Raw genomic sequence first — 144,179 nt, 5'->3', positions numbered from 1 at the left:
AAGTTGCATTCCACAAGTTCTTCACCGATGCCTTCACACTCTGTTTCGCCGCATGGAAATGTCAAATTTTGAAGTCGAAGCTTTTTCTGAGATTCGTAGAGTTGACACACCGAAATGTGGCATCATGCTGCTGCTAGTTGGCGGTAACGGCCAAACTCGTCTTCTAGTGCGTCCGTCTGAAACTTTCCCACCAAAACGTACTTAAAGTGAAGTTCCTCCAAGCAGTACCGCGAGAGTTCAACCACGCAATAACACGTCAGTCGCAAAGCACTGTGCGGCTCTTTCGTCAGCGAGCCACTGCTGGCGTCAATTTGTATCCAAGCGTCCAGCCAGTCGACAACTGCACTCAGGAAAGTTAACTCTGTGTCGTCAACAGACCTAACAGAATATTGCATGCTGTTCCTAAGCCTCTGGCCTTTGCAGGGGTCTTTAACATTGACTATTCGCCAACATGTGAGGATAATGTCAATGAAAAGAGCTGTCGACTCAGCTTGAGCAATCTTGAACGCGGAACCATGCGTTCTAAGTGCATTTGACACGAACTCATTCATGGCATCCAGGACGAGTTTCACATTTTGCCTCTCCAAAGAGGTTGGATTTGCGACTTTTGCGTTCAATCTGTAGCCAGCTTTCACAAGCGATGATTTCTCTGCAAAATAAAGCTGCCGCACAGCTGCAAAAGAAGCAGCTTTCATACGAGGAGGCCCTTCAGGCATGGTTCCACTCAAGCCCATTTCAGGGAAATAGAGACATGTTCCGTGGTTTTTCTGGTTGATCCAATTGTTCCGGACGCACTTCAGCAGATGCACAGGATCTACAACGTAGAAAAGAGGACGAGCGTTGTCTGCTGGATGGGGATAGACAATGCTCTCTTGAGGGCTTGCGGCAAATAAGGACATCATCTTGCGGTTCAGAGCAGTGTTGTCTGTTACTACAGCGATAACTTTAAGGCCCATTTTCTCAACAATTAGGATTAAGTTCTTGGAATGCTCGTGCAAAATTTCTGCGCTCATTTTGCTCACAGGCAGTATGTGACTGACGTATTTATTTGCAGAGAGGAGCGACTGTACCATGAACACATGAGCTGTTGTGTACGGGTTCTGTGGAATGAACCGATAATCGTACTATTGTGCCCCCTTTGTAGTCAAAGTATGGCTTTATGTGGATTTAATCAATAATCAGGGCGACGGTCTTTCCATGGTCTTGCATTGACTTCGCTCGTTCTCGGATGTAGGAAAAGTAGTGTGCTTGGTTTTGCTCTAGGAGAGGGTCAGCTTTGTAATTTGAGCAAACACGCCGGAGTGTGGAAGGATGGGGCAAGATCATTCTTGATGCAGCTCTTGTGAAGTGATAGGCGTGAGGAAAAAGTGAATTCATAATTCTTGCGAATACCAATAGTTCCGGACTACACACACGCTGCTTCGCAAGAAGAAGTTCTATCTGCTCACCCAGAAATTTCAACAAAGCGCAGTGTTCTTTCGGCGTATCACTGTCCTCAGTGACGTCTGCAAGAAGTGAACTGACTAAGTGCAATACTTTAGCCCCTTCAACTCTTTCGTCAGTCCAGGTATATCATGGAAGTGTTTCTCGATCTCCTCTAGCAACAAGGACAAACTGGAGGTGTCACATACTTCAATTGCCACAATGCTACCCCAAGGAAGCGACTGAAGCTTCATTCGGTTCAGGAAAACGGAAACTGATAGATCTGGGAGACCTAGCCAGGCGCATTTCACATTAGGTGAAGGATCGTTCTCAATGAGAAGAAACCTAACGCACTGTTCATCGACAGAAACAGTCCGAAATATTGTGTTGCAAATTCCAGATAGCTTAGCTTTCAGTTAATCGTATGATGAAATTTTGTTTCTTTTGTGTTCAAGTTCATTAGATTCAAGGGATCTTCTCATAGCCTCCTGCAGCGCAGCATTTCCCTTCTTGATTTTTTGGTGTCTGGTGACTCACTGCGTGCTGGTGTTGAGGAATAGTATTTTGGACAGTTTGGGAACAGAGAAGGCACAACATCTTTCTTCAACTGCAGTCTGTCACGCTTCATGTCTATGTTCTTCCTGTCTGTTCATCTTGATGAGACATCGTCATGATGAAGTCATCTGCATGTAAGTGCAGTTCACATACCTGCGTGAGAAAATGAAATGAGGGAAGGCCATTTGTCAGAGCTGTCTATTGCATAAAACCATAATGAAAAGCATCTTAAGAGTTTGGGCATTTTCCAGGTTTGCCACGCAAACAGACAAAAATTGTAGCTCGCAGAAGTGGCGCAGTTTATACTAAGGGCGATAATCAAGGTGTACGAGCTAAAATGTGAGAATGAAGTTCGCTCGAGCGTCCGTAAAGATGTCATTATTCCTGTACAGATGTACGCACAGTATAGTGCTCATCCGCAGAAATAAATGCCTGCTGTCCAATCCGTACGTTATTTAAAATGATCTCACTGCCTACGAAGGGTACTTTCCACTCTTGGAGTCACAGCCCATAACAACAGCAACACCTAATGACTAAAAAATTCCCTGAAGCACAGCTTCAGTGCCTTACCCTCGAATGCGCTGTAGGTGTGAAATCTTCCCGTGGAATGGTTCGCAACCCTGCTTTCTTCAGTGCTTCGTCTCTTAAAAAGCATTAAACACGCACTCTATGGCTATTGTCATAGTTTCCACGGCACCCGGGAACACTGCACCAGCCCATATTTCACAAAGTTAACTCGCCGCAACAAGGCAGGCAGTCAGCGATGAACTCCGGGTGAACTTTCCATTCCTACGATAGTACACGTATGTACGCCACAAAAGGAACAGACACACGGAAAAGATACTGTAGACGTTGCAGAGGTTGCCTAAGTAAACACAATAAAACACTGGTCTACAAAGACAGGAACTTGTATTGCATTAGGGCCTTTGCACGGCTAGGAGGTGGCAGTGACTAACTGACACCGCTGACGCTGCTAGCGAGTCAACTGAACTAGACGCCAGATCAGACGCCGCCTACGCTCAAGTTCACTTGCGCGCTCTCCACGAGCGTTCGTGGCAAACGCGGGAACAGGGACGGCGTCGGCATTGGCGTTTGTGCTGTCTCTTGCGGGAATGGTCATGCCGGTCGAGCAGCCGGACACTTCTCTATGGACACATCTTGTGACGTAGCGCGTGTGGAAAGGAGGATCAGGAGAGGCCTGAAGAATATTGCTTCAGATCGTTCTTGCGAAAACTACGCGAAAATACTTCGCTATGAAGGCCCTCTAGTGCGCGCTGCTCATAATGGAGCTCCTAGGGAGCCTTCTTCCCGCTTACGCTGTGATTGTTCTGGGTGTGCCAAGCAGGCATGGAACTTTTTACAGCGAAGCTGTATATGGCTAGGATTTAGTCTTTCCGGCGTGCTTAGAAGAGGTTCGCGTAGACTGAGAAATCGACGCGCTCGGCGATCAGCGACGCTCGCCGACACGCCGATAACGCCAGACTATAAACGCTAAAGGCGCGTCTACAGTACGAAGTTATGTGCGCGCCTCTTTAGTGTGGCGTCAACATCGCCTAGCAACGTTATCAGCAGTTGCGCTCTGGCCATGCTATGGGTCATGCTATTTAGTTGCTGGTGCTGCTTCACGAGCAAGAGCGACGGCGGCTGTGGATCGTGGCTGTTCTGCGAAGAAGATAAGCTATCGCGCCTTGTTTAGAGTGACTACTATGTTTTTATTTTTTGCTTGATGTCGTTGCGCCTTTAGTGAATGCTTCGACGTTTAAACTTGGATTAGGTTATTACATTAGGGGGTTTCACGTGCCCAAACAACGATCTGATTATAAGGCACGCCGTAATGGATGACTCCGAAAATTTGTGCTGCCTGGGGTGTGTAAGGTGCACCTAAATCAAAGTACATGGGTGTTTTCGCGTTTCACCCCCTTCGAAATGTGGCTGCCGTGGCCGGGATTCAATCCCGTGGCCTCATTTTTAGCAGCGCAACACCGTACCCACTAAGCAACCACGTCGGGTTGTTGAAACTTGGTTGCCTCGTCTGCAGGTCAGAAGATACAATACACATTAAGTTATTGTTACTGATGAGACGGGATGCCCCCCATTGAAAAGAAAGAGAAAGGATACGAAAATCTAAGTCAGAAAATGCGGAGCGAAGCTGAGCAGAGAGAGAGAGAGAATGAAAAGGCAGGGACGTTAACCAGAGGCGAGTTTCCGGTTCTATACCGTGCACTGGGGTCAGGCATAGAGGGCTTGTAAAGACGACAAAGAGCAAGAGTAGAAAGAAAACAATGAAAAAAAAAGAAAAAAAACGAGAACAGGTAACAGGAAAATTGGAGGACGCTTAAGCTTCGCCTTCAAGAGTGGAACGCGGTAGCGTTACCGTCGACCCGCCAAGGGTTGTAAGACATTGCGCTACAGCGAAGCAATCACTTATGAGGCGCTCCGCATCGGACTTTCCACCCACCAATCACTCGGTGAGCGCCGAGCAACGCAGCGTTCGGCGCGGCAACGAAACGTGTGCCTGAGCAAGCGGAACGAACCAAAAAATTCGGTGTCTCGGAAGGAGAAACGATCTACGCCAGCCAAACGTCGCGATCGGCACGGAAAGCCGTGCCGCGACGCACCATGAAGGCAGACGCGATCGTGGGGCTGACGCCTCGATGGGACTGTCCTCTATCTCGCTTGGGAGCACCACGAAGACGCATCACTCCTCGGAAGCAGCTCGGCACACGTCGCAGGGGACGCTTTCCCGCCAGACGCGCTACGGCGCAGCAATCACGTCAGAGGCGTCCCGCATCGGACGCTGCACCTAGGAATCGCGCCGTGAGTGGAAAGAGGAGCCACGTCGCCAAAACACGAGGGTTGGAGTGACGAGTGAAGTTGGAAGGGGAGAGAGCGAGAAAAATTATTAAACGGAAGCGTAGTGGGGCATCCTGGCACCGGTCCCCGCACGGCCCGAAGGGGAGAAGCGGGCAAGTGGCGCGCCACGTGTCGGGGCAGCGCCGCACATTGCGAGGAGGGGGGTCTTCTGTGTTCGCCGCAAGATGTCTCTGCGTGTGCGCAGAGCGCAGAAGAAATGTAGCGGAAACGTACTTCGCTACTCGTGTAACTGCGACTTCTGTAAGTTACATGCTCATAATTACCGATATACACCGCAGTATAACTTTCTACGGCCCGTTTATAAGGCAACACCGCATTCACTAGAGGCGCTTTTGTACCGCTTTGTAGCATAGAACTCGTGGCTGAGTGGTAGCGTATCCGTCTCACACTCCGGAGACCGTGGTTCTATTCCCACCCAGCCCATCTTGCAAGTTGTCTTTTAACGCGATAGCGTTAAGGAGCTCGTGTCGCAGAAAAGCCGGTGTCGGCGTTCGCTGTGAGCGATAATTCACGGCAGGCACTTCATAAATAAAAAGCGACTTCCAAGATGGGCTGGGTGGGAATCGAACCAGGGTCTCTGGAGTGTGAGACGGAGACGTTACCACTGATCCACGAGTTTTTTTTTCTTTATTTCCTCGTTACAGAAATCCCATGCGAATACATTGTGAAAAGAGAATCAGCTTAGCTTATGCTGACTCTCTAAAATTAAAATCGCTTTAATTTAGCCAACTCATCGAACAGCGGCAACCAATCGGGCGGTTCTTTCTAGGCTTTGTACACTTCACGCATGTAGACGACACTTTCAATAAAGTTTTCTCGCACAGAATGGGCATTCACATCAGCATGACATACCGACATTCTTGTGGACCATATACTATGGAGGCTCAGCAGCATAATAAGGTCATATGGAATATCGTTATTGCCTGTGTCTAAGTATCTGATACCACGTGGGGTTATTGGTAATGCTTTCTTTAATGTTCGTTGTAAAATGTCCCAATGAAAAAAGGGATCCCAACAATCAATGAAGACGTGATCGACAGTCTCTGGTTTTTTACACAATATACAATCGGTGGTCCACGGCACATATATTCCCTTGTCGGCCAGCCAAGTCATTACAGGCAAGGTATTTGTGTGCAGTTTGAAGAAGAACGATTTTACCGATGGTTTCACAGGCATTCTTTTGACCCTTTTGAGGGCATCATCGCCTGAACCTCCATAGTATGCTAACCTATACATTGGAACTGGCATTAATGAGTCTATCATATCATGGTACAATTTCTTTCTTTTGACGGAACTTAAATATTCTAGCGAGAATCGAACTCTAAGCATACGGAAAGATAACACTACTTCCTGAAGGAAACCTTTCACTGGAGGGGATTCAACATTCGAACACGAAACAATGAAGTCAGGTAACAGATTACCTAATCGCACTTGTGTCATGGTGCGCAAAAATGGATCACTGTGGTTCCGCAAGAACATAAACCGCGATACAATCTGGCGCACAAATAGGTGTTACAGTCCAAGACCACCGCTGCGAACTGATCTGAACAGATTAGAGCGGCTGCAGCGTTCCCAAGTTGAGTTCCAAATGAACACAGCGAACACTCGATGCAGTTTCTGTACATTCACTCGCGACATGAATAGCGCTTGTAGTATGTACCATATTTTTGCAACCAGAAAAATGTTGCACACAGTGGAGCGCGCGAACATTGAGAGATTGCGCCCTTGCCATGCCAGCACTTTTTCCTTCGCCGTCTGTGTTTCCTGTTCCCAGAACTGCTTACTGTCTTTGAAATGTTCAAGCGGCCCGCCAAGATATTTCACAGGCATGGTCACCCCCTGTATGTTTGCGAAACTGCGTGGTTTGCTTTGCCACGCGCCATGCCAAAACCCGATGCACTTATCCCAGTTTATGGCACTACCTGTTTTTCCACAATAAGTTTTCTCCAGAGTTACCACTTCGCTGACACTGTCATAGTCATCGCGAAACACTGCTAGATCGTCTGCGTAGCAAAGCACTTTCACCTCACTTTGCTGTAATTTGAAACCTCTTATTTTCTCGTTCTCTTTAATGGCTAAGCAAAAAGGCTCCAGGTATATTGCGAAAAGCAATGACGAAATTGGGCACCCCTGTTTCAGAGATGAGCAGACATTGACACTTCTCGTGAGACTCTTGTTAATAATCAGCCGTGTGCTGCAGTCTGTGTACACCATTTTTAAGCCATCTAAAATCACTGATCCTATGTTCGTGTATTCTAAAATCTCGAAGAGAATATCATGAGCCACACGGTCAAATGCCTTCTCCAGGTCTAGCTGCAACATTGCAACTTTACCCTCGAAAGCATCGACGCATTCTAGAATGCTCCTGGCGACGTGTACATTGGTAGTTATTGTGCGACCTTAAATCCCACACGTTTGGTGGGTGCCAACTAAAAGTTGTATTACGCTCTGTAACCTTTTCGCCAGTATTTTCATAAAAATTTTATAGTCAGTGTTCGCAAGGCTAATGGGGCGGTACGATGCAACAGACAAGCGCTTTACAGGATCGTCAGATTTTGGTATCAGGACCATCTGAGCTGTTCGGAATGACGCGGGTATTCGGTTGTTTTTGTAGGACTACTGAGCCACGAGTTCGATGCTTCAAAGCGGTACAAAAGCGCCTCTAGTGAACGCGGTGTTGCCTTAGAAACGAGCTGTTTCTGAGGCTCAGGCGTGCGTCGCTTGTTCAGGCGCACATTTCGTTTTCGCGCCGAACGCTGCGTTGCTCGACGCTCACCGCGTCCGATGCAGGGCGCGTAGTCGCTGCGCCCTAGCCCATTGTCTTACACCCCTTGGCGGGTCGACGGGAACGCTGTCGCGTTTTATTCATGAAGTGCCTCCCAGGATTGATTGCTCACGGCCAACGCCGACACCGCCGGCACCGGTTTTTCTGCTACACGAGCTCCTTAACGCTGTCGCGTTAGAAGGCCCTCCAATCACACGCGTTCACACAGGCCAGTCCATCTAAAGAAGCGCAGTAGCGCTTGCACGGCCCTCTGAAGCGATGTTAAGTCGTGTAGATATAAAATTCTTTCTTCCAACGGCGGTTGTTGGTCTAACTGGTTCAGCACGACGGAAAACGATTGTTTCTGCATACCGTACTGCGGGCATTGGCATAGAACATGAAGAATAGCGAACATGCCGAAGCTGTGAAGCGCTCATTGTGTTCAGACGCTTTGAACAAAGGCCTGCGTATTAAAAATCAGGTGACGGCGCCTTCAAAAAAGCTTCATGCAATCTCGCATCCATTGCCCGCAATCGGCTGCTGCTCTACCTATCGATGGCACTGAAATGCGACTTGTGGCGTAGAACGTTCAGTGTACGCTCGCGTCAGCTATATGCATGTTGACTGTACAATCTGGCGTCTGTGAGCATTAAAGGCTTTTGACAGGGCATTCAACCTCGTTTTCAATGCGTCCGAATATCGCATACGCGGTAGTGGGAAGTACCTGAACTTCGAAGCCCCGATGTCTGCTACTAATGCAGATTCACTTTACCTCAACTGTGTCATGCATTGTGCTCAATTCTGATACATTATGTTTCTTTTTTTTCTTTTTTTACTTGCTAGTGGTGCTAGCGAGTGCTTGTTCTATTTTGTTTTGCATGAAATGCGTAAATATATATTCACGTAGCTTCACTGTAGTTGTTGAAATGTCTTCCTGAAATTGCATGAAATGGGTCAATATATATTCAGGTTGCTTCACTGTAGTTGTTCCTGCTTTGCAAATGATTTCAATGTCACACGTGGTTTACAAGAATTATTTAATGTCAGGCTTTGTATTTGCTTTCACAGTGTTAATCGTGTGTCAACGTACTCTTCTGACTAATTAAAAAGCTCTGCATTGTCTAATGAGCCTCGGGGCACTATAACAGGAGATACAACATGTGGTTCTGTATTTCGGTGCGGGGAGGATACTAGTAAAATTGGTGGAGAGAATAAAAAAATATCATAAAATATAAAAGCAATATCCTCTTGAACTAAAATGCAAGCAAATTTTCAGCTATGGCGTCTTCTGACATCTCACTTGTGTGCTGCCCTGAACTCATCGAAACACTCTGCTTGTTTAACAATGGAACACGTGAAATCCATGCTGTGCATGCAATGGTAAGGTGAAAGCATATAAGCAATCAACCCTTTATTATTGCCGGAGTCGTATATGTGCTATTTTGCACATGCTCATCGCGCTGGTTTCCAAGCTTTACCGTCGCTGTCATCTCACGTGGCCGCGCCTATGCAAACCTTGCATTCGCAGGCGCGACGGCGCTCCATCAACTTACTATAAAAATGCACAGCATGCAAACGAAACAAGTGCGGGCATAAAGAACATTGGTTCACGGGCCAACAAGTGAAGCCATTAGCGTCCGAAGCGTTGTAATGAAAGCGGCATATTGGCGATGACCTTCACTTCGTAGGCAAGCTTGTTGATGCTCATCTGCGGAAAACACTTGGCGCGTAAGGAGACAATGTCGTCCTAGGCAGACGTGAAGTCGGACACATGTCCACTATTGTACAGCGGGATTTCCTTGCGCGCACTGACACCGCAGAATTAGCTATGTGGGACGCGCACAAGTGGCAAATCGCACGCACGCACACACTTCAGTCGTGCCTGCAGTGAAAGCAGGTGTCTCCGGCGCGAGGCCCGCCTGTGGTTCCAACGGCCGCCACTACGCGGCTTTCAGTGGCACTCCTATAGGCGCTGCGTATCGCCGATAAGCACCTGGACATCCCCTGGTGTAGTGAATCTTGTAACAGAAAGAGTCTTGAAGTCTCTGTCACAAAATTACGTTGCCGCATTCCCTAGCAGAATTTCTATTTACATAGGTCGGGTTTGGTTCCCTCTCCTGTCTGTTTGTTTTGTAATGATGAATAGACAATTCATCACTTCCTTCCATGTTGTGACCGCTTTTCTGCGGCAAGAAAAGGATGGTTAAAAAACCCTTCCCAAGATTTGGACTGAATTGAACTGAACCTCTTGTTCTTTCGTTTACAGCCTCCGCTTTGGTATTAAGCCACAGAGACGCCCGCTCCGCAGTCCAGACATTTTTTCCACTCCGAAATTCTGTTATTCTCTTCGTCTACTTTTAAACTACCTGTTATTCATTCGATGTCGTTTTAAATATTTTATATTACCAAAAAAGTATTCATTATAGAGAGCTAAGTCCGTACATATTCGGAAAATTATTCATTTTAAATTGGAATAATATATCCATTTCTTGGCCAATCCCCCATAGTGGGTAGGAGCCACATACGTGAAAGGAAGAAGCAGAAGAAGAAGAAACAGAGACGGCGAAGGGTTCGGCGCTGTCGAAGCAATCGGCTGGTGAAAACTCTCGTCTCTTCCCAGGCGTGCAATATCTGGGCAAACCAGCGACGAACCACGCACCTGGACGTGCCGCGACACGTGGGAACGTTATGACAAGTGCTGCTTCAACGTCTGAGCAACGCTTAGACGCCCAAATGCGAGCGGTACTGTCGTACCGACACTTTGTGGGAAGCCGTCAGACGCCGAGAGCTGCATCGCGTGTCCTCGGCAGCACTACAGCGGCCAAAGCTTGTTCGCCGTTCTCCATTTGGTTTCTCGTCGGGCTACTTAGCCATGCCGGTCTGTACCACATTAGCGGGTCATCATACAGAGAAATAGACCCGGGGCAGCCTCCATTCCTGGACCAGCAAGACTCAGCCTGCTGCAGTTCAAGCCACAGCGGAGGTAGATTCGAAAGAACGGAAGATGCCAATCACGTGAGAACGCACTCGTCTACTGAGCTTAACAGTGCAGATTCGCAACCATCAGCAGCACGTGCGGCTCGTGGCGCAGCCGGCAATACAAGACTGTCGACTTTAGACCATTTCGTAAAAGGCGACAATGAACCACCGGCCTGGGACTGTCTCGCGATACCGCCGGCGCCACGATCGACGAGCACAAAATGGGACTTCGCCGCATCGCACATTTCTGCGCGGCACAGCGCGCCGCTTGGTCTCAATGCCGACAGCACGCGCATTACGAGAGGCCATTGCGATGTACCGAACCCCACAGTTGCGTGCAATATAGGAAGTCGCAGCCTCAAGAGTGCAGTCGAGGAATCATCTCAGAGCGAAGCGGAGGCCATCGGATTCTGCCGCTTGAAGTGGATCAAGTTAGGAACGCCGAGCCCACGGTCGTCGCAAGAAATTGAAGAACGAAGACGGAAGGATAACTACCGTGAAAGCAACAGTTTCCTGGAATCCACACGATCGTGTTATATTGAGAGCACCCATGGGATCGACCACGGGCCCAATACAGGACGCACGTCAGGATCAGGCCTACAACATCTGAGCAGTACATGCCACCAAGACCTCAGTGCCCTGGCCGAGACTACAATCCCGCAGTTGGAACGCGCTGAAAACACTGATTGGTGTTCGTCGGCACTGAAGTTTGGCGACGACCAGCCAGGGCCTGAGTCCCTGGAGGAGAAACTCGCAGCGTGGGAACCATGTCAAGAAGACAGCTATGCTCTGTCTTCGCCCGGCAAACTTGAGCTGTTTGAACTCGATATGTTCGATCGAAGGCGCGCAAGACGACCGAATGCGGCACCGCGTAAAGCGGCGCTCTATTCTGCGAGAAAATATTTGCGCCCTTGGTCATCGACCAGACCTCCGAAAAGCAAGAAGCTTCTGCACGTAACAGCCGCCGATTCCAGTACGTACAAATACCTGCACTGGTTCACGCAATCGTATAAGATATCGCCTACGTCGTCTCGACGCTGCAATCGCGCGACCACAGCTATCGCTTCGACGTCGAAAGCGGAAGTCCGACCTGCCTCCCGCTCCACTAAGGCCTGCGCTACTAAACACCAAGCTGAAAATGCGTTTGCGCACATCGACAAAGCCAAGGCGCCATTAGACGTTCCTGGTGTATCGCGTTCGCCTAGTTTGCCAAGAGAAGAACTTCAGCAAGAACGAGCGCACATTCATAGTATGGTGGGCACGTCCAGAGCTCCTTTTGTAGGGGGTGCAAAGCAGCTGTATATCCCCACAGCCCGCTACCGGCACTGCTCTTCACGAGGACGTCTCGCCTTGTGCTCCAAATCCTTCGTTGTTCAACGGATTGGACGACCTCAACCGGGCGTCCCCAGTGGAATTTCGCCAGATCATAGGACCGTTGGTGTCTGGAACTGAGGACGACAAGTGGAAGGGACGTGATGCGAGAAACGATGACGACGGAGAGCAGGAAGCTGCGGTCCGAAGGGAAATGAAGCGCCATCACAAGCACCAAAGAAAGAAGTTGGCCAAGCTGAACAATAGCGTGCACTAGCTGCTCGGGGCACGCAAAATGAAATATCCTTGCTGACTTCAGAGCAGCAGGGATTTATAAATTTTACAGCGGCCTCGTTCTTTAATTCCTCTGTGTTCCTTTTTCATGATGTGCAGAATAGGAGCTACGATTTTAATACCACAGGAAAGGCATGCGCTGAGTCTTTGCATGAGGCAGCGTTGTGTTGTGGCCAACCGTGAGCTTTATCAATGTGGTTTAGCAGATTATCAAGTTTCGATCTGTACTCGAGGTCATCAAGGCGGCAATTCATCGCCATATTCAAGTTCATATACGCAGCATTTCTTATACGCATTTCCCTAAAAGCTAATTCATTCAGTGCAAAATTAATCTTATGAAATTTTTTTGAAAACACGAAAACCTTCCAGCGCACGCACTTGAAGGTGTCCTTCAGGATCATCTTTGTCAATTTCCGTCGCACTTTGTTATTTCTACCTACACAAAACAAAGTTCAGATAATGCCGGCCTTGGAATCTTATAAAATCAACTTAACAGGCCTTTTTCTCTCCGTCTCGCTGATTACGCCCGTATATTTTGGGCAGGATTCCTGGCTATCAGAAATTTGGGGTAACAGAAATAAAAAATTTTACTACAGCGAGGCTGTCTGTGGTGAGGATACCGGTATTTCATCGTGGCGTATTGTCGACAGAAAACAATTATCTATGGCTCATTGTCCCAAATGCATATACCCCGGTAAGGCAGAGGCTACAAGCACTCAAAAAAAGGAAGTGTACAGTGCGTAGGTTCCTTGGCATCATGTATACAGCATACAGAACAGCATGCGCTTCAATAAAGAACAAGCTCGAAACAAGCATCCGATAATTAACGATAAAGCACTCCTGCGCCTACAGCAATGCGAAGCACACAGAGCCCCCGTATCGCGCCATACATGTCCCGGTAAGCAGTACTGTTGCCCAAGCTGCCACGGCGACGGCGGCTTGGCAGTATCATACGAAGCTACAAGGAGTGACGTAGCTGCACTTTTTTACGTAAAAGAAGGAGCCCCGTTGCAGCTTATTTCCGTTGCGACAGTGTTATGCGAAGGTAGCGTATATTGAAAACTACTGAAGGGCAGCGTGCATAGGAGGTGCGGCGAATTTTTCTTTTCTCTTATTCGCTCTTTGTAGGTGTGCGAAATAACGGCGCAAGCCAAGTCGCAGGCCATCAAAATATATTAGGCTGATAATTATGTTAAGTACTTCCGATTTCCGGCACGTGAATAATTTGAACCTAGGTCGCAATGGGCACTTGTACTAGTTGTCGTTCAGAACTTCGCTGTCCAACCGCCTTTATAGAGTGAATTGGAGACACCGTCTCCCTGCATTTATTTTTGTTTTTTGTAACCTGTGCGCTTACTCGGTACAGATTTAAATTCTCATGATCGGTCACACTTGGGGAGTATATTTTCGATTCGAGCGACAGCAATTTGTCTGAAGTCCGCTTTCTCTGGGTCCCCTGACATAGTAGAATCTTCTTAGATGTATCTACTGACACGCTGGCAGCGTCGTCACTGTGTTAGTAAATCTTGAAAGTTCTTCCTGATTTCTCTTTTATAACAGGAGCTACATTTAGAAGCATTATATTTATAAATTGTAACCAATCATCCCTACTTTCCTATGATGATTTTCGACATCTAACATTGCCGTGGAACAAGAGCAAATGCCTTTCACGACATTGCGAGATGACATTGCCATGTTTCCGTTGTAGAATTCCGCGCTTAAATTTTTTCCTTCGAAGATTTGTTTTAATAATAACTATCCTCTGCTCTTACTGTTAATGAAGCATAAACTATTGGCAGTTTCTTTTTTGTCGCCACTTCTCCTACCTCCCCATAGTGTTTCTCACATTTCCGTCTGGTACTCTGGGTGCACCCCTTACAGTAGCAAAGATTTTCTCCTTGTCACTCAATTCGGCACGAGCCATGGGTCTATGGTTACTGTTCAACAGAAGTTGATGGAATGGTTCGGAAGATTACGCTGCTAGGGTACCGGCTGTGGAGCACTTAATGTTTTTTTTTCAAAGATCATGTATAGGCCCTCTCAAAGTTCGTGTAATCATTCAGTTGCCTAATTGATTCGTTTTGAATGTTTGCCTATACCTCTTGCGGTATTCTCGTGTGTGTACTTTTATGTCAATCCAGCGTGACCAATTCCTCCGTGGGTGCGAGCAACGTTTTGAAAGAACAAAAAAGACCGTCCGCTGCCCCTCCCTCCCCGTTCTCTGCCACTCGGAGGGGCACCGCAGCCGTCGCCGCCTCTGCCTCCGTCGATCCAGAGCCCGACAGCGGCCGAGACTAGGTGACCCAGGTCGGCACCGCTCCTCTCAGCACATGCGTCAGAACGTCGATGCGTGCAAAATCAGGGCCACGATGTGGCCCTTTCGCTCCTCGCACACCGGCTGAAGCGACTCGTGTCACACGCACAGCGGCAAAATTGTACCCGCGTCCCAGGCAGAATATATCGAGTCCTTTTGGTGCTTGTCAATAGGTGCTCCAGCCTTTCTGTTACTTTCCATAATGTTTGACATGGCGTATCACTGCAGCTGAGCCCACAAAATTTTAATCGCAGGTGGTGTCTTCAAGAGGCGAGCGAAAAACTTCATCAGGTGTTCATGCTGGGACCACGTCTGTATGGCACATCTCGTACCCAAAGCACAGGTCATCATTCAATCAACCGTCCTGCATCTGCAACCGCCCGCATTTAGGGCACATTCATACTTACAAAAGCTGTCTCCAGTGCTTCAGCAGACATGTATCAGATTAGAAGAAGACATGTTTCACGTTAGAAGAACTGGGAATTTTCTCTAAACCGAATAAACGGTTGTGCCTCCTACGAAGCACCATAAAAAATTGGGTAGGTTATATCACGGAGAAAGCCACAGTGGAATAAGGAAAATGTCTTGTGCGGGCTGCAGAGGTTTTATGGGCGGTAGAGCAGAGAAATGACGTTAACAAATGCACATGTTGCATTTATTCAAGCATTAGAAAGCTTCCTGTGTTACAGCTAGTTCGAGGTCATTATCTAATTTTGCAGTCGTTCTCTCTCCTCATTCGTAGTAGGCCTGTTGCTTTTCTAGAAAATGTTCGGGCATCAAAGTAAAAATATTACCCCCCTTCGGGTGGCCCCCGACGGGGATTGAACCAGCCGCAAACGTAGATGGTTGGGTCTCCTACGCTAAGTGCTCCCTATGGAGATGAATACGTTCCACCATGGTCAGATGAGTTGTATACGCATATGTCTTGTAGCCTGAGCCTCTTCACGCCATTCCTAGACCATACGTATCGAAAGCATGGGAGCAATAAATGATCAAGCGTAACAATTACGCAACAAATTTCGCACTTGTAGGCTTTATAACTCCTGACGGGCACAAGTATGAGTTTGATCAATTTCATCTACTAAGGCATAGTGCGGTCTCAAAAATTCGACTATTCATGCCCTGGTAAATAAAGGTACTGCCGAGCTACGCCTCTCTCAATGCCTCGCGCAAAGAAAATTCTAGCTCCTACTGCGCTATGCGTGGCAGGACAACGGCGCCATCTGCGCACGCGACAAAAGCATAGTCGAGTAATGGTTTCTTTCCTGTACACAACAATACGAAGGTAAAGCGCATGAAGTTTATTCACGCATTAGAAAGCTTACATTTTCAACTCATGATACGTCTAGTGGGGCTACTACGGTGTCATCTTTTAACCATGCTCGCTCCCGATTCGGAGCTAGTCCGCCATGGTGAAAAGAGGTGGGCGGGAATTGCCAGCGTCTGTCTTGCGGCCAGAGTTCTTCCATGCCATTTCTGCACGCTCTGTGTCGAACGCGCGGCATCCTATACGAGCAAGTGTGAAATTTCTGCGAGAAATCTACAATTGTAGGCCTTACGAATCCTCATGAACCCTGTTTTTATTTTGGTGAAATATACCTCCAAGGCTGAGTGAGCATTGTCAAATGTGACCACCTCTGCTCGGATCGACAAATTGACTGCCGAGCTGTGCGTCCCCTTTCTAGCGCTTGCACGTTTCCCCGATGGATTTTTCAATGAGAGATGCCCGACCTAAAAAGGCGGTTGTTATGGCCATTAACACGACTTGAGCTGACAAAGGAAAGGCATAACCATAAGTGAAAGATAAGAAAGCTTAGCTAACACCAGGGCAATGCACACTTATCAGAGCAACGACAGCGGGACAAGTTCCTTGGCATTTGCTGGCCGCGTTTCGTGCAACGAGATTTAGGAGATTTGAGACTTTCCTTTTCTGCATTTCAGTTGCACGTCCACGACATTTTCTCAACCTGTCGGCTTTCAATTTCTCTCGTTTAGCTACAATGTGAAGCTCAGTCGATGGACGTTCACGTTGTGGTTTCAGCCGTAGTTGTGCTTCGTAAAGCCCGGCGCTCCGCGTTGACCAATCCAAATGCACCCGCCGCGTCATCCATGGCTCATCCCCGCAGAACTCCGACATGACTTGTTCTGACGCGCTGCTAAACTATCAGTGAGAAGAGGACAACCGGACGCGGTGATTGGCCCCACCGGCTGCAAGGGCGACCGAGCAGCGGCTTCCTATTGACTGCGGAGCTCATGGGGCGCCCGCTCTTATTGGCTGCAGCGTGCGTAGCGGGAGCGCTTCATTGAATGCAGGTGGTTACTGTCCTTCAACGCGTGACGTACCCGCTTCTTGCCTCTCCACCGCAACGCGCTGCTGTTGGCTCTCCACGATCGCATAGGACGCGAACATATACAGAAACAGAACGGCTTTTCGCCGGATTGGAAGCCCAAGCACTAGTGCGCTAAAACTCACCGGCCATGACGAGACGCCCAGAAAATATGCGAAGGAAGACACGCAGCATCCGAGAATTAGATTTTATTGGAATTGGCGGGGAATGTTCACTTCAAATGCCCACTCCCTCGTTCACCTCAAGCTCCTCCACGGTCTCGGGATCATCCGGTGTTTCCTGTGATGGCGCACGGAACGGTCCTACGCGTCGGCCTCGTCCCGGGGCTAGCCGTTGCGTCTTGGTGCCGAGAACCAAGCTGAAGTTGCGAGTTCCGATTAGATATTGCGCCCTGACATCTCGGCGACCTGCAGCGTGAAATGCTATTTTCCAACATCTCTTCCTTGATGACCTCAGGTGTCTAGCTCGAGCACTGTGGCCGCTTTTATCCTTGCGGCCTCCGTTCATTTATCCGAGTCCATCATTGCGATCTTCAAATGCTGCTGGTTGGCTTGAGCTGGGCGGGTTTGCTTTCCCCCTAGGTTATGGCGCGCCCCCACTACGGGAGATTGGCCGAAAAGCCGGCGCTAATTTTTTTCTGAGAGCAAAATGTGTGTTATGTGAAAAGGTAGCAAATTTTAAGTGAATAAATTTTCTTCTATATGAAATCGCTATTGTGTGAAATACCAGTTATAATTGAGTAGTCTAACCAGGTATTTTCATTGGGTCACTAAGGTTTACTCATATGTAGATGCCTACGTTTCTGTGGGTAAAACCCAATGTGGACGCCCCAAAAGAGACAACACTTTCAGTGTTTGCAGTAATGCCTAATTTTCGTAATGGAATGTTTAAATACCCTTTCTATGGCTTTTAAATCGACGGCCGGTTAATAAAAAATGACCAATTGTTTAAGGTTCTTTTCACGTATGGCGTAGAGGGGACGGCCCGAGACCACACCAGTGTAAATAAAAATTTAATGGTGGAATACAGCAGCTGAATTTTGCCGGAGCGATTCCTAATTTTCATGTGGAAAACCATTGATTGTCCCACGGGAACCGCGGATTCGTTGTTCAACTAAATTATCTGTATAAGTGAAAATTATTTGCAAGAAGGACCGCTATTCCAAAGTTTAATTAAAAAACTAAATTATAGAGTTTTACGTGCCAAAACGACTATCTGATTATGAGGCACGCCGCATTGGAGGACTCCGGAAATTTTCGACCGCCTGGGGATCATTAATTTGCACCTAAATCTAAGTACATGGGTGTTTTCGCATTTCGCCCCCATCGAAATGCGGCCGCCGTGGCCGGGATTTGATCCCGCTGCCTCGTTCTCAGCAGCCCAACACCATAGCCACTGAGCAACCAAGGCGGGTTATTGCACAGTTTAGCACGCGAAAAGAATTTAATTATGAAACATTTTTAACAGCCCAATTATGTTGCAGTAACATTAAATAGATTAGACCCAGCCAGCGCATATTGAAGGACGACGACTGAGGTAGCGATGACGCTGCGCTATAAATAAAGACGAACACGAAAAAAGTTGAACGAGACAGACAGACAGACAATGAACTTTTATTCAGGTCCTGAGGGACTAGCCGGCGGAGACCCGTTGGGGCCCCCGGCTCGCCGCTGGCTGCTCCCATGTCGGAATCGGGAGGCCAAGCCTCTCCGCTCTTTCACGTGCCCTCTGGACGGCCATGGACTGGAGCTTGAGTTGCGTACTAGATGTAAGATTTTCTATTTTTTTCGTAATCAACATGTCAAAACAAGCATCTACGATCTCGTCCTTATTGAGAACCGGTTTCAACGATAACGGACATGCGCACAGTCTAAATTAGTCAGGTCGCTCTTTTTCGCAATTGAGTTTCCTAAATTCGGCCAATTTTACATTGCTGCAATAGTAATTGATCCAGCAGAGAATGTCTCGGAGTTTAAATGCAAAAAACACTGGAGAAGCAAATGAGTCCGGCGTCTTCAATTTGCGGAAGCATAACAGGCAGCTCAGAAAGAGGACAAACTTGGTTCACATGTGTGTTTAATTAGATTGGTGTGGATGCCTGATCATAAAAGTTTAGTTATCGGTGAATTACCAGACAGCTTGGCGAGACCTGTATCGTTCCTGTATCTGCTTTCATAACTGCTGCTAATTTCCGGAGACGGGCCATCATGCAAGATTTTTGCAGCACCTCCGATTTCCTGGAAGAGAAACTTCTGCCGTAATAGAAAAGTCCTGTTGACAAAATTCCGATGTCGAGTACGTGCATTAAACAATTATCTGCATCGATTTGGTCTGGTGCCCTCCTGATTGTGTTCACCCTGCGCTGAAGACGGAACAATAGAACACTTCTTCCTGCCATGCCGCCGTTATTGGGCATTAGGAAAACACACTTCACTGGGAACATTTCATAGAGATGGACGTAATTTACCGATTTTTTATATTCTACCTTCGGGAGCCTTCTCTCTGGGACATTGTAACGGGAATGTTGTTGATGCTGCTTTTATGGGACACATAATTTAATCAGGACGATTTCCTTGTTAAATTCTTAAAATTTATTTGACTTCATTTCTATAAGCATTCAAAACTTCTCAATATATAGTTATTCTTTTCAGAGTTGGAAAATATTTTGCTTAAATCAACCATTTATTGACCAATCCCCCTGTGGGTGAGATCCATTCTCAGAGGAAAGGAAAGTACGTGCGTCTACTGTACGACCTTTCATCCCGCGCTATGCCGCATGGCGGCATTTGTCAGGAATGATGCCGATAATGTTTGGGCGCAAGAGGCTCTCCACGTGACGAAACAGACACACGTAGTTAATTTTTTATTCTCGTTAGCTGGAGGCAAAGTGCAAGATATGTATCAATGGCACAGGAAAAGGGAACACCAGATTTATTTACCCCGCTCAAGTTATCTTTTTCTTTGGAAATATAAGTTGCGTTTGTTGATGAAAATTGGTTTCGTATTAGCGGAGTAAAGTTATGGTATTATCTCGGCCTTCCCTCCGCAGTTTTTTGTTTTGATGTGATGTCAGTTTAGGAGGTCGCTTACTAAAACCAAACCTAACGAAAATAGGCAATACTATTAGCACTTATATCTTTACTACCGACATGCTACGCAAATTGCAGTTCATGGAACCATTTTTAACGACTTGAATGCCATCGCACAACAGGTTAACACTTATTTTCATAGCGTATTCTCCCGTGCACGATCAGACCCATTCTTTAGTTCTGCAGTGTTTGAAGAGCATCAGGCGAACTTTATATCTTACCATGGCATTGCGTCTACGTTACTCAATTTAAAAACCAAAACAACTGCTGGCCCTGACAACCTCCCGAATGTGTTTCTTAGGCGATACGCCGAAACTGTTGTCAAGTTCTTAGTTGTATTATTCAGAGCATCTTTGTTACGCCCGAAAGTGCCTGAAAAAGGGATGATGATGATGATGATGATGATGATGATGATGATGATGATGATAAAAACTTTATTTATCCCTCTTTAAAGGGAAGGGGGCAATGGAATAGAGGGTGGGGGGAGGAACTACTTGATATAGGCCTCCTTTATCCTCGCATCCCACTCGAGGATGGCCTCCTGAAGATCAGGCCTGGAGCTGCGCGAGGCAGCCTCCCACTGCTCGTCACTAGATATTAATTGCTTGAGGAAAGCGGGAAGGGGGTGCTTTGAGGATCCTCACATGATGTGGTTTAAGTTTGCTTTGGGAGAGACACAGAATTTACAAGAGGGAGAAACGTAAATGGCGGGATGAATGCGGTGGAGGAGGTAAGGGGACGGAAAGGGGCGAGTCTGCAGCTGTCGCCACAGAACTTCACACCTACGCGGGGAATTGCCCATGAGTGGCGGAAAGGTTAAGCGGTCTAATCGGTAGTGTGTGAAGATGTGGTAAGTAATAAGTCGATCCCGCGCTGTAAAGGGCGCCTTCTCCGTGGCGAGGTCCGACACATTTGATGCCTGAGCCCGGACTGTAAATACTCGGGCACTGGCATGAGCCGCCTCGTTTCCGGCAAGGCCCGCATGCGCGGGAGTCCTAATTAATGCCACAGTTTGATGGAAAGGATGGGCCAAGATGACAAAAAGGGCTGGCTTAGAGACCCTACCCGCTCCGAAGTTATGTATGGCTGCTTTGGAGTCGCTAACGATAACTGATGAATTTGGGATTTTGAGGGCCAGGGCTATGGCCGCTTCCTCCGCCTCCTCCGAGGAAGAGCCAGGAATGGAGGCGGCCGCAGCGACCTGGCCGTGAGAGTTAATGACTGATATTGCGTAATGATTTCTGTTCCCATATTCGGCGGCATCAACATAGAGCACGTCTTTAGAGGTTGAGAATTGTTTTGGAGAGCATTTGCTCGCTGCCTCCTGCGCTGTTTGTGATGCACAAGGTGCATGCTTTTAGGAAGTGGGGGGATGCAGAGGTTCTTGTGTGTGTGATGTGGAATGTGTATTTAGTCTTGATGATGGGTGCCGGAGTGATAGAAAGAGTTTGTAGAATGTGTCGACCTGTTGCGGTGTTAGAAAGTCTGCTATATTGGGATGTGAGGTGGGCTTCTGTGAGTTCAGTAAGTGTGTTGAAAGTTCCAGTAAGCATTCGCCTTTCAGTGGAGGTACTTATGGGTACCCCAGAGCGAATTTATATATTTTGTGTAAAAGAGTGTCGATCTTATCTGATTCTGATTTAAGGAAATGTAGATATGGTGTTGCGAATGTAATCGTACTGATAACGAAGGCCTGAATCAAGCGGTGAAGTTCGGCCTCCTTTACTCCGCCATGTTTATTGGAGACTGGCCCTAGAAGGCGCAGGGTGTGATCGACTGTGGTGTAGAGTGTATGTACGGTATATGTGTTGAGCCGGTTGCTTTGAATGTGTAAACGGAGCACCCGGAGCCCGTCCACTCTAGTAACGGGGATGTGGTTTAGGATGACCTGTATACTAGACATGTGTTTTCCGGCCACACGGTGGGATGGCTGAAGAAGTAGCTGGGATTTTTGAGGGGAGCATGTGAGATTCATAGCCCCGGCATGAGCCACGACGGCGTCTGCTGCGGCCTGTAGAGTGCCTTGAATCTCTCCATCGGAGCCGCCAGTCGTCCAAAGAGTGATGTCATCGGCGTAGAGTGAAAACTTGAGATCGGGAATAGACCGCAATGCTTGCGCCATCGGCATCATAGAAAGATTAAAAAGAAAAGGGGACAGCACTGAGTCTTGGGGCGTGCCGTAGCTACCTAATGCGTATGAAAGGGATCGCTCTGTGCCTATGTGTATCGTTGCGGTACGGTTGGATAAGGAGGTACATATGTAGTCATATGTCTTCCCGCCAACACCAATGAGATTAAGCTCTCCGAGGAAGGCGGAATGTGAAACGTTATTGAAGGCTCCGTGGAGGTCCAGACTGACAATTGCTTGCGTATCTAGACTGCTATTGGGTGTAATGATGGCTTGCTTCATTCGAAGCATGATATCTTGGCATGAGAGAGATTTTCGAAAACCTACCATTTCTGACGGATAAAGATTGTTGTCCTCCATGTATTTACTCAGTCGGTTGAGGATGACGTGTTCGAGTGTTTTACCTAGACAAGAGGTTACTGATATAGGCCTGAGATTAGAAGTGTTGAGTGGTTTGTTTGGCTTTGGGATAAAAATTACCCTGGCATCTTTCCATGAACTAGGGAGGGTGCCAGTGTCAAAGCAGTGATTTAAGTACGCCTTGATGGCTGTGAGAGAGTTGTCGTCTAGATTGCGGAGTATTTTATTGTTAACAAGGTCGGGGCCTGGTGCTGACATTGTGCGCAGGGTGACGATGGCATGGCGAACCTCTGCTTCCGTGATAGTGGCGCTAAGTAGCTCGTTGGGTTCGCCTGTGTATTTTGGCGCCAGTATATTTTGGCGGGAGGCAGATGTTTATGGCGGAGGTCGTCGAAGAATCCCTTGAGATTGCTTTTGTGTGCATGTAGCAGTTTGTTTATGCTATGGTTGTGGTGTGCGCGCGATGTGGTAGGGTCTAATAGGTGTAGCAAGAGTCGCCGTGTGCGCTTGTTATAGAGGTTGTCATACATGCTTTCACATACCTGGCCCCACTGCTGGCAGGCCAGTTGTGTGGCGTATTCCTGGATCTGGAGGTCTAATTTGGCAATTCAGAGTCTTAGTTTTCGGTTGAACCGTTGTCTCTTCCGCCGTTTGAGAAGAGACGGTTTGGCTTCCCACATGTGTAGAAGCTTGGAATCAACCGTAGTGAGAGCGGTTTCGGGGGGCACGAGTGGTAGTGTGCGTCTGGGCGTCTGAGTGTAGCTGCTGAACCCATTCTGAAATGTCTTGAATGTTTGTGGGAGCTGATATCTGGCGGGCCTCCCGAAAATTGTCCCAACTGGTAAGGCTGAGGCGTTTGGGTGCAAAGGGTTTGTGTTTGAATTGTAGTGTGATGGTAATGATGTAATGGTCGCTACCGAGGTTAACTTGTGAGTTGTGTCATGTGACGTGTTGGTATTCTGTGTGTAAGCGTTCGATTGGGGGAGGTGTCCTTAGCTACGCTATTGCCTAGCCTGGTTAGTGCACCGATGTCGTTTTGTAATGTGAGTCTGTGGTCTTGTATGTGGATCCTTAGGGCTCTACCCTTAGGAGTAGAAACGGAGTGACCCCACAAATGGTTGGGTACGTTGAAATCTCTAAGAATTAGGAGGGGGTGGTGGGTGGCAGCGGCAATAGCTTCAGCGAAAAGGGAGCCAAAGCGGTGATGTTTGTCTTGTGGACGACTATAGATATTGAGAATGTAAAGGCCAGATGCATTATTTTTGCGAGGAATAATTCCTAGAAAATCGTGCTCTATATCGACGCTGTCGAATTGGGAGTGATTGGCAGTGAGGTGCTTTTGCATAAGAATTCCCGTATCATGGCCGGGAGAGCTTATTGTTCTGATAGACATTATAACCTGGGAAGCTGATTAGTTCGTGAGTTTCCTGAAGCGCGATGACAGCTGGCAGATTAGAAGAGGAGGGTAGAAACTGCTGGAGTTGTGCTTTCTTTTTTCGAAACCCCTTACAGTTCCACTGCCACACTTCAAACTCGGAGCATGTCGGATTATTGGCCATTGTTAAGCGGAGCTGGTGGGAGGCGGATCGAGCAGGTGCAACTATGTCAGGATGATCCGCGGCGACTCCAGCTATCCAACTTGTAGTTTGTTGGATGTGTGCTTGTACGAATTCAATAAGTTTGTTGAGCTTTTCATTCCTGGCTGTGTAATCTGTATTGATTTTTTTCAATTGCAGTGAGTATATTATGGAATTTAGTCTCCAAAGCAGTTAGCCTGTCGGTATAATTTAAAATTGTCTCGTCCAGGGTGTCCTCTGATCGCGCAGTGCTCGGAGTTTTACGTTTGCTGGGGGGAGGGTGAAGCGGTTCCCGTTCAGTGGAGGGGCTAGTGTCCACGGGTCGGTGTGAAGAGGTTTCAGGTAGGGCTGATGGATGATGAGTCGAAAGGGTCGTGTCAGAGAGAGGCGCTTCAGAGGTTAAAGTAGAGGGTGACGAGATAGGAGTTCTAGTTTAGGTCTTTGAATTTCGGCTTTTAGAATTGTATGTTCTTCAAGGAGGGATTCATTATTAGCAGTCTGGTTTGAGGAGCAGCTGGAAGAGGCTACCTTAGCCCAGCTTACCTGGGGTGGGTTGCACGAGGAGTTGGCGAGAGTAGGGCTTGGTGATAGAGCTGGCCAGGCGACGTCTTAGGTTGCATAGCCAGGCCCGCGGTCCTTGCTTTTGCTGCGACTTCTTCGCCGGCTTGAGTCGCGAGTGCGGTCGAGACTGGGAGTTCGGTTGGTGGGTGAAGTGTCTTGTTTATGCCAGGGACGTGTAGGGCGCGGTTTGAACCTTTGTTTGCACAGTGAGCAGGCGGTTTCATGGTTTCCGTTGCACACAACCCATATCGGGTCACAATCGTGGCCCATGGGTGCGTCTTCCATTCCATACTTGGGGCAGAGTGTGTCGGTGGCATTAGTGCAGACCTCCTGGCGAGGACCAATCCCACCGCATCGGGTGCAGCCTTCTACCTTCTGCCTGAAGGGGCGGCATCGAAGTGAACAGCCGTCGTAGTTGACGTATAAAGGGATGATTTTGCCTTGGAATATGACCATGATGGTTTCAGTATTGCCCAGGCGTCGTGAACCCCCAATAATCAATGTTGGATTGCATCTGCGGATCGTTGAGGCGATGTCATCTTGTGAGTAATCTGGGGGCAAGTGAATGCATCCTCTGCAGATATCGATGGGATCGGCCACATGGGCGGCGACTTCGTAAGGGTTACCATTGAATTACAGACTCTGGATGTTGTGGTAGAGATCTGCACGTCCCATGTCTGGTGTGCAGATTAGAGCGGTATTGTCGATGGTGTAGACACGAATTTGGTCAGAACTGGTGCGGTCGGCGATGGGGAGCCCCGCAGACTTGAGGATGACTTGTATGAGGATGCATGCATGGTTTTTAGCGCAGTTGAGGCCCCCACGAACTCTTAGAATGATTTTATAATCACTGCGCGGCAGCGGCGGGGGCTTCGGTTCTGCTCTTGATTGAGTCCTTTGAGAAACTGTGGGGTATACTGGTGGCGAAGGATGCTGACGCTGTCTTGAGAGGTTATCGTGGATCTCGCGCCAGGTGCGCGCGCCATCGCGCTCCGTTCCTGCGCCCATGCTAGGCGGAGCTAGGCCCAGCGGCGAGACGGTCAGCCGAGAGCCCTGAAAAGGGCTACGGCTCGCGTAAGGGACGTCGGAATTGCTAAAATAACTGTCAAGAAGTGCCGATAAAACTCACATAGGTGCAGACAGGAAATCAGGCTCTTGAAGTGATCGGGTAGGCAGAAAAAAAATGCAGGAGCCGAGGCAACATGCGACCGCTCGCATGTTGTTTAAGAAAGGCGATCGATTATTGCTCGAGACTACCGCCCCATATCATTAACGTCATCTTGCTGCAAACTTTTCGAGCACATAATCGCAACTCGCAGTAATGAATTCTTAGATGAACACTCCATACTAACAAGTGCTGAACATGGCTTCAGAAAAGGTTCTTTCACTACCACACAATTAGTAACAATAATTGATTCAATTGCCAAAGCTTTGGATGCCAACGGTCAAATTTATGCAGTGTTTTTGGACTTCAGTAAAGCATTCGATAGGACAATTCACAAACAGCTAATTTTAAAATTAAGGAACATTAACCTTCCTGACATCATAATTACCTGGATTACAGAGTATCTGGATAATCGCCAACAGTATGTTTCAGTTTATAATCACAACTCAGGATATCTACCAGTCCCTTCAGGTGTTCTCCAGGGCAGTGTCCTTGGTCCATTTCCCTTTCTTATGAATATTAATTAGACGTGTTACCGTCGTCAAACCAAGAACACAAATAAGGCTGTTTGCGGATGACTGCGTTGTATTTCATACTATTAAGTCCGTATAGAAGGAGCTTAACTCTAGCTTGAATAAGATATTTTTGTAGTGCGAAGAATGGGGCATCACTGCAAACGTAGATAAAACTGTGTCTCTTCATATAACGCATAAAAACAATCCCCTGGAATACACGTATCAAATGGGATCTGCTCCATTAAAGCGAGTTGAGAGTCACAGGTACCTTGGCGTAACGTTAACTAATAAATTTTCTTCAGATTGACAACACATGTTCTTCTGCCTTTCGGAAGCTAACTTATCTGTGGCACAAACTCAGAAATGCCCCCTCAAACGTTAAGCTACTTACTTACCTAACCAATATCCGGCCAAATCTTGAATATGCTTATGTTTCATTGAATCCCTATACTAAAGTCAATGTTAACAAACTTTAGACAATGCAGAGAAAATCTGTTCGTTTTATTTATTCTGAGTTCAAAAGTTCGGATTCGCCGTCAGAGTTGATGTTGGCTAACGACATTCCTTCGCTTGAACAAAGACGACAGAAACAGGTTAGATTTTGTAGATGATCTAATTAATCACAAATTGGCTCTGGACCCTTCATTATATGTGAGTCAACCCTCCACAAGGTATACACGACACCATCCTCCGGATACACTGACACCTAACTATGCTAAGACAGACAGCTATAAGTTCTCCTTCTTTCGGCGGACTATTACTGAATGGAATTCGCTGCCCGCCCCTTACAACATGTGACTGTTTTTTATGTAAGTTCTTATTGTCCTTTTCTTTGTTTTTGCATATAATGTGTTCTCCTTGCTGTTGAGTGAGCAAGGCAAGTCCTCGACTCTCAAACGCCCTTGCCTTTGATGTGCAATTCCCTTGCCTTTTTGTTTTACATCGTTCTGTTTGCACCATGGATTGATTTAGGTATTGTGTTTTGATCTTTTCACGAAGTGTTTCTGTGAGCAATATATCATTGTAAAGTCTATATATTTTATGAATGTATACGAACGTATCTTGTACATGTCTTGTGCTCAATGGCTGCCCGTCCTGCAAGGACCACAATGTGGTCTGCAGTCTGTACTAATAATAAAATAAATGAATAAATGCTTGTTTGGCAGAGGAATGTCTCCACACTACGGCCCGCAGGCCGCCCTCACGGGTAATCTGCGGTCAGCTGTGGTTCATGCGATGACAGCCAGCCCGTAGACATGCTCACAATGCCCGCGTTGTGATTCCGCCTGCTTGCGGGGCTTCTCTATGTGTTATTGTGCTTCTTTCTGAGAGCTGTCTGCACTGCACAGAGAAGATCACGCCATCTCGTTAGAGGCAACACCGACGAATGCGGAGTCTCATGCGACCATTCGCCTGAGGAACGCGTGACGCTCCAATTGGCTGGTGCACACCACTACGTCAGAAGACGCACCGAATTAGAGGGGCCCTGAACCAAACACGGCAATCAAACACCGCCTCCACTCTGCTCCCGTTCCTTCTTCCATGCCTTTCACTGCAAAGGTACGGTGGTGGGGGGGGGGGGGGTGCCCACAACGCTCCGTCTTCTAAATTTCACCCTGGCGCGCAGTTGAAATTCCATTTCGAATGATAACGTAGACTCTACTACTTCCTATTTTGGTGCCTACAATGCGCTAAACGCAAGCCAAACGCGGTTGTCCTCAGCGAGCTGCAGTGCGCTTAGTCATTGGACTCGAGGCGACACCCCGAGGCGCCGGCGGTATCTCTACTACGTTGCAAATAGTTGCAAATAGCAGCCGCGTCTGGAAACACGCTTTATTACGAAATAGGGCGTCCCTAAGAGAATGAGGAGGAGGCTTCTGTTGAAACGAGAGCGCTTGCGAGAAAGATGACGTTGGGCTCCCCTTCCGATTCCACGCACCGCGTAGGCAGCTAAACTTGGCTAAAATTTCCAGAGAAGTGTATTCCACCCGAGGACTATGCTATTTCACCGAGCCCGAAGGGCGGTTCAGGGCCCCGTAAAGCTTGCTCAGCTTTGTCCAGACACATTGGGCCCAGAGAGTGCAGCAGCAGCAGCAGCAAGCCAAGTGATCTTTGTGCTGTCTATCGCTTGAACGCAAACTTAGTGGGAGAACACAGCGCACACAAACCTACGAGCCGTCAGCCACCAAGACTCTGCCCCCAAAGCAGATCGTTTTGAAGATAAAGCCCGCGCGACCGCGCGCGGCCTAAGTACCTGCTCTCTCCCCTCCCCCACGGTCATGCACGCAAAAGAATACGCTGCTCTTCCTGCCCTTGCGCACGCGAGATTGAGCCGCCATCGTCGGCTCACCGTCGCACGCGTTCACTCGGATAGACAGCGTACGGCGCGCGAGGGCGATGTTACCACGATACGAACCCTGTACGAATGCATCGCAAAGAAAACCTGTAGCAATTGCCAGAGGAGATCAATCCAGCGCGCTTCCGCCTACCTTCCTCATCTGCGGCGCTTCGACTCGTTCATCCGTTACCACTTCGCTCCACGTCACCTACACATTCATCTAAGTGGGGCAATTTTGCCGCGCACTCGGCGCACTCCTTTGTGCTTTGACCGGCGCGCGATTCTCTTCACGTCCAGGCGCCTTCCTCGTTCTCTGGCTTCGCGGCTTCAGACAGACACCGGCGATATCACAAGCTGCCCAGTTAAGCTTGCGCGCAAAGTTATGTTGAAAATACGATTTCCTGATCAAAGTGACCCCGAATCGTTACTGCCCAAACCCGCTTCAATGTATTTAGGTGACGGACGCATTTCAGGGCGACTCCACATGTTACAAACATGTATAACCAACACTTCTCTCAAAGGTATAGACTTCGCTATAAACGATTTGGACTACATATTTAAAAGATGATACTATGCGCACCAGGGCGGGAATGGTTGGAGCACGACGACATTCCCCATATATAAGGAATGGCGGCCCGGCTCCCTACATCTAAGGAACGTGCCGGCTCAGTTGTTTGCGCAATTGGACCCCGCGAAGCAAGGTCTATTAGGCTGCGCCTTTCAAGCGCTGATGCTGACCAACCAAAAATAAAGTGAGCATCGTAAGGCTGGATATGCAATCGATGACCGGGGGTCCGTGCCCGTTTGCATTCGTGGCGCTCTGGGCCGTGTGCGCACAGGTGCCTCACGGCGATGCTGCACATCCCGTGTAAGGCTTCTCACTTCAGCCGTACAGCAGTTTATCAATCAAAACCTATACTCGACGGACATTCCGAGTCTGGTTTAGACCTACAATTCACCCACGAATTCCGGGAGTTTCAGTAACATTTCGTTCTAACCGAATTAACCTCAATTTGCTTTTGGCGCAGTGACCTTGGTATGAAGAACACCAAGAACGAACGTCATTCGACGTTCCCTTGCGGAAGTTCTTTGATATGGCGTAACGTTTACCACGCGGAATAATTTGATGCGTTTGTTGTTATTGCATTCCATAATAACAACCTTGTGGGAAACGTTCGACGAACTTTTTCAGGCTCGCAGCAAGCCTAGGATATGTGCACTTGACTGCATTATTTGAATTAAATCGGACGGGTCGCCGTCGGTCATGTGCACTGCACAAATTTAGTGCAATAAGCAAGCACTCAAATAAAACACACTGCTTCACAGCAAAGCTGGCGAGACTAATTGCCATTCATCAATATAAACATTATTATGCCTTTACACAAAATGTGGCCGTTGTCTCTGCTTGGCCTGCAAAACCACTCTTTCTTTGTGTAAGTCTGCTTCACTGCTGCACAAGTCCTCCACAGAAGGAGTAAAAACACGAAATCCATTGGAATACGGACATAAGCGTATGTAATTCATACTAGTGAAACCATTGCAGGCTGTGGACAGAGCAAGTTACTTTAATCTCTTTATTGTCTTGTTCTTTGCTGAAATGGCACAGCCACAGTTCTTTTTTTCTTGATGGAAATTGAAACGACAATAGGACACATTTTATCTGGGCCGTCAGCGGAACGGTATTGCAATGTGTTTGCTGGGAGAGGCAGCGCAGTTGCATCCCCAAATAACCTGCAGAGGTCAGCATTGTTGTCAGATGTAAGCATTGTTATCAGCATAGCTGTCAGCAGCCATGACTCTGAAGTTATAGCACTTGATCCACCGTGGTATGACAAATTTAGACAGGTAAGTCACCAGTACCAGTTCTTTCACAAACAGCCAGAACGTGACGACAAATAAGCCTCATGCTGGAAGAAGTAGTGCACGTGCACGCGCAAATTTTCTGTGGAACTACATGACACCTGCTACCAGAACTTGAGGCAGTATAAACAACCGGCTCTAGTCGCTGTATTTCTGGAGGCGTTTTTTTAGCTTTGTCTGCTTCTTTGTAGATTGCAGGAAAACATCGGAGTTATCTCCTCGGCACATATGGCTTAACATGCTTGGCGCTTCATACGAGCAAAATGTGCATGTTTTCATGACACATGCACGATGTATGGCTTCTTGCGTTAGTGCATTTGACAGCTTCACAACGCCCATCCCAGCCCCGTGCAATTTGTCAGGCGATGATAAAATGTGCCTGGTGTTGGCATTCTCAGATTCGACTCTTTTGGTGGTGTTGCCGCCTGCAGAGAACACCTTGTCAGAGAGGTGTCTTCCCCACATATTTATGGTGTTTCTCAATGTCACTCAAAGTACATGACCGTTAGCGTGTCTTAAATAGTCAGTATGTAACTCATCAAATGTCTCTGCAGTTTGCACATTCACCATTTCACTTTCTTCCACCAAATGTGCAAACTGTTTGGCAGCTGCCTGGAAAGCCTTCACGACAAGAAATTTGCAAAGCTGCATGACATGTCTTGAATAAAACGTTTCTCGTATTGCAGCTATTTCTCTAAGGTATTTGTCCACAATGAGAAACTTAGTGCACGGTGCGTCTGAATTTTCATGAACAACAGTTTCAAGCGGCTTAGTGACGACATGTTGTTGTTCGAATGCAAAGAAGGCATATGCGACGACATGACTAGAACATGCTCCGTCTTTAAGCATAAACACAAAACAAAGACCCATGTTAGTAGGTATGTGGTGTCTAGGAGTAAAATCTCGGGGTATCCCTCAAAAAATCCTACGCATATCTGTCTCGTTTGCACATAGAAAATCTGAAGCTCTTTGTCTTCATCTGTAATTGAAATAACTGTTGCCTTTTTCTTTCCACGGAAGTCGCAGGTCACTTGCGTGAGATTATCGACATCGTTTCCTCTATACTTCGTAGTTTGCATGTTTAGCATGTCCTCCACAGTGATTACTTTTCCTGTAAAACAATTAGGAATAAGAGAAACAAGGCTGACTCACAATTACATCAAAGATATGAGAATACTGCTATCTCCGCCTTCCTTTGATGAGGCTGAGTCGCACGTTAATCTCAAGGAGTGGCTGCAAAAGCTTGGCTTCATTGTCGTTCAGCTTCCTGCACTCCGCATGGGAAGCAAACATGTCAGGTGTGGGGTAATGATTGTGTTCTAGCATCACACAGGTGTGTTCCAATGTTTGGCTTGCACGCCTGGCATCAATCATAATTCTAGTAGGGCAGTTATTTTTTCATTGTTCTAAAAGAAAAAATATGCGGATCCCTCGAACTGTGGGAATCGATGTAAGCGAAGCTTCGTGTGCTGTTTGCTCTGGCTGACGAAAAATAGTGGTGATTGACGGGGAATGTTTAATTACTTCAACGTATAGTGCAATGCGAGAGTGGTTACATGATGTTAAACATTGCCTTGCTTGCGTACACCACTGCTATTGCTATGCGTGGTGCACAGAGCCCACAGGCAGACGTCCTTGCTTCAGTCGTTGTTATGCACTATAGTTGATAATCTCGCAGAAGGGTGAGCGTTATCATTGCCTCACATGCTACATCGCATCGTTGCAGAAGTAGTAAACTTCAGTTGAATTATAGAACTCTGCGTGCCATAACCACAATCGCATTACGAAGCCCACCGTAGTGGCCGACTCCGGATTAATTTTGACACCCTGATCTTCTTTAATGCCACCCTACATCTAAATGCGCTCGTGCTTTTTTTTAATTCGCGCTCGTCAGAATGCGTCTGTCGCGGTCGGGATCAAACCCACGACTTCGAGGAATGCCATAGCCCCATTGCTACCGGGTCGGACACAGAAGACTTGATTTCACGTGCGATTTGATGAGGGTTTGCTTCTACACGCCCAGCGTTGTTCGATTGACAAATCTGCAGGGTATTCATCTTTTAGAAATAACATAAACATAACGTACTATTCGTTGAAATTAAATTTATCCAGCTTGTGCGCAAGCGCTGTCGTGTCTAGCAGTAGCATTTTCTATCCTTGTCGCGTCGCTTTCCCCCTCTCCCACCATCACCCCATGTATAGGAACTGCGAGCCAAGGGTGACACGGCTGTTATACACTCGTTTCTCGACTACGCCGGTTATACCCATTATCTGCTTTCTCCCTTCCTCCTCTCTGCCATTCTATCTAGCTCTCCTCTGGACTTCCACGTTAGAAATAACTTCTCCGATGCGGTTGCGGGGAGGGGGTGGGGGAGCGGCATGTATAATTACAGTTGTCATGAGGCTAAGCTGGTGACGCCTAGGGAGCTCCAGAGATCGTTGTGCACATTCGACGCGGTGCAAAGTTCCTGACGAGTTTCTCGCGTCACCGTTCCTCTCTGCCGCCTTCCTGTCATGTATACACACGCTCTGAACCACCCCCCACGCGGTGTGCCAGACGGTAGCAGCAGCAGCAGCAGTGGGAAATTCGAAGAAAGACCGAAAGAAAGCTTTGGTTTAAAAATTCGTTGCCTTTCCACTCTATGAAGGTGGATGACCAGCGAATCTGTGAATGTCCCTTAATGGCACACCGTTCATTGCCGTTCGTAAAACGCCGTATGCACATATATGGCAGGCGAGGCGGGACTAGTCGCTCGTCCACGATGTTGAGGCTCGGAAGATCATGAGGCACCGGGGTGTTTACATACCCACGGATTGTTGCAAAACACGGCACGACGCCTTTAGTAACAAATCCCGGCACGTAGAACGGACACGCACCTCACCACACTCCGAGGGCACACACTGCTTCACCGTAGCCAAGACGATCGTGCGCTGATCGACGTCCCGCAGTGCAGTGGTGTTCAAGAGGTCGCTTCAAAACTGCAAGCGGTCACACGCCAACACAGGCCAAACGAAATTCGTTCCCCACAAGCTTCCTTTGAAACTTGGCCGTGGCTCCGGTAAAGCGTTCCAAGTTTGCGGGATCGGGTCCGCATGGACGGTTCCCATTTCTTTCCGCCTCGCAGTCCAGGCGCGCCACACGTTTGCGGGACTGCCGCCACCGGAGAACGGAAGAAAATTAAAGGAGCTACGCAAGTGCTTGGAACGCCGAAAAAGAGAGGGCGATGCCAAGGTAGACATGGTCGACGCGGGTCAAAGTGTAGTATCTCTTCATATCAGCTTAATATCTGACATGGGGTGTATTGGACATAAGATATTAAACATATTTTTCCAAGTTGGCGGAGTGCGCATAGCCTGCTTCACCCCTGCAGCGGGTCGGCCAGGTATTGCACTGTCTTCGGTATTGGCATTTTAATCTACGAGGCTCGAAAGACGCGCGCAATTTTTTCCAGATCCCAGCCATATACACGTTCGTTGTAGAAACATGGTTTCGTTTCACCATGCACACGCTGTCGAAAGTTACAGCACACGAGACGACTTCGATTAAGGACCTGACTGATCTCCGGTCTGGGCGTATCCCCTCGCACCTTATTCTGTGGTTACTGCCGTGGTTCCGCGTGAATGTTCCGTGGGCGAACTTTCATTTTATGTCCATATTGATAGGTCCAGAAGCCAGGTGTGCGTTGCAGTCTTTTTGCGGTACAATGCGTTTGTCCGCAGCTGCAACTTGCACAAAGCCCTAACAAAGTCGTTATGCGATGAAAATCTTGCCCCACCTTAATCTCCATGCCAACACGTGCGTAAACAGCCACACAGCGCTGCCACAGAGTGCATGTGGCATCAATTGACAAAGAAGCGCTTTCACCGCGGTATTGTAGATGGCGCTAGCTAACACCTAGGCCTGCTGAAACAAAAATATGACTCATTCGGCAAGTGGAAACAGACCCAATAATTTGATAATGCCTTGGTAGCGAAATAAAAAGAACAACATCAGTGTCAACAATGAGGAAATTGGCCTACCCAAGATAGCGCTGCATCGTCATGCATCCAGTCATTTACGGCAGGGGCGCAATCAGTAGTTGGCATAGCATCATCCTACCTTAAAATATATTTGTCAGTGGAATGCGCTTATGCTGCTTTTAGCACCCGCTATGAACTGTAATCATTGTTTTGTATTAATTATTAAATGGTATTAAAGGCACAAATTCCGCCTCTGAACACTTTTTTTCGACCTTGTGTCTTGAGCTATTTAGCATTTTATCCAGGAGACGACGCAGGTGGGAGGAGTTCTGTTACTCTACCAGTAATTCTGCCTTTTGCTCCGGCACTCTGTGCTCATAGTGTGCAAAACATTAGCTAGAAAGAGAAAATTTTCTGCGGCGCTTTTGACGCCACCTGACACCGCACATTTGACTCGAAGGTACACGGCGCCGTTCATGCAGCCTTCTAACCGAAAACTTATTAAGGGACTAGATGCAAGCTACCAGAAAGCGAGCAATAATTGTCTGACCTTTAACCTTTTCAAAGGAAACATCCAGCCAGATCAGGGAGCATGTATTGGTAGAAGCCTCCACGGATTTTTCAATCGTATGAACTTTATTAGTTCTGCCAGAGCAGAATAGCTTCTTACACACTTGTCTCGATGCGCGCACGTAGGAGACACGAAGCCCATTGCATGTCGCACTCTATATAAAGCAGAACACGACTCAACAACGCAGTGGAAAGCATGCCTTTATTTTAGACCGTCATTGCATTCCAGCCATTTCAAGCAGCAAATCTTGTATATAGAGCAAGGGGCGGTAATATATGCCTACAAACTAAGGCTGTCATCGCGGTTAAAAAGTTTACCTGCAGCACTTGTATAGGTATTGCGGCACACGTGGCGCTGTAATATCTGTTGCGGGGAAGCCTTTTTTAGGGGCACCGTCCAAAATATCTGATGGCGTTGCTTACTGCAATTGTTCATAAATTTTGCTATAACCTACAGCTAGTATACTTAGACACAAGGCCTAAACAAGGAGTGTCCCTGTCCATGATCAGAGCGAGTCTTATGCTCGTTCTATGAGCGAAATTGCAGAACTGAGAAGAGCCTTCGTGGAAGCTTCCGCCATTGTCATTGCTCTACTTGGAGTTGCTTTGGCTGCGAATGCCTCGCATTTGTTGAATTCCAAGGTCGTTGATTTCGTTGTAGTAAGGCAGCGAAGATTTCAGTCGCTCGTAGTAGTCCAGGACGACGGGAAAGCGGTTCAGTTCATAATCAGCGCACTGTAGACAAAAAAAAATATGAAGATTAATTCGCTGCCAATCATTTGTGATACAATGCATGCTCGTTAGACTTCATGATATGCGTCCAATCGATGGCGCTTATGATCATGACACGTGAAGGAGAAGTGTTTTCGGAAGTCATAACTGCTGTATTTCAAAATGGTTATAAAGTGAGTGCGAAATGGTGGAAATACCAGGAAAGTCGAGGCGTGCTGACAGTTGGTCGTCCAGCTTTCCTGAGAATACACCATGGTACAGTAAAATATCAAACTCCACAGCTGTCATGTCGTAAGAAGACGCCCATGCAGCAACCCTTAAGAAACTTGAAATATGAGTCAAGCCAGACCCACTACATTTTCCATATATGGTCTTAAATTGACATACCAAGCCCGATAAAGCGTCATATATATAAGGGTGTCAGTTGGCATAGAAGACCACATGTGTGGAGGCCTTTATTTATGCGGCGTCCAATACAGCCCTACAGCGAAAATCTTTATACAACGCGCCCCCCTCCCCCCCACACACCGGGTGGGGGGGAGCTTTAGGTAACATTTAGGTAACGAAAGCTTTAGGTAACATTAAAGGTATTCATTCTAAGAAAAGAAAGGCCTCTCCCTTAGGAGTCATGCCATCAGTGGTACCGACCACGAGGTGACAAGCAATACGTGCTTTTTTGTCGGTATTAAAAAAGAACGAATTAGTTAAATTTCCGGCGTGCTCCACTACGGCGTGTCTCATAATCAAAAGTAGTTTTGGCGCGTTAAACCACATAATTTAATTTACATTTTTATAAGGTTGCCAATACAGCATTATTTGACGCCTTATATAGCAGGAGAACGTCGATAGCCTGTCAAGCAAAAGAGAATTTGTGATCGCAGCTCAGCCTATACAGTGTGCGCAGGATCGCGGTTCTCAATGTCAATTACTCACATGGGCCCTAATCATGAGAAGAAAAGTTAGAAAAGAATAAGAATTGGTTTGAGTGCATACGGAAGGCATTACCAAATTCTGCCTGGGAGCTTATTACTTTCACGCAAACTAATGTGTACACACATTGCATTCTACCGGTGCTAACATGTGGGACAGAAACTCAGACATTAACAAATAAGCGTTAACAAGACACATCAGAGTTACAGGATGGGTGCCAAGGGACGGTAAGGGCAGTCGAGGGCAGCAGAAAATTAGGTGGGCTGACGAAACTAGGAAACTTTCACGCACAACATGGAATAAGCTAGCACAAGAAATGGTTGACTGGAGATCGCATGGCTTCGTCTTGCTGTGGACATAAATATAGGCTGCTGCTGCTGGTGATGATGATGATAGTGCGTTCCCTTTATTATTTCCTATCTATAAGCCCAATATCATACATGACGCTGCATAATAATAAGAGTTCATTCCGTGGCATTTTCCTGCTTATTTGGAATCTTGTTTTTCACAATCACCACGCAGTAACGACGCCGCATTGATGAAATAGAGAGAGAGGGAGAGAGAGAGAGAACAACTTTCTTGAAAAATGCCTGCAGAATAGACACACACACAACATACACACGCCAAAAGAACAGTCGTCTGTCCGCGGACCTTAGCTTTAGAAAACTTCCATTAACTCATGTTTGCCTGAATTAGAAAAAACTTAGAATTTTTTTATCTATCTTAATTATCATATTTTCGCCATTACCCTAATTGGGCACATCTTACATGTCAAGTGCAGCTTACAGACACGCATTTCAAACAATTCACAGTTACATTAATTAAGTTCGCATGACTTTTCTACAGCACATGTACTTCCTTCTGTCCTGACTATTATAAACGTAGTAAGCCGTGTCCACATTTTCTAAGCGATTATGGGAAACGCAACGGACACGACAAAATACAGTGGCTAGATTTCATCCAGCTTTTTTCTTATTTTCAAACCTGAAAACAAGTTTTTCCATTTATAGGTAGAGTACAAATAATTTGTATTATGACCCGCCGTGGTTGCTCAGTGGCTATGGTGTTGGGCTGCTGAGCACGAGGTCGCGGGATCGAATCCCGGCCACGGCGGCCGCATTTCGATGGGGGCGAAATGCGAAAACACCCGTGTGCTTAGATTTAGGTGCACGTTAAAGAACCCCAGGTGGTCAAAATTTCCGGAGTCCTCCACTACGGCGTGCCTCATAATCAGAAAGTGGTTTTGGCATGTAAAACCCCAAATATTATTATTATTATTAATTTGTATTATGAAAAAATACATGACATAGACGCACAAAGTAGGGAGATATACTGGAGTGTCGAAGGTGAACTTTGGAAAACTGGTGATCATGTCACGTGTATGTTTCTATTACGTGCAACACTTTCGCTACGAAGTGGTCGTGTTCTGTTATTGTTTACTAATACTATCCCGCTGTTTATATGAAAGAACAGGAAGTATCAGTCCATTCTTCTTTAACCCGCTGCGATAGCTTGTGGCTTTGAGCGGCTATGACATTACCCTGGTTGCCTCCATCGGTTACCTGGTTGCCTCCATCGTATTTCGATAAACTTGGCATGCGAAAACTCTCGTGTATTCGTATTAGGTGCCCGTTAAAGAGTCACTGGTAGTCAAAATGATTCCGGCGCCCTACAATGCGACGAGCCTCATAAACAGATCAGGGTCACGACACTGAAAACGTCAGAATTCAATTTCCGTCCCTTCCCGACGAACATAAACATGTTTCCCGAAAAAAGCTGCTAATCTTCATTGAAAATTCTTTTTTGCACCACGCATATTTTCGCCTTCCCTTGGCAGTAAAGGCGAAGGTAGCGGAAAGATTGATATAAAGAAGGGGAAAAAAGATAAAAAGCTAAAACGGCACAACTCCACCGGCTGCTCCCAGACACACTGGCGCGCACTTTGGAAGGCTTTTTCCCAACTGGCACGCCGTACTCACGAATGCCGGCTCTTTCCGTGGATTTTTTTTTTCTTATTTGTCCGTGACCTTTCTCCTTGCCAACAGCGTCTTGTCTCCCAAGGTGAAGAGGAGTTGCAATTTGCTTCTTTTCTTAAAGAGTGGCGCACCCGGCCAGAAGATGCTGTCTCCCGCTGCTCGGTTGTCGTTTACAAGCGTGGGAAAGCCACGAAAAGCGGATTCCATTCGCTTTGCATTGAACCACTGCCCTGTTACGAACGCATTCTGCATATTTCCGTGCTCTGTTCAATTCTACATGCTATACAGTTTTGTGAGCACCGAAAACGGAAGAAATAAAGAATAGACCAGCGAGTGCCCTGATGGGCCTCCTGATCATCGTTATTGGCGAAATTTCACTGATAGGCACAGGGTACATGAAAGGAACGGCTACCTGCAATTCAGGTGAGCCTAATTTCGGTTAACTTATTCTCTTCATTATTTCTGACGTGCCAATTGATTGAGTTTGTTATTGCTAAAACGGCTATTCTTTCTTTGATAGGGGTATGGGGCATGCTTAGCGGTAGTGAAGTCGCATCGCTCACAAACATTCTGCCCCTCAACGTGTACAAGTGTACACGTGCGTTCACATACACCATAACCAAGCAGAGATGACAGCAGGAGACATTCAAGGTTCTAAAGTGTCATTGCTGTAAACCTCGAATTCCAGGTGTTTCAACGACGACTGTCTTTCATTATTAGGAACAGCTGATTGGAGAGACAAAAATAATATTTTCGGCAGAATATTCGCAGTACGAACGGACAGGCAAGAGCCCTCTCTAAGTTAACTTATTATCCATATGAACTGCTTGGTTATGAAAGATTACAGTCATAGAGTTCGCATATTGAACGTTGGTAGGTAAGCTCCAGCCATAACAAATCGGCTTTCGAAATGGGCGAAAAGCTCTGATTCTAAGAACAATCGCACGAAGAATTCCGACTCATTTTCTCGGCAAAACCAAAACAGAGTATGTCTGAAACGAGCGAAATCACACCCTGAAGTTTCGTCGCGTGGTCACGTGGCCGTATCGTGGCGCGGCGGTTGGAGCACCAAGCTTTTCTAAGCGAGGTGATCTCGGGTGGCGGTGTGCGCTCAGTTTGTTCCCGCCCACGAAAAATTAAACAGTCGTCATTGGTGGTGTCGACAGCATATTGACATAGCTATTAACAAAGCATATTGACATGGCATTTAGTCACCGACACGTTTCTTCCATTTAGTCTCGCCACGTAGTTGTGATGTGACGTCCCTTTGAGGATAAGTTACTGACGCACTCGGTTCTGGTTGAGTCAGAGCTCATTCTCGACAAATTGCTTTAAATAAGTTTTAATTCGTTTGCGAACCTGACTATTCAGAGCTGACAAATTACTAGGGATATGCTTTTAGTAAAAAAGGGAAAGCCAAAATGCGTTCGAAGAGCACTGGATGAGTGCTGAAAAGATTTTTTTCAGACAATCGTATAAAAATATGTGCCGTCAGCTTTTTTGAACCGTGAAAGCATTACTCGCCCAGTTCGCGATTTTGCAGTATCCAGAGATGTACAATCAGCATTGAAAACCTAACGTTCATAACAAAAAAATGTTTATTACCGAGTCTTAGTTAATTAAGCTGCTAATGATCTCACATGGAGTTTTCTTTTGTACGCCCTTGTTGCGGGACTTTTGTCCCACGAAAGGGCGGTCTCAAATCCCGTATTTGCTGTATTCGGTCTCAAATCACGTATTTTAATTAATTAGAGACAATCCTCGTTGAAACGCTTCGTATTTATTTCTCAACTACTGAGTTAGTTGGTGTCTTGAAAGTTGAAAATCAAGCCCACAGCAAATGCTAGACGAAAGCTAAGCTCGACGAATTGTCATAACTACATCCTTAGCGCATCCAAAGGTTGCGGCGAATAAAACGGTAGTAAATTGTGGTTTGTAGTTTTTTTTTTCTGGGCAGTAAATAACCAACTGTTTTTTAAAGTTGCATGCAACACAGTGAAGATGTTTACACCTTCTAAGGGTGTTTTCTTGTCGCACTGGTTACACCCTTACCGTTAGGGCCTGACAAAAATTTACAGAGGCCAACAACGGAGCTCTAACTAGACTCGCGATGACAAAAGACGTAGTTGAGTACTATGTAATAATGCTGACAACCTTGGGCGCACAGAAATATCCGATAGGACAGTTTCATATCTCTAACTGTGAAATGAGCTTGTCGGATATTTCTCTGCGTCCAAGGCTGTCAGAGTGTTTACGCAGTTTTCAACTAGTTCTTTTGTCATCGCACGTCTAGTTAGGGCTCCGTTGTGGGCCTCTATGAAATTTTGTAAGGCCCCAACGGTAAGGGTGTTACCAATGCGACAAGAAAACACCCTTGAGGGTGTAAACATTTTTCAGTGAAAAGACTCCTGAGATACTGCATATTTGAACAAGACAACAGAACCGTATGGCGTTCATAGAAAGGTGTCGACACTAGTTTCGGCCATGTGAGCAGCTGTCATCCAGCTAATGTTAAGAGGTAGGTTTAGCTCGGGTGCTCCTATCTAAATACACGTAAAAAGAGAATTCGTTTTTCTCTGCAACCAATACACCAAATTTGACGAGGTTTGTTGCATTTAGTGACTGCATTTAGTGACTTTGAAGTTTAGTCACTGCTGGTTTCGAGTTTTTTATGTAATTCGTGAATTTTTTATTAGAAATGGGCAACAGTCGCAAATTTTCTGAAAACGAAACTATCAAGTTTACAACTCTGTAACGCAGCAATGAAAAACGATATCACAATTCTGGGAACTGCGTCTAATAGTACAGCTCAAGCGGACAAAATTAATGTTACACATGGATCTGAAAAAAATTTGGTAATACGAAAATGCAGCTTTTACAGACCGCTGGTGCACAACGTAACGAATTCACGTAAGCTATAAATTTACATATTGAATTTTTCTGCTTTGAATGATCTAATGGATGCCGCTTACAGAACAGCGATATGTGTTCTTGATGTAGATATTTTAATTTGTAAATTTCCTGCTTCTATTTTTCTAAAACATTCCAATTTTGAGAATTCTTTTTTAAACATTCAAGCCCTAAATCGAAGTTCCCCTTCCAGCAGTCACTAGAAATTAACTGTCACTCTCAAATGCAACAAATTTGATAAAACTGCGTCACGGGGTTATTTCAGAAAGACTTTCTTGCGTTTTGCATGTATTTGAATACGTCGCGTCGGAGTTGGGACCGAGCTAAAGCTTATTCTTAAGTACTTTTCCATGGCAAGTATGCGTCATTTACATATGCTGTGGATGGTCATTCTTGGCTATAAGCTTGTCCTTTATTTCGCTTACAGCACGCACAATTGCTACGCAAGCAGGGCAACGTGACTCAGAACAGCATGCCTACGTTTCGATACGTAGACTTACCGTTCTAAGAAGTTATATCCACCTGTAAAAATGCAGGCCAGCCTTAATGACGCGCGTTATCATTTTTAATGTAACTTTTATACCATAGTATGCGATTCCGTATGTCAGCCCCTTCTTGATTTTTAGATTAGCACAAAGAAAGGTAATCTTGAAGTTCATATAAAGGAGACTACGATGAAAAAATTAAGTTCTGGGTCTTTACATGCCAGGAGAACGATGTGATCTTAGTCACGACATAGTGGAGGAACACGCGAATATTTTTGACCAACTGGAGATTTTTAACGTGCCCCAATGCACGGGACAGAGGCAATTTAGCCTTTCGCCCCATCGAAATACCGCCGCCCCGGCCCGTATTTAATCTCGCGACCTCGTGCTTAGCAGCGCAACACCATAGCCGCTAAGCCACCACGGCTGGTGCAGATAAACTGGTGAGATGTTTGCAAATATCCACGCAAGTACACTAGGGATTTAAAGAAGCCCTCCAGGAGGATGAATTAAATCTTGATGCAATAATGTCTGGCGGAAATGGTTCGCCCTTTAGTTTCGACATGTACCAGTAAGATCTTGATGAGGGCTAGTTGTTCATATTTAGAACTTGATGTTGAACAGCGCGAATAAAACAAGGACATGAGGAAATAGGAAACAAATGCCACAGACAAGCGCTTGCCTGTGGCATTTGTTTCCTCGTGTCCTTGTTTTATTCGCGCTGTTCAACCTGAAGTTCTACATAAATGCCATTCGCGTTTCCAGAAAAGAAGCGATAACACGATCAAGAAATACTGTTCTAGAGTACTTGCATAGTTCTTAAACGAGAAGAGAGGGGGTTAACCGAGGGTCCCGATTTTTATTAGTCATATCATAAGAAGCCAACAAACACCGACACCAAGGACAACATAGGGGAAATTACTTGTGCTTAATAAATGAAATTGGTAGAGCATCGCACGCGAAATGCGAAGGTTGTGGGTTCGGTTCTCACCTGCGGCAAGTTGTTTTTTTCATCCACTTTAATTTCCATTAATTTATCCTTTGTTTATTTCATTTATTAAGCACAAGTAATTTCCCCTATGTTGTCCTTGGTGTCAGTGTTTGTTGGCTTCTTATGATTTGCATAGTTCTTGTCATATTACACTTGCCCAGATATAGGCAAATATATGTATTGCACAGATATGTATTTACTTAAGGCATCACTGTATATAAACATATATATGGCAGACATGTACGCAAATGTCATATGAGGCTTATCCAGGGAAAAGACGGGGAATACGGCGATGGAAATTCAAGACGATGAGCAAAACGTGAACAAGGTGAATGCAGGGGCCGAAGTGGTTTTGTCTTCTTCAAGGCGACGTACGCTTTCCTCGCCAAAGGAAAGCGTACGTCACCTTGAAGAAGACAAGTCCACGTGCCGAAACGTTGGCTCCTGCATTCACCTTGTTCACATTTTGCTCATCGATATGAGGCTTATGTAATATAACTGACATATGACTCAAACAAATGCACATACCTCACTAGGTATGGCTGGAAAGCTACGAGGCCACATATGGCTATAGTATGCGACCATATCTGCAAATCCTTTATGTAGTGAAATCTGTAATAATCTACATAAAATGAAATAGGCAAATTCTTTAACGGAAGTGCGCTTATCAAGCCATGACCTCACTTGTTTCATGTTCGCTGACTTCGAGGCATAACCGTCGCATCCCTCATGGGCCTGTGCTCATGGGTCAACTGATGCACTGTTCCGCAATTCTGTCTGAATTTTTGGTGTGCAATCAACGAAATTTGTTATGCTGGAGAAATTTAAACCATTAGCTTGTCGCACACCTGCAAGCGGTTAGGAAGTACTCGGAGGATGGGTTTTACCCAATATTGGTATCGACCGTCTCACTGTTCCGGTTATAAAGTTAATTAGTAATCTAATTTTTGTATTGAGTTCTTCAATAACTACTTGGAGGTATTTCAAAACGTATAACCTCGGTGGTGACATAAGTCCCCGCAGGTAGCCTAGTTATGGCATATGTCCTATATTTAACTAATTTCAAACGTATTTTCTGAAGCATCTTGTATGTGCCATGCAAGAGTTTTCCTTTTCTGAACTTATCAGGTCTCATGTACTAAAAGCATGCTCTTTCTAATCTAAGCTTATACATTCTTCTTCTCCCTGCAGGCACACCGTTACAAGGCCACGTCCCGGCAGTTTATTGCAAAATATTCAACACTTTACTGAGAGGCATGTTTCTTTTGCCCGTAAAATTTTTGTTCTCCTGTTTTATTCTTTATCGCCAGTGCTTCTCCATTCAAAAATGTGCACACATGAGCTGACAAAATGAAGCAGTGATAGGGTAACTCAAACGAAGCACTAAGTCAATCCTGATGCTTATTAAAGAAAAAAAAACGGCTTTTAAAGCTACTACAGGAAAGTGTTTAATAACATTCTCTGGGAATCTTCCGATGGAAACCAGCTTTTGAAAGTGCGTCTCTCTCTATTTGCTGCTGTCCCGTCGCTAGCGCGTTTCGTGAATATGGAGTTATGAAGTCCACAAACTCTATGGCAAACTATAACAGCAGCATTCATGAAACTTGGCTGATATTCAAACAAAAAATAAACAACTTAGCGAACCAGTTTATACCCAAAATCACCTTTCGAACACATGAACAAAAACCATGGTTTAACAATTCGTTAAAAAGACTAGAAAACAAGAAGAAACGCATGTATCGTGCCGCAAAGTGCAGAATGAACACGTGTGCATGGGAAAAATACTACACTGCTGAACGCGCATACCTATCAGCGATTCGCAAGGCGAAAGATGCATTCTTTGGTGATGACCTTGGGAAACTTTTAATCAATAACACGAAAAAATTCTGGCAGGTGATAAACCCTCAAGAAAGGCACAGTGTAACACTTACCAATGAAGGAGGTGAAACGGTCGACGATGTAGAGTGCGCGAACCTTTTTAATGCAGCTTTTGTCTCGGTATTTACAGAAGAGCCTACCACGTCCCCTTTTTCTTCGCGTACTAACGAAACAAGCGTTAAGCCAACCATTACATTTTCCCCAGCTGGTATCTCATCGTTAATTGACAACCTTAAACTCACATCGTCAGCTGGCGTGGATAACATTAATTCGAAACTGTTAAAGAATACTAAACACGTCACCGCGGTGTTTCTGTGTATGCTATTCTCGCAGTCACTTTCAACTGGTGAAGTACCACATGACTGGAAGGTGGGGAGGGTTGTTTCCATCCACAAATCAGGTGACAGGAATTGCACGCTTAATTATCGCCCCATTTCATTAACGAGTGTGCCCTGTAAGCTCATGGAACACGTCATGTACACAGAAATCATGAAATTTCTTAACTCGAACAAGTACTTTCATTCTTCACAGCATGGGTTCCGCAAAGGCTTTTCCTGCGAAACACAACTGGCCATTTTCCTGCATGATATTCACACTAATTTAGATTCTAACCTCCAAACAGACGCGATATTTCTAGATTTTGCAAAAGCGTTTGACAAGGTACCACACCAACGTCTACTACTAAAACTTTCTCTTGCGAACCTTCACCCCGACATTTCGCGATGGATTGAAGCGTTCTTGACAAACAGATCTCAGTTCGTTACAGTTAACAACCGCGCATCTAACCACCTACCAGTGACTTCCGGTGTACCGCAAGGATCTGTTCTTGGACCCCTACTCTTCTTAATATACATTAATGACCTACCCCTGCACGTGTCTTGCAACGTTCGTTTGTTCGCAGACGACTGCGTCATTTATAGAACAATTACTAGCACATCTAATCAAGACTTACTTCAGGAAGAGATTAACTGTTTACAGCAATGGTGCGAGCGGTGGTTAATGGAACTTAATCCTAAGAAATGCAACTTGGTGGTATTTTTTTGTCGGCGCGACCCATCTCCTTACCAATACACAATTAATAACATTCCCGTGTGTGCTGCGCAGTCTTACAAGTACCTAGGTGTTACTATATCTAACGACTTATCCTGGCGAACACACGTCAGTAACATCATTTCATCTGCTAACAAATCGCTGGGTTTTCTCAAGCGTCATCTAAAACGCGCCCCCAAACCTGTTAAACTACTGGCCTACCAGTCAATAGTCCGACCAAAATTGGAATATGCATCCGCCATATGGAATCCACACCAAACATATCTCATTAACGCAGTCGAAGCCGTTCAAAACCGTGCCACAAGGTTCATCCATTCTAATTATTCATATGACGTGAGCGTGTCTTACTTAAAGAAAGAATTGAATTTACTTCCCCTTTGTACGCGCCGGCGCACTGGAACCCTTTCACTTTTCCATAACTTTTAACACAGCTCGCTTAATCAACCACCCTATATCCTCCCCGCAGCCCGAACATCTCATCGTACACGCCACACTTTTCAAGTGGGCCGCCCTCGCATGCGCACTGCTACCTCTACCGCCTCATTCTTTTGCCATGCCGCTAGATTGGAACAATCTGCCCCACCAAATCTCCGCCATCATTTGCCCTAGTACATTCATGAAGAGTGTCACTGCGCACTTTTCACAATAGAAATGACTTGTGTTAATAGACTTATATGCTCGTGCAAGTTTAGTTTGTATTACTTAGTTCCATGTATTTGCGTTGACGTATGTAACCCTTTATCACATACAGTTTTTTGTTGTTGTTTGCGTGTTCACTTATGTATTATGCAAATTATGTACTATTGTATTCCCACCCCTTATGTAGTACCCCTATCAAGGGGTCTTTAAGGTAATAAAATGAAATGAAATGAAATGAAACTCCGGCCTCTTACGCCTTCGCACGTCTTTCTCAAGCATCGGGGCCCTAACTCCATGGCGCTCCTTTAAACCTGGAATGAATAATGGCATGCACTATTATATGCACAAACTCGCCTCAGTGACAGTGAGTGTAGCCAGGATAGAAATATCCGCCAGGGTGACGTCGTCGCCCGACAGAAACTTGTTCTCGCCAAGAAACCCTCCGAGAAGGTCCAACGCACGCACCAGCGGCTTCTCCTGCTCGGAATCCGGCAGTGGTCCACCGAATATCACCGGGTACTGTTGAACAAGCAAGGTAGTTATCGCCACCGATGACGCAGCCGCAATTTGGACATGTTCGAAATGCGAAATCTGAACCAAGCAAAACTTCACCTGGCTTAGTGAAGTTTTTGGTGAACTGAGCTACACTATTTCGTGCCACTTTACATGAAATTCTATTGTTCCTGTAAACACATAAGTTCTGATGTTTATGTAGTTCAACTATCTGTTGCTCTCAGTACACAATGGCGAGATTCATCACACTTTACGGAACTACGCCTAGATTCATCTTAGGCGCAGATGTCTAAACATATTGAAACGTCTATAAAATTGACCATGGATGGTTTTTTTTTAGTGGCGCAAGGGCCAGTTGTGTCAAAAGAGCGCTAGAGCAATTTTTTAATACTGTGAGATACTGTTATGTGAGACTGTGTCGGTACCAAGGCTGTAAGTGGGCCTAAAATTACCGCAAAATGCCTAGAAATTTTGCAGTAAAGATATAAACGTGCGCAGAGAGGCGTAAAATCCTTAATATTTGACAGTGGTGGAAGATAAACAAGATAAGAACAGTACCTGTCAATAATCGTGGTATAGTATAAATTCCTGTCCATTTATAAAATGCTGGAAGTTATCGCTTCGCTTCACGTGTTGATGCAGGTGCAGTGAGACCAGCGACTATTGTAAGGTGATACCAATTTCTCCCTTCTATGTAAAGAAGGCTGCAAACATGCAATAGCAGTTAGCGGCCGTGTGTAGCTGTAATTCGCAATGTGCCGACTTCACTCAGGAATGCTATCACCGTGCTTATTTTAAAAAGTTATTTTCCAAGCAAGAAAGCAGGGTTTAGTAAATACGGTGCATATACATTCGGGGAAAATATTTTCTCTGTAGTTCTAAGTGATTGCATTCTATTAGGACACAAATGGAAAATCAGACATCCACCGGTTCATAGCAATTGCTATAAAGCAAACCCAACGGGTTCCTGGAAAGAAAGGCCTCACAGTTGAAGAAAAATGCGTCCTGGTCCGGGACTCGGACCCGGGACCACCGCCTTTCCGAGGCAGCCACCCTACCATCTGAGCTAACCAGACGGCTAGCAGATGGCAGGGCGAAGTCGAATTTGTCGACAACACGAAGCAAAGGCAAGAGTTTGACTTAGAGTCAAACTCTATTAAAATTATCGGGTTTTACGTGCCTAAACCACTTGCTGATTATGAGGCACGCCGTAGTGGAGGACTCCAGGAATTTTGACCACCTGGGGATCTTTAACGTGCACCTAAATCTAAGTACGCGGCTGTTTTCGCATTTCGCCCCATCGAAATGCGGCCGCCGTGGCCGGGATTTGATCCCGCGACCGCGTGCTCAGCAGCCCAACACCATAGCCACTGAGCAACCACGGCGGGTAGTCAAACTCTATTAGGACATTTACTACATTGAGTATTTCTCCACACCTGCTGCAGGTGGTGGTGGGGGGGGGGTAGGGTTCGTTTCCAGTTCGATGGTAAGAACGTGTCCGAAATTGTGTCCTATTCTCAGTCGGTGGAGTGCCAAATCAGTTTGCCTAGCTTTTTTTCCAAACACCCAGTTACCTATTTGGGGCTTGACCGCGCATATTTTATTATGTGTCCCTTATTCCGCACATGTTGCCAGTACTCTTTCAATTCATACGAAGGAAATGTTTTAAATCGAGGACTTGCACGTAACGTTGCTTCCCGGGGCTGCAGAGGGGACGGATGTAGCATTGCGGCAAGCGAAGCGAGCACATTGCCTTCAAAGCATGTATGCCCAAGCACCCAACATATTGTTATGAGGTGCTTAGATAGATATGCCATGCAAAGCGCAGAGTAGAGTTCATTCAGTACAGAGGTTTTTTGCTTAAGGACTGCACTGTTATTACTACATCTAGCGCGCCTTTAAATATAACAGGTCTGCTAAGTATTTCTTTTCTGATGTCGGCATTACACAGTCGACATTATTTCAAAAGCCTCGGCAGGGAAAATACTCGCTTGTCTAATCAGAAAAACTCATAACTCAAAAGATGAGCCAACAGCCGCGAAGAACACTTTCACAGGATATTTATAACAGTCCCCATAAAATCCCGGGTGGGGGTGTTTCGCTTGGAATTCTAGGAATTAAGTACCTCCTTAGTGTAGCGTCGGGGACGTGTGAAGATATTTGAAGAAAAGATATGTAAATTTCGAGGTGTTGCCATGGCCATGGTCGCGTTGAGCACATCGGTGACATTATTCGATTATCAAAGAAGTGGAATACCAAGGTTGTGAGCTAGGCTTTTATTAAGCAGTGAGAAAATAACTCTTGTGGAGGATCGCCTCAAACATTCACAGGATATTACGATACTCCCGGATGCGAATTTTCAGCGCAGCTGTTTATGAGTTTTGAATTGGTGGTATATTGTGACAAAGAATTTGATTCTGTACGACAAGGTCCTCTAGGCGGCGGCGCTGAGTCTCCGGGGCAGACAAAAACTTTCAACGATTGCGTCCCTGATTATACAGAAGGAACCGACATTATGATTTGTATTGCAAAGTGGTAGAGGCAATGAAGAAACACACAGTGTCGAAACCGTGAGTTACAAATTTAACTCTTTATTGGGCGAACTTATGCACAGCAACACAAGTAATACTCAAGCAGAACGACAGTGGCGAGCGCCGTCGGCGATCATGGAAAATCTGGTCTGTGGTTCGAGCGCGTCCTCATTTATGCATGGCACGTCCAAGGTTCTAGTGTAATGGGAGGTGTTCACGTGGCGTCCAGAAAATACCACGCAATTCGCGTCACGCATACAATCCGATTACAATCAATTCACCGAGTACGACACTCTCTAAGGCGAAATTTGAGCGCAGCTCTATACGAGGTCGCGGGATCGAATCCCGGCCACAGCGGCCGCATTTCGATGGGGGCGAAATGCGAAAACACCCGTGTACTTAGATTTAGGTGCACGTTAAAGAACCCCAGGTGGTCTAAATTTCCGGAGTCCTCCACTACGGCGTGCCTCATAATCAGAAAGTGGTTTTGGCACGTAAAACCCCATAATTATATATATTATTATGTGTGTTTTCATTTCGCGATATATTGGCTGGCACAGACAATCTATCTCGTGCGGCACGTTCCAAACGGGGCGAATTGTGGCGCATCTGCCTCGCTAATCGTGAGATCGTGAGAGGCAGCGTGCAGGTGACGCGTAGGTGCGATTCAGAGCTGACGCACCAGACACACCTTCGGTCATGTAGCGCGGTTTCCATACAGACAATGCGTGCTGCTCTTGCGCCATATCGTAGCCATCGTGGCCGCTGGCCCGTCTTGCGCAGCACTACGCTATTCGTCCGACGCTTTGGTTCCACGAACGACGAGAGCGGCTCTTCGTCGTCTTCGCCGCGGAGAAGGCGTGCCATCAGTGTCAGCAGCGACAACACTCGAGGCAACGTCACATCGAGCCTTACTCATAGCCCTTCGTCATCAGCCCTTGCAGCAGCAGTGATCCCCGCCACACACGCTAGTACTGTCGACTAACCTCAGTAGCTGACGCCACGTACGAGCGTTATACTCCTCACCTCACGATTGGCTTCTGTTCTGCGTATTCGGGTCGTTGCCGCGAAGTGGGGAACGCCAGCCCTCGCAACTTTTAGAAGTAATGATAGGATCAGTAGCGATAAGTTGTTATCGCCTCGTTATCGCTGCCATTCCGCGTGTGCTATACTGCGTGTGAGCGTTTTGCCGGCTGCGACGCGTCGAGGTGACCGCGACGTTCCAGCTGTGTTCTTGCTGTTACGAAATGTGTTCGCAAGCTACAAACCGTCCTATGTATGTGCGATGTGTCGCAGCGTTGCTGGGTGTAGAAGTGCTCGTTCTACGCGATGTGCGTGTGCTCAGAAGTGAACTGTGCAGAAGTGTTGCCGATCGCGTTTTCATATTTAATACCCCTACAGATAATCACACCGGCCTTTTCTGCTTCGTACATCTATCGTTTCTTTCAAAAGTTGTTGCTGCACGGTTGAAGATGCTTCTATCGGTGGGGGGAAATTAGTGAATATCATAATAATTGCATACTTCCTGACGTTCAGCGCTGTCGTGAAATGTGGACGCGCCTGAGAGCACTAATGCAAATTTCTGGCAGCCTGGATTTTCATAATGTGGACATTAGTGTGAAGAGCAAGAATTTCTAGATTTCACGAAGTAAATTGCTTTATATTTTGTGATGCAAGCGGCTTACATAACCAAAACCTAAGTTGCTTGTTTTTGACTAGTGACTAAGCACAGAGTCTGTGAAGACACCAGTGGCGTGGTAGATAAATATGTTATAGGTAAGAACTGGATACTACCTTCTTATTGAGTAAAAATTTTACGTTTGCTGACAAAAATCAATATGAATGTAAAAATAAACACGTATGACGGCTAGTAAGAAGTAAGTGTCATGGTGTTATATAATATTCTGCTAGCAGCCAGCACAACTGCGTGAAAGAAATTTTGCCCAAAGTTCTTCCTCACTGGCTAGCCATGGTCACGTTACTAATGCAGGCAGAATTGGGTAAGTGAAAGTTTGCTGTTACTTTATATATCCACCCTATTTGATTATCTGGTTCGTGTCACCTGTTTTGGCGCGAGCCTTCAGTTTAAAGCGAACAATAGCACAAGTACCAGTATTATATGCCACATAAGTGCTTTATTTTCTTTCCTCGTGTTCATTCTGCCAACAGTCATTAGCAAATAATGTGCGTTAAACTGACTTCGACCTGCAAAGTAGATCCATTAAATGCTTTCCCAGTGCACTTCCATCTGCCAGTAAGCTTACTGCTACCTATCATTCGTGGGTGTGGGATGTTGGACGCTATAAGTGGTTATCTGACTGATGTTTATTTTGCATAGGCCACAGTTCCACTCATTAACTGAACCGTTTTCAGTTGCGCTGCCAGACTATGGAATAAGGGGGACCTTGCCTCTTGTCATTCTTTAGCGTGTTCATGGCAACAGTGCATTGTCCCTGAGAAGTCAGCTGCTATCACAATATAAAACGCGCCTACTGGCTGCTATGAGTTTATCCTGAACACTAATTTTAACAGTTATGTCAGCATTAGTTATGTGACCGAATCCAGCCAATGAGGACGAACTGCTGGCAAAATTTTCAAGTGACTCTGCCGGCAGAGTGTCTGCTTCCTATATTATGTTAGCCACACTGCTTTGTCAGTGTTCTGAATTGTTCTTTTTTGATAGAAATTTACTGCCCAGCCAGACAAGATATTGCCAAACCATCAATTTTAGGCCCGTACACATGGTCACTTCTTTATTTTTCGATATTTAGACATGACACTCATGTCTAGCTTAGATTAGCAATATCACCTTAACTTATGCACAGAGTTGAGTTGCTGCATGTGAGAACAAAAATCGCTGCGTAGCTAATGAGAATTAGACTGGTACGAAAGAATTATTTGTCTTTATGGCTTGTGCTGTTCATTTGATGCACACAGTAACACGTAAACACAAATGTATGTGTACCTTGCATCTACGTGCATGTGTGTGTGAATAAAACAGCACAACTTCTAATATCAAAGCACGTTGCCCTACCTATACCCATTAAAGATGTTCTATGTGGTATTCAGCTCATCTTATTGAAGTTTTATCACATGGTGCAGTTACATTTCATACCTGTATGTAAACAAATTTAGGAACTGTATTCCGTGCATCTGATAATGCATGTTTTTGGCCAACGCAGTACGAGGGGTAGCAGCTTTTTATTTAGCTTTAGCCATAGCTTATTAGAGGGATCTTGTTGATTATGCCATCCAAACAACTCATATAAAGGTTCGTGTTTAGTGTACCAGCAGTGAAATACTGAATGCAGCTGCAATTCTTTGTATACTAGTGAGATTAATTCCACTCCTCATTGTTCTGTCACGTGTTGTTCTTCAGTCTTACATGGTGTCAGTATTTGGCGTCATGAGTTCTAGGCTAATTTTCGTATGGGCCTTTCGATGAAGTGAAATCTGCCTCTTCAACAGTTAGTTTAGTGGAAAGCCACCACTGAACCAATAGCTGAAATACCCATTCCTGCATGCTTTTCGCCAATCTGGTAGTGTGCGGAAACTATGTGTGATACATCACTTCAACTACACGAATAATCACACAGCTAAACCGGCCACATATAGTTAATTCATTGATATAGGCAGATGAAGATGTTGCACGTATACAACAGTTACTCATCCCTTGAAATGTGAATGACCCAAACCTTCATCAGCATATTGGTCACAACCATCCAGCAGCACAAGTGGGAACACTTGTGCTATCACAAGCGAAAACAAGTGGATTAGTACCACTACCTCAGCTGGTTTGTCGTGATTACCTTTCCTGCAAGTTTCTTGTTGATATTTTATAGGATTCCTACTTTATGAATTAACAGCTTTCACAACATTTACTGCGCTAATGAAGGCACACCACAGATACCAGTACTGAAGGAGGTATATACAAGTAGGACAGAGAACTTATGGGTAGGTTAAAAAATAAACAAGTAAAACTATGTCAAATAAACTATATTCACATTAGAAGATATACCATCGGCAATGAATGCACATTCAGAACATGCGATAAGTGCCCTGTGTGGAAGATTGAGACCTGTGATGCCCAAAACCTGTTTGCCTTTAAAATATTGACATAAAGGAAAATTCCAGCCTGTACTGCTGTGTCGGAGGGTAGAATATCAAAGGAGAGGTGCAAAACGGATTTTGCATGTAGTAGACCCTTATGGATGTGCTACTCAAGTTGTGCCAAGCATAGTTATCTGTGTGCAAAGCATTGGACAAGGTACCATATGTTTGTCTGACACATTAAAAATCATTTTCATTCAACATTCTCAGCTCTAAATGTGAAATGCATGCCGTTTTCAGCTACAAATAGCGTGTATACATATTTGACCTGCATCACAAAGAGCTGATGTGACAAAAAAATGTGTACACCTTAGTGATATGTTGCTTTTCATGGTGTCCAGTTTACTTAATAGATTTTTGAATTTGCGGATTGCTTCACATGTTTATAGCTAAAAACCACAGAAAACTACATCCATTGTGACTGCGAGGTCACAACACGAGGATTTTTGTGGTATCCTTCCTGTGCATCGATGTGTGCTTGCACTATAAATGTAAAATGTCACACCTGCAAAACTGAACATCCACCCTTAGATTTCAAACGGTTTTTTTAATGCTCAGCAGTAATGCTTATCAGCACATTCTGAGAGCATATCTACACCACCTTAATTTAAGCGCAATGCAAAGGGATGTTTGTGCATAGCCAAACTGTTCTAGCGTGCCTGCAGGAATACAGCATTGTCCAGTGGCACTGTATAGTCAAGGCATAACAGTGAACGACTAGTAAACGAAGCGGCTGATAATACTAAGCTGACCCAAATTAGGAGCATTATATTATCTAACCCACATGCAAAGTTGCTTCCAGTGTACTGAATAACCACAGCTTTGATTTGCCAAGTTATATTGCTGCACCCACACAACGCTGAGACAAGGTGTGTACAATGCATCAAGTTGTGAACAATGCATCAAGGAATGTAAGATTACTTGTGATGTGTGCATTTGAATAGTAGATAGCAATGCACACCCGATTGACGAGTATCCATGATTTATTCTTGAACAAACTTACATTTGGCACAGAGGCTGAGCCACTGCGGCCTCTTGGCTGCCAATTTCTGTGCTTTCACAGTGCTAAAGGGGGTACCATTCATTTGGCTACCCGAATAGTGAATAAGTAATGGAGCACAACAATCTTTCAGTTTCACGCAGAACACATTGTGCATAATTCACAAAACTGCACGTAAGGAACTATTCGCTGGTTTGTCATGCAAATAAAAAATAGCAATGAATGTTTCCTCTCTTTTTGTGTAGCCCTGTCTTCCGCCCTACGTGCCTTCATTTCATTGTCATGTGCATCTTAAAACAGCAACTAATTAAGAAAGACAAACACAAAACTACAAACTCCATCAGACTTTTCATACCACAAGAGGTCACTGTACTCACTGCTAAGCTACACTTGATAATCTCGGTTTGCTTTGAAATAAATACAGGCACTGGCCAGCTGTTTATGTTGTACAATGCATTTTTCATTTTCCTAAAATATGGCTGTGCATGAGCTAGCTTGGTTGTTACTGCATAAATACATAAACAACATGCAGGCAATGCCCAACTAACTCATATAACCTGAGCAGACCTTATTTTTATATGCAGAACAATCAAAATAGAACACGCATGTATGATGCTGACAGTATCAACAGTCTCAAGTCGAACATCCCTGTTTGGTGCCATGGGTGAAAGAGGGAGCATGGCTGTCAAGATACTGCTTAATTTTGTGCGCTTTGGTAATGTTTCTACATCATTGAAATGTTAAATGAGGTATGTTAAGTTGCAAGGTGGCAACATTGGCCATCCAGGCTGGCAAGAAAGAATCCAAATGTTCGATTTCACTCAAAACAAGTTTTCTTATCAGCAATGTAAATTATATGCTTTCAATAAATAGTCCCCTCGGAAACATCTCATGAGTATACCAATATCTTCATAAGGTCACCGCTATACATACATATTGCTTTAAGCCAGTCATAATGAATTGTACGCTCACTGCTTAACCTCTAATTCCTTGCTGCATGAAGTTAACCACTTATGCACAACCTCTTTGCACATGGTGAGAACTTCATTCATCGCTAAGCACATACTTAAGGTGATGTTTTGTTTGGAAAGTTTACAAGCAGCAAGTATTAAATTTTTAAGGTGCAGGTTTGATGTCTCATCTTTGGTGCCTTTATATCTGTAAAAAAAAGGAAAAGGCATTCCGTGCATCCAACTGCCTTAAGCGCTCTTTTAAAATTGGCAGAGTAAAAAAAAAGAAAAGCACGAGCAAGCGTATCAGCAAGCTGTACGCGGAGCCTCATACGCGTGCTCATTGGTAAAAAGGCGTCTTGGCGACCTACGCAAATGCATTCCGCGACAGATGTGCGTGTGTTCCGTATTCTTGCAAGCTGTCACTAGCACTACAGGAACCGCGCCACTGCGCTTCCGGCGACACTATCAGTTTTGCCTGACGCAGAACGCAGCACGTTGGATAATTACAGAGGTTTTGTTCAACCAGCCAAAGCAACGCGCACTGAAAGTAATCATCCGAGAATACGTCGCGTGCTGCGACGTGATGCGCTTGCAATACATCTGTATAAGGTGGCGCAGATACGACGACTGTGCAATGTTTCGAAGAAGGATAACGGTGCCGATTCAACACATACAGCTGCAGAAGAGAATGTGGCAGCCTAGAGTCGCATTTTCACCGTGACGTGAAAACTTGAAATCACATATGCAAAAATTTGCCAGTGTCATCTGCTGTGAAAGGTAGTTGCCAACCCTTAAACACCTTTGCTCCGCCGAACGGTTGCCAGCTGTCATCAGGCCGCGTCGCCCAATAGGAGTGCGCGGCGATCCGCTCGTGCGGATTGGGCGTAAACCGGATTTTGCGACACCACCCACCTCTTGAGCGTCCGCACGCGGGTGGGCTAGTGCGGAACGGACGGGCGGATTGACCATGTATAGGCCCTTACGGCGACGCCGCCGGCGCTCGCCGCAGGAACGGGCTATTAATAGTTGCGATCTAAAAGTTTTGGTGACAACAGCGAACGGATAAAACTATTGATAGCATTCGAGAAACTTCTCATACGTGCAGGTGCATCGTGCGTGGAGGGATAACGTTTAATATTTATTAGCCTGTGAAAAGCAGTAACCGCATAACCGAAGAAATATAAAGAAGTGAACAGACGACGCGCAGTGGCCTTGTGCCATCTCGTAGCGAATGTCGCAGGACACGTCTTGCGTGGCACTACGCTCTTCTCCTTACGCTCTCCTCCTCGTGCTTTCTTCGCTACGCCGTCTTTCATTCCCCGATACGCTCTGCCTTGCTCTTTTATCTTTCGCTGTTGTACTCGTTCTCTTGGTTATGTCGGCGCTCGTCACAGAAACGGGCGCCTAAACGCTGCCCTCTAGAACAGGGCAGCGAAAAACATGCAATAATCACACGATGACATGGATGTTTAGGCCCCTCAGAAGTGACCTTTGAGAAGTAAATGAAACTGCAATGTTGTACAATGATGTACGCAGGTGGAGCGACCACTCGCTTCACTAAATAGAGGCTTGGATTGAGGCTTGTTCGAAAAGCTGCAGTCATTAAACGTGGCCAGAGTGATGGGCAAGATAAATCATCTTTGTAAATATGGCGTTGCCGGTCGATATACAAGTTATCCATAATCTAGGCAATAGCGCATGAGACCCCGACAAATGTTCACTAGGTATTTCCTGTCACTGGCCCAAGTTGCGTGTGAAAATATTCTTAATATATTGGTGGTCTTCAGGCACTTTGCCTCGAAGTACTTAATGTGAGGAATAAGCATTACCTTTAAGTCAAAGCGTACTCCTAGAAATTTGTGCTGGCTAAGTACAGGCAGATGTACTCCATGCAGCTTAATGGCAGGATCCGCAGTTAGGCCCCTATTCCGAGAGGAAAGCACGCACGAACAATTTTACCGTTGAACCTCAAGCCATTCTCATCTGCCCAATTCGACATTTTGCTAACAGCAAGCTTGGCTTGCCTTTCACAGATGGCAAGATTGCAATACTTGAAAGCTATTCGGACATCATCTCCATAAACGGAGTAAGCAATATTTGGTGACACAGCAGAAAGCAGCGAATTAATTTTAACAATAAGCAGTGTGCAACTCAGGACGCTTCCCTCAGGTACATCAGTTTCCGGAATAAAATGTATTGACAATGTGTTTGGGAGTTGAGTTAGCAGGCTTTTACGCCTCGTAGGGTTTTGTGTTGCCGGCGCGGAGCGCACGGTGCAGGTTTGTTGTCGCTTCCCCCTGTTTTACCAAGGTTTGCTTCATGCTCACAGGGTTCGACGGCATTTGCATGGCGCGGGCATCCTTTCCCAGAGCGATTCACCCGTGAAGAAAGCCGAGTGTCGGGCCGGGGGGTCGTCTGTGCCCATTTTGGTTGACCGGTGGTACCCGGCGGCCGCATGGTTTTGAGCCCACGCCCTCCCGCAGCCGAGGCGGACACTCAACGACGAGGCCACGGCTGCGCCACGAGTACTACTACACGCAGAGACAAAGCAACAGCGCGCGCATGCGATCCCATAGATAAAGATGAATATATATATATATGCGTGCTCTGTTGCTTTGTCGCATTGTTCCATTAGATCTCATAGATGAGATGAATATTTACAATTATTATTATGGTTATAATTATATTCGAGTGCTGATTGCTGTGCTATCGTTCTTAAGGAAGCTTTCCCTCAAGTCTAAATATGTTAAGGCAGTTTGTTGTGTGCGTATCATGGCCACGCGCGCTTAAATCGCCTTCCGTTTCTCTACCACGGGTGCGCTTTAAAACCACGGCGCTGCAATTTTGCTTTCCTTTCCTTCCTTCTCCGCCTTTAAGCTGGCTCTCTTAAATACTACACGCAGAGACAGAGCAACAGCGCGCGTATGCGATCTCATAGATGAGATGAATATATATATATATATATATATATAGAAAATTATCAGTCATAGCTCTCGTAGTATAGCCCACTGGGCCGTTTCCTTTTTTTTTCTTCGAAAATAGTCCTATTAGGGTTATTATAATTACACGAAGGTATTTCGCCCTCGTCAGTAGCAGTCCCTCAGATAGTTATTCTGGCGGCTAGCTTCCCACGCTATGCGTGCCGCCCTCGCACCTGTTTAAGCTTTTCCTAGACGCTAGAGTTATACTAGGTCCGCGCAACCTTGAGCGATGGGAAAGCGCGTTTTCCCCTCTTGGCCGGCGGAAAATGGAGGCTTTGTTCCGGCCGCAGAGTCCTCCCCGTCTCAGTAAGGTGCCTGGTGGTGGTCTCGCGCGGACGATGCCCTCTCGGTGAGCGCTTATTCCCCCTCATCTTTTAAGAGGTTCAATACTTACAAGCATTTGTCTCGCAAACCATATTTATTTCAAGAGAGTTTTACACGTCTCAATAATTTCTCTCGTCGTATTCGAGTGCTGATTGCCGTGTTATAGTTTGTTAACGAAGCTTTCCCTCAAGTCTAAATATTTTAAGGCAGTTTTCCTAGTCTATAAAGCCGCTCAAGTTCGCTCTTCTCCTCGGGCGGCCAATTTTCCAAGAAACTATGCCTTCCGCGGACAATCATCAGTCGCGGACAACATCAGTCCCTTTCCACGTAAGTATGAGGCTCGGAGCAGGGGCTATGGCGCTTGAAAGTAACCTGGGGCCTGACGAACCAACCGACTGAGCTATCTTTCCGGGCAACATCCAAGGGTCACGAGTTCAAATCTTCTCTTATGTTCCTTTTTTTCCCCCAAATTTTTTTTTCTTTTTAATGTCTTTTCCTTTATTTTGTCACTGTACGGGAACCCTCCTTCAAAAAAAAAAGATATATATGGTCAATTATATATGGCCACACATCTGCAGGTCATAAATACCACGTTCAGCCGAGTGCCATCCATGCGGTATAACCGAGCTCAGATTGGTCCACCTTGACTGATCAAATAGGGCACCACTGTAAGTGAAATGAGGCGCACGACTCCTGCGGGACCCGCCGTGGTTGCTCAGTGGCTATGGTGTTAGACTGCTGAGCACAAGGTCGCGGGATCGAATCCCGGCCACGGCGGCCGCATTTCGATGGGGGCGAAATGCGAAAACACCCGTGTACTTAGAATTAGGTGCACGTTAAAGAACCCCAGGTGGTTGAAATTTCCGGAGTCCTCCACTACGGCGTGCCTCATAATCAGAAAGTGGTTTTGTCACGTAAAACCCCATAATTTAATCTTTAATTTAACTCCTGCGGGGACGGTAGAGTATCCGCCTCCCGTGCAAGAAGACCGTGGTTCAAATCCCGGTGCCGCGCAATTTTCCACCGGAAAATACAAAAAAAAAACCGTGTGTTGAGAAAATTGCACAAACAGGCCTGGAGTGCGCCCTGATCCCAGTGACCAGAGCCGGTAACGCACTCTCTCACCAGAGCAGGATTGGCCACCCTGGTGCAGTACTTGGCCACAACCTCCTATATGAATACAACAATCAAACCCCGACCCTCAGTCCCCAGCAGCCGCGAAGCAACTGACCACGGCGGCGGTCAGATCTGTGACGCTGCAGAGGGTGCTAAGAATACCTGGCTCCGGACAGGCCGCCATTGAAATCTGAACCTGGCAACGTTTAACGTTAGAACGTTATCTAGTGATGCGAGTCTAGCAGTGTTATTGGAGGAATTAGAGGGTAGTAAATTGGATATAATAGGGCTCAGTGAGGTTAGGAGGACAAAAGAAGCATATACAGTGCTAAAAAGCGGGCACGTACTGTGCTACCGGGGCTTAGCGGAGAGACGAGAACTAGGAGTCGGATTCCTGATTAATCAGGAAATAGCTGGTAACATACAGTAATTCTATAGCATTAACGCGAGGGTGGCAGGTCTTGTTGTGAAACTTAATAAGAGGTACAAATTGAAGGTGGTACAAGTCTATGCCCCTACATGCAGTCATGATGACCAGGAAGTCGAAAGCTTTTATGAAGACGTGGAATCGGCGATGGGTAAAGTCAAAACAAAATACACTATACTGATGGGCGACTTCAATGCCAGGGTAGGCAAGAAGCAGGCTGGAGACAAGTCAGTGGGGGAATATGGCATAGGCTCTAGGAATAGCAGAGGAGAATTATTAGTAGAGTTTGTAGAACAGAATAATATGCGGGTAATGAATACCTTCTTCCGCAAGCGGGTTAGCCGAAAGTGGACGTGGAGGAGCCCGAATGGTAAGGCTAGAAATGAAATCGACTTCATACTTAATCAAGATGTAGACGTGCTCGGCAAGGTACGCTGCAGTGACCATAGGACGGTAAGAACTCGAATTAGCCTAGACTTGAGGAGGGAATGGAAGAAACTGGTGTACAAAAGCCAATCAATGAGTTAGTGGTAAGAGGGAAACTAGAGGAATTCCGGATCAAGCTACAGAACAGGTATTCGGCTTTAACTCAGGAAGAGGACCTTAGTGTTGAAGCAATGAACGACAATCTCATGGGCATCATTAAGGAGGGTGCAATAGAAGTCGGTGGTAACGCCGTTAGACAGGAAACCAGTAAGCTATCGCAGGAGACGAAAGATCTGATCACGAAACGCCAATGTATGAAAGCCTCTAACCCTACAGCTAGAATAGAACTGGCAGAACTTTCTAAGCTAATCAACAAGCGTAAGACTGCGGACATCAGGAACTATAATATGGATAGAATTGAACAGGCTCTCAGGAACGGATGAAGCCTAAAAACAGTGAAGAAGAAACTACGAATAGGCAAGAATCAGATGTGTGCGTTAAGAGACAAAGCCGGCAATATCGTTACTAATATGGATGAGATAGTTCAAGTGGCTGAGGAGTTCTATAGAGATTTATACAGTACCAGTGGCAGCCACGACGATAGTGGAAGAGAGAATAGCCTAGAAGAACTCCAAATCCCACAGGTAACGCCAGAAGAAGTAAAGAAAGCCTTAGGAGCTATGCAAAGGGGGAAGGCAGCTGGGGAGGATCAGGTAACAGCAGATTTGTTGAAGGATGGTGGTCAGATTGTTCTAGAGAAACTGGCCACCCTGTATACGCAATGCCTCATAGCCTCGAGCGTACCGGAATCTTGGAAGAACGCTAACATAATCCTAATCCATAAGAAAGGGGACGCCAAAGACTTGAAAAATTATAGACCGATCAGCTTACTGTCCGTTGCCTACAAAGTATTTACTAAGGTAATCGCAAATAGAATCAGGAACACCTTAGACTTCTGTCAACCAAAGGACCAGGCAGGATTCCGTAAAGGCTACTCAACAATAGACCATATTCACACTATCAATCAAGTGATAGAGAAATGTGCAGAATATAACCAACCATTATATATAGCTTTCATTGATTACGAGAAAGCGTTTGATTCAGTCGAAACCTTAGCAGTCATGGAGGCATTACGGAATCAGGGTGTAGATGAGCCATATGTAAACATACTGAAAGATATCTATAGCGTCTCCACAGCCACCGTAGTCCTCCACAAAGAAAGCGACAAAATCCCAATAAAGAAAGGCGTCAGACAGGGAGATACGATCTCTCCAATGCTATTCACAGCATGTTTGCAGGAGGTATTCAGAGACCTGGAGTGGGAAGAATTGGGGATAAAAATTGATGGAGAATACCTTAGCAACTTGCGATTCGCTGATGATATTGCCTTGCTTAGTAACTCAGGAGACCAATTGCAATGCATGCTCACTGACCTGGAGAGGCAAAGCAGAAGGGTGGATCTGAAAATTAATCTGCAGAAAACTAAAGTAATGTTTAACAGTCTCGGAAGAGAACAGCAGTTTACGATAGGTAGCGAGGCACTGGAAGTGGTAAGGGAATGCATCTACTTAGGGCAGGTAGTGACCACAGATACGGATCATCAGACTGAAATAACCAGAAGAATAAGAATGGGCTGGGGTGCGTTTGGCAGGCATTCTCAAATCATGAACAGCAGGTTGCCACTATCTCTCAAAAGGAAAGGGTATAACAGCTGTGTGTTACCAGTACTCACATATGGGGCAGAAACCTGGAGGCTTACGAACAGGGTTCTGCTGAAATTGAGGACGACGCAACGAGCTATGGAAAGAAGAATGATGGGTGTAACGTTAAGGGATAAGAAAAGAGCAGATTGGGTGGGGCAACAAACGCGGGTAAATGACATCTTAGTTGAAATCAAGAAAAAGAAATGGGCATGGGCCGGACATGTAATGAGAAGGGAAGATTACCGATGGTCATTAAGGGTTACGGACTGGATTCGAAGGGAAGGGTAGCGTAGCAGGGGGCGACAGAAAGTTAGGTGGGCGGATGACATTAAGACGTTTGCAGGGACAACATGGCCACAATTAGTACATGACCGGGGTAGTTGGAGAAGTATGGGAGAGGCCTTTGCCCTGCAGTGGGCGTAACTAGGCTGATGATGATGATGACAATGTGTTTCCAAATCTAACTCGGAAAGTCTGGTTCGAGAAATATATAAGATTCAACATCTCGACTTGTATGCCCATAGAAGATGTGTCTTGGGGAAAGCCATTGCGCCATGTCGTATTATAAGGTTTATCCATGTCAACAAGGATTGTTAAAATATTGTTTCTGGTCAAGTGCATCTCTTATAATTGTTTCTGTTGCGACAAAGTGATGAGCAGTTGTGTTTTCTCTAAAGGCATATTGATATGTATCCAGCGCATTTTTATTTTCCAGATAATACAGAAATACCCGATTAATCATTTTTTTCGAAAACCTTACAGATGCGACTGGTGAGCGCTATTGGCCCATAGCTGGATACTTAAGATAGGCCCTTTCCTGTCTTTAGGATAGGAATTACGGTAGCTTCATGAGATGCGGAATGTATCTAATAAATTCTGTTAAAAAGCGGAAGTAATGTCATTTGAGTTTCAGCATTCGGGTATCTCGTATTATATACAACTTTGTCACCTCTAGATGAGCAGTCGGTACAGCTTCTCAGTGCAGCCCTAAATTCGGGAAACAGGAACATGACAGTTGCAAGGTTCATTGTCTCCAGCTTTACGACTCAACGGCTTTCTTTCAGCAATAGTATTACATTTCAGATAGGACTCGGATTAGTGTGTGAACTACAGATACGTTTTCAAAACGTATACAAAGAGCGTCACCTTGATGTGCCAAGCCATTGATCGTTCACCAAATCAAATGGATTAGATTGTCGGCCTAGAGTATGTGTAAGGCGCGAGATGGTGCAGCGGTTGTGAAAGGAAAACAAGAGGAGGACAAAGAGTGCGCGTGTGGAGGTGAATCTCGTGCTCAATGGAAGACAGTGTGAAAGAGAGTCAGGCACGAGAACACGCGGCGCCACAACTTAAAATAAAAAAGGAATCAAATCAGAAGAACGCACGTAGTTCCCAGGTGCCAGCCATCTGCGAAAACTGAACTCGGAAGCTCACTAATCAGGCAAAGACAAATCAGCCAGAGCGGCAGAAAAGCGAGGCGCACTGGTAGAAGAAAGGGAGAGTTCCACGAAGCCACGCAAAGGTAAAGATCGGTCACTGGACCGGGAGCGGAAGGCTGGCCGTCGTGTTCCGGACCCAAGCCTGCAGGATTTTAACAGACCGGGCTCTCCTGCCAACTCCTTTCCAGGCATCACAGCTCTACCCGATCACGGACTTCTGCCTGAGGCCGGCGAACACCTGCGCCCGCAAGCAAAGCACGAGAAGTCGGGCTACGGGTCAAGATTGCGCCCAGTTGACTGTCAAGAGCGGTGCCTTCATCTGCACGGGCTTCCAGGCTGGCCGCGTCACATGCCCAAGCCAGAGCTCCTGCACTCTGGTCGCCCATCCGTCGATCAACCACATCGACCTTTTGCGAGGCTAACGTCGCATCTTTCGTCGCATCGCCTCCGCCCCTGCACGTTGAGCAGTTGCGCGCGATCACACTCGTGGTCTGCCCTAACACGCGTGGTGTAGATACTGTTCTAGCTTTGAGTGCAGTAGTTTGTTGGTGCGAATTTTCATTGAGTGTTTCGTTGTTATATATATTTTCGTACGCGTTACATTAAAAGTGTTGTGTACGTTTTGCAACAAATGGATTTTTCCTTAATTGCATTGCCGGAGGCTCCGCTTCGGGGAACCATCGGAAACATTAAAGAAAGAAAAGACCCTGCATCACTGGGCCATATAGTTTTCTCAATCTCTTGCACACGTTAGTCTCATCCCTGTAAGAGTTGATTCCGGAAAGAAACCTTTCCCGACTTTCCCTGCGTGTTTGACGTTGTGTGTGCCGGCCTTTTGATTTCATTTGTTTCAAATTTATAAACTTTTATGTAGTTGGCGAACGACACAAAATGCATCAAGCGTTATGTAGGTTTTTTGTCCACATTTCTGCATGTGTCGTTCACTCAAGGGATTTGTTTCTTGGTTGCGGAACTATGTGTATCCTGTGTACCGTTGATCGATGCATCAATTATTAGAACAGTGATGAATGCGACCATACCACCTAAACTTTATTTATTATTAGACTTGGCGTACGTATGTAAGTTCCCGATATTGTTCCGAATCTGCACAATCTAGTTTTCACCGAGGCGGATAAGCATTATGTCCCAATTATTTTGCCGTATTGCCGCTCAAGCTCTTTATGACTAACTTTCCGCAGTTTTTTCGGGGTCCGGCAACAACAACGGACTTTTCTAACAAACCCACATGGGTGCAGTACGGCGGGGCACATGTCAAAATGCGGGACACATTAGAATGCTCGCCGTGAACAATAGCGTGACGTTAAGATTATCGCAGTATATAAGCAGGACAGCTATCGGCGCTAAAAGCAGCTGCGTTATTGATGGGACAGATATGTATAGTTCGTACACCCAAAGAACAACATGCGGACAAGGAGCTCCGGCGGTAACAGCAACGAGAATGTACACGGCGCCGGCGCGAAATGACCACCGACGAAGAACGTACCCGCGATGTCGAACGAAAACGAAAATCGCGAGGCCGGGCACCTCCGCAGGAGCAACGACGCCAGACTAGCAACAAAAAAATGAAAACCATTCCACTCTGTGAAAATTGAATGGCAGCAAAAGCACTTAGCTTTCTGTTTGAGAGCTTTGACTGTAGTCAGCTTTCGCTGCCATTTCGTGTTCACAGAGTGGAATGGTTGTGATCTTTTAGAACAATGGGAAAATGATCACTGCCGTACAGATTTTCCATTGCCGACCATTCGAAATGTGGTAGCACTGAAGATGAACCAATTGTTCAATCTACTGCAGAGCGCATATTACGTCTAGTGCAACAGAAGTTAGGCTCTTTATTACGAAGACTGTCGACAGCAGGAAAATTTCAAGGCGACCGTTTGCATAGCACATTCAGTCGCCCCAGAGCGTATTGTGGGCCTTAACATCGTCACGCACCATGTACGACTCGGGCAGCTGCAATATCACATCTTCCCTAGACAATTTTTTCCAAATGAATATCCTTCGATCATGGCCGTGCGTGTCGATAGCACAGAAAGCCAGGAAACCTTGTTGCAGTAGCTAAAGTCGATAGGTCTTGGTGATTCTGTGTAGGCTCGGTGCGAACCTTCAAATGTGCGCCATACTGTGCTCTCTCTATTTCGTCTCTATTTCTCTTTTCATTCCGATACACCTTTTCCTAATACAGGGTAGCAAACTGGACATGCGTTGGGCTAACTTCCCTGCCATACCTCTCTTTTATTTATCTCTGTCTCTTTCTGTATCTTTCTATCTCAATATACATCTTATTCAATATCTAACCTAGTGAAATATGTACTGACCACACTGCTACGAGCCCATTAAGCAATATCGCGTGAATTTCACCAGCCTCAAGAGAAGTCTGTGATGTCACTTCTTGACATGTCATTGACGTAGCAGATATCACAATGCCACGTGATGATGTGAGAGCACCATCACGGCGTTTTATAAAGCTCGCAAACTACTCAATAAAATTGTGATGCGATGAATTGGGACGTGTTTCTTGTACAAAAAACCACGTTTGGCTGGAAGCCACATATGAGTTCGTTTGCGTCATCTAGGCTATTTAAAAGACCTCTGACGTTCAATCCCAACACTTACACAGCCATATTAATTAATGAGAATGCGCTGCGTACAAAACAAGCTACTTAACTTATATAGCTTGGTTATTTGTGTGTGTGTGTGTGTGCGCGTGTGTGTGTGTGTGTGTGTGTGTGTGTGTGTGTGTGTGTGTGTGTGTGTGTGTGTGTGTGTGTGTGTGTGTGTGTGTGTGTGTGTGTGTGTGTGTGTGTGTGTGTGTGTGTGTGTGTGTGTGTGTGTGTGTGTGTGTGTGTGTGTGTGTGTGTGTGTGTGTGTGTGTGTGTGTGTGTGTGTGGCGCAGTGGCTCGACATTTTTGTTTTTTGGCGTGCTCAAATGAGCCACTCCGCTTACTCTCCGCTTATCCGTGGCACCCGAGATGGTTTGACGTACATCGCTCCATTCGCAGGGGCCCTGAAGGCCGCTGGCTTGGAGACCTGTTAACCGATCGAAGATGCGGGTAGAGCAGCGGCAGCTAATACCACAGAGTGCGCGGAAGTAACTACTGCAGGCGCACTATGTGTGATTCGGACAGCTGCAGGAAGTCATTGCGGAGCCGACCTCACGCTAGCCGTATAGGCATAAGAAGGTTTCGCTAACGTAAATTGTTTTTGTGCTTCCTTAAATTAAATGTTTTCCTACTTTTAGTGTCATGATTTCGTTTTCTCTTTTCCACACAGGGCAAGAGCCTGAAGCACGCAGGGTGATATCCGTCACTAATGGAACAATTGAGGTCTGATTCGCAATTTTCATCTGCGTGTTCATTAGCACCACATTTTGCCCTGGATATGCGGACACGGCAGTTTCGTTAGCTGTGACCAAACATTTGACACTTGAACCACCTGCCTATTCATACGCGTATCTTTATGCAGCCTGCCTAGACATATTCTGCGTGCACACTGGAGGCAAAGATAAAAATTGAATGCTTTATGGGTATTTCCTAGTTGTTGCGCCTTATCATCCTTCACTGCACTTGCACAACATTCTCTTCTTTCGATCAGTCAAGAAGCTCATTTTCGCTGAGATTCAAGAAGTAATTGCCGGATACGCCATCACGACCCGCATTCAAGGAACGGTGTGTGGTTGCGGTTATAGGAGTATTGCCAAGGGATACATGAGGGTGTCCGACTTGTGATACTCGGTGCTATTTTTTTTAACTACTATGAGGGGGACTCCATTGGCCCTTTTCATGGCCTTGTAGCCTGGTCCCATTATGCCCACAAGACCCTTCTACACGAAGAAAGGTGAGACTAATCTTGCTGTCATTTCTGGGTATTCACTGGGGATAATAAGCTAACGCGCAAAGTTGTCGACGTTCTTTACAGAAAACTGCTACGCTTGATAGGTATGCCCTCTTTTAGAAAGAGGACGATCGGGGTGGCGTAGAAACGACGTGGAAGCCATAAAGATTGCTTTGGTTTCGGTAATGACGCCAGCAGCCCACCACGGAGCCCAGCAAGGGTGGAGACCCGGAGTGGTCCCAGACACCAGTTGTACGTACCTGCTATAACCCAATATATCGTACCCAATGTTGCATACCATGCACCATGTTAACCCTTGCTAACTGGGAAATTACACGTAAAAGGAATTGAAGGGCCGAAATGAAAGGTTCAAAGACAAAGGGAGACGAAACTTGGAAAGAATATTACAAATAGACAACTGCTGATTTTCTCCAAGTGAACCAGTCAGTCCGGAGGTGTCCCCTACACGAAGGAAAGGCCAAAGTGCTGTGTTGCCTCTGCCATATGCGGGGCTCAATGGTCCCAGCACCCTGCGTCGGCTCCACCTTCAGGTTCCCCCTTTCCCCGGACACGGCGAGCCATGCACAGTTAAGCACGGGAGCGCCCAACCTACATAGTGCAGAGCCAGACAAGGAGGGTCTCATCGGCCCAATCACATTAGCGGAACTACAGCGTGCCGTAGCAGAAGCAAAGCCGAATAAAGCGCCAGGACCAGAACAAATTGCGACAACACAGCTCTGCAACCTTGCAGAAGCCGATCATGCATTCTTACTTCAGCAAATTAACAATGTATGGGACACGGGCAGCTTGCCAGAAGAGTGGAAGACCGCCAACATCATTTTCCTTCCGAAGCCTGGCAAGCCCCAAGCCATAGAGAATCTGCGTTCAATATCGTTAACATCATGCGTCGGTAAGCTAATGGAGCGCATCGTGCTTAACAGACTTTTTAGTCACCCTGAGCAATCCCAACACTTACCCCATAATTTGATTGGATACAGACATCACTTATCTACTCAAGACGTTCTGCTGCAGCTACACGAAGAAACCACGAAGGAAACAAGCAGCGCTCAGCTTAAAACTATTTTTGCCATCGACCTCAAGAAAGCTTTTGACTCTGTTAACCCCGATGCTATGCTGCAAAAGCTCGAAGCTATTGGCTACGGAACCAGGCTTTATAACTATATCAGTAACTTCTTACGGAGTCGCACGTACACGCTACGAGTGGGCGACACCACCTCACAACAGTATCCCCATCCGCAGAGAGGTATCCCGCAGGTTTCCGTGATCTCGCGCACACTCCTTAATCTTGCCATGTGCGTAGTCCATAGAGCGCTACGAAACATCCCCGACATCAAATATGCGATCTATTAACACGGGTTTGCCAGGGCACATCCAAGAAACTCTCCAGCAGGCTATGAACAGCGTGCATGAGGCTGCTTAAACTATTGGCCTTACATGTGCACCGGAAAAATCTGAGTTGCTACTGGTCCATCACAAAAGATAGAGACCGCCGAGCATAGAAACCATAAACGAAGGCGTGCCGATTTCCCAACCAGAATGTATTAAGGTACTCGGTCTCCATATCCAGAAAGATGGAGGTCCCGCTGCGACGGTGCATCACCTGCTCAGGCAAGGAGAACAGGTGCTGCACATGATGCGTAGGGTCTCCAATGGAGCAAATGGAGTGAAGGAGGTGGACATGCTTCAACTAAGAAAAGCATTAATTATGTCGCGCCTGCGCTATCACCTGCCGTATACCAATCTCCGTCAGGAAGATACCAATCGCTTCGATGCGCTCATCCGGAAGGCGGCAAAGCTGGCCATCGGCATCCCGTTTTGTGCCAGCACTAAGCTGCTCCTTGACATCGGTTACCATAACACGGTGGCGAAACTAGTCAGCATTCGTCGTCGTCGCCAAGAACTGCGTTTGCAGTGCACGTGCAAAGGCACGCACATCCTCCATAGCATCTGTCATCATCCACAAGCTGCGGCGCTTGTGAGTACGCGCCCACTACACCCGAAACAACGCAACCTCCTAACTATAGCTCCATTGCCACGCCACATGAATCCAGAACGACGCAAGGAGAGGCGACGACAGCGAGTTGCCTACTTCAAGAGGTACACGGCAAGACACCCTGACGGCATATTCTTCTACTTTGATGCTAGCGTTGGCGCACGGGGCCCCGTTATAGCAGTCGTGAATAACGACCTCCAAACTGTACATACAGAGTTACTCCCAGAGACAGATCCGACCTTAGCGGAACTGACAGCCATCGCCACCGTGATCAAACACATGCCCCCTAGTGACTCAGCCTACCCAAGAATCATACTTACCGACTCCGTGGCGGCTTCCAGGAAATTGTTGCACAACGATCTCCCGGCCCACATTTCGACATTTATTCAAGAACACATTCAAGGTCCTTTAGAGGTCATCTGGATACCTGGTCATGACGGGCTGCCGGGAAATGAAAGAGCTAATCAGTTCACCTGCGGACTTTGAACCAGGCACCCTGCATTCCGCGACCAGCCCAGACGAAAAGGTGGGCTCCCCTGCTTCTGCGGCCATATCAAGAGGCAAGGCGCAAGTTCCCCAAGCTCAGCAAAGTGCTCACCCGTGAACAGGGTGTACCGATTCGTCAGGTCTAGACTGAAACACTCCCCACACCAGCACGAATGCACCTCCTCCGCGGCCTCTTACCTGAAGATCCTCCATCCTGTTGATACTGTGGCGAACACCCGAACACATCCCATATCCTCTGTTCCTGTGAACCACCTCCACCTCCACAGCCTGCCCGTACAAATCTTTTCCCTAAACCCTATGCCGTGTGGCTGACAGAAGCAGTCCAGCGCCGACCACCAACGATACCTTGCGGCGTTTATCAGTGCTGCGCTGAAGAATGCCGCAAGTGAGGTTCGGGACTGAGGACTTTCCACCGAACCACCCAACATGAAAATAAAGTTTTTTTCTCTCTCTCTCACTCTCCAAGCTACATGTGCTGGGGTACGTGGTGTCGCAAGACACCGAACGCCTGCTTATCGACGCCGCTGGGGGGTCAATAAAAAATTATCGCGTTATACAACATCCTATCATCTACTGTGTGGACTCCTTCCAGTAAAAAAAAAAGAAACTGAAAAAGAGGTCTGACGATACAGCTACATGTCATATAATGGACATGCGTTGGACGGAAGTAAGGATACCCGGTTTTGCGGCTTAGCGAAAATGGCATTCTGATGCTGCGCTTGAGGTTGCCGATTACATTCATTGGCACAACAGTAGGATTTAGTTCCTTGAAAATGTGTATACTGTGCTTAAGCGGATAGTTTTGATCTGTACAATTCACCCTCTGTCAGCAGGGAATAACAAGTGGCACGTGAGGTGGGTCACCTATGTTGTAGGACGGTGATGTAGGTGTAACATTTAGTTCAACTGTGGACAGAACCAGAAACATGCATCTCTCGCTTGTCCACATTTGAGTACCACGTCCTTATAGGCAAAGCTACATCGTAGTTTTCTTCCTTTGTCTTCACGTACACAAGCGAATTACACGACATAGACAGCAAACGTACGGCCATGCCTTATGCCGTACGGCTATAGATACCCGTGTTCCTTAGTACGCACTGCAGTGTTTCTCAGTGCGACGCTCTTAGTACAAACTTTTGCCCTGCTCAAAGAACGCCTTATTTACGAACAGTGTACGAATGAAAATATTTACGTAATATCAAATCCTCACCAGTATTTTATGGCATGCATCGAAGAGGGTACCCATGTCGAAGTAAAGGAGACGCTCCACTGAAGCTCTAGAGCGCGGATCGGTTGGGTACAAGGGGCTGTGAGGTACGTACCGGTTCACCAGGTACGTCAATACTGCACGACTGCAAAACAAGAGCAGATTGTAAGCAAAAAACAAAGAAGGAAAAACGAGAAATGAGTGCAACGGCCTGAAACTGACATAAATACGATTGATATCTTATTGGCGCAGCAATCGATGCTCCCTCATTTATCCGTGCCTGTGTGTAACATCCTTGGTGATTTAATATTGAAGAATAAGTAATAGGGCTAAAAGACCATTGTATTTGACCTTTATTTTCTTATTGAGCAGACCACTCGACGAAAAATATATTCCATTCAATAGGCGTGTTAATCAGTTAATAAAGCTGTACGACTGAGACGGTGAATTTAGCTTTACCTTGGGCACAAGTTAATAATTTGCGGACATTTACTTTGTGAATGTAATCAACGAAAGCGAAATTCACATCCACCTGTATGTAAACCAAGCTACAAAGAAGACCCCACACGGGTTTTTCATAAACAAAGCCATGTAGTTGAAGAAAAATTTGTCCTGGTCCGGGATTCGAACCCGGTGCCAACAACTCTCCGGGGAGGTCGCTCTGTCATCTGCGCTAACGAGGAGGCTAGGTGATCGCAACGCGAAAGCGAATTTATCAACAACTCGAACCAGGAGGACACTGATTATGGCAAATCAGGCTTGCGGAATTCCGCAAGGTGGACGAAGGTTCATAAATTGAAAAATTACCAACCCCCGTATGTAGCACCAGGCTACCATAGAAACCCACAAGCCTATGTCAGAAACAAAATTACGTAGTTAAAACTAATCAACATCAAGAAAAACTCAGCTAAACAAAATTGGCTGAGGATATAATAATGAAGTATTTTATTTAATTAGTCCTAACAGGGGTGCATGCTCTATTGTCGTACATTATGTAATCTTCGTAATTCATATGCATCTTTTGCCATAAAACGAATAGCAAGATTATTGCTGATGCAAGGAATAAAACTGGCTACTGAAGGTAGGTCAGACACAGCAGCAAGGAATATCAAATGGTAATAACGATACATTTGTTCAGTTTCAATTATGAATGATTTCTGCGTTATGAAACTCAGAACGTAACTCTATAAATTGAGTTTACTCAACGCTAGCTGGGATGTGTACAATATTTATTTATTTGTGCGGTACTGCTAGCCTCTAGATGAGGCTGTAAGCACGAGTATGTGACATAAAAACAGAACGAAGTGTCCATGTATAAAAAAAGTCAAGACACAACAAGCGTCTTAGAGAAATCAAGAAGTTAGGGAATACACTCAGAACGATGCAACCAGGCGACTAAGAGCACCGTGAATATCACTGAAAAATGTACTTGAACCAATAAGCAATCATACTACAGATACCACCGAGAACACAATAATAAGGAACTGTTTTTTAGATGATATTTGGTGAACAAATTATTACGTCAGCGTACATCACTACGAATGAGGTATATTAATTATCGATCTATATGAGTCCCAAGATAGCGCTTTCAGCCATCTGCTCTCGCTTTTGCTTTGACTGATGGAATTACAATGCCGATTCTGGTTTTCCCACAGGCCTTGATTTCGTACAATATTACAGAAACACTGGTGCCAAGGGTATCCTGGATTTCAGTTTAGAGAGCCTAATTTGATTCGACAAATAGCAAATAGTTTTACATGTTGAGGAGCCCTTTATTTCGGTAACAAGAAAATCAAATGTTTAATATTATACTGGCGCCATCAACAACACCCCCTCAAAAAGGCTATTGTCCAATAAATCCTCAGGTTGGGTAACTAAATCTGATCCACTTTATACCAATAGCATTATGATGTTTGTGCCCGGTACCGTAGATGTCGAGGGTAGCTATGAAGGCCCGTGCACAATTACACTCGGTAAGTAAAAACCCTTGATCCAAAAATTCCATCTATACCTATCAGAATACCCCAAAATTTTATGGTGCGGTTATATATTTACCAAACGTTCACGCGTTGACATTATAGAAACGATTTCAAATATATTTATATTTAAAAGGACACTAAAGAGAAACACAATTTCTTCTTCATCGGTAAATTACCTTTCTATGATACCCAAAGCACCCCTCTTACCACGATAAGACGCTCGGTAAGGCAGAAAAAGTGCACAAACGAAATAAGGGTGGCGACCCCTCCTTCAAGTTCTCCCACCTGGTCGATGTGACGTCATGGATAGTGATGTCATCTGCCAGGGCCTACTAATTATATATAGTGGCACAGGTTGACTACATTGTATTCTACAGGAACCAAATATTCAACATGGCAAGTTTAGGGAACCCTTACTCAGCCAACGCGGCCGAAATGCGAAAACATACAATGATGTCCCTGACGTCACACTGACGTACCAAATCGAGATTTCGGTGCGAAATTCAAATACTAATGCTTCGACCTTCATTTTCTCGTCTAATAATCAAACTATTATTTCGAAATGACTGCCTGCAGGATTCTCAAACAATGCTTTATTCGTCTAAACTTATTTATTGTTACGCTTTAGTGCGTTTTAAGCACTGCCACCGTTCAGTTTCCTCTTCTGTCCTCGGACCTTAGTGGAACGACGATATAGATAACCCGGAACCGGCACTTTATTGGCTCAAATTCTCTTTTCACATTGTTCCTTGACTTGAAAAAGAAATCGCTGTTTCGCCCAAGAGCCGAAGCATCGATTGCGACAGCAAATTATTGGACAGCCATACGAAAAAAATGATAGTACCTTTACCGACCCTATAGTCTTGTAAACGCAGGCGCACTAACAAAACAGCCAAGCATGGTGTCGCGAGCGCACAAGCGAACATGAACCCATAAAACTCGATAACCGCGGAAACTCGCTGTCGAAACGCGGCAGTGAGGAAACGCTGCAGGAGCAGCGAGTGAATTGACCTTCGTGCTGTCACTCGCTTCAGCGCGAACTAAGCCGCAAAAACACAGCACAGCGCGGACTCTGCCCGTCGCCGATGACTTTCAAGATACAGCGGCGCGGCCGAGCGCGTGCGGCCGCCCGGAGTAGAACGCGCCTCCTACCCTCTCCACAAGCCGTGCGCGCGACGGAAGGCGGCGCGCTTCCTCCCCTCTTTCCTTCGTTGCGTGCGCGAGATTGAGCCCCGATCCATGAAAGTATGTGCGAATGAAAGTGTGCTCACCCTCGCACGCTATCATGCGCACATGCAGCATACAGCGCCTGCGACGATTTTAGCGCCCTTCGATTTTATACAGACCCTCACAGCGACGCCGACAGTGACGGCGAAGGCGACGGCAGAAGTGCGCCTGGATTTACATAAAACAAGAATTACTTTGAGATCAGACGAAATGATTATCACGCGGATAGGCATAGTAATTAGAACGATTGCCGTAAAAATTATCTTGTTTCCTAAACAGGTAGATGAATTCGAACATATTTCCAGACAGTATTATCTGTCTATTATTTTTAAATATTTCGATTATGTGTTATTGCGCTCAATGAAATGTAGTTCCGAACAGTGTACCTATGTAAACATTTCACCGCCCCGCTTATACCTTATTACGACTTCGATATACTTATGTGGCAAGTGACTCTTTTTAGACCATATATCTCAGCCTGTAGCTGTTTCAATTTTTTTACTTGTTATTATTATTATTTCAAAGTACCTTACAAGCCACAAGGGCAGCATTGAGTAAGGGGGTGTCATTGAACAAATGACAAGAGAAAGCAGATATATGAGCGCTAAAAAAAAATTTGAGAGCTAAAGCTTTTTATAATGATCACGTGCTTGCAACACCATGTTAGAAATAAAAACGCTAAATCAATGCATAGAGTTGTCGGGAAATTAATGAAAAATGCAGTTCGTGGTAACATAAGAAGCGATGTATCACTGGCGCAAAATAACGTACATAGCGCAAGCACATTAAACTGAAACAACAACAACAAAAAAATACATGGCACATATGTGACACGTGTTATATGACATGACATGTGTACAGATGAAAATATTTGTTATGATGAAAACTGCAAGTTCAGTAGTTGTGTGAATTTATCATTGCCCGTTTGATCGACAGTGCTGTTAGGAAGACAATTCCATTACCGAATCGCTCGTGGTAGAGCCGAGAAGTTAAATGCGTTAGTGTTGCCATATATGCGAGTGAGGATTCAAGCATTATAATGTCGTGATGTGCAAGACACGCGTTCCAGTGGCAAGTTTGATGGCTTCATTTGGTGAACATATCTATGGAGCAAGGACAGGAGTGCTATGTCCCGTCGGCTACTCAGTGCTTGAAGGGAAAGTTCGAGCTTCACTTAAGTAATGGTTGACTGGCAGCTATAATTTCGGGAAATAAATCGACTAGCTCGGTTTTGGATGGTTTCTAACATGCGGATTAAGTATTCATGGTAGGGAGACCATATAGGGGACGCGAAATCAAGCTGTGGACGTACAAATTATAGGAATGCTAATTTACGGATACAAGTTGCGATGAATATACCCAACAGATTTGGAAGCGTTTCCGCATATGGGTGTGATTTGAAAGGCCCAAGAAAGGGTCGGTGTAAGATTTACGCCTACATATTTATATACTGATGCCTGAGATATTATATGTGTAATTATATAATAGGAAAACCTATGAATTGGTGTTTTTCGCGTGAATGTCAATAGTTGGCGTTCAAAAATTGACTTATAGTTATCCGAGTAAGATTTTCGTTACTGTAATAAATGATGACTGTGCTGAGGGTATAAATAATGACATGAAATAACTCCCACGCAGAAGAATTCATAGGTGACACAACCAGGGGTGCTATGCAGGATACGCCGAGTTTCTCCTTCGCACGAGTTTGCGCAACTTTGCTCGACAGCAGTGAATGAACGGAGCTAGCGTGGAACGAGCAAAAGCTGCAGGCAAAAAAAAAAATATGTAGACAAAAAGCCGCGTATGACAACATAAGCGCGGCACGCTGCTTCCACGTTTCAAGCGCAGAAGGCTGCAGAACGAAACGCGCCAGCGCCGCGTATTGTTATCAACGGGTTATCGCAACTCTCTGTCTGCACACTTGCCGTGAGCCGCTTGGCACGCCTTTAGGCTGTTTCACATGGCGCGATTTTCAGTCAGCGACACAGCGAATTCTGTTGCTCAGTTACCGCCGCGACGTCGTGCTCTCTCGCTCTCTCTGCAGAAGTTGGTCGCGTCGTCACACAGTCGTAGTGATCGGCGCGAAGTGGGCCGCGCAATGTGTGACGAAACAAAGCACGGTCAAATTGGTGCTTTCCTGTTTTATCCTGCGTTGTTAGCTCTGTGGAGCGATGTCGCGCGCCAGTTTTAGTTATGTTTTATTAGGGCGTAGCCACCAGCGCCTGCGGCTTTAGAGCTTCATAAATTTTTTTTTCTTCCACTTACGCAATTTGGTTAAAAGGAGAAGCTGCACGCTATCCAGGTAGGGAGAAGGACGCCACCGTCGTCAACCTCTTCAACGCTACAAATTGTGCCAGCTCAAAAGTACGTGCACACTCAATAGTAGCTTGTTCTTCTGCAAAGGCAAATACTCATCCTGGAAAAAAGTTGTGGCTTCCATAGTAACAAGGACACTAGAGTGAACTATACGGAACCACCCCACTGACGTCGCACAAGCCGCACGCTCGTACTTGCTATGTTGTGCAACGTCTCACTCATCGCATCTGCAAGCTGTCCTAAAGTCTCAATGCTTTTAAGCGTTAGAAAGTGGTGTACTTCGTCTATTATCGAATACTAGTAGAAAAATTTGCATGTTTGACTAGTTTCCATGTTGTTTTCGTTTAACGATGTTAGCATGTATATTTCGTGAGCAGGGGGCAACCTTGCGCATCCCTGCGACGGAAATCGCGCAGCCGCAGACGCATGTGACAGCTGTCAGCGAAAATCGCTCTGCGACGTGCGCGGCAGAACGATTTCTTTCGTCCCAATCGCACCATGTGAAACAGTCTTTCCTCGGGCGCGTCAAGGGTGTGCCACTTCTTTCGGGCATTATCTTTCTATCCTCCGTCGAATGCGAACAAAGCCCACCTGGAGCATTCTTGCATCCACGCTTTCCCTCAATCGAATGTGTTAAAATACAACAAATAAAATAACAAAGAATTTATTTCTTATGATATATATCTTGGGTTTTGAATACTATATAGTTATGTTGAAATACGGAGCTGGCACAAATTATTAAATATTGCACTTTTATTTCCGCGAGTGGCAACTTGAGGCGAAAGCTTACAAGGGGGGAATTCTAGAAGGTCGCACGCCCAAGGAAGTTCATACGAGGAGCAGTCGCCAGGGGCGCTGCAGTGCTATTCTCTATAAAGTCAGTCACGAAATAATCTTACCATTCTCCGTTTATTAGTGGAATGGTAACGCACTGCCGCGGCTTGGCTGTTCACCGCAGTCGCTTAGCTGAAAATATTAGGGCAGCCGTTTCACCGACTGAAAACGGCAATCTATGACTAGAGACGGGAGTAACGGCTGTCGTTGCAAAATGGCGGTATGGTACGTGTTCTAGGGTCCATAGTGCCGCAGCACAGTGAAAATGTGCCAATTTATCTGTGTGCGCGAAGCCCCAGCGATGAATTGTGAATAAGAGCGTGCTGCGCTAAGACGTAATTCATTGCTTGTACTCGATTCCCCAGTGAAAGTGCCTCTGTGCGCATGTACGCAGTATTTTAGTGTGTTTTGTACTCCACGGTGCTTGCGGATCGCCTCTGCTAGAGCTAACAGCGATCGCAGCTGGATATCGTAACGACACCGCTGTAATCGCATTTTTTGCAGCCTTGCGTTGAGCTCTTGCGTGCAATTATTAAATGAGACTTCGAACGGAGGAAGGCGTTGCAACTGTTTAGTGCGCAGTGCTATATAGCCACGTAGAAATGCCATCGGACTGGGTCTGGAAAAACTAGCGATTCTCTACGCTGACCGTGTCTGCGACAGTGCGGCTCCGATACGTCCCCGATGACTGAGCAGCCATCTCAAACGAGAGCTGTGACACATTGTCACTCGAGGACACTGCGCACTCCTCAGCACCGTCGTCCACCACGGCGCATCGACGCCGTGCGAGCAGCTACAGTGACGTGCCGATAATCATTTGCTGTGCGCTACGTCGTCAGCATGCAGGCAATGAAATTCTGTTGTTGGACCATCACAGCCCAAGAAGATATAAGCATAAGCCAGGGACAGCCGACGCTTTGTTTTACAGTGAAGCTGTTTAAGCGGACCCTGTGCCGTCATTGTCTAACTTCGCTAAAGAGGGATCACATGACCTAGCGAGAGAGGAAAAGAGCTCAACAGGCGGACGGGGGTTGGAGTGACCCCTTTCCCCCTTTTAGAATGATATACGCGAATCTTATGCAGTTGTCACACGGTGCGTTTTCGGCGATTGAGCCAGATCGGGATCAACTTTATCGTCAATTAATTCCGCCCTGGTCCGAAAGAAACAAATCTTATGCTGGCACTTTGCGGCCAACGAACAGTGCACAGCGACTGAAACATGATACCAGGAGCGCGTGGCCGGCGCCGCTTCTTCCGCCAGCAAAAACTGCCGGCAGTCACGTCAATCGTGAAACCCATCCAACCAATCGTTAAAACAATTGCAGCGCCCGCATCTCCGGTGGTGGGCCTTGCGCCCAATACACGGAGCTTTGCATGAGTGATTCCGCACATTCCATCCCAGATACAACCATGGGAAGACCACGGGTAGGGCGTTCTCCTGACGAAGAAGCTGCCTACCGCGAACGTTAGCGAGAGTTGGCTCGTGAATGGGCTCGTCGTCGTAGGGCCTGCCTCACGCACAAAGAAAAAACTGGGAAACCGCAAAAAAGCACTCCTAAATTATCCTCACTGCACGAAGCACGCATAAGTAAAGTTAAGGGAAAATGGTGAAACAAAATATATAACATACATACTGCTTGCAAGTTTGACTTGTATGGTGTAACACTCGGTGTAACTCGGTGTAACGGTGTCATCGATGCACAACGAACCCATGACAGTGCGTTGTGCGTGTGTTATTCCGGCGGTCAAAATATTCGTCTCATCTCAGCACCGCGTCACTGTTGCCAAAAAAAAAATAAGTTGGGGGTGGTCGAACTGGGGTGGTAGGTCGAGGAGGAGGAGGAGAATGGAACTTTATTATTGCAGAAAACGTTGCGCGGTTTATTCGTGGGTGGTTCCCTCTGACAGGGCTCCACTGGCGATCGCGGCTCGCCGGGCCTGGTCGAGGGTCGCCAGTTGGCTTCCCAGGTCCAGTTCGGAGACTCTCGCCTCCCAAGACCACGTAGTGAGTGTGTGTGTTGTGACTCGTGGCGAAATTGCGTCGCCCGGGTGGTCGGTGCATTCATGTGTTACGTGCGCGAGTGTGGCTGTGTGGTTACTACACCAGGGACATGTACGGGACGTATATCTGTCTGAGGAGATTGCGTGTGGATGAAAAAAGTGTGGGTGTGTGTTCGTTTGCAGGCGGCGCCAGTCCCTTGCCTGCAGTTTACAGAGAGCTTTATGTGGGGGAACGTATTGTGTTGTTTCGAGGCGTTCGTCCTGTAGTATTTGTTGACTTGTGGTTAATAACTCGTCAGTCGTTCGTCGGTCTGTCGGGGGCTGAAGAACGGTGTGGTCTGCCACTCGGCTAGTGAGACCTCGAGCTGGGCAGTCCCGGTCCGCCTCTTCGTTGCCCCGCTGGCCTTCATGCCCGGGGCACCAGACGATACCATGGGTCCATTCTAGTGAGTGGCCCGGGATTCGAATGGCTTGTATAGGGAGTGTTCTATTTATGTATAAACGACAAGCCGCTTGTGAGTCCGTAAGGACGCGGGCGGACCTTCCCTTGCTCTCGGCGTCGTGAAGTGCGAGAGCGATCACTGCTGCTTCTGCTGCTGCGCTGCATGTGGCGCGGATGGAGGTAGAGGCTACCAGGCTCTCCTGATTGACGACGGCGAGTGTTATTTGGGCCCACGACGTGGTGACGAGGGGTACGAGCTAGCGTCCGTGTAGTATGTATCTGGGTCTCTGAAACAGTGTTTGTGCAACATGCGGGCCCGCGCTGCTCTTCTCTCTTGACTGTGGGTGGGGTGCATGTTTTTGAGAATAGGGTCTACTACAATGTTCTCTCCAATGTGGTTAGGCAGGAGTTGTGTTTCTTCTTTGCAGTACTGCGCACACAAGAGTTACATGCCTCGCACGGGGCGTGACCGATGGTATTAGTTTACAGGCGAACTGGTGTCAAACTCGCGCGATCGTGACCCCCGCTCCCCCCGAGTTGCAGGCAGGAACACGGCGCCGGCAGCAGCAGCAGCCTGTGGCATCGCATCCAGCAGCAGCAATTGTCAATATGACTGTCAAGACCCGTTCACCTACATGACCAACGTAGAGTTTCGGCGTCATTTTCGCCATTAAAAATCTTCAGTGCGCCAGCTGTGGGACGAGTTAGGCGAAGACCCTGGTCTGCGGAGACAGCATGGCGAGCAAATTACGCTTTCCGTCCACAGATTAGTGTGAGAGGGCTGCGGAGGAAGAGTTCGTGCGATCGCTTCGGCTCGCTCCGGCTCCATGCGCTCTGCGTCCGCCGCGTCCCAGACGCTAGGTTCGGCAGCGACATCGTAGTACTGGGGCACCTGCAAAGACCTGGGGTTCAACCCGTATCAACCAACCTCCGAATGCGAAGTGGTCACATTATATTGGAAGACTCCGAATAGACGCCGGGCTGCCTTCCAGTGCAGCAGGTACCGAAAGCCGCTGTCTCAGTTACACGGAACCACTGCATAGCACGCGCAGAGAGGCGAAAGAACTTACTTCGCGAGCACGGACCGTCGCGGTCGCCCGAACGTCCACCTCGCCAGGCAGCAAGTGATTTGGCTCACGTACTGCGTGAGCAAAAGCGTAGAAGTGTGGCTGTTGAAGGAGATGACCGGCGACTTGTTTCCTCTGTCGGAACCCGCCATCGCCGACCGGTGGAACTACGCCCGTGTGGTCGTGAGGAACGAGCTGATGACGCGACCTCCACTTGGTGTCCCCGGGAAGGCAGTGCAAATGGACGATTGACTTCTTTGCGGCAAGCAAAAGTATCATCGAGGCCGCTAAAGAATGTGCGACAACGTTCCGCCAAGCCACCAAAATTATGGCGGTATTGCAGATCGCGAGCAATAAGTCTTCGGCGTGGTCAGTGCGACCACAGACGAGCTGCGACTTGTTAAGGTCGACCAACGATACGCGGCGACGCTAGGCTTTCGTTCAACCGGCCCATTCACAGTGATGAATGGGCCACACACATGTGTATCTCATATTTAATGGATGCTAACCTGGTGAGCCTCAATCTGCATTGGGAGGCAGTGAACCACACCGTGAACTTGGTGAGGCCCACTCTTGGTAGCTCAAAAGCAATAAATAGAAGTTATTGTCAAAAACTGAAGCGCCACCTCCTCAGCAGCGTGTGCAGGTTAAGTGCAGCGCTACTGGAGTCAAACTTGACATGGATGTGCTGGCAGGCAATTAACAGCCACGTGGGCTGCAAAGACGCTTACATGCGTTTGTTCTTAGCCATGGATCCCTAGGGGTGCCATTGCTCGGCGCTATCCCGTATGAAGGCGTACACATTGTAACAGCAAATAAAGCATAGTTTCCTGACCCTTTGCCCGTATGAGTGTTTTCCGGCATTGCGGCGTGCTTACGCGGTGAGCGTGCGACAAACCACTTCTGCGCAGGCGACGCTTACTTCGTCTCGCAGCCTTGCTTTAGTGCGAACAACGAGCGATCTGCTGCAAGCCCTGTGCGAATACCAGGCGCACACCAATTTGTGCTAGGCGAGCACGTAGCGAGCCGCGCCAATCCAATCTACAGGAAAGAGGAAAAGGAGCGTTTGCTCGTGGTGTAACGCGAAACGTAACAATTACATATTAATCTAGTATGTGTTCAGTGGACAGCTTGAAAACATTAAAATGCTTATAAACCACATTAAAGTGAGTAATAATATTGTGGTAAATGCATTTACCTTATAACTTGCTTTTGCATGTAATGCACTGGGTGGAACGACAAATAAGTGAAAGAAGGCACCGATCATGCACCGACGGTTTGGTAACGTCGGCTCCAGTTTGTCGACCCCCCATAAAGCAACGCCCAAGGGATGACAGCCATCCAGAGTGAATCTAGATAAATCGATGAAATCGGAGGTGCGCCGAGGGACAAACTTTGTCTAGTACTTTCATCTTGGGGCGTCACAGAGCGCGAGAAGATGGCGAGTTTCGCCAAACTCAGCGCACCCTGCGTAGCACAGCATAGCACTTTATCCGACACAAGGTAAAATGCTATCAAAACACCACTGCTACTAAGAACTTTGTGACCATGCCTATCGAAGCTTTGTTCTTTTTGAAGTTTCTGCAGTCAAGTTGCGTATATTTGTGCTCGTTACAGTACATGCATTATGAAAGACGGAAGCCAACACAGAGCATCACGGGTACAGTAACAGGCACGGTGGCAGTTTGACGGAAATCAATCTCGCATACCTCGTGGTAACCGCACATGCTCCCAAATAGCAGTTGCCTACTGATTCGCACGAAAAATTGTCTAGCTCTATTATTTGTCATTCGTCGATTTTTTCCAAGCTTAAGAGACGCACAATATGAAGCATACACTTGGTTTACGACAGTTGCTTGCTTCTTTCGTTTTCTGCTGAAGTGCAAGTGATCTGCGAAGTATGCAGTTTGTGCTCTCTTGTGACCTTAACCGATCCAGTGCCGATTCCTACTCACGCTACAAATGTGAGAATATTTTGTGACAGCACCTTTTCCAATGTAACATTATGCTTAGCCCCAATTATGGTTCAAGTTTTTCGTGAGCGCGATGGTTTCGGAGTGATCTCGCTCGTAGTCGGGTTTCCGACATAGTGGACCTACAGATCACTCCCAGTAGTCTTATATCTTTAATAGGTCATTCATAGCGTGCATTTAAAATTAGTTAAGACATGTCGTTATCTAATTTTAATGACTACGAAACTCTTCACTGCATAAAATTTGCGAGCAAAACGAAACATTGCGCTTTTATCTCGTAATCCCTTAAAGAGCTTTGAGGAGGTTATTATGCTCATTTAATTTGAGAAAGTTTTTTTCATGTCACATTTTTCTGTTGCTGCGTTGGAAGTGTAGTTCCTTTATCTTGTAGAGAGCAATATGTGGTAGTCGTGGAGAGCGCTTTTGAATACTTCCTATATTTGGAAGTATGTTTTTGAAGAAATAAGAAAACCTCGAGCGAGTTGTCATGTCGTGCACTCAACCGAGAGTATCGAGAACGAGCTTGCGGCAAGCCTCTAATGATCAGTGCTGCAGGTCAGCGCCGCCCCTGATGACAAAAAGAGGGGAAGGCTGTCCTAATTACCAGAATGCAATGGTCCTCCGCCCCATTTCGCCTTACCAGACAAGCGTTTTCTTGTTTTTCCAGTCGCTAGAAACACGAAGAAAGGGGCTGTTGTTTCCTAGCCCACTAAAAATAATCCGACTGGGAGTTTCTACCAAGCAGAGGGCTTGAAACCTGATAATGCATGTGCCTTATGCGACGTCTTCGTAGGGCGCCACCAGACTGGTGGCGATTAGAGCACTTTTCGGTTCGTGGTTGGAGTGCTTTTTCTCGGAATAAGAAAATCCGTTCATTTATATTACAATTGCCTTTGATGGCTTAAGTTTCCGAAAGCACAGATAGCGTAGATGTACAAAGTTTTGAGCACAGGCTCAATTATTTGTTTCTATTGACCCTGCAGAGGAGCAGCAGAGCATTCAAACAGCAGAGTGTGTACTGTCTCATTGGCAAAAAAAAAAGCCTTCTGAGAATGTTTTTATTTGGGAAGGGGGACCAAACCAAGGTCTCTGCTTTGGAGTAACTTTTTTTGAGTTGTTAGGAATATTTTTGCTCCCATTTGCCGCAAAACCTTTCTTTGCCTTTTAATTAACGATTTTATTTTCTCAGTACTCAGTAACGGTAAGACTAAGGGATATTTTTATCCCTATAATGTTTCTTTAAACGTTAACATATCGCCTTTAGTGATGGTATCCACTTATGGATAACATCAGACAGATAACACTGAGTAAAGGGGCTATATGTCCTACACCCAAAACGGGCTATGTGCTGGGGACTAAAAAGCCTATATCTATTAATTTTTATCTAATACATCGTACCAGCATAGCTTAGTTTATGTGCGGGAGAGCATCGCCTAGAACGAGTGCTAATATAAGGCGGTCATTCCTTCATGACAAGGTCCTTAACTCATAAGTAAATGACACGCCTAACTGTAAAGCATATTAGTTTTGTGGATGCGTAAACCATCTCTAAAAGAGCAATATAAAAATTATTGATGTTTCAAAATTATTTCGAATAGTCCGATGCGCCTTACAAATTCGTGCTACGGGCTAACGTTTCTCACTTCACGTCCGCAGTGTGCTTGCAAGTTCTGTGACGATTCCCTTCGTGAACGCGAGTAACGCACAAGCGTATGGTTGCTATTCCCTTTTTTGTGCACTGCGCGTAGAATGTTTCAAAAATGCTTTGATTTTGTTTCAGGTTGGCAGTTTTTTTCGTAGCTTATTTTATATTTTGCATCTTTTGAGTCAGTTTATCTATTTTTATAAAGTGTAAAGTGCCATTAGGAAAGATGGGCATAGCCGATATTCTAATCGACACCAAGAGAAAAAGAAATGTAGCTGGTCAGGTCATGTAATAGGCTGGTTAGATAACCATTGGACAATGAGGATTACAGAATGGATACCAAGAGAAGGGAAACGCAGTCGTGGACGGCAGAAGACTAGGTGTAGCGATGAGATTAGGAAATTCGCGGGCGCTACTCGGAATCGGTTGGCGCCGGACAGGGGTTATTGGAGATCGCAGGGAGAGGCCTTCGTCCTGCAGTAGACATAAAACATCATGATTATGACAGTGAAGAAAGATGGTAAAGAGCTGTACAGAACTGTACAGTATTTATTATTCCAAGCAATTTCGTAATGCACTATTCATGCTATTCCTCTTCCCATTCCTCCTCTTTGGAGCCTTTTGGCCACACCAAGCCCGCGCCTTTTGCCGGCCTTGTTCAGCTCGAGCCCAGCACTTGGCGACGAGTTCGGGGTCGGTGGACTCGCCCTCGGCCAGCCCCTGCTTGCTTCGCCGCTCCGTCTTCCTCGCTCGGCCTCTCCATCACGACAGGAACCCGGTACGTCCAGAGTGCACACAGAACCCGTAGAAACTGCCACAGGAGGTCAACAGAAGGTGCCTCAGCCTACCCTCCTCCACCGCGGCTCCTCGCCTTCTTTCTTTTTCCCCCCGCTTTGCTCAATGTAGGGTTCGTAATATCAATGAACGAATGATTAAGAGTATCCCGCAACAAGATTTATCTTCATCAATGTCCGCCTATCATTTAACAGACTTAGGCGTTTTTCCTTGTTCGATTAATCACTTTGGAGAATCTGACAGGAGTTCCGCGAAAATTTTGAGACCGCATTAGCTTGTCGGCATGAGAACAGTGATCATGCGGCTGTGATAGGCCGACTCTCGACTGTTCTTCCGAGTCCCGAGTGATGATGAGTGGAGCGCTTGCACTCTCTTCTCCCACACCGCACACGCCGCTGCACCACCCGAAGCCCGGAGGCTTGAAATGTCCTCGCAATTTGAGGCATACTATGACAACCCAGTCGTTGATTATTGTGCCACTCCCAGTCCGCTAAAGACGTGGCACAACTTTGGCGGCGGTTTGGAGCATGCACGTTGACATAGCAATGGAATTCCTGCCGATTCCAGCAAATCTCTACCTTCCGAGCGTCTATTCTCGCATGCGGGTAGTGCGGCCATTCAAAGTAGGTGTCGCTTTCACCCGAACATCACAGCCAATTGACATTCTTTCGTTCTGTAGAAGAGAACATGTGCCTTAAGATCCTAAACCAGCAATTTCTCTTCCCCCGTGCATATTGCAATTTCTCGCATAGTACAGCGAAGCTGTATATAGTTACGGCGCGGCGGTCGTCAATCTCCGTCCATATACGCGCCGCGTCGACACGAACAAATTTTGATCTCCAGTTTCTCGCGAATGCTCTGTAGCTCTTAACCTCATGCAAGTATCTTGAAAAATATTGTACGTAGATTGGCCACTGAGATGAGTATATCATTTTGCCGAGTTTCAGTTACTTGTTTTTTTATTATTTAGTTCGCAGTGAAGTTGCAAACCTTAGAGAATTCCCGCCTGCTGTCGATACATGGCAGTCTACGGAGGGAGTACGATTAGGGAAAACGGCTGTAACTCTTGTTTTTTCAAAACTATCCCGAAAGAAACTATAAGTCAATGAGCCGCTAAGACGACGCTAACATACGCCGAGTTTCATCTACTTTTCATAATTATGCAGCGCACAATGATGTTGTAAATATTGCGGAATTGTCATCTGCTGTCAATATATGGGCTTCCACGGGAGGGAAACGGACATCTCCGCTGTTTTCCGCTGGAGTAATACTTTACTCCAAGTTTCATTCAGCTAATTAATCAGGAAGTATACTCAATCGCAAATTACAAAAAAAAAACATTCACTGTTTCGTGCCCTTCTTTCACAGCGCCCGGTCAACGCATATTGTCGCTCACGTCGAGACTCGTTTTAACGGCCACCGGCGTCCTATACACGCTGTTACCACCAGTGGGCGTTGTGTCAAGTTGTTATTTCATAGTCGTTTAGGCGACCTAATAATAATAAAAATATTAATAAAGAAAATATTATACTGTGTGTCCGTAAAGGTGTGCTGCATTTATCACCGGTCACAGGAAATCAACAAAATAAGATAGAAGTGTGAAATTTTCCCCAAATGAATGGAAATCTCTCCAAGTTTCGCACATGTTCAGTGCATTTCAATGCGCCTCAGTTTGTCGCTCTACACACATCTCAGCGATATTCATGTCCTTCCAACACACGATTAAGGACATCTGGTGTAACAGAGTGAATAAGGTCAGTGATTCTCTGTTTTCAATGATTAATGTCGTTGATACGTTCACTGAACACATGTTGCTTCACATATCCCCACAAGTAAAAGTCAAATGGCGTCAGACCCGGGGTCGTGGAGGCCATGGTTTGACAGGACCCCTACTTGTCCACCTCTGGGGTAATGCTCTATCCAGAAACTCACGAAAAATGCTGGTGTAGTGTGGAGGAGCGCCGTCAAGTTAAAACACGACTCCTTTTTTGAAATTGTGGCACTGAATATAATTCTAACACGTTATGATAGTCGTTTGGCGTCACAGTGGGCTCCGCAAAGAAAAAATGGGCCTATCCTTTTATCATGCGTCAGGCCACACCACACCTTCACCTTAGGAGTGTTATGCTCTTCAAGAAAAGACAGCTCTACAAGGACGCGGACTAAAAGAAGAACATGTACGACGGACACGCGCTAACTTCCAACTAAATGCTTATTTGAAGAAACAGGGGTTCTATAGATAGAAACACGAATAGTACCACCGTGACATCACGGCCTCTCTGTCGCATCACAAAAGCAAACTATTTTTCGGCAAGTGCCAGTGACGGGCAGCTAATGCACGTGCCCTCGGCCCTGTGCACGTGCCATGTAAAATGCTTCTAATATTAGATTGTATTGTCACGTCGTAGTGACAGTAAAGAACAACACAGTGTCGAAATTGTGAGTTATAAATGCAACTCTTTATAGGACGGACGTGTGCCTACGAAAACAGGTAACACTCAAGCACAAGGATAACGGCTAGCGGAGTCGGCAATCGTTGATAACCTGACCTGTGGGTCAAGCTCGCTGGCTTTTATGCATCACTCGCCGAACGCTCCAGTGTAATCGCTGGTGCCCGCGTGGCTCCCAGAAAGCACTACACAATGCGCATCGCGCACACAATCATATTTCGAAAACCTTTGGTGGCAACAGCCAACAAATAAATCTATCGATAACATTAAAAACTTTTGCTACGTGCAGGCGGGTCTTCCGTCGAGGGATAACATTTGACATTTCTTAGGCGGTAAAAAGCAGTGCCCAAAGAAAGGTACAGGAGTGAACAGGGCACGCGCGGTACTCTGGCGCCATCTTGTAGCGATCGTCGCAAAACATGTCTGCACGGCACTACGATTTTTTGCTTATGTTTTCGTCATGCAATCCTCCGGCGCTTTACGCCTCATCGTTCCTGGGAACCGTGTTCCTCCGCTTTCGTCTTCTCGTTCCTTTCTCTATCACCGCCTCTGTCCCCGCTGCGCTCCGCGTTCCTCTTTCATCCTTCGCTGTTGTACTCGTTCGCTCGGTAACGCTGACACTCACCGCAGGAACCGGCGCCTAAGAGCTGCGCGCTGATAAACGTGCGGCATTGTTACTCACGTATTGGTTGTGGCGCGGGTGCGCCTGCAGTGAGGTCCAGCGTACTGAGACGTGTGCATCGTTTGCGTAACGGTGACCGCTTTTAACCGGCTAACCACTGTTACAATGTTACCGCTCGAAGTAAGAAGCGCCTTCGTGTGCGGGATATTTCTCGTACGTCGTCACTTCTATAGCGAAAGAAGCTTTGTCCAATTAGATTGCATGTGCGAAACAAATTGTGGTGTACATTCTTGAGCATATGCGAGCACGAGCGATTACGCGCAAACGTACGATGCGTGACATATCAATATCCAGCGCGTCTTGTTCGAAGATCATATTTCGACGATCTAAGACTGGTCGCGCCCCTTTCGTTGCACTTTAAATGTCGCACGTTTTTTCTTGACACATCTTGCAAAATGAAGAGTTAGTTTTCGTTCGAGTGTTGCGACTATTTCTTTAAAGTCACTGTGCAGCATGAGATTGCATGTATATGAATTCAAATGAGGAGCCCCACGACCGCATAGAAATATTTTTGAGGCCTACAACTTTGAATTCTCATTGCAAGATAAAAAAACGCGCGTTCTCAATTCTGGCACAAAATTTGTGGCATATGACATGACGCACGTGAGAAGCGCCTCGAAGGGCTGAGTTGCACGGTACAAGCAGGTTTGGTTGCTGTTCGGGCATTCTAGGCGTGCGCATGGTCTAATGGCACATCACCGCGCTGGTGTGCTCAAAGAACCGGGCTCAAAAGCAACCATAGAAAGCATTTTTTAGAAGAGCCATGCGATGGCAGCTGAATAGCCAAACAACAATGTGGTCGAAGTAGGCTAACAATGCTAGTCACATTTTAAGCAGGAAGTGATTTTATGTACCGCCATCGGCTAGATTCAAGAGCCATTTATTCAACCCCAGTTCAAAAGCCATCGAACCAAATTCCATAGCCGTTATCCGGGCACTAGACGACAAGGGAGAGAGAGCAAAACGAGATGATTAGGGCAACCAGTCTAAACTTATGAAAATGCGGTCTCTGCCCCCCTCCCCCCTGCTATGCAGAAGACCGAATTGCATGCAGTGGTTACTGCCAAGAGAAATTACAAAAATGTTGCTTCCGTTGTCTTCCTATTCTTCGTTCACAATATAAATGAAGCTGTAACTTCTAGTACGCTGAAGTTTAATTTGTCATTTCCAATAGCGACGTTCAAAAGGCAGATACAGGGCATCATACACTTGCTTGTAATCGTTTGGCGCCACAAAAGCGTGCACTCCGCGTCGCAGGTCTTGCGCCGCCAAGAGAGACGGCGCCAGGCTGCGTCACCAATCCGGCAGCGTCGGGCGCAACGCGTATGATTGGCCGAGAGGAGACTAGCAATGGAGTTCAGTTCAAAATAGGTTCATTTTGGCTCAGTAAGCTTTCAGGCTTGCGTCGCATCGTGGCCGCATGCATTTCTGCATCGTTCTTTATTTGAATGAGGTCGCCATCGCAAATGCTTAAGCCGAGCAACGCAGCCCAATGAAAGCTGAAGTAGGAAGCGTTTTCAGGAAACCGATTGTTTAGCGAATTGTGCTCCAAAGCATGACTGCTCAACTGTGCCCGCAACGCCAGGATTATGCAGCCGCTCACGAAGGTGACTGCACAAACATGGACCGCGGCCACTTACCTAAGGGCGCACATTTGCAGCCGACCACTTCTACGCGACAAGAAGAAACAGTAGCGACAGACAATCAGCGCGCTCAACTGATGGAAGAAGAAAAGCGATTCAAGGCGGTGTCACCACGCCATATGGACGCAATTGTTTCCTCTCACTCTCTCTGACAGGAAACAATTGTGTCCATTCGGGCCAGTGCACACTATTGTGTGGTGCGGCGTGGTGCGGTGGAATGTGCCGTTGTGAACATGGAATATGCGAATTTTATTATTGTGGCCAGTATCATCTGCAACCAATCTGCTTTGCCGATAGCGTTTTCATGCTTGCATCCACTCTCGATTACAGGAAGGCCAGCATTTTTTACATTATATTTTAGAGCACCGAAATATAAGAGGTGATAAGAGTACAAAGTCTCAAGTTGTAGAGTAGTTTTGATGCAGGTTAGGTTGGAAACTTACTTGGCTGAAGACTTACGAAAGAATCGCCACATTCAACAGCTTGTACTCTAACAACAAGCTGCGGAATCAATACTTCGCCTTAGAAGACGCCGCCATAGCTTGGTATGAGAACCGATAATCGACCCTGACAAGATTGGACTTGTTCCACAGTGGCTTCTTCACGAGTGTCGTGCGCAAAGAAAGGGCTGAAGATCTGCTAGAAGCCCGAGTGCAACTTTCCAACGAGAGCATCGCAATCTTCACGGATGAGATGACTCGCCTGTTCACCACACGCTGACCTCTGACATGCCAGATCAGAAAAAAGTTCTCTTCTTGATGAGCAAGAGCTCTTCGTCAGATTGATACGCAACCCGCCCATCACTGTTGCTGAATTTGTTTCCGAAGCCACTACCATTCAGAAGACGCTCGATATGCGCATAAGGCATTATAACCACCGAAACCACACCGATTTTCAAGTACTCGGCACTGGCGGCATGCGATAAACCATCAGAGTGGTCGTTCGCGAGAAACTGCAGAAGCTGTTTCCAAGGTGGCAGCCTCAAGTGGTTTCAATCGCCGACATCTTCAAGGAAGGGGTCCAGCGATCACTTGGCATTACTGAAGTGCAAGCGCCGTCACCACAACTCCAGCCGGAAGCGATGAAATACGCCGCTGTAGCCCGCCGCCAGATTGCACCTCTGCGCCTGCTCCAGGGCCCCATGACACTACGATTGCTTCGCCAGACGCCGCCGCCACCGCCAGCTCGCACACCCGTCGTCCAGCGAAACTACTCAAGACCGACGTCTGGCGCGCTCCTCACCGCCGACCGCTCTGCTACCACTGCGAAGAAGCGAGTCACGACTGCAGCCAATGCCCATACCGGGAGATGGGCCTGCTAAGGGTCACCGTTAACGCGCCGCGATCCACAACTAGGCAAACGGCCTCACGGTATCGCCGACAACCTCGCTGCCATTCAGTGGAGCCCTCGACGAGCGTCCAGTTCGCCGTCACGAGGCCGCTACCTGTCACCCCACCGACGACCATACACTGGCCCCGCCTGGGGCCGGTCTGCGAGCCCATATCCGGAAAACTAAAAGCAGCAACCGATGGAGGTGCCGTTGCTGTTCGTCTAACTGAAGAAGATCATCCGCCGCCGACAAACACGCCGGAAGGACGATCTCAACGATATACGAACGAGACGGCGTCATCCCGACGAAACCTAGAAGCAAGGACTACGCCGACAAAAGAAGACCTGACTACGCGAAGCTCGAGCCACACTCCAATACGACGCAGCCGTGATCTGACGCAGAGACCTAACTTGAACGCAAGAAAAAGAACCAGCGACCTTGACGAGCTTCTCAATGGCCACGCAGTCACCGCCTTAATGGACACGGGAGTCGACTACTCCGTCATGAAGGGGCCCCTTGCTACCCAGTGGAAGGAAATTAAGGCTGCATAGGAAGGGCCTCAAATCAGGACAGTTGAAGGACACCTAATAACACCGACTGGAATCTGCCCAGCAACAATTACTGTTCATGACCGGACTTACCCTGCCACCTTCGTTATCCTCCAACAGTGTTCACGAGACGTCATTCTCGGTATGGATTTCATAAACCATAACGGCGCAATCATCGACCTAAAGTCGAAGTCGATAACGCCGTCGGAAGATCAAGCGATAACGTCCGAGTGCTCTCGTAGTCACCACACCTTCAGTGTGCTAGAAGATCAAGTCAGCATCCCGCCCCGCTCCATCATTGTGATTTCCGCCGTCATCGAAATACTTGTAGACGTCTACTGCTCGACACTGAAATTTGCGTCGCAAGAGGGATCGCACTACTGCACGGATAATAATAATAATAATATTTGGGGTTTTACGTGCCAAAACCACTTTCTGATTATGAGGCACGCCGTAGTGGAGGACTCCGGAAATTTTGACCACCTGGGGTTCTTTAACGTGCACCTAAATCTAAGCACACGGGTGTTTTCGCATTTCGCCCCCATCGAAATGCGGCCGCCGTGGCCGGGATTTGATCCCGCGACCTACTGCACGGAGGAAAAGCAAAAGCGTTGTTGACAAACATCAGCCAGGAGTTCGAGCACATCAACAAGGGCACGACCATCCCATATATCGGGTAAATTGTGGAAACCAGCAATGCGTTTGTCCTCTCAGATACTGCGGCATCTACCTCCATGACCGTTGTTCCCGAATCAGACTTCGACATAAATCCAGGTCTCCCTATTAATAAGCAGGAACAGGTCAAAGGTCTTCTCCAACGACACAAAGACTGCTTTTCGACGTCATCGAGGATTCGACAAACACCAGTTGCAATTCATCGCATAATAACCAAAGAGTGTGCTCGCCAGAGCCCTTACCGAACTTCGACTCGAGAACGTGAAGCTATAAGGCAAAAAGCTGAGAAAATGCTGCGCAGCGACGTCCTCAAGCCGTGGAAAAGCAAGTGGGTATCTCCTGTAGTATTGGTAGAGAAAAAGGGCGGAAACCTACGTTTCTGCGTCGATTATAGCCGATTGAACAAGATTACGAAGAAACACATACCCCATTTCACGGACAGAGGGCGTATTGGATCAGATCTGCAACACAAAATACTTCTCGTCGATGGATGTCACGAGTGGCTATTGCGGAAATAGAAGTCGACGAGCGTCATCGCGAAAGGACTGCCTTCATCGTGCCAGACGGCCGCTCTTTTATGGTCATGCTATTCGGACTGTGCTCGGCACCTGCAATGTTGCAGCGCGTGATGCACACGGTGCTAGCAGGGTTGAAGTGGCAGACCAGCCTCGTCCACTTGGATGACGTGGTCATTTTTTTTCTGCAAGTTTCGACGAGCAACTGAGACGCCTTAAAACAGCACTGAAGACAATCATGTTTCCCTGACTCACTTTGAAACTGGAAAAGTGTGACTTTGCGTACGAGGAGCTGCTTTTCCTAGGTCACGTCATCAGCAGGTCTGGAGTATGCAATGACCCGCAGAAGACAGTTATCACCGCAAAGTGCCAGCAGCCGGTCGACAAGGAGGCAATGCGCAGATTCCTTAGCATGTGCGCCTACTACAGGCGCTTTGTCAAGGACTTTTCACGCAATCCTGCGCCACTGACACATCTAACTAAATGTAATGTCGAGTTGAAGTGGGAAACCCCGCAGGTCAACGCATTTCAAGAACTCAAACGATGCATGCAGTCGCTACCGGTACTTGCGCACTTCGACTAAGACGGTGTCACGCAAATCCACACTGACGCCAGTAGCCTAGCTTTCGGTGCCGTACTAGTCTATTGCAAAGACTTACTTGAACGGGCGACGGCTTACGCTAGCCCGTCGCTGTCAAAAACGGAAGGTAATTACAACGGAAACGGAATGCCTTGCCATGATACGGTCTACAGCAATAGTTCCCCTTACCTATATGGCAGACCATTCAGAGTCGTAAGCGACCATCACGCCTTTTGTTGGCTAGCGACCTTAAATGACCCTTCAGGACGCCTGGCGCGGTGTAGCCTCAGACTGCAAGAATATGACATCAGTGTAATTTACAAGTCCGGTCGAAAACAATCCGATGCCGACTGCCTGTATCGCGCTCCTCTGGACTCGCCTCCCAAAGATGACTGATATGAATAACACGTCGGGAGTGACAGGCGTTCAGGCAGGCTTCCCCACGTTGACAAGATTGCCCTCTTCTCCGAATCGACGACACGCTTTTCCCCGAGCTGACACAAAAGGATACAAGACAAACCAAAAAGGCGAAACGGCGACCGCTCCATTCTCTGAGCTAACACAAAAGGTTGCAAGGTAAACCAAAAGGCACGAAGGCGCCACCCCTCCCTCTATCCACAAGCTAACACAAAAGGATGGACGGCGAAAAGCACTGCTATTCCACAGGATCCGGAAGACGATGGCAACGACGACAGGACTGCGATACAAGGCCGTGCGGGCCAAGGTGTTGGGAAGACCGCTTGAGATTTAGAGGAGAGTCACATCCATCTACCAATGTAGTGAATACAATCTTTTCCACTCCTTTTCATGCTTGCTGCGCCCGACTTCGCCGTCGTTTCCTGATTCCTGCGGTGAAGACCCACCTTACCTGGTCGAGATTATATCAGCTGGTAGGCAGCACTCAGATACTCCACCCTTCATCCTGACTTCAGCAGAATGGTGAGCGCTTGACCTTCTTTGAGAATTTGGCAAGTTTTAGCTCGTGTGTTTTCTAAAAGTGCAAATTAGTTTCTGTATGTGCAGACTATTGTTGAAAGCTTCCTCACGTCATGGCAAAATAAGAAATTCCTCGTTCGGCAGTAGCCATGGGATTTAAGCAAATGAAAAAATCCAGAATTGTTATTACTATGTGAAGAGCTGGGAATTGAGGTCGGGAAAAGTCAGAGAAAGCCGTAGCTTATTGAGGTGATTGAGAAGTGCGGGGCTCTTGAAGAAGAACTTTCAGACGCATGGAAAGAGATCGAAAACTGAGCTGAGAAAGCTGACCATAAAGCTGCAGAGGACAGCCGAGAGCACCAAAGGAAAGGCATAAAGACTAACAAAACGCATCAGAGGAAAGGGAAAGAGCTGCAGAGGAAAGTCAAAGAGATGATGAAAGGGAAACTGCAGAAAGGGATGAAAGAGAGCAGCAGAGAGCTGCAGAAAGACAGGAACAAGTGCATAATAAAGCTGCAGAAAGAGAGGAATGAGAGCAGCAGAGAGCTGCAGAAGAAAGAGAGAGAGCTCACGAACTAAAGCTAAAGGAACTAGACGTACAGCGGAATCTAGCCATGCAATCTGCAAATAACATAACGTTGAGTGAGTCTGCTTAGAGCAGTTCTGCGGGTTCTTGAGCGACGAGATGCGCCTGTGGATTCAAGATAGGTCGGGCGAAAAGGACTTGGAACGTGCTGCAGTGTTAGCAGATGAATTCGCGGTACGTCACGAACCCCAGAAAACGCGGGTCAAGCCATTCACTAAATTGAGTAAAGAATAAACCAGGCGCCCTTTCCACAACGAGAAAGTTGGAGGTGGGAGCAAAGACGGGCCGACCGATATTTCAGGAGAGAATACCACCGCAGTATAAGACGAAGGAAAAACACAAAAAGTGTTTGAGGCTGGAGAATCAATCGTCTGTTTCCATTGCCAGGAGCCTGGACACCTGTCGATCGGCTGTAGGAAGCCTAGAATTGCTTTTTTTTTCTTTCGTGAAGGACGGCGATGACAACTTGGTCCTCTTAGAACCCTACCTTCGCGACCTAACAATGAATAGAATGCCGTGTAAAGTACTTAAGGACTCAGCTGCGACAATGGACACTGTCCACCCTGTCTTTGTGAAGCCTGAGGATTTCACCAGGGAATATGCGTGGATCCGGGAGGTAGCCAAGAAGAATGGTATTTGTGTGCCCGTATCAGCGTAAAGATTGAAGGGCCGTTTGGATTATGCAGCAGTATCGCAAAATCTGTCAAAACACTATCAGTACTTATTTTCAAATCACTCGGAAATGATGATAAAGAAAAAGGGGCCGAGTTTCGGCGACCCTACGGTCTAAGCTCTCACGCATTCCAAGGCTCGAGAGATCGCGGCAGAGAAAATCACGGCAACGAAGACAAATATATGCCTAATGACATAGACGCTCAAGAAGCACAGCCCCTATCTAGTGAAATCAGTGAAAAAGGCGCTAGCAAGGAGACATCCGGGTCAGTAGGAAAATACCGCAGCGAGGGCTAGCCGACGAATGAGAGACTAATTTGGCACTTAGACATTGGAAAGCTATTCAGACTCACTGAAAGTGGTTGAACGAATCGCGACGGAAGAAGGGAGTGATTTCGTCGCCAAAGTAGAAACAAGGACTATCCCGCAGGACGTTCCTTGGGGAGACGAGACACGTTTAAACACTACCAAAAGGTTCAAGGAGGTGCTGAAAAACTCTCTCGTAACTCCGCACTTGGGCGACTTTCCAGAATCCTCAGAAGGAGATCAGAATGTCATTGCGATCTAACAGGGCAGGAACCCAACGCTCGGGAACTTCAGAGCCGCATTAGGCGACCGCCTGGTATGGGGAAAATTAGTTAAACAGCGCAAGAACAAGCGAGCCAAGTATTCGACTCAGCAACGAATAAGAAAGTCGACACACGGCAGCTAGTAAGACAAGTGTACAGGCCATCACACAGAACTTCAAACGGCTTGTTGTGGCAGGTGAGAAAACGAAAACGTCACGCAACAACAAATCAGAACGCGTCTCCGCGAGTAGGGGTGTGGCTGAAAGGTTCAACCGGGCGGATATATGCGTGCGCAAACAGGACCAGTGAGACTGTCATTGCACAAGAATGCGCCGCGAGAGTGAGTGAAAAAGGAGGCTGGTAATTCCTGCCGCTTTACGGCCTCGTTTTCGGGTACGAAAAGGCAAGGCGCGGGCACGCAAAGTGGCAGACGACGACAGAGGGCAGCGTATATCTGGCGCTCTTTGATGCCTTCGGCGACGCCCGAAAGCTTTTAGACAACGATCCAATGAAGTTCGCAATAATCGTTCATAATTGTCAACTTAGGCGCATCGATAAGTTTGTGGTTTCCTTTAAAGGTCCCCTTTGCTTCTTTGCTTTTCTTCGAAAGCTTTCTGGTTTGTCCATTTTGAATTTGTGATTAACGCTATTGCTACGTAGTCTCTCAACAAACATGGCTTTCATGACAAACATACGCCGAAAAGCACTACTACTCCACAGGCTCCGGAAGAAGAGGGCGACGACGACAGGACCGCCAGTGGTTATTTAAGACCGTGCGGGCCCATGTGTTAAAAATACCGCTCGAGACTAAGGTGAGAGCCGCATCTATGTACCAATGAAGTGAATACAATCCTTTGCACTCTCTTTCATCCTCGCTGTGCCCGCCTTTGTCGTCTTGTCTTGATTCCTGCGCTGAAGACCGACCTCACACGGTCTAGATTATATGATGACCAAGACGACGACGCTTTTATTGCAACAATAAGCACAGACAACTTTACCGAGCAGCAGCCAGCGGACCCCGAGCTAAGAAGCCTTTCTGAGTACTTGGAAGGCAAGACTGACTTTGTCCGGAGGATATTTAGGCATAGATTGTTTTCGTTCTTCTTGCAAAATGACGTCCTGGTGAAGAAGAACTTCTCCCAAGCCTGTGCAAACTTCCTCCTCGTTGCGACTGGAGCACTCCGTTCAGAAGCCATGCACGCCTTGCATGACGATCACACAGCCCGGCACCTCGGGTTTTCCGTTACACTTTCCAGAATACAATAGAAGTATTACTGACCGCGCCTGACCGCCGACGTCGCCCATCACGTCAAGGCTTGCCGTGACTGCCAACGAGGCAAAGCACCGCCTACGAGGCCAGCGCGATTACTACAGCCGATCGAGCCACCTTGCCGACAATTTCAACAAATCGGGATGTATTTGTTGGGAACTATTGCGATGTGAACATTTGAAAACAAGTAGATTGTCATGGCGACGGTCTACCTCCCCCGCTTCGCTGAAACGAAAGCTATGCGGAAAGGTAGTGCAGCGTAAGGAGAGAGAGAGAGAGAGAGAGAGAGAGAGAGGAAAGGGGAAAGGCAGGGAGGTTAACCAGAGAAAAAGATCCGGTTGGCTACCCTACACTGGGGAGAGAGGGGAGGGGGAGGTAAAGTGGTAACAAAGTAGAGATAAGGAAAGGAAGGAGCCTAGACACACAGTCACCATCGGTCACTGGCACCGAATACTGTCATCGCACAGCACAGTGACACTTGCCACACTATCAACATTTGTTCAGGCTACAGCCGCCTGTCCAATCCTGTCGCCCTCAAAAACCGCAACAGTGCCCTCGTCGCCCTCTGCTGCGATGGCTTGTGATGGCGGTATTGTAAAATAAGTTCCTCTGTGAGAGGTCTTTGGTCAAAGCGCGCTATCGCGGTTGCGAGTGATTGTCTCTGTAAATTATATCGAGGACAGTCACAAAGAAGGTGTTGAAAAGTCTCCTCGTTACCACAGTCCTCACACGTGGCGTCGTCGGCCCATCCAATTCGGTAAGCGAAAGACTTGGTGAAAGCCACCCCTAGCCATAGTCGACAAAGCAGGGTAGCTTCGCGACGGCAGAGTCGAGCTGGAATACAAAGGCGTAGAGAGTAGTCAAGATTGTGGAGTCGGTAGTCGTGAAAACTACCAGCGTTCCACAAGGAGAACGTGATGTCACGGCTGATCATTCGAAGTTTTCGAGCGGCATCTGTCCTTGATAACGGTATCGGCTCCTCTTCGTCCCCTTGAAGAGCCGACCGAGCAGCGTTGTCAGCGTGTTCATTCCCTATGACTCCGCAGTGACTTGGAAGCCACTGAAATGTCATGTGGTGTCCTTTCTCAGTTAAGGTATGAATGAGTTCTCTAATCTCAAATACCAGTTGTTCGTGTGGTCCGCGCTGCAGGGCCGATAGCAAAGATTGCAGTGCAGCCTTCGAGTCACTGAATATTGACCACCTTCGAGGTTGCTCTTGGCTGACGAGACGAAGTGCAGCGCGAAGGGCTGCAAGTTCCGCGGCCATCGGTGTCGTTGGGTGACATGTCTTGAAACTGATGGTGGTGGCTTTCGCTGGGAAGACCACGGCTCCAGAGGAACACTGGAGAGTTGCCGATCCATCAGTATAAATATGTACGTGTTCGGCGTACTTCTCGTGCAAAAGGAGCAGAGTTAGTTGTTTAAGAGCAGGTGATGACAGCTCAGATTTTTTCCTGATGCCTGGTACCGTGAGGTGCACTGCGGGTCGAGCCAAACACCATGGAGGAATCGATGGCTTAGTTGCGGGGGTGAAGCCTGACGGGAGGCAGGTGGAATACTCCGAAATCGTAGTACAAAATGCTGCCTGCGGCCTTTCTGACGGTAGTGTTGCCAGATGGTGGGAACAGGCACGGGCAACGTGCCTAATGTGCACTCTAAACACTTCTACCGCAATGTGTGTTTGTATAGGTTGGTCCCGAGCAATCGCTATAGTCGCTGCTATCGATGTGCATTTTGGCAAACCAAGACAAACCCTGAGAGCCCGAGCTTGAATAGCCTGTAGAGCACGGAGATTTGTCTGGCAGGTGTTGGTCAGTACGGGCAAACTGTATCTCAAGAAGCCCAGAAAAAGAGCCCTGTACAATTCCAACATTGCATGCACTGACATTCCCCAAGTCTTTCGTGCCAGAAACTTGAAAAGTTGGGAGATTGCTGTCAGACGCTTCTTCAAGTAGGTCACGTGGGGGCTCCATGAGAGATCTCTATCAATGATTATGCCAAGAAATTTGTGAGTCTTCTCATAAGAAATTAACTGGCCATTTATTGATATGGCGTAGGGTGTCATTGGTTTGCGAGTGAACGCCATCAGTGCACATTTGTCTGACGAGATTTCAAGACCTTGGTTGCGGAGGTATATAGCTATTAGAGTAGCAGCTTTTTGAAGTCTTGCACGTATCTGAGGACGTGTCACACCTGAGGTCCATATACATATGTCGTCGGCGTACATTGATATCTTGATCGCTGCGGGCAGATGATCAACGAGACCAATGAGTGTGAGGTTGAATAGGGTAGGGCTTAGTACACCGCCTTGAGGAACACCTCAGTACGTGTAGTGTAGTGCGGTTTTACCATCACCGGTACAGACAAAGAAAGATCTCATAAAAAGGTAATGAGAGATCCATTGGAAAACTCGACCACCTAGACCAACCATCTCAAGAGCATCGAGGATAGCCTCGTGAGATACGTTATCGTATGCCCCCTTGACATCCAAGAACAAAGCTGCACATAATCTTTTGCGTGACTTTTGAAGCTGGACGTACGTAGCGAGATCAACAACACTGTCTACTGAAGAGCGATCTCGACGAAAACCAGCCATGCAATTCGGTAACATGTTGTAGTGCTCCAGGTACCACTCCAAGCGGGCAAGGATCATCTTTTCCATTATCTTTCCCACACAGCTGGCCAGCGCTATTGGGCGGTATGAGGTGGGTTCAAGTGGGGACTTGCCTTGCTTCAGGAGAGGGACCAAGCGGCTTATCTTCCATTCTTCGGGAACCATGCCATCCTGCCAAGATAAGTTGTAGAGATGTAACAGTTCTCTCCGTGCGCCATCACTCAGGTTGTTCAAGGCGCGGTAGGATATTCCATCTGGTCCCGCGGATGAAGAACGCCTGCATAGAGCAAGAGCCGCTTGTAGTTCCTCCATTATGAAAGGAAGATCCATGCGGCCGTCACGTGAAACAGGGATGCGACTGGGGGCTCGAAAGCCTGGACCGGTTGCTTGGCCAGCGATCCTTGCACAAAAGTCTTCTGCAACATCAGCGTCTAGCCGCCCCTGGAAGAGCGCCAGCGCTTTGAATGGGAAGCGTTGTTCAGGGAAGGAACGTAGACCACGTATGGTTCTCCAGATGTGGGAAAGTGGCTTTCGGGGGTCTAGTGACTGGCAAAATCTTGCCCAACGTCGAGATGCCAATCTATCCATGCGACGTTGAAGTTTCTTTTGTAGTCGTCTGGCTGTCCTAAGGTCTTCGATGGATTTTGTACGCCGGTAACGCCGCTCCGCACGACGACGGAGTGCACGAAGTCGCTCCAACTCTATATCCAATTCCGTGTGCTTCGACGAAACCGTGACCGTGCGCGCGGCGTGTAGCATTGCAGACTTGATTGCTTCCTCTAATCCAGAGGACAAGCCCTCTCGACAAGCATCCTCCATGGTGGAAGTAAAAGTGGTCCAGTCAATTAATCGAATGGTGTTCCGTGGGGTGGGACTGGACATTCCTTTGATGACAAGGTATGTGGGAATATGATCACTCCCGTGTGTCTCGATATCCGAAAACCATTTAACATATCTTGTGAAACTGCTGGAGACGAAAGCTAGGTCAAGACAGCTGCCATAATTCACGCCTCGTATAAACGTTGGGCTGCCGTCATTCAGGAGTGAAAGGCCGTGGTTACAGGCGAAGTTTGCAAGTCTTTGCCCTCTTGCATTTGTTCTTGCGCTTCCCCACGCTATATGGTGCGCATTAAAATCTCCGATGATGACATATGGGGCAGGGCACACAGACAAGATGTTCGTTAATCGTTTGGGATCAAAAACACTTGAAGGCGATACATAAACGCCAACAAGTGTAAACATGAGTTTGCCCTTTTTGATTGTTAGGCAAACGTATTGATTTTTATCATGAGGCGGAATCGGCTGGCGAACATATGTCAGTTCTTGACGAAGAAAAACGATGACTTTGCTGCATGCATGAGTTCTTGCGGATATAACAGCTTCGTATCCCGATAATCTGACTGGTTTTGACACATTAGGCTCACATATGACAATGACTGGGAACAAATGAGTATATATATACTGACGAAAATCCGAAAGGCGTGATTTTAGTCCTCTTGCGTTCCATTGTATGATTGACGCTGCCTTGACTTCCTCTCGAAACGATGGGCGATGGCTGGCCATGTCTCTATTCGAGGCACTCAAGCACTGGGTTTAAGGCGTCCAGTACTTTCAGTGCATTTTGAGCAGACGTAGTTCCAAGGTTCGACAGAATCACTCGAATGGCATCTATGAGGGGACGCAGCATTGAAAGGACTTGACGATCTGCTTTAGGCGTGGCATCAGCAGCAGGAGCACGCTCCCGAGCGGGCTTGACAATCTGTAGTTCTGTGGGAGATTGCTGGCTTGGAAGCGCAGGCCATTCTTCTTGAGACAAATTCCTTTCAGGCGACTTCCTTGTGCTGTTGAGCCCCTTTTTGGCCTGATTGGAGAAAGTGGGTGCTACAATGGAAGCGGCCCTCTCCTTTCGCGGCTCTGCCTTTTTTGAGGCGGTTCGGTGACGCCGACGCCGACGCCGGATCGTTGCAGCAGCCTCCTTGTGTGTTGAATTGTCCCGAACCATTTGCTTGAGAACAGCGACCTCTTTCTTGATGCGAGGGCAGTCCCTAGACGAGGCAGCATGGGAACCATTACAGTTGCCGCACTTTAGGACAGTAGCCCGGCACGTCTCCTCCGCATGAGGTTCAGCACAACGGGGACATAGTATCGAGTTTGGGCAGACACCCTTGACATGTCCAAGCCTGAAGCACTGATGGCATTGAAGAGGCTTTGGTATGAAGGGCCGAACAGGGTGTCGGAAGTGACCGACTTTGACGTGTGTTGGTAAGCAATCTCCTTTGAAGATCAGTTTGACGCAGCGCGATGTTCCAAGGCGGCTCACACGCGTGATGACAACACCCTCACTTGCTGGTTTGACGAGGATAGGCAAGTCCGCGTTGGGAATGGCGACATCGATGTCATAAATGACACCTGCTGTGGATGCGTCATCCATCGGGATATATGAACGCACTTTGATGCGCCCTAGCACCGAGATTTGCTTCAGTTTTTCGAGCGCACTCCCGTTGGTAACATCGATTGCGAGGACATTTTTGCGTGCATTTATCCGAATATCCTTAATTTCATTCGGCACGACCCCTTCCAAGAAAACAGATAGTTCTTGCCTGTTTAGCAGTCGGAGGTTGTTTGAGGGCTCTTCGGGTACGAACACGATGGCGTGAGGCCAGCGTTCAGGCCGGGACTTCAACGTCGCCGTGCTCGCTTGCGTTGATGGGTTCGCGTTGACAGTCCTCCTTTTGGCCCTCTTTCTGCGGACAGTGATGAAGCTATCATCCGATGAGTCTTCATCCGACATCGAGTATAGCTCAGTGTCTTCGGTGTCACTGAGCACGCTTCCTCTCTTCCTCGTGAGGGACGGCCTTGATGACCGCTGGCCAGGAGGGCCTCTGGAAGGCTCCGCGTCCATGGCCACAAAACCGGGAGCCGAGGCACCAGGAAATTCCGAAGAATTCGTCGAAAACCAGAGAACACAGATAGAAGCGTTCTAAGAAGAAGGCACTTCGTCGTCGTCTCAGCGTAAGGGGAAAATTCTTCGTTGAGAACATCCTGCTGTGACATGTGGCCGTAGAAGTCGTCATCACTGACAGAGGAACGGCCTTTACAATGGAGCTCACCCAAACCATTCTTCAATACAGCCAGACAAGCCACAGGAGGACAACTGTCTACCACCCGCAGACGAACGGTCGGCATTGAACACAAGACCGGGTATGCTGGTTTGCGGAAGGAACCCGACGCCGACTCTCGACGCTATGCTGCAGTACGTCACCGACGAAGAAACTGTCGACGTCACCGTCTATCTCTAGCGCGCCAAGGACGCGTGACAGCTCGCCCACCTTCGCATCAATAACCAGCAGAGAACCGGCAGCCGACAATATATTCTTCAACGAGGCTTCGTGGAATACCAGCCCGCCGACTGCGTTTCGGTTTGGACCCGGATACGCCGAGGACTCAGTGAGACACTATTGCGGCGCTCTTTCGGACCCTACAGGATCATCCGACCTATTAGCGCATTGGACTGTGAGGTCGTGCGAGACGGCATTTCGCAATCACAGTGGCGCCGTGCCGATCAGAAGTGGTCCATGTGGTGCGTCTTAAGCCCTTTTACGCACGATGACGAATTTCGTTATTTTGTTGTTTTGTTACTCCGGGTGTATTTGTTTAATAATTTCGAAACTTTGTTTGCAGCATCGGGACGATGATTTGTAAGAGGGGGGTATTAACACGTGTACTCGTTTATCTTTATCGTGTGACCAAGTGTCACGGCCTAACAAATGTTATCGCACAGCACAGGACGCGCCTGCATGTATCAGATGTTTCTCAAATATCATCAATGGTTCTGCCCGCTGTCTGTTATCACCGAACCTTGAGTAATCTGATTTCATGTATGCGCGACAAGAATGGCGTAGAACTATCTGGAAGACACGCGGGCACCAGCGAATACTCTGGAACCTTCGCTGGAGGGCGTGTAAAAGCCGACGCGCTTGACCTGCAGATCAGATTTCGATGATCGCCGACTATGTTCGCTGCTGTCGTTGTGCATTAAATGTAGCCTGTTTTTTGTCGGCACAGGTTCACCCAATAAACGTTAGTTTCGTCATTCAAAGTATTTATACTGTGTTCTTTACCGTCACAACTTCGTGACAATATCCTCTGTTATTGTCCTTGGTGCAGCTCACAGAGACAGTCGCTCGTGATGGCGTTGACACGCCTCGAGGACCAAGCTCTTTCTGAGCAGGCATTTTTGGAGTGGCGACTGATGTGGTCTTCCCAGAAGACGGCGACGAATATGCTACTGAAGTTCCTCTGGTCAAGCGACCTGTTTGAATGACCGTGACGCTACCGCGTGCTTTTATGTGTGTGTTCTTTTTTCTGTCTCTCTATATGGGTGGGCATCTTTTTGTTACCTTTTTATCTCCTCTTATCCCTTGCCCAGTGCAGAGTAGCAAACTTGATATCTATCTTCAAGTTAGCCTACCTGCCTTTTGCATCATATTTAATTCTCTTTCTCTCTTCCTAGGGATCCCAAAATTTGCAGCTATCGAACCTAATTCTTGAGGCAATACAACCTGCGCAGTCATCTACGAGCTAGTATAACAGAATTTCGTGGTATGGGGCTTATAGTAAGTAAAATTAGGTACTGCCACCTATGTCTCTTTTGTTGTTAAAGACAGAGGACGGCAGTTTCGCCTCACAGAAAAGCGGATTTTCGCACATGCTGATGGAAGTTTAGGGGATTATGCTGGCGCACATCGCGAAATGTGATTAGACATGTTATTTGCGACACAGTGGTTGTGTCTCTAAAGGCTTGCCGTATGCAGTGTCCTAATATAAAGATGACCACCACAAGAAATCATTTTGCAAACGCGTATGATAAAAGTCCAAGAAAATATGAAATTCTTGTGGTCACTGAACAGATTGAATTGATGAAAGAAAAATTAAAAATTATGGCGTTGTGCGTGCCAACTCTACGATGTGATTGGGAGGCACGCCGGGAATTCTCACCAGCTGCGGTTCTTTAAGGTACACCTAAGTCTAAGTACACGGGTGTTTTCGCATTCCACCCCCTTTGAAATATGGCCGCCGCGTCCGGGATTTGATCCCATGAACTCATGCTTAGGAGCCCAACACCATAGTCACTAAGCAACCACGGTGGGTGATTAAAAAGAAAGAAACGTAAAGCTCGTTCATAGGTGATATGAGTTCATGTCATACAACTCATGATGCCTTATATATTAGTTTTTTTTCTGACCGTAATGACTTCTTGGCAAACTCTCGTCGATCACCTGGCAACACACTCACTACATGAAACAATTATTCAGTAGCCAGTGGCTTAAGGCAACAGAACCTCGAAAGGGAACACCAGATGCCCATTTAGGGGCCTTAAATTTTTCTATGCTAAAGCAAACATCCATTGACAGAATGCCTCAAAACAAGAATTACGGTACTTGGCAAATAACAGTGACTGGTTTTATGATGTTATTTATTAGTGTCGCTGTTTCTCCAGGTATCCAGTGTAGTTTTCATAATGTCGCTGTGTAAACTTAAGTGATAAAAAAAGATGACAAGCTTAAAGTGTCAATACGCTATGAATTTGCAAAGACTGCGATTTCTTTACATACTGTACTTTGCGCTACGTGGAGTGAATTCCTCAGAAAAGCAAACAAATGGAACAACGGCGTATGCGTGCAGACTCGTTAAAACAAGCATGCATTGCTAAAATGGACGACGCACGCTTGCGCTATGTCCTCAAGGTCACTTGTACCGACAGCTTTCATCATCAACATTTTTGTTTCGGGACGCACTAATACTGACATTTCATAGAAATGCCAGTGTAGCACAGTTTCTAGGCACGATTACCGACGTCGCTTTAGGATCAGCTCAAATTTCCTGTTTAGCAGCAAAATGACTCAACAGTTGCCCGAAGCATAGCAGCTTTTAACAATGAAATAATTTATAACGATGCCCAGTTACGCGAAGTAATTTGTACGCAAAATCAGAAGTCACTTGCCTTTCCCAAAGGACAAAGCCATCGTCGACCAGCGTCGGCAAGACGGACTGAGGATTGATCTGGAGAATGAGAGAAAAACTAGTGGCTTATCACTACATTTAAATGCATTAAACGTATGCGCTGAAAGCAGTACGAACGTGCCGTCACGACTGGGTGCTTATAGCACCGGGCATGTGCGCATGTAGCTTGAACCAAAAGGCGCTTGATCCAAAAAGCGGCCATGCCTTTTGATTTGGGTGCACTTCAAAGCAGCCGCACGTATTCAATACAAATGTGGAGCCTTATGGCTCAACTATGACACCCTATTTTCCCAATTGTAGCTTTTATGCCACAAGGCTAATCAGTAAACAAGCTAAATGACGAACTCATTGAGGTGCAACTTGCATTTGACTGTAATACTGTTATGTTCATGCGCGTATAGGACTGTGCTGTGGATTTCTGACCGTATGAAGTGATTTCTTTTCATTTTCCTACATAATATTATAGTTGTTTCCGCTTTGCGAAAAGGAGTAGCCATCACCATTATAAGGTGGCTACGTCTCTTTCTTTTATTTTCATTTCAATAAAAAAGGAGTCATTTAATCCGTTAAGAGCACGTAGTGAAGATCAGTGTTACCGGCTTTGCCTCCTTCATTTAAATTAACATTTTGAAGTAATTGTTCCAAAGAAATTACAAGCTTTGCCACAAGCTAACTGGTGCGTTTTCTCAGTCAAAATGCAATAACATCTGCAGTTGGCGCCTTCATTTAGCTAGTGCTAATGCCAAAATAGTGTGCAGCTGATCTTAGAGCAAAACATATCAGCAACGCAATCTCACGCAGTATCATTACAGGAAGTTACTAGCACATGAAAGTCCCAGCTACACAACGTCTTGCGCTATAAGCATTTTTTATTGGGCATTATTTCATTTGCATGGCACAGTGAGTATTTTCCTCTGGTTTTCTTGAGGGCAAGAACAAGGAGAGGTGGGTGTATTGTTGAATGCGCATAGGCGTAATTACCAGGGGGGAGGGGGCAGGGAGGTCACATGCCCCCCCCCCCATCAGAAGTGGAGGGGCAAAGTATCCCTGACCATTTGCCCCCCCCCTCCCCCGCTCTCTTTTGGAAGCACGCACTTTTGGCTGCACGCTGGAAAATAGAACAGCTGAGGCAAAATTTTCTTTGTGAATGTATCCACGTACATAAAGCATTTATTTATTACATATCCCCCCTGGTTGGTAGTGATGATCGCATTTTATACCTCTCTGCTAAGAGCTGTAGAAGACGACGGACGGGGTACGTCACACACGCTGGCATTGCGGAGAAGGCCGGTGCTATGCAGTTCCGGCCATAAACAATTTCACGTTTCTCTTGTGGCATCATGCCCACTTTTTTGAGACCACCTAATCATATTTGAAAGCTCAAAACTGACTTTCTGTTTTCAAACTAAGGGCGAGGGATTATAATGTGTAATAATATACCGCGTGGAACGATGGCGGGTCTTACGGCATGAATGTGTTGGACAATCAAATACCAAAACTATTATATACATATACAGGGTGTCCCAGCTAACTTGGACCAAGATTTTGATAAAAGTTTATGCGTTCTTCAGAAAAGAACTCACATGGACGTTCTTAGCGTTTACGTTATCTTACAGTACCACTTTTCGTCGTCTTTTTTGAGTAATTTAGCAAATTAACTTTCTAGATATAGCATGAAACGTTCAGGCGTGAATAGAAAAGTTGTCGAGCTCCACAAATATTGCCCAACTCAGGCACTTCCAACGAGATAGACTAAGCGTAGCCGTTTTTATTAGGCAGAAACGAAAGCGCGCAGAGTTTTAAAAATACCGCGTGACAGCACGCTCGTGCGCCCTCATGCGCCACGATTACAGCGCTCTCAAACGTGCTTTGTAAAAAAAAAAACATCGCTCGCTTCGCGCCTTTCGTTAACCACCACAGAGGTTCGCGCTGTGCTTGCTTCCGAGATAAACTCCAGTGGGTTCGGATAGCAGTTGAAACAGAGCACGGCTCCAGTTTCTGCGGCGTTAATTGCACTCTCATGCCAGCAGAATGCATGCGGAGGAAAAATGACAAGCTCATGATTTCGAATTTGGCAGCAAGACCCCAACAAGCAAACACGCAGTATAACAAGCTTGATAACGTCATATGAATTACGCTGGTTGTCACAAAAGGAAGAACTGTAAACTGACACGGAAGGTTGCTTTTTAGCTTCCTGTCCATTCCTTGTCGGCAGAGAATATGTAATTTCATATTACTTAGTCCCTTTTCCACGTCGTACAAAAGTTTCGCACAGATGGCTCTTTTCAAGGATAAGGGTTGCAGATATTTATTCGCTGCGCTGTCTGTCTAAAGAATGTGTTCAAACAAGTCGCCTTCTACCATAATGCAGTATTCGCACCTTTTGAGCACGTCCTATGTAGCTTTTTTGATGACGCAAGACGGTATCGCGCTGCAGGCATCAGGAATCTCTGCCTTTAGCGCTTCTGGTATAGTTGTAGGTTTGCGGTACACTCGGTCTTTCACATGTCCCCACAAGAAGCAGTCTGAGGTTTCAAGTCCTTTGACCTTGCAGGCCATGCCAGTAGTCCATGCCATCCGACCCACAGGCGTTTCAAGGCTTCGTCAAGCCAGGATGAGGCAAGGTTGCTGCTGTGAGGTGGTGTACCGTCGTGCTGATACCACGTTCGCTCTAAAAACGCAAAAGGAAGATTACAGCGAAAATCTTCGACTGAGCCTTCCAAGATGTCGTTCACGTACGGCTTAGCAGTGAGCATGATGCCAAAAAATATGGGGCCAATTATACTTCGTCAGAGATACCGCACCACACACTGAATGACCATTGGTACTGGTGTCTGGTCTGCTCGACCTAATGCGGGCTCGTATCGCTCCAGTAATGCGCATTATGGATGTTCACTTGAGAATTTCTGGACAAGGTTGCCTCATCTGTCTAGAGCACCTTGTCAACAAAATCCGGTAGTTCGTCATTATTCACAAGGATAAAATTTCAAAATCAGGGTGCTATTGAAAGTCTTTCTTGCAGCTGTTGATGCAGCAGTTGGAGGTGATAAGGGTGCATTTAAGCCTTCATAGTAACTCTTGACACTGAAGACTTTGAAATGCCGACCTCGCCACTCACATCACGCACGCTGGAATGAGGGTTTGCAGTCATTAAAGCCAAAATGTCTCCTTTGGCCTCTTCACTGATGATCCCCTTTCTGTACCGCGTCTTCTTGAAGCTGCCTGTTTCTTTCAGCGTCAAGTGACTCCTCATAATTGTATTCACGCTAGGTCTTCCTCCACATTGCCGATTTCGGTATACCTTGGCAGCTTTCCTCTCGTTGTCCCGTGCCGCTCCCAAGGCTAAGACCATGTTCGCCTTCTGCTCGCTTCAGTACGGCATGCTTTAGGCACTTGAAACAAATTCTTCGAAACGGTTACGCGGCACTACCGTAATACGCAGTCGAGCTCGCATGCACCTAGCCGCTGGCACAGCTTGGAAGAAAAGCGGCGTTGTAACAACTGATGCTCTCTCTCGCCCATGTTCCAGATGTATGATGCATGTTTTGTTGTATTTTTGTTCTATTCCGCATCGACATGAACGATAGAACGAAATTGCTCAGCTCTTCATATCGGAATATACGGCTGACGACGGCGCGTTCTTTGGTTACAGCCGCGAGTGGCTGCTGACGAAGCGCCTTTTGGAGCGCCATCGCCAGCCGCTGTCGGTAATGTTAGAGCCGAGCAAAGGTAGAAGCCCTTTCTCGTAAAAGAAGGGAAGGCGCGGCGCTCCCAATATTTTTACAAATCACTCGTGAGAACGCTGTAATCGCGGTGCATTCGGGCGCACAGAGCACGCCGTCTCGTGGTACTTTCTATTACTCCGCGGGCTTTCCTTTTTCCGGAATAAGAACGGCCACGCTGTCAATCTCGTTCGAAGTACCTGGGATGGGCAATATTTGTGAATCTGCACAACTTTCCTATTGACGCCCGAACGTTTCAAGCTATATAGCTAATAAATTTATCTCAGCTAATTGCTAAAAAAATCACATGCAAGGAATTGCACTGTAAGTTTAAATAAATGCTAACAACATCCACGCTATTTCTGTTGCGAAGAATGCATAGACTTTTCAATATCTTGGGCGAAGTTAGCTGGGACACCCTGTCGATATATATATATATATATATATATATATATATATATATATATATATATATATATATATATATATATATATATATAAATTGATGAATGACTGAACGAGAAGAAACGGGGCGAACTGAAGGGCCCGATTTTTATTGCCCGGAACATGGAACCCGACCAACAAAGACACCAAAGACAACATAGCGGAAATTACTTGTACTTGCCAGTTGAATTACGAAAACGATAAATTAATACCATTGAAAGGTTAGAACATCGTGCGTGTAATGTGAAAACGTTGAATCGTTCCCCACGCGTTTTTATCCACTTTCATTGCCATTCATTTATTATATATATATATATATATATATATATATATATATATATATATATATATATATATATATATATATATATATATATATATATATGTGTGTGTGTGTGTGTGTGTGTGTGTGTGTGTTTAGAGAGGGCGAGATTGTGCTCACAATTAAGCTTTATGGTTTTCATAAAATTAGGCACACCGAGGCACGCGAAAACCACCTGAGCAAATAACTTACGTGGTCAGAGGGACACAAAATGAGGTTATAATTATCGCTGTCAGGAGCCCAATTAACTAAAATTGAATAATTTATTTTTTGTTGAATGCAGTAAGTGGGTATACGTGTATTGCAAAGTTAGGGGCAGTCGTCTTTCTACACAGCATCAGTTCGAAGAATTCTTCTAGCGTATCTGTGCCCCAAGATATGCGCCTCCAGATTTTTTTTTTTTGTCGTTCGCATGATCCCGCACGTAAGAGAGTTAGGATAGCACAAAGCTCCTCCCTGATGTGATGCGGCTGTTGCGTGCATCACTAAGAAATGACGGGCAGCCCTGTAAGGATGGCGGCAGCTGTCATTCCGAGATAATGGCGCGAGCGGAGAAGCCGCAGGGCAGTGCGCGTGGGGGAGGATGACTAGACGAGCGCGCATGGTCCTTGCCTGAGCTACGCAAATAAAGTGACTGCCGATTTTCAGCTACTCTAACTTTTATTGATATCAAGAGAAACAGCTGCACGGCACGCCGCGCTGGCATATCTTGGGCGCTGTTACGTAAAGCTATTCTAAACTTTTCTATTCCACTTCTGCAATCATCCGTGCGCGATGGGTCAAAACGTTTTTGGACGACCCCCACTTCGCTGGTCCGACGTCACAAAAACGACGTCACGAAAACCGCGACAGCTTCCCATCTTTTATGACTTGTACACACTAATTATACATGATTTGACCGAACAAAACAAAGATAGTTATTTCTGATTCAACGCCATTTCGCCATTAGACCTTGGCTATCGGCCAAAAGTTTTCGGGCTGCACCCAGTTCACCTGCTTGTCACGCGACTTCCCAAAATCGCGAAAGCTCATCGCGTGAAAGTGACGTGTGTGAGTTAAAGGTGCATTGATATCCCGTACAAAACAGATTTCTTTTTCTGAATAGCCGCAGGCTGCCCCGTTCCGAAAGGAGTAAAAGATGACTGCCGCCTACTGCTTGGGCAACTGGCATCTGCCGGAGAGCATGGGTTTATCTGCGTATAATAAAACATTTTGCGTGGCCGCGTAACGTTTTGGAGCACTTTCGGCACGTTTAGGACCTCGTTCTGCCAACTCTTCTTTGCTGAGGATGCGTTTTAGCGGCATTCTTAACCTTCTGTTGCATGCCGCCGCGATTTTCGACCAGCCGCCGCAAGCTAAGTAAGGAAAAGCGGACCAATATCAGACGCGGGCGTCAACCTTTTCATGCAGTTATCGATTTTCAGCGCACTGGCTCAGCCCCATTGAATCCATCTCCATTTGAGCGGGCTCTTCGCCTTTTGTGAGCCAATTCGATAAGAGAAGTCGCTCAGTGTAGGCAATGTTAGTCGTTCCTAAAGCAAAGGTATGAAAGATGAGAGCGTTCGAATGGTCTGTTGAGACAACCATGCAGGTCAGCGCCCGATGCTTGCGTCGGAGGTTACGCAAATTTGGCGTCAGGGGAATTGAATAAAAACACATTGGAATAGTTTTACGTTACAGTGCCCCTTGATTTCATGACATGAGATGACAATGAGGCACGCTGTAGTGGAGGACTCCGGAATAATTTTCACCACCTGTTGTTCTTTGACGTGCACCCAATGCGTGGTACATGGCCGTTTTGGCATTTCACATTTATTGAAATGCGGCAGCCGCGGCCCGTACTTAATTCAATCCCGCGCCCTCGTGCTTAGCAGAGCAATATGTCTTGCAGGAACAAATATGTATGTCGCGCGATAGAACACACAGGCAAAGGTGTTTGCTTGAGGCGTTGTTGTGCGCCATATTTCATAACCTCTGAGAGGATTGAGCATTGTCATTGCCTGACATTGCACATCGCATCGTGGCAGAAGTAAAAACTTGAATTGGATTACGGGGCTGTACATGCCAAAACCACAATCGGATTATGAGGCAAGCCGTAGTGGCCGATTCCGCATTAATTTTGACACCATGATGTTCTTTAACTTGCCCCAAAATCTAAGTGCACGTGCGTATTCTATTTCGCCTACGTCGAAATGGGGCTGCCGCCATTGGGATCAAACCCACGACCTCTAGCAACGTCATAGCCGCAAAGCTACCGCGAGGGGGCAGAGAAGTGTTGGTTTGATGATCCACCGCTTCCATACTGTCGCCGAGACCCTTCGGTGCGCTTTAGTTAATGCAGCTCTGCTTCTGCACGCCTGCGTAATTTGTTCGCTTGACATATTTGCACGGTGTTTATTTTTCACAAATAGCGGGAACGTACTGTACCTTACCTTGAACTTAAGCCTATCCAGTTTCCCCGCAAACAATGTCGTGTAGTAGCAGTGTTTCCTTGCCTTCTCAAATCACCTTCCCCCCACCCCCACTTGTATGGGAACTGCCTCTTCTCCTTCCTCCTCTCTACAGTTCCATCTGCGTCCCCTCTGGACTAGCCAGTTAGCAGAAAGGGAGGCGCTGCAGTTTCTGCATTGCTTTTGAAGGGAGTCACGGAGCTGTCAAGGAGCTAATTTGGAAACGCTCAGAGAACTCCAGAGGGCATTGTGCACTTTCGACACGGTGGGGTCTAAACGAGTCTGCCGCGTCGCCTTTCCTCTCTGACTTGCTCCTGTCCTGTATACGCACGTCCTGACCTCCCCCCTCCCCCGATCCGGTGTGCCGACAGCGGGTACCGACTGTGGCAGCTGCCTCAGCAGCAGGAACTACAGCAGCAGTGGGAAAGTCGAAGGAAGAGGGAAAAAATCTTCGTTTAAAAAAAAAACAAGGACTCGGAGGTGTAAGAAATGGAGAGGCGGCAAAGGCGTGCAGCACGGCCTTCAAATTATGTTGTCTGTTCAAGGGCTTGTCTACCAGATTCCGAACATCTGTGGAAAATTGTACATAGGCCAGACTGGTCATGCGTTTGAGCAGTAGGCTTAGAGTGGACCTTAGCTCTTTAAAACGTGCTCCATACTCTAATTTGGCGCTACACGGCAAGCAATACGGATGCAGGCTTACCGAAAAATCACGAGAGGCTTTTCACCACAGAGGTCAATTGTCTAGGTAGCTGGCTGAAGCCTTCTTATATTCAGAAGCAGGGCACCACGTGCGTGAGCCAACATTCGCTGCACCTTCGTGATGACAGTGGCGTAATTTACTACTAGATGAAAGTGTAGTGGCAGCTGCCTAGTTTGATGGCGCGGTAGTCATACTTTTTAGTGATTGTTCATTTGTATATGTGCCTGCCGTATTCAATTTATGATTTAGAGTGATAGTTGTTGCACAGGTTTTTGCTCGCTTTTCGTCTGTTTGGTTCGTGGTGCTTTAGATCGCTGTGATAAAAATAGTATATGTTACATGTGCGTTTGTCAACAAACGTTGCTTTGAAGTCGGCCCATTTGACGTCTACGTTTTCTTTGGCCTCGCCCTTTTTCAGCGCTGTTTTACAGTCACCTTACAGCTTTACGGACTCGCACAAAATTCCGCTCTTATTCTAGTTTTTGTGCGCATATGCATCAGCGCGGTGCAGTTTTGGTAGCTTAGGATAGATGCCATTCGTATTTTTATTTTTGGCACTGTGTGACATGAAGGCCTGCCTCGTCAACTAAAGTGGACGCTGCTAAACGTGTCCACAGACGAAGCTCGACTTCAAGCAATGCAAGTGTTTAGCTACATGGCATGATATCAAAGCAGAATGTCCCAAATAGTACAGAGTGCAGCTATTAGGCGTTCGTTCCAGAGTTTAGCGTTGGCGTCCCTCGGCCACCTTCCTCGGCGCAACTGAGCAAACGAGCACATCGAACGATGAAAGAGCGAACGCTGAGCGCAGCGGGGAAGGAAAGACGGCGATCGCAAAGAGAGTGTGAGGAGGAAAGTGGAAAGGAGGGTATGGCGAAAACGCGAGAAGAAAAGCGTAGGGTGGCGCAAGATTGGCTCTGCGGGGACGACCGCTACGACATGGCGCCAAAGAATCGCACCGTCGTCTGTTCCCCGATGGCCTGCGGCGTGCGCGTCCAGCAATACCGTATCTGGAAACAATGCCTTACTTGAGCGGATGTCTGTCCGTGGTGGCTGCTGCGAATCGCGGCCACGCATGACCCACGCCCTGTCTCTCGCGATCTGCAAATGAGCGAGACAGTCCCGCCACACTTCGCTCCGTTTGCAATGTGCCGCACGAGACAGATGGTCTGCACCAGCCTATATATCGCTAAACGAAAACAATAAAGAGCTGAGCTCAAATTTCGCATTAGGGAGTCTAGTAATCATCGGCGAATTTTTTTTTTCTTTTTGAGCAGTCGGACATGGTGCTAGGCTCTACTTCGTAAGTCGGAACAGGTAACAAATTTACAGCAGGTGGTGTCATCCTTGGAACTAAGGCTAGACGACCTCGAGAATCGCTCCGGAAGGTCGAACCTCATAGTCTATGGTATGATAGAAGAAGAAGATGAAAATAACGAGTCGCTCGAGCGCTGTGTTAACAAAAAGGTTGTCAAAGATTCTCTGACATTGGATGAAGTCGTGATCGAACGCATCCACAGATTAGGTAGACCGGAAGAAAACAAAACAAGGCCAATAATACTGAAGCTTCTAGATTTCAGGGAGAAAGCGAAAATTTTGCGAAATTGTCACAAACTAAAGGGGACTGCGTTTGCCATCAGTGAAGATTTTTCACCCCGCGTTCGCGACATTAGAAGAAACTTATGGAAATACGGCAAACCGAAAAAAAATTCCGGCGATAAAGACGCTCTGGTTTATGATAAACTAAAGATAAACGGGGAGCAATATTTTTGGGACGATGTTAAAGAAGACGTGTGTCCTCTTACACGCGCTTCAAACCAAACAAAAAACCAGGAGACGGAAGCACGAACCCTACGCCCGCACCGCCAGCAACGTCCCAAATAACTTTCATGAACATAAATGCGCGTAGCATTGTCTACAAGCTCGGTCACCTTGAATCATTAATAGTGGGCTTCGAGCCGGACTTCCTAGCCATTACGGAAACCTGGCTAACAAAAGACATTAACAATTTTGAAGTAACTCCCCCGAACTACGCTGTAGTTCGTAAAGACCGACCGACACGTCGTGGAAGCGTGGCTTTGTTAATAAAATATGAAGTCCCTTTCGTTACAATGCCTGAAGTTGAGCGGATGGAAGCGATTTTTCGCAAACTCTGTTTTATCTAGTAGCGCTATCATTGTTGGGTGTGTTTACCTCACTCCTTGTTCTGACTCAGACAAATTTCATTCATTGTGTACTTACATACAACGTCATGCTGAGGACACTAGACTGATACTTTTAGGGGACTTCAATCTTCCTGACATCGACTGGTGTACACTGAGACATCATTCACCTTGCGCGGAAGTTGTTTTCGATATGAAGCTTTCTTTCAACCTCACGTAGATCGTAACAAAACCTACCCGCGTACAAGGAACTAGCTCTAACACTTTAGATTTAGTGTTCCTGAGCAGTCATTTCCCTTATCATGACGCTAAAGTAGAAACACTAGAAGGCCTGTCTGACCACAAACTAATAATGTGTCCTGTCCCGTTTCATTACACTACACACGCTTCCCGATCAACAATAGCATATCCTCACTACAGCCGAGCTGATGACACTAGCATACTTGACACATTATCTGAAGAGCTAACATTGTTCCGTCAACTCTCAGATGACACTAATACCGATATAGAAATCCTATGGCGTAGGGTTCAAAATATTATATCGTATTGCACCACTAATTTCGTTCCTACCAAGACTAAAATGACGCGAAAGAATAATCCTTGGATTACTCGAACTATAATTCATGCCGAGCGGAAGGTCCGACGACTGAAAAGAAAACGCAACGACGCCACCCATCAGAAGGAACAGCCGAAAAATTAACATTAGTCATTAACGATTTAAAATCTAAAATCAAAATAGCTAAAGCTTTCTATTATTCAAGTACGCTAACAAATTTCCTGAAAGATTCTCCCCAAAAGTTCTGGCGTTACTTAAATCCTAAAGCACATAATGAAAGTCATCCGCCCTCGGAGGAAAATCTAAACACTGCGACCACACTGAATAACTACTTTTGTTCCATTTTCACTACAGACGATGGAAATGCACCTCGCAATAGCCCCTGCACCGGCAAGCAACTAGGGCCCCTTACTGTGACCGAAGCTGGAGTCTTAAACCTACTACTAAATTTAGACACTAAAAAAGGACCGAGGCCTGATAACATTTCTTACACATTCCTGCGCAGATATGCCGAGTGGATTGCGAAGTATTTAGTAATACTATTTAACAAATCCCTGTCATCCTGCAGCCTTCCTAAAGAATGGAAAACAGCTAAAATAACACCAACACATAAATCAGGAAGCAAATCAGATCCCTCAAACTTCAGACCAATCTCACTAACCAGCACAATATGCAAGCTACTTGAGCAAATCATCTTAAAGCACATAACAACCTATCTAGAAGATAACCAAATTCTAACGCCTTTCCAACATGGCTTTCGAAATGGACTTTCTACCGTTACTCAACTAATTGAACTCGTGCATGACGTAACCACCTCTATTGATCACCAGAAACAAATTGACCTTATTTTCTTAGACTTTTCTAAAGCCTTCGACCGTGTGTCCCACCCAAAACTTATTAGGAAACTTGAACTAACTTTAGGAACTGGCCCAGTTTTAGACTGCATTATGGATTACCTCACTAACTGTACTCAGTTTGTCGAAATTAATAATGAGAAATGCGTAACAGCTGATGTCACATCAGGTGTACCACAAGGAAGCGTCTTAGCCCCCGTGTTATTCCTAATCTTTATAAACGACCTTCCTGCTAACCTTTCTAACATTAGACTTTTTGCCGATGACTGCGTGCTATATCAGGAAATTAACTCTGTCATCGACCATATAGCTTTAAATAACGCCAAAGCAGCAGCATCGAAGTGGTGTGAAGATTGGCAGATGACTATTAACGTTGACAAATCTGTTCTATTATCTGTAACAAGGAAGAAACACAGGTCACTCTCTCAGTACACACTAAACAGCATTCCTCTTGCTTCGGTCTGTGAATACAAATACTTAGGAATATTACTAATCTCTGACCTTAGATGGGATGCTCACGTTAACAAAGTCACGGCAACCGCACTAAAACAGTTATTTTTTATTAATAGACGCCTCAGACTAGCAGCATCTGATATAAAGCTACTAGCATACAAAACAATTGTTAGACCGGTACTAGAGTATGCAAATGTCGTTTGGTTTCCTTTCACTAACAAGCTGATTAAAAAACTTGAAGTTGTTCAGAGAAAGGCGCCCAGGTACATATTTAACAAACATAGGCTAACAGACTCGCCGACAGAACTACTCAAATAAGCCGGGATGCTAACTCTTTAAGACAGAGCAAAACTAGCACGCCTCGAAACCATTTACCAACTCGTAAAGAACCAATTAAATCTGGATACCTCACGATATATAAGCAAATCTCAAACGAGGAAAACAGCGTCATAACCCCTCCCACACACTAAACGAGTATTTATTCCGTACTGACACTTTCAGGTATTCTTTCTTTCCACAAACTATACGCGATTGGAACGCTTTGGGCGTGAGCTCTGTTAATAGCTCATCACTAACTGCCTTTATCACACTTGTTGAAAACGATCTGCTTGCTCAGTAATTATTTTTGCATATTGTCAGTATCACTTTGGTACTACTTTTGTTTCTTTTTTGCATTTTGTGGCAAAATTATTCTGTCCAACCCAAATCCTGCAGCATAAACCTCATTATATATTTTTTACTCCTGCTGATGTATAAGCTTATTCCATGCTTTCTAAACCGTTTTATATTGTCATGTTTGTATGTCAATGTACTTTTTGAATGCCCTTTCTGTTACGATCCCTGACGGGATTGACAGTATTGCATAAATAAATAAATAAATGACCAGTCCCAAGTACTAACGGAAATATTGTCCTTGACATACGTGCCAGAGATGCCGATACGGAGTTCGAACAGTGGCATTTCTGGCATCATATATTAACTCTCAGTCACACTGAACGCGAGCACCAAACACAAAAGGAGAATGACTCGGAGGCAGACTCATGTGACTATCGTGAACAGTAGTCATAGAGATACACATAGAAGGCTCATGGGAAATGCGCTCTCACTACATTATGTGCAAGTGGTGATTTTTAGGCGCTGAGCGTACGGAGTGTGCCAGAGCGAATACAGCTGAGAGTACGTCACGAGGGCAGATTGTGACGAAGGGGCAACTAACAGCTACTCAGTACCGAACACTGTCTCTAAAAGGCCCGCCAACCGTAAAGGGCTTACTTCCGAAAAGTCATCGCGCACATAGGCCCCAGATATAATATGGCGGGGCGGCGTCAGAGGAAGCTGGCTTGCCTGGGCTAGCTGGTTCGCGTCATGCTCCTTCATAGCGTTTCGTTATTTGTACTTTATTTTTTACTTGTAAATAGTGCGGCCCAGGTGTGGGCCATGGCAGGAATGTTGTAATGCAAATGCACAAAACTAGCGCCATTGCATTTCCCCTCATACAAGGCGCAAAATAGGGCACGCGAAAGCTACATTGGCGAAGTTTAACCGAACTACGCTTTGCGAGAGCCCTGTTGAACCTCGTTGTTCACTTCACCTCGTTGTTATCGAGTTGCAACAGACACCGATAATTTGGAAAGTCTGGTCACTCCGCAGAAAACAACAGCATCACCACTCATTCTAGGAATTGCCACAAGCGTAGGTGAGCCGAACGACCAGAGCCATGATGACGGTCATCACCGATAGTGAACGCCATCCATCACTACTTCCGCACCAAAGAAAGAATGCCGGAGAGACCAAGCAAGGGAGGGGTCGAGCAAACGCTTAATGGTAACGGTAGCTGAGCCGGCAAAACCTACCAAAGTCGAGAAACTTGTACTGCGTCGATATCGCTCGATTTTCGCAACACCCCAGGCTTCGGCACACTGCGTCCTGATTTTTCTTACCTTTCTTACACAGCATACATTCCTCACTTGTGTCCATATGTATGGCGTTTCGCAACGCGCTTTTCCCTCCCCCCCCCCCCATTCCCTTCCAAACCTGCCTTCAGTATGCCAAGAAAACGCGAATAGAAGGCAAAAACGGAGCATGGAGATGCATGGACGGAATCAAAGCATGGCTCAATGAGCATGTACTACGTGGCGCTAACTTGGGTCGCCGGTGCTGCGACAATGCAGACGCAAAACTGGCGGCGCGCGGTGGGCATGCAGGAGGGTGTGTGCGAGGGGGGTGGGGGTTTTCGCAGTTGTAGCGCTAAGCAGGACGGGTGCATGTACCATTCCTCGATTTTTTTTCTATTTTTTATACACTCGTGGAAGGATATGGTGCACGCCTTGCTAAAGAACCTTGTACTGATAAGGTCGCAGCCGTGGTGGCGACATTAGGAATATTCGTTTTTTAGGTCAGAAAAATAAACAACTCTCGCTCAGACTCACTAAGAAATATATGTTTTTCGTGTTAGCTCATTCAGAGTCAGTTCACTTTCGTCAAAATTCTACTAAGCCAGGCTCGCTCGGTCTCAGACTCACCAACCTACTCAGCCGAGCTCACACGGACTTACAACTCCACCGAAACTGCGCTCAATCGAGCTCATTCGGTCTCAAACCCACCAACCTACTCAGCCGAGCTCACGCGCACTTAAAACACCACCGAAAATGGGCTCAATCGAGGTCATTCTGCCTCAAACTCACCTACTTACTCAGCCGAGCTCACACGGACTTAAAACTTCACTGAAACTGCGCTCAGTCGAGCTCACTCGGTCTGAAACTCCCCAACCTACTCAGCCGAGCTCACACAGACTTAAAGCTCCACTGAAAATGCGCTCAGTTGAGCTCATTTGGTATCAAACTCACCAGCCTACTCAGCCGAGCTCATACGGACTTAAAGCTTCACTGGAACTGCGCTCAGTCGAGCTCATTCGGTATCAAGCTCACAAACCTACTCAGCCGCGCTCATAAGGACTTAAAGCTTCACTGAAACTGCGCTCAGTCAAGCTCATTTGGTCGCAAACTCACCAACCTACTCAGCCGAGCTCACACGGACTTAAAACTCCACCGAAAATGCGCTCAGTCGAGCTCACTCGGTCTCAAACTCACCAACCTACTCAACCGAGCTGATACGGACTTAGAACTCCACAGAAACTGCGCTCAGTCGAGCTCACTTGGAGAAAGACTCACCAAGAACGCACTCACTCAGGCTCACTTCGGCTTAGACTCATTAGATGGTCTGGGTCGCAGTGAGTCGTCTCACGAGTAAGTTTTCCAGCCTATGAATGTCATACAAGTACATTAGAGTGGGATCTCATCAACGGCTCAATGTCTGCAGTCGCATACAGCTGCTAACACATCGTAGCAGTGTCTTCCTATTCAATCGTGAGCGCATGGGAACATTCGCTACACTGGATTTATTGTACAGTGTCCCTTTGACAACAACATGATCAGAACCGTCTGACGCACCTATTACTGGCACAGGTTAATCTAACGTTCTTAAAAGTTATTTTGCGCGTTGCATTGGACGAAACCACGGGAACTACGAAATAGCGATTTCTCTGTGTGTTTGAGGCCTTAACTCGGCTCCCTCGCGCTTGTACCTAAATGAATGAAAACGTGCATGTGGACAGCAAGAAGGAATATGCTGCGAAATGCAGCGCATAGAGAGAACAGTTACGTCAGCAGCTTTGTTACAATTATGAAAGTTTCAGAACTACTGGGGTTTAACGCCTCAGATCAGCACACTTCAATGTTCTTTAATGTGCACTCAATTTGGCGAGCGTATTCCCATTCGAATCTAAGAGAATGCAATGCTGCAGCCGTGTCAGACACTCGACCTCGTGCTGAGCGGTGCAATGTCTGTCGTGGTATATGATCTGTCGCGGTAGTTTAATGTGGGGATCCACGTCAGGCACATTTCAAGGGTACGAAGTGACCGAGAAAGCATATTGCAACTATCTCGTTTAACCGAGGAGCCAACACAGAAGAGACATACACAGCGCTTACATACGAATAATAATATGTTTCAGAAAGCAGATGGGTTCATAGTCAAAATGCGCATATTGAGCTCTGTGTTAGTTTCTACTGTCTGCGTCCCTCGTTTTACGCGCTGTGATTAGATTATCAAAAAGCCAGCTCGCACACGTTTTCGCCGTGATGACGGCACCGAATTCGTGTCTGTTGTGTCTTACACGGCGACATGGACATGGTTGATTGCAAACACGCACGAAAGCGCCGCGATCTAGGCACACGAAAGTTTAGTGCCGTCGTTTGTTTTTCTGCATGTTTCGGGATTTCTGAGCATCCCCCCACCCCCCGCTCAGAAATGAAGAAATTAAGCACGCAAACAACTTCAGGAAAAAAATGAAATCACAAGTTTCCTTCCTAGCACTGGGGCATATAACTCAAAGCTATTTCAATATGTTCTTATTCCAATCTCCTGACGTCAAGTTTGCGTAACCGCCAACGCAAGCGCCGGGCGGTCACCCTCAGGGTTGTCTGAACAGGCCAATCAAATGCTCTCCTCGTTCATAGCAGGTCACTTTTGTTTGCTTGAAAATCGAATAACATTGCCTACACTGAGCGGCTTGTCTAATCTAATTGGCTGACAAGAGGCGAGGAGCAGGCTCAAGTGGAGAGGGATTCGATAGGGCCGAGCCACTGCACTGAAAGTCAATAACCGGATAAAGAAGGTGGCGCTGGCATCTGTCATTGGTCCGTTTCCTTTTACTTTGCTTGCGGTGGCTGGTCGAAAATCGCGACGGCATGCAATGGAAGCCTAAGAATGATGCTAAAACGGATCGCCACCAAAGACGAGTTGACAGAATGAGGTCGTAAACGTGCCGAAAGTGCTTGAAAGCATTACACGGCCACGCAAGAAGTTTTATTATACGCAAATAAACATATGCTCACCGACAGGTGCGAGTAGCCAGTGCCTGAGCGATCGGCGGCAGCCATCTTTTATTCCTTTCGGAACGGGGCAGCCTGCGGCTATTCAGGAGAAAATTCAGTTTTGTTAGGCATCTTAATGCATCTTTATTGTGCACACGTCACTTTGACGCGGTGAGCTTTTGCGGTTTTGTGACGTCGCGTGAAAGGCAGGTTAAGTGGGTGCAGCCCGAAAACTTTTGACGAATTACCAGGGGGCTAATGGCAAAATGGCGTCGAATCAGAAATAACTATTTTTCTTGTTTTGGGTGAAATCATGTATAATCAGTGTGTACACGTCATATCAGATGGGGAGCTACTGCGGTTTTCGTGACGTCGCGTGACAGATAGGTGAAGTGGGTGTAGTCCAAAACAGTTTTTGGCCAATCGCAGAGGGATGATTAGATAATTGGAATAGAAAAGTTTGGAATAGTTTTACGTTATAGCGCGCCTGTTGTTTGAGGAGGTGTAACGTGGCAAAGCAACTTGAAGGCTCTAAAGGCACTCGTCCTTTCTTCGTGCCCTCCCCTCTCTGTGATTGTGATTTTTAAAAATTCAATATTGTTCGACATGCAGCGACTGGACCAACAGCAAGTACCTCTAATGGAAGCTTTTGTGGAGGACCGCACCCTAATTTCGACCTCCCGAGTTTCTCTAATCTCCACTTCCTCAAAAAAATGGAATACTTTTTTTTCTTCATTCCGCCAAGAAAGTGCGGCCAGCCCCATAGAGGAATAAACGTGCCACCTTGTACTGAGCACCTTAACGCCATAACGACTGAGCCGCCGTGGCGGTTGCTTTTGAACACTATTGATTTTAGGATATGACCCATGGTAAAAAATGAACACTATATATTGCACTTGACGTATATTCGAATTTTGTACAATTGAAGATACAATATCCTAATGTCTGAAGACGACTGCGAATATCACATACGTGGGTCACATACGTCTAGCTATGTTATACCCTGGTTTGATTATAGTTTTGAAAAACTGCTCAGGCACAAATACACAACAAATGCACAACATTGTGACTTAGATTCAGGCGCACTACATTTCTATACCGGCTAAACAATGCAGTCTTCTAAGTCGTACTTGCTATTACTATCGAATTTGCCAACTTTGCGGACTTTTTGTTATTTCACCATATCAAGAAGGCCTGAAGGTCTACAAAACATAAATTCTCTTCACAGAGAAGGTTCGCATCGTTGGACCCAGAATATTCCTTCAGCATCCTTGTCGCAGTGAAACAATGCAGGAGGTGTAGTTGCTTTGAGCAAGTTTGTACACATGTTCCAGAAGCAGGCGTACCTGGCAACACAACATATATCCCTGAAAAAAGTCAATGTTATCTAAAACCATGTAATCCTTGTCAATATTTGCAGTGCAAAAGTTTGTTGTTTCTTTGTTATGCTTCTGCAGGTAAACCATATTCAAGAAAGTGATTATTATGACAGCAGCACACAGGGGACAGCGACACAAAGAAAAAAGTGCCCACAGGACCACAGCGCTTGTCCTGTTTGTTTCGTTTTCTCTGTGTCACCGTACCTTTTTCGCTGCGTTCGTAATAATTTGAGCTAATTCTTCCAAATTTGCACCTTATTTTAAATAAAAATGAGTATGTGTCATCGAAGATCCATTTGCTCAGGGTAAGTTTTTAACGTTTCATGGGATTTCCCCGTCCTTTCAGTGCCGTTTCCGTGGAATTCTGCGAATTTCAAAGGTGACAAGTAGGCAGCAATGCTCCCACAAACGACAATTGGAACCTTCTTCTTTCATGTTCCTCCTCGCAAAATGTCACCCCGACTGCAGGATGTAGATAAAACAGGTCCTAGTATAGACCAGTCAATGTCTTTTGCTAATACTCAGCTATCTCTGGGACAATTTTTTCGAACAACGCTGGCTTAGCGTCTGCTCAAATACGACGGACTGGAGTAGTGTTTACAAGCAACTCCTCATCGTATGAAATGCCAAGGCAAGCTTCGAAAAGAGATGATTTACGGCAGCCATGAGGCACATGCTTCGTCCAGCTGGCATTATCGGGGACGCACTTCAAGTGCAAGCACATTTGTGCGTGCCAGTATTGTGCTGGTATCAGTTTAGCGTATAAGTTTATCATATGCTCACGATCATAGTTAAAGAAGTAACGTTTCGAATAATACGCACTGCTCTGCATTATAATAAGGTATCACGTAGTCGAACAACATTGTTTCAGCTTTTCTCAAGCCTTCATTTGCAAGCGTGTTCAAAGAAATGAACGCTGTGATTTGCACAGCCCTTGTTGTGTATGAGCGCTGACCCACCTTTCTAAACTGGGGCGTCATGTGCTCGCCAGCCATGAAGTTGACAGGGATGAGGTTCAGGCTGAGATTGAGGTGCCTCGCTACCATGCGCACAGCGCGGCACGGTGGGCTGGCATCCATGTGGTAGAGCTCCATGGGCACTGGGTTGTTCGCGAAGCCTACGGGGGCCCCTAGCTTGTCTTGATTCAGAGGGTGCACCTTACTTTGGGCCTTCTGAAACGCGAAGGCACAGCAAAACGGAAGTACAAATGGGCGAGGCGACCCAGTGAAGGATGAGACAGATTATAGAATCTGGCGACGGTAAGTGTCGCATAAGACGTCGGCTGCAAACCGAAGACAATAGCGGCAACACTGAAAGGGAACTTGGTAGACCGAGTGTTCGGCAGCCGAACTTTAGAGAAAGTTTGTACAGACTCTGACTCTTACGAACATGGAAAGCATACAGAGACCGCAAAAAACGTAGACGTATATAAAATATTTACTCGCAGTGTCCCTTTAGGAAAGCATAAAGTCAGAATTTGTTTACTGTTTATCCGGTCTACGTCCTGATTTTGTCGTTTTCTTTCGCTTTTCCCATGCCAACGGGATAACCCAACTAGCCTAACGTTGTACTCTCTTGCAGTTAATTTTATAAAACTTCCAAAGCTAGCTGTTGCTTGCACAGGTAATGCCATATTTATTCTACGGGAGGGGAATAATACCTCTCGCTTGGCGCGACCTATGCGTCAGAAAGCGCCGGGTACTACACAATACACCCTGGTGACTCTAGCGGCCTCTTTCATGCAATACAGAATAACAATGTGAAGTAGCCAACAGAAACGGGCTTCACCTTTAAGGCTGATCGAGCCCCCCCCCCCCCCTCCTGCCTTCCCAGGTGAAGATACTTTCCAACCTCTGCAGTAACTGTCACAAGGTACAGAGACACGGAACCACTGGGAATGGCCTCGTACACGCTAGCATGATGTAAGACTTGACTCTGGTAACTGATTGGACATCTGTTTGGCACTCCTTTACCACCATTAGCCTTGTAATGTTCCTTTTCTAAACAGCGTCTGTTTTATCTCGCGCTGCTATGGCGACTGCAAGTACATCTGTATGGCTTGCGAAAGTTTCCTCCAGAGTCACTTGTGGTTAACAACACAGGTCGCAATTCTTTTTTCCTACGTGCCGCAGCTGGATTGTAAGGACTTCCATGAACTCACGCGCGCTGTCGAGCTGGAACAGCAGCTGCACCACATTTGACGGCGCACTTGGGCTCGAATGTCCGAGAGGTTCCTGGATTTTTGTACTGATACAGTTAAAGAAATGCATAAAATTATTTAGGCAGTCTTCTGTGGTACATCTTGTCTAAATGATAAGCGTACGTGCGCTACTTGGTAATTATACATAAACCCAGCTGGAAACAATTCCCCAAAACGGATCAATGAACTTTACAAAGCACAAATTACTTTCCAACGCGTGTAATCGCGCGCTAGCCCCTTCACGCGGACATTGCACCGCTCACTGAGTACCACTCTTCAATCATGTTGTATTACAGGGATTCGCTGTTAGCTTTTGGATCGTCATTGTAGCTTGCTCCTTCTAGTAGAGGAGCGCATCGCTTCCCTTTCCTTTTTTTCTACTTTTAGAGGGTGCCGAGAACAGCTTCGCATCAGAAGCTAAACGAGCATCAAAAGGATTGCTGGGAGAGGTATTTAGAAGAATTTGGTAGTTACATGGGGTGAGCGCGGCGCAGTCTGCTATTTCCCGCGCTTAAATCCTCATTTAAGCATTGCGCACACCTGTGCTACTTCAAACCCGCAAGCCGTTGCTATGCGGGCATCTTGTAAAGCTGGTAACCACAGAATACTCCCGACGTGTGAGCTAAGCTTAGGCAGTTCTGGCATTCCGAAGATCAGCACAATTCCAGTGCTATCTTTCGTCGTTTCTGTAGCGAGGGCGCAAGCTTCTGTTTGCACTGACGAACTGAAGACTGCGATATCTCGCTGGCTACTTCGCTTCCGTTGTCACAGCAGGCTGCTTTCTTTTCATTATCCTCCGATAGCACGATGCTGTGAAGTTTATACTCTGCAATACTGAGCGTTTACAACGCTAACCTACCCATGAACGCATTATAGCCAAAGCTTCCAAGCACGCAATACTGCAAAATTTGCTGCAAGGTATCCCAAATTGTTACGCTCTCGACACAAGTAACCTCAGCAGGTCTAAGAAAAGCGCCTATTGCTACTCTGCTTGGAAGCGATGTCGCAGTTTACCAATAAGTTACGTTAAATCCTGTCAGTGACCCTTTCATTGTGAGCTTCACATTGACGTACATTTAATATCTTACACAGTCTGTTGTATAATCCTATCCATACGTATCCAAAGTTTCGCCATCTCGTGGATTTACGTGATGATGATTGGGCCAAATGCGTACACCGAACCGATCTGGTACGGGGCAGAGTATAAGCACTTTTGTGTTAAGGAGCATTTGAAATAAAACCACGTACTACATTAATACTTTTTTTCTCGCACACAAAAGATAGCCTCGCAGTGCGCAGCCTTGAGCGACAGAGTGCGTAATTCATTGCATTAACCGCTAACAATTGTTCTCAGGAAACGCAAAATTTATCCACGTTGTTTATGGAGGCAGCAACGGAGCCTTGAGCGACTCGGATGGTAAAAATAAGATCCTCAGCACCTGTATCTCAAAACCAATGTCCACAAAACTGATCACAAGACTCCGAGACTTACAGTGTGCGCCTGTGCCAACCGTTTTGGGTCCCAAAAACATTTTTTGTCGTAGGAGGGCGCCCCGAACGTTTCTTGGGAGAGGCACTTCCCCCGTCCCAGACTATGGAAAGCCCCCAACGCAGCCGCTAATTGTCTCTCTTGATCGATAAAGGCCATTTTATTGTTGGCAACATCTGGAACAACAGCGTTGTCGATTGACAGCACAATCACGTCGCTAATTGTTTCTGCCGTCCTTCTAGGTACACCCGAATGTAACGATCTGAGCTGTTAGTTTGGTTAAGTTTACTTTTTTCTTGGAGCTCAAGTTCGGAGGATAACGAATTCGCCGGTAATGTTACGCTGTAGATATCCAAAGGGCGGATGATAGCATCAACGCTTGTATTATGGCTGTTCCACTCTGTCGCTGCTATAGAACAGCATGGAAACCAAAATGATAAAGTTCGAGCACGTGATATTGAAACTAGACGCTTACGGTTGGCCGCGAAATTTTGAGCGTTGTGGGTATCACGCAAGTTGCTTCGTGAAGGGCAGTGCTGAAAGCGAAATGTCGCAAACACATCGGCTAGCTATGCGTCACCGATATTGTAGTGACGGGAAACTTGAAATTACGTGAGAAGGCGGTCTTAATTCATATCCTTCTCTCACTGGTGTTAACTCGCACTGGAATTGTTGATGTCCATATCTCTTCTGCAGTCACAGTGCTCTTGTACTCCCAAATCTTTTACTGGCCCCGTGCAATGTCAGAAAAAATTGTCTGCGCAGAAAAAAATACCAACACATGGACACACAGGACGGGAATAAACGTCATGCCAGTGTGTTCTTATGTGGCTGTCTTTTATTTTTTCCCGTAGACATCAATGGTAACATGCGTGCACCAAATAGCCTACCAGCGAATACCATCGATCATGTTTAACATCACTTAGAATAACAGCCAATGGGTTATGTGGCGTTCTCTGGTTATTAAAGTATGGTAGCCTCTCAGTTTTAATATAGATGTCGTACTGTAATATCAGATTGCGCCATTTCTGAAAGTCAGCCTGCGAAAAATTGTTTGCCCCATATCGTACGTAAAAATAGTAATGCAATGGCATTGTATTTGTCGCTTAGCCATTTCTGCAGGAATTGAAAACTGCTACCGCAGAAAAACTTGCCATAAATCGCGATGTACTATCGCCGTATAGATGTGCAATAATGGCACGGTATAATGCGCGGCTATAGAAGTTGTTCCGCTTACACTGAAGAAACTAAACTTAACTTGGCCCGTTTGCCTTTCTGAATATGTAGTTATGTTATTGCAAGAGGAACATACCTTTTTCGTGTATTTCCCGTAGTTGTGTTGATAATTGACTCTCTTTTTGCATTCTTCCTTGATGTGCACCGATGAACAAGTTGCAGGAGCACCTTGACTATCCCATCGGCTCCTGCAGTGCACGACAGTAACCAGCGAGAGCACGCGAAAAAAAAAGGTACAAGAAATGATTAATGGCACGGTAAAGAAGTGCGATTACTAGCATGGCATGAAAGAAGCAAAAAATAAAAGTAAACATGCAGGCACAAGCGAAATTTAGTCGTGTATAAAAACAGGCCCTTATGAGGCGCGGAATATTCATGAACGATTGGACCTGATGGTGCATAGCTGTCTAGGGTCACAGAACACCCGCCATAATGCCAAAGAATTTCAAGAACTCATCCAGTGAAGAGACGTAGTCTGTTCGTTGCAATATGCATTGTGAGATTTTGGTTTTATATATTCATTCGCTTATTTATTTCCAAGTGACCGCCACTCTCAATAGGAACCTCAGCGAGTAGTGGAATACACATTGCATTCGAAAGGCATGCGCATAAAACATTCGCGGTGTATCGCAAAGCAACATCATAGTGAAACAAACCAGGTTTATTAGATCCGTGGCGCGAATACATGCAGATTACGAATGCATCTAATGCATTCTAGGTAAATCTAAGGGTCCATAGACATATATATCTACGACATGTATGTAAAAGAACAATTATCAAATATTCTAACTACACTGATTGATAAAGTGAGAACTCCTGACCGTAAAAAGCGTGTTTCTTTTAAAAGCTGCACCAGCCCTACGTGAACCAATCCACTTCTCGAGAACAGGAATCAAGGCAATTATTGAACGTTAATGTGAACAACAGTTTTATGGGCAAGATATTGCCTATGTACTCAGACTGAATGCAGGAGACCGGGAAGTTTTTACCAAAGTAAGCTGCGTGGCCTGTGTGGCGATCTCCTTCAACGTGCCAGTAGGCGAAGGGAAGTAGAAACATATAGTCTAATTGAAAAGTATTTGCCATATATTTCTTCAAATTCGACATCCGAATTCACTAATAAAAATTATTGAATAATCGTTTTCATTCGAATGCATCGAATAATAGCACTTTTGAGATCATCAAGATGAGAGTCGATGCAAGTGAGGATTCTTATTCCGAATGATTGTGCTGCTGCATAGGCGTGGCAGCTGCGAAGAGGCGCACCAGTTCCCCAGAGAAATAGTACACGGGTACTAATCAGTTCTGCTGAACAAGGTCCTAACTGTCATTCAATATAACAGCCCCGTTTTGGGGCAGCCTGTAAATCTGCAAATTTGGTTCAGGCAAAGAAAACATTTTTTGACAGTTTCATCATGTCTGCAAGACTGCAACCCATAAAAACTGGTTGTCCAATGTGGTACCGCACTTATCTTCTTCAACGAACACAGCAGATCTACAAATTTCTCTGCGTGTATTTGAGGCATGCCGTTCCTTTAAATGCTGCGTTATTATCCTTGTTATAGTGCATCGGGTAACCGAAAGCAACCGCTTATAACGCAGAAGCTGCTTAGTTTAGCGGACGTACAATCGGGAATGGCATTACATTTAGGTATGAATTATAAGATAAGCGTAATGTGTTTTTCTGAGAAATCAGACCAGAGAATAATGTCTTTCACTTACACCCCTAGAAAAAAAGGCAAAGGTCGGAGCTCCCTTCATTTTTTTGTTTTTTTAAACTAAATATATTCCAGCGTTTTACAGATGGCGATATGCTAATGAGGCACCCTGTTAAATTCTCACCACCTGGGGTTCTTTAACGTGCACCTAAACAGAAATACGCGAGTGTTTTTCCATTTCGTTCCCTGGAATTCCGCCACCTAGTTGAAACTCCTGAGCTAGAGTTCAGAAGCGCAAAACCATGTCCAGCATGCAGCCACTAATTAGGCGATCGCGCCACTTTATTTTATTTTATTTTTACAGTGGTGTTAAGGCCTACTTTCCCCACTATCGTTCCCGCGTGTGGAAAAAATCACGAAGATAGTGCAATACCGGGCCGGCACGCAGCGAAGGTCCAGTTCACCATTTAGGGGCCCAGATACACAATTTAGCTGGTCATCCTTCTTCACAGTGTGAATGGCGCTGAGTTTTGTTTTGTGGTTGTTGTTAAGCATGGACTGGGGAAAAAAAATTTCACACGGCCTACGAGCCAAGGAGTGCGGACTGCAATAAAAGAACCCTTGCCGATTACTCCACGTTCTGTTACGCTGGGAAGACGGAAACATGAGTTGAATGTCGCACTGCAGTTTTTTTTTGCTTTTCTACAAGAATACTTCCCGTAAGTTTTAGTACAGGGCACCGGATGGTTCCGATATGCTTTATTAGTTTGAAGCGGCAAGCATGAAGCTTGCATGTGTTTTTCGTCTGCGTTACGCAAGACCTACCGATGAAATACTACATGCGCTAAAATACCCATGAGAGATGCATGCTGCTTCAATAACAAGAACAATATTTGTACTCCAAGGGAACGCTACAATAACATGGTATAATGAAAGCCGACACTGAGGCCGCAACAGGCGCACTCACCGAGAGCATTAAGAATAAATAAAATGAAATAAAGAAGGGAAAGAAAGGCATCTTTTCGCAATGCATAAATACATGTCATATCCAATTATAAGTACGTTTGATCGATCGGATCGTAAACAGCAGCGCGCGAAGCAGCACGAACGGCGCTGCCAAGCAGACTCGCCAGCAGTTTCCAACTGCGCGACCTTGATACGGCCTAATCAGCTTAAAACCCCTTAAACTTCGCAAAGTACTGACACTCTCCTCCTCCGCCTTCACTCCTCCTTGTTTCTCCTCTCTTTCGCGCTCCCTCCTTGACCGTGGCGCCGCCTACGCTGCTCTAGCGTAGGAACGGCGCCAACATGCGCTCCTCACCACTCCGTAGACGCTTCTCAAGCAAAAATGGCGCTGATGCACGGCGCGAGGGCCCACGTGATGCTATTAGGCCAATAGCGACGCGGCGTTGGCCTCGGCCAGAGCGCGCGAGGAGGAGGCGGCATTCTTCAAAGCGTGGCACTACTTTACGAAGTTTAAGGGGCTTTAAATCAGCTTCGATTGCAGCGCCGCCACCGTATTTTTCGTCGTCGCGCGCCTCACTGCAAAGCATGTGCCGCCCCAGCCACTCGTCCCACTCAACCATATTCTAGTACACTCTAGCCGTGGTCGTGTGAAGCACAACCGCCATTTTCAACAACTGACAGCAGCGCTCTGCCGCGCAGCTGTCGGCAAATAAGGCTGGGCCGGTCGAAGAAGGGTCCGCAGCTGGGAATGGACATTTTGAAATCGTCCTACAGCAGTAATCTGTCTTAAAAACTAGGGGCAAGGACTTTCTGCTCCACGTACGTATATCATGCAGTGAATGACCTTTTCTGACTCACATGCATAATTCAGATGTATTGTCCCAAGAATTCCTTCTGATATTCCTTGTACTCACAGAATAATCGTTTCGGTAGAAACATTTTATTATTTTAACTCTGTACAGCATTGCAGTACATATGACTATCATACGTGGCCCATTAATTCTACTGTTACCGGCCGCAATTTTCCACTTTGCTTTCGTCCGATTCTGCGTCATTACGATAGAACAGAATTTCACCCACAAAGTGTCCTTGGACAGGACGTCAACAGCGCTTTTTATTAGGTCATTTGTAGTGTCGTTCCCCTGAATACTAAATATGATAAGGTCAGTGCGCCTACTACGGCCACCAAAGTTCTTCAGCTTGTTTTGAAAAGCTTTTACTGCCAAACCACACGCATGTACCAACTTAAGTCTTTATTCGACGGCGTCATGCCATCCTTGAGTACTATTGTTACCTTCAAGTAACTACGAGAATTGTTGTGTGGTGATGCGCCTGCAAAACTATTGTCACTGCATAGTATCAAAGACAATGTATCTTAGTTTCACGGGAAAGGCGAAATACACATAGGGATAGCGTTGTATAGAGAACTACATGAAGTAAGGTTCATAAGTTCATCGACCGTATAAATTGCGACGAACATTTACTAACTCAATTCCAAATCATGGTATTGTCCGCGCTCAGGCAAGCATGATCACATTTCGCTCTATCACCGCGGGCACTCGCTGTCACAGCGCTGGCGTGGTGAAAAAAAATCCAGTAGAATCCATTAACGCTGATTATCTAAATAAGTTTGTAATATGTTTTCAACCCTGTCAAACACCCGTGCAAGGTATGGATCACCGAAATGCGTCCCGGGGCCAGCAAGCACATGAAGACGCCATGCCCAAAATTTTACAGGCATTTTGATCAATAAAGAACGGTGTAGTCGTGTCTAATGCTTTTGGACGAGTTAAAGCAGTCATTTGTAGTAAGTAAATCAAGCACTCTGTCCTGTGCTCTCTACTGACTCGTCCTGTGTCGCGCTGTTTCTGTTTTTTTATACTGCGACTCATCATCATCACCATCTTCCTCATTATCATCATCATCAACATTGTATTTTATGTCCACTGCAGGACGAGGGCCTCTCCCTGCAATCTCCAATTACCGCTGTCCTGGTCCAACCGATTCCATCTAACGCCTGCGAATTTCTTAATTTGATCACCCCACCTAGCCTTCTACACTCCTCGACTGCGCTTCCCTTCTCTTGGCGCCCATTTTCTAACCGTATTGGTCCATCGGTTATCCAACCTACGCATTACATGACCTGCCCAGCGACATTTCCTTCTCTTAATGTCAATGAAAATATCGGCTATCCCTGTTCGCTCTCTGATCCACACCGCCCCCTTCCTGTCTTTTAACGTTACGCCTAGCATTCTTCGTTCCATTGCTCTGTGCGCGGTTGTTAACTTGTTTTGAAAGTTCTTTTTCAGTCTCAAGTTCCTGCCCCATATGTCAGCACAGGTAGAATGCATTGCTTGTACACCTTTCTTTTTATTGATAATAATAAGCATCCAGTTATGATCTGACAATGTTTATCGAATGTGCTCCAACGCATTTTTATTCTTGTGTAAATTTGCTTCACATGGGGATCCTTGTGAGTAATTGACCTAGGTAAGCATACTTCTTCACAGACTCTAGAGGCTGACTGGCGATCCTGAACTCTTGTTCCTTTGCCCGGCTATTGATCATTATTTTTGCCTTCTGCATATTATTCTTCAACCTCAGTCTTATACTCTTCATGTTCAGGTCCTCAGTCATTTGTTGTAACTCGTGCCCAGTGTTGCTGAACAGGAAAATGTCATCTGAAATTCTGAGGTTGTTGAGATATTCGCGATTGATCGTTACTCCCAAGCCTTCCCATTTGAGTAGCTTGAATAATTCTTCCAAGCATGCGGTGAACGGCATTGGAGAGATTGTGTCTCCTTGTCTAGCACTTTTCTGTATAGATATCTTCCTACTTTTCTTGAGGAGAATTGAGGTAGCTGTGGAATCTCTGTAAATGCTTTCCAAGGTATCTACGTAACGGTCCTGTCCTCCTTGCTTACGTGATGCCTCTATGACTGCTGGTATCGCGACAGAATCAAATGGCTTTTCGTAATCTATGAAAGCCATATAGAAAGGCTGATTATACTCTGCGGATTTCTGGATTACCTGACTGATGACATAGATGTTATACATTGTAGAGCATTCCTTCCTGAAACTTGCCTGTTCCCTTGGTTGACTAGAGTCCAGTATCCTTCTTAATCTATCGGAGATTATCCTGGTGAATATTTTATACAATATTGGAAGTAAGCTAACGTGCCTATAATTTTTCAAATCTCTAACGTCTCCTTTTTTTCGATTAATGTAAAGCTGGCATTCTTCCAGTCCTCTGGGACCCTTGAAGTCAATAAGCAGTTCGCATAAAAGGCCGCTAATTGTTCAAGCATTATGTCTCCACCATCTTTCATTAAATGGACTGTTATTTCATCTTGTCCCCCGCTCTTCCTCGTTTCATGTCTTGCAAGGCCCTTCTGACCTCATCGCTAGTTATAGGAGGTGTTCTTGTATCCTGTTCATTATTGTTTCTAATTGAGATATCTTGACTCTTCTGCGTACTGTACAGGTCAGTGCAGAAATCATCCGCGGCTTTTGGTATATCTTCGAGATTGCTGATGATATTACCCTGCCTATCTTTCAGTGCGTAAGTCTTGGTTTGTCCGATGACTAGTTCACGTTTCAAATTTTTCAGGCTGCGTCCATATTTCAGTGATTCGACGTCCTTCTCGCGTTATAATTGTGAATATCCCTTATTTTATCCTTGTTGAGTAGTTTTGACAATTCCGCGAATTCTATCTTCTCTCTTGAATTGGACACTTTTATTCTTTCTCGTTTCTTTATTAGGTCCTTCGTTATTTGTGAGAGCTTACCTATTGATTGCCTTACCTCCTACTACACTCGCTGCTTCTGAAGCCAGCCTAGTTATGTTTTGCCATTAATTGTCTCTATGTCATCTTCATCTCTCTATTCTAAGCCTGCAAATTTATTTGAAAGTGCCAACCTGAATTGGGGGGGGGGGGGGGTCTGCTTTTACCCTTACTCCGTCTAAGTTGGTCTGTTTCTTCTTGAATAATTTTACCATTTCTCTCTTCATATTGAGGTGAATCCTAGCCCTCAATAACCTATGATCACTGCACTTTAGCCTACCTTACACATCTACGTCCTGCACTATGCTGGGATTGGCAGAAAATATGAAATCAATTTAATTTTTTTCACCATTAGGTCAACTTTTCTTTCCAACGCTTCTTGAAGAAGGTGTTCATTATTCGCAGCTTATCCCCTTCCTCATATTGTACCAACATCTCTCCTTGAGTTGGCCTAGAATCCACGCCATAGTTGCCTGTTGTTTGTTCATCAGCCTGATTTTTCCCCACGTTTGTATTGAAGTCGCCCACGACTACACTATACTGAGTTTCCAATTTTCGCACTGCTAATTCAACACGTTCATAAAACTGATCTGCTTCCTCATCGTCATGAGTACATGTTCAAGCGTAGGCTTGTACTACCTTTATTCTATACCTCTTATTAAGTTTAATTACGACTACTGATACCCTCTCGTTATTACTGTAGAATTCATCAATGTTGCCCGCTGTGTCCTTGTGGATTAGGAATCCTACCCCGTATTGCTTTTTATCAAGGAGACCTCTATAGCAGAGGACATCGCCGTTACTCAGCAATGTGTAAGCCTCCCAAGTTTTTTAATCTCACTAAGGCCGGTAACATCCCAAACAATGTCTGATAGTTCCTCGAAGAGGCCTGCTATGCTAGCTTCACTCGAGAGGGTTCGGTTGTTATACGTTGCAGTGGTCAGTTTACATTGGCGGCCTGTCTGGCTCCAGAGATTCTTAGCACCCTCCACTGCGTTACAGGTCTGACCGCCGCCTTGGTCAGATGCTCCGCAGCTGCTGTGGACTAAGGGCCACTTGTTAATAGAATTAGTCATTTGGGAAAGAGTGGTCGAATACTGCACCAGGGAGCCCAATTCCTGTTCTGGTGAGGAAGTGTCTTGTTCAAGCTTAGTGGATCTTCCTACTTTGGTTGTACCTGGATTAGTATAGCCCCACTTCTGGTATCAGGATCCACTCCAAGCCAATATTTATATATATATATATATATATATATTGTACTGCGGGAGGCAAATTAGAGTTACCCGCCTACAAGAATAAAGAACGCAAGGATTCAAACTTCTGACTGTGGCAACCGAGCATCCAAGCTAGCTCCGTCATGTAAACCAGCGGGCTTTCAGGCCACCGTATGTCGGAGAATTCCATCACCGAGGATTCCAAGTGCCTGAAAACACGCTTGAATTATCCGCGGTATATGGGTTTTGCTAATCGCGGCATGTAGCACGGCATAGTATTTCTAAATGGTTCTAGCATCGTGGCTTCGGAGTCTCCCACACGCTCGCGGCCATGAACCCGGCTAGATACGTGATATATTTTCGACGAATCTGAACAGCACTTAAGAGCAGTGTGGAAAAAAATAAGAAAAAGGCAGAACTTTCAACGCTTTCACGGCGACTAGTCTGCCCAAATAATTGGTGGTATCTGGAGCCAGTATTTAGTCGTCACTACACGACGTTGCCAAGCATCGCGTCGCAAGTGTTCAGCCACATTGAAGAGGAGTTTGCAGATACCTGACAAACAAAAGTGGCTCAACCGTACGGAAGAGGCTCGTTTTTGACAGACCCAGGATTTTGGTGCATCGGGGTTACTTCGCGTGTTGGACGACCTGAGTGGCTCAAGAAAAATTACCTGTCTTTGTACGGGTCACTGAATCTCTTTAATACCTCCTGTGTGGAAAGTGCTCTTTTATTCATTTCGTTATTTACAAAATTCGCTTCATCTTGCTCGTCCTAACTTCTATAGTAAGCGTTGCTTTCACTGCACAACGTGAGTGTATTGCGGTTGGATAGCTTCGAAATTTTGATGAAAGTGAATGTCATTTGAAAAAAAAATTTCACTCTATGCTGTGCTGTTCTCAAGGTATTTTCACATTTCACAAATGTTACTTTGACTAAGAGCACTGCAAATTTCATGCGTTTTCAAGTACCTGCTGTTTCCATTAAAGGCACATGCCTCTGTAAGGTGGCTTCGCTGCATGGAAACTCTACAATGGAACCAGACATTTTTCGCAGATTACCAGAACTTCACACGTATGAAGAATGAGCCATAGTGATTGCTTTTTTTCGGTAGTTTGGACTGCTGAAGGCGCATTTTGCTGCTGGGACCTTCTAAACATCACTATAGAGTTCCCAGGGAGACGAAGATACCGTTTAATCTAGAAAAAGTTACTACAATAAAGAAAAACTTTGCACATAGGCATAGGAAGGCCTGTAGATTGATTAAGTTAAAATGTCACGGTGTATGTGAAGGCAGGTGGTCAATGAAGTGGTGAACTTTCACAACAGCACGGAAGCAAGGGTGCCCTCTGACTCCATTGTTGTTCACGCTTTATCACAAGGGCATAGAAAACTAAAGAAATTTTGTTGGAAGAACAAATAATTTATTCGCATTAAAAAGATTCAGCGACGATTACGATACTGCCTGGTGCGAAATTTCATGTGTCAAAATTTTTTATTATAATACGAAATATTCTCTTTGCCAGTGTGTCAGTGGCGTGGCTCCGAGCGCTGTAAGCACGCTACGGTAGTGTACAATGCACTATCAGAAGCGTGGCTGGCGCGGATAATCTGCCTTGTGCGGTACATTGCAAACGGAGCGAAGTGTGGCATAAGTGTCTGGCTAATCGGGAGAACGCGCGGGCGCGATTCACAGCAGCCGCCGCAGACAAATCTCCGCTCGTGCAGCACTTTGCTTCCATATATATGGCATCGGTGGACGCGCTCGCCGCATGTCTTAACGATGGCGTCATCGATGAACAGACGACGGTGCGCTATCCTGGCATGATCTCGTAGCGGTCGTCTCTGCAGAGTCCGTCTTGCGCGGCACTCTGCTTTTACTAAGCTTTGGTCATACTCTCCTCCTCCGCTTTCCGCTTCGTACTCTCTTCGCTATCGCCGTCTTTCGTCGCTTGCTGCGCTCCCCGTTCGCTCTTTCATCCTCCACTCTGCTCGTTCACTCGGTTACGCCGAGTGACGCCGACACTCAACTCAGGAACGGGAGACTAAGAGTTGCGCTCTAAATATATCGCGCAATACGTATATAATAGTTTTCTCATACGTAGGCGTGAGTGCATAGTTATTTTTTCTTTTCGCTCCTTCGTTAGTACTCCCCTCTTTCGGTCCTTCGTATCACTCGTGTTAGTCTGTGATGTGTCAAAGGCTTCTGGCGTAGGACAACTGAATCTGTTTCGAACCACCTTTGCAGAAGCGTTTGTGAGGTGCACAAGGCGCCTTTTGCTTCTGTCCCTTTTCTTGTGGATGTATGCAAGAAGGAAATAGAGATACAACAACTACTATTATAATAAAAGCACTTCTTGTTGGGCTAGTTGGTAGCTATTGATTATAAAATATGAAGACGCCAAATAAACAGACACACACAAGAGAAGAAAACGGGACAGGGCGCCCTGTCCCGTTTTCTTCTCTTGTGTGTGTCTGTTTATTTGGCGTCTTCATATTTTATAATGAACTACTATTACTACTGCTGCTGCTACTACCACTACTACAACTACTACTACTACTACTACTACTACTACTACTACTACTATTACTACTACTACTACTACTACTATTACTACTACTACTAAAGACTACAACGCCACCGTGAATTGAGGTTTAATTTACCTTACGTTCATCATGGGAAAGGGATGCAAAAGAACGCCCCTGGTCTGATATATACGGGCGTTATGCTGTTACTAGCGGGCAATGCAAAAGGGTTGCAGACTCGCGAATATGTGCGCCAATGAAAGGAAGCTCTAGAGCTCAAAATTATGACAGACAAATCGGGAATTGTCTTCAATAAAACGATGAGCAATTACGTGGTATCAGTTCAACAGCAAGTCGTACCAATAGTGAGTGCTATAAATACATAGACGTATATACAAATGAAGGAAAGGCTTAGTCAAGCATGCCCCAAAATAATATGTAAGTAAAAGGGAGGCGGAACGCACTCACAATAAGACATAGTACTTCGGAGCTACAATAAATAAGATGTTCTGCGCGGGAATCTAGTAAGTAGTAGTCGTGCCACCGCTACCAATCCAAAAAGACATTCTGTCCATAAGAATTAGATTTCTTGTCGGGGTTCCAAGTTGAACAAAGATAGGTAGGTCAGTTTGTTTTGGAAGTCCATGGTAAAACCACAAATCAGGTAGTGCAGGGTGACATGAGTTGAGCCTCTTTTGAAGTCAGACAAGCCCAGAGCAATATTATTCGTGAAGAACGACACAAGAACATGAATGAAAATAAATGGGTGGATAAAGTGCACCAGTATCTGTACCTTAAAACCGTGGGCGGAGGAAAAATGTATGAAGTGGACGAGAATGTTGGCAATCAATTACAGGGTAATTGAAAAAGTAAACAGACAACAAGGTGTGATCAGAATGAAAGTGGGAGAAAGAGAGACAGTATATTGGGTGCAAAGAATGGAAACAAAAAAAAGCCATGGACACTTACATGAAAGGCAATAAAGAAATAATAAGGGAAAATCTGTACGATATCGCAAAGTGCACTGCCTTGCTATTTGAGATTTAGGCTGGCTGCCTAAGGGCAAAATCATCGAGAAGTAAATATAAGTAAGAAGATGAGAATGAATGAATGAAATCACGTTTATTCCACATTAAAATGCGCCGAAGACGCTGCGGTGGAAAGGGGAGGGGTGGTATTGCAAAAGGGGAAGGGTAAGGCTGCCTCCGTTTTATTAACGAACGTCCTGGAGGCAGCTAAGTGGGGGCCGCATGACGCTTGTGGCTGTCGCGGAGCCGATCACCGACGGGTCGAGCAGCCGGGTCCTGGAGGAACAACCATGCGAGATCCATGTGAAGTCGAGAACCGATTTACCATGTGTCCGAGATAACCAAAGATCTTTAAAGTACTGGTGAAAAAAAAAGTCATAGCTATCGATTGCGGTAGCAAATTATGGGACAGCTATTATGAGACAGCTATTATGATACATCTTTTAAGAAGGGGTCAGACAACGAGACACAATATCTCCAATGCTATTCACTGCATGCATGTAAGAAGTATTCAAGCTAATAAACTGGGGTAAGGATCAAAGGCAAAAAACTCGACAACCTTCGGTTTGCAGATGACACTGTCCTGTTCAGCAACACTGGGTACGAATTACAACAAATGCTTGAGGACCTTAACACAGAGTGCAAGAGTGGACTTGAAGATTAATACGCAGAAGACAAAGATAATGATCAACGGCCGGGCAATGAAACAAGAGTTCAGGATCGCCAGTCAGCCTCTAGAGTCTGTGAAGGGGTAAGTTTACCTAGATCAGTCAATCACAGCGAACCCTTACTGTGGTAGGGAAATTTACAGCAGAATAAAAATGGGTTGGAGCGCATGTGGCAGACATGGCCAGCTCCTGACTGTAAGGATATCATTATCATTGAAAAGAAAAGTGTACAATCAGTTCATTTTAGCGGTGCTAACATAGGGGGCAGGAACTTGGAGACTGACAAAGCAACTTGAGAACAAGTTAAGGACAGCGCAAAAAGCGATGGAACGGAGAATTGGGGTCTAGGCTCAGGCGAGTTGGTCGTGGTTCACAAAGGAGCATCTTGGCATTCATTGCCAGCATTGCAAGTGCCCCCCCTCTCCTTCATTGATGCGTGGTATTGCCAAGGCATATGTCGCAGTTAACGCGCAAAGTAATCGAAGCGGAGTACATTCACAATCTTGGTGACCACTGCGTAAGCACGGCCTCCATTGCTCTGTGACGACCTGAGCGAGATTACCTGGCCAAGTGCAAGGAAATTGTAGGCATGTGAAGTAATTTGACTTATCAATGATGTGCTGGTACTGCGTATCCCCCTTTTCTGTGTGTTTTCCTGTTTCCCGCTCATATATTTTATGCTCGACCGCAAATAACTACCAGTTGCAACTTAGCGCTCTTCACTCGTCTCTGTCCTTCCTTTCCTACTTTCGTGCGCTACACAAACACCGCCGTTATGAACTGAGAATGTTAGGTGTAAAGTTAAGGGACAGGAAGATAGCGATGTGTATCAGAGAGCAAACGGGGATAGGCGGTATTCTAATTAACATTAACAGAAAGAAGTGGACCTGAGCAGGTCATGTGATGCGTAGCTTAGATAACCGGTGGCCCTTTGGGTTTAGAGAATGGGTGCCAAGAGAAGGGAAGAGCAGTCGAGGACGGCAGAAGAATAAGTGGAGCGATGAAACTAGGAAATTCGGAGGCGCTTGTTAGAATCGGTAGGCAAAGTACAGGGGTAATTGGAGATCGCAGGGAGAGAGAGGCCTTCGTTCTGCAGTAGACATAAAATAGGCTGATGATGATAATACCAAGTAAGGATAGTTGTTTTATCAGTCGTATAAGCCTGCAAAAATTACCTTACCAACAAAATAACAAGCATGGTGTCACGCGCGCACAGCCAAACGTCGACACATCTCACTCGATGACCGCGGACACTCGCTGTGAAAGCGCTGGCGTGAGGAGGAGCTGCAGCAGCGAGCGTATTGACCTTCGTGCTGCCTCTCCCTTCAACGCGGGTTAAGTGGCGAGAACAGAGTGTATACTGAGCATTCAGTCATCGGCGCTCCTAGAGCGTTGCAGATAGAACCCATTGCAGATCACTTTCTAGAAGGGCTCATGCAGCCGCGTCCAGCTTCACCATAGGCAGTCGGTGACGCATTAGAACAGCCCCCCTGCTCACCGGTCATTGCGCGCATAGTCGTATCTACTGGAGGGGCAGCGAGGGGGGGCGGCGCACTCGCTCCCTCAGTGTCAGAAGTGGAGGGGGGCAAGTAAGCCGGCACTTGCCCTCCCCCACTTTTGTAAGCGGGCACTATCGGCTCCGCACTGGCAAATCCAACAAAACAATAGCTGAGGACAAGTTTTCTTTTATAAAAGCGCCCAAGTAAGTATGCCTTTCTTAGTACTTATATCTTGCTTTAGCAGGTTGAATTGCCTTTCAGGCCTCGCTGCCATGCGCTCTAGCAATGACGCTCAGCTCGCTTCACGAAGCAGTTAAGTGTGTACGGTCCTGCGCGGTGCCGGGCGTCTGTGGGACGCGGCTTGCACGCCTGCATTGCAGAGGAGGCTATCACCAGGAAGTCGAACACAACTTTCACCTTGAGCTGCTTGCTTCATTTCGTGTTTGTCGGGGCCGCCTCACTCAATCACTTGGAAAACACAAATTGGACTCTACATTGAACATTTTTATGGTTTGTAATTGATGTAGAATTCTTGTTGTTATTTCACTAGATTTAGCGAAGTTATCTGTGTCGTGTCTCGATTCTAGCAAAACAGTTTTCTATTTAGCGACCGGGAACTTAGCGGCTTTAAAGAATAACTAGCGAAATTTAGCAACTTCGAGGTTAGAAAAGTTACTTCAGAAATGAGCTTTTAGAACGCAGTTTTTTATTGAAAAGCGACATGTAAGCGCCAGGAACTCACTACCCATAGACGACGCGACTATGATGAAGAAACGGTTAGGTTCGGCTTGATAGTCGGCACATTGTGATTTGGCTCACAAGATTCAAATTTTCTTTATTTTTTATTCTGAAACAAAGGCGATTTGATTGTGTTTACATGCTGCGGGCTCTGCCGTATCACTAAATCGTTCGATTTGTGGACGTTCGCAAGCCAAGCAGT

The 144,179-nt window shown here is 46.3% G+C and overlaps 1 protein-coding gene and 1 non-coding gene across 2 annotated transcripts; one reads left to right on the top strand and one right to left on the bottom strand.

Moving 5' to 3' along the window:
• The first annotated feature begins 33,678 nt into the window (after positions 1-33,678).
• LOC142576826 (U2 spliceosomal RNA) lies at positions 33,679-33,871 on the top strand. Its single transcript, XR_012826974.1, has one exon. It is a non-coding gene; the product is annotated as a U2 spliceosomal RNA (small nuclear RNA).
• A 1,704-nt stretch (positions 33,872-35,575) lies between these two features.
• Positions 35,576-127,196, bottom strand: LOC142574966 (glutathione S-transferase 1-like). The gene is made up of 6 exons (XM_075683944.1): positions 127,132-127,196; positions 125,930-126,142; positions 107,032-107,090; positions 71,682-71,823; positions 46,930-47,094; positions 35,576-35,719 (listed from the first exon to the last, which is right to left on the bottom strand). Exons 1-6 carry the CDS (start codon positions 127,165-127,167, stop codon positions 35,576-35,578), a joined length of 759 nt encoding a protein of 252 aa, XP_075540059.1. The 5' UTR covers positions 127,168-127,196.
• Between the last annotated feature and the right edge of the window lie 16,983 nt (positions 127,197-144,179).

Source organism: Dermacentor variabilis, chromosome 3 (genome assembly GCF_050947875.1).
Source record: "Dermacentor variabilis isolate Ectoservices chromosome 3, ASM5094787v1, whole genome shotgun sequence".
Classification (NCBI taxonomy): Eukaryota; Metazoa; Arthropoda; class Arachnida; order Ixodida; family Ixodidae; genus Dermacentor; species Dermacentor variabilis.
Note: the sequence above shows the minus strand (reverse complement) of the source record. Positions and strands in the feature narration are given on the sequence as shown.

What these genes read in the sequence shown, in the direction of transcription:
- LOC142574966 (XM_075683944.1), bottom strand. Translation starts at nt 127,167, where the DNA reads ATGTGGTGCAGCTGCTGTTCCAGCTCGACAGCGCGC. An exon ending in TGACGCCCCAGTTTAGAAAG is followed by an intron (nt 107,091 to 125,929) that starts GTGGGTCAGCGC and finishes CTCATTCTCCAG; the next exon opens with ATCAATCCTCAGTCCGTCTT. An exon ending in CTACACTCACTGTCACTGAG is followed by an intron (nt 35,720 to 46,929) that starts GCGAGTTTGTGC and finishes TTTTGTCTACAG; the next exon opens with TGCGCTGATTATGAACTGAA.